This window comes from Schistocerca cancellata, chromosome 7, assembly GCF_023864275.1.
Source record: "Schistocerca cancellata isolate TAMUIC-IGC-003103 chromosome 7, iqSchCanc2.1, whole genome shotgun sequence".
Taxonomy (NCBI): Eukaryota; Metazoa; Arthropoda; class Insecta; order Orthoptera; family Acrididae; genus Schistocerca; species Schistocerca cancellata.
In genome coordinates this window covers 503911144-504055322 of record NC_064632.1, presented here as the reverse complement: position 1 = coordinate 504055322, position 144179 = coordinate 503911144, and the positions used below count along the sequence as shown (strand labels likewise).

At 41.0% G+C, this 144179-nt stretch overlaps 1 protein-coding gene and 1 long non-coding RNA gene across 2 annotated transcripts; one reads left to right on the top strand and one right to left on the bottom strand.

Annotated features, from left to right (window-relative positions):
- Positions 1 to 66140: 66140 nt before the first annotated feature.
- Positions 66141 to 119721, bottom strand: LOC126092351 (gem-associated protein 8-like). Its single transcript, XM_049907891.1, has 3 exons — positions 119205 to 119721; positions 70171 to 70224; positions 66141 to 66446 (listed from the first exon to the last, which is right to left on the bottom strand). Exons 1-3 carry the CDS (start codon positions 119719 to 119721, stop codon positions 66247 to 66249), a joined length of 771 nt encoding a protein of 256 aa, XP_049763848.1. The 3' UTR covers positions 66141 to 66246.
- A 108-nt stretch (positions 119722 to 119829) lies between these two features.
- On the top strand, positions 119830 to 137042 carry LOC126092352 (uncharacterized). Its single transcript, XR_007521325.1, has 2 exons — positions 119830 to 119983; positions 136264 to 137042. It is a non-coding gene; the product is annotated as an uncharacterized LOC126092352 (long non-coding RNA).
- Positions 137043 to 144179: the final 7137 nt, after the last annotated feature.

The following is a 144179-nucleotide window of genomic DNA, read 5'->3' as shown; positions in this document are numbered from 1 at the left end:
AGCAGCTGATTGGCCTCCACGGGTACACTTGTGCGAATGGTTCATCCAACAATGTGTCTATCCTCATTTCAGTGCAAATGTTCTCTTTACGGATGAGGCTTCATTCCAACGTGATCAAATTGTAAATTTTCACAATCAACATGTGTGGGCTGACGAGAATCCGCACGCAATTGTGCAATCACGTCATCAACACAGATTTTCCGTGAACGTTTGGGCAGGCATTGTTGGTGATGTCTTGATTGGGCCCCATGTTCTTCCACCTACGCTCAATGGAGCACGTTATCATGATTTCATAAGGGATACTCTACCTGTGCTGCTAGAACATGTGCCTTTACAAGTACGACACAACATGTGGTTCATGCACGATGGAGCTCCTGCACATTTCAGTCGAAGTGTTCGTACGCTTCTTAATAACAGATTCGGTGACCGATGGATTGGTAGAGGCGGACCAATTAATTCAATGGCCTCCACGCTCTCTTGACCTCAACCCTCTCGACTTTCATTTATGGCGGTATTTGAAAGCTCTTGTCTACGCAACCCCGGTACCAAATGTAGGGACTCTTCGTGCTCGTACTGTGGACGGCTGTGATACAATACGCCATTCTCCAGGGCTGCATCAGCGCATCATGGATTCCATGCGACGGAGGGTGGATGCACGTATCCTCGCTAACGGAAGACATTTTGAACATTTCCTGTAACAAAGTGTTTGAAGTCACGCTGGTACGTTCTGTTGCTGTGTGTTTCCATTCCATGATTAATGTGATTTGAAGAGAAGTAATAAAATGAACTCTATCATGGAAAGTAAGCGTTTCCGGACACATGTCCACATAACATATTTTCTTTCTTTGTGTGTGAGGAATGTTTCCTGAAAGTTTGGCCGTACCTTTTTGTAACACCCTGTATATCTCTGTATTTGAATACGCATGACTATACCAGTTTCTTTAGCGCTTCTGTGTATAACACATGAAATTGTAGTACACTTTATTAGAACGTAGATAAGAAGAATCACTTTGTACTATCCATTTTCACAGGAATGACGTGAGTGTTGATAACTGGCTCTGAACATTAACGTATCATTTGATATACACAAAATACAAGTCTCTTACTGAGAGTATTACTGACAGTAACTTTCACCTATAGTTCTGCCTAATACATTGACCACACAGCTAGAAGACGATGCTGTGTCGTCTTACGTGATGTTCACGCACTGGGCCGAGCGGTACTGCACTCGGCCGTACGTAAAGATTGGTTGCGGTGGTGTAACGAAAATCTTACTGGTGTGGCTACGCCATTGTCGCACATTCGTCTATGCGGCTTGAAGCGCTTGAAGCAACTATCTTCTCTTGTGGTTTCGTTACGAGGTAACAACCTTGCTTCGGCACCTCGCTCTTCGGACGACACAACAGCAAATTTCTGGTCTGTCTGATTTAAATAAAATTATTTTATAACTTATTTCAGTACTTGTTCAGCAGTGTACTGTATGCCTATTAAACGCGTCCGTAGTACACTACTGACCATTAAAATTGCTACACCAAGAAGAAATGCAGATGATAAACGGGTATTCATTGGACAAATATATTAGGCTAGAACTGACATGTGATCACATTTTCACGCAAATTGGGTGCACAGATCCTGAGAAATCAGTACCCAGAACAACCACCTCTGGCCGTAATAACGGCCTTGATACCCCTGGGCATTGAGTCAAACAGAGCTTGGATGGCGTGTACAGGTACAGCTATCCATGCAGCTTCAACACGATACCACAGTTCATCAAGAGTAGTGACTGGCGTATTGCGTCGAGCCACCTGCTCGGCCACCATTGACCGGAAGTTTTCAGTTGGTGAGAGATCTGGAGAATGTGCTGGCCAGGGCAGCAGTCGAACATTTTCTGTATCCAGAGAGGCCCGTACAGGACCTGCAACATGCGGTCGTGCATTATCCTGCTGAAATGTAGGTTTTCGCAGGGATCGAATGAAGGATAGAGCCACGGGTCGTAACACATCTGAAATGTAACGTCCACTGTTCAAAGTGCCGTCAATGCGAACAAGAGGTGGCCGAGACGTGTAACCAGTGGCACCCCATACCATCACGCCGGGTGATACACCAGTATGGCGATGGCGAATACACTCTTCCAATATGCGTTCACCGCGATGTCGCCAAACACGGATGCAACCATCATGATGCCGTAAACAGAAACTGGATTCAACCGAAAAAAATCAAGATTTGCCATTCGTGCACCCAGGTTCGTCGCTGAGTACACCATCGCAGGCGCTCCTGTCTGTGATGCAGCGTCAAGGGTAACCGCAGCCATGGTCTCCGAGCTGATATTCCATGCTACTGCAAATGTCGTCGAACTGTTTTTGCACATGGTTGTTGTCTTGCAAACGTCCCCATCTGTTGACTGAGGGATCGAGACGTGGCTGCACGATCCGTTACAGCCATGTGGATAAGATGCCTGTCATCTCGACTGCTAGTGATACGAGGCCGTTGGGATCCAGCACGGCGTTCCGTCTTACCCTCCTGAACCCACTGATTCCATATTCTGCCAACAGTCATTGGATCTCGACCAACGCGGGCAGCAATGTCGCGATACGATAAACCGCAATCGCGATAGGCTACAATCCGTCCTTTATCAAAGTCGGAAACGTGATGGTACGCATTTCTTCTCCTTACACGAGGCATCACAACATTTCACCAGGTAACGCCGGTCAACTGCTGTTTGTGTATGAGAAATCGGTTGGAAACTTTCCGCATGTCAGCACGTTGTAGATGTCGCCAGCGGCGCCAACCTTGTGTGAATGCTCTGAAAAGCTAATCATTTGCATATCACAGCATCTTCTTCCTGTCGGTTAAATTTAACGTCTGTAGAACGTCATCTTCGTTGTGTAGCAATTTTAATGGCCAGTAGTATAGTGGCTAAAAATGTTCTGACCAAAAAATGGGATACCAGCTACATAACTCACACCCACTAATCCATCGCTGTAAGTCGCCCTTATCTATCGACTTCCACACGCCCATTCTCATTCCCTCATTCAGCCCAACTCATTTTCATTATCTCTTTGAGACTGTCCGTCCCTGTCTCCTCTTTCACAACCACAGTCTCCTTCGTTCTGTCCCACGACGACTATATCCTCTGTCTGTCACTGTATCGTACTGCTATTACCTCATTCATTCCTTACCACTGCCGCTGACGGCGGCCGCTGTGGCCGAGCGGTTCTAGGCTCTTTAGTCCGCAATCGCGCTGCTGCTACGGTCGAAAGGTTCGAATCCTGCCTCGGGCATGGATGTGTTTGTTGTCCTTAGATTAGTTAGGTTTAAGTAGTTCTAAGTTCTAGGGGACTGATGACCTCAGATGGTAAGTCCCATACTGCTTAGGGCCATTTTTTTGATCTGCCGCTCACACCTTCACTGTTGCATCTCTCTCCTCGCTGTCATTTCCATAGACACTGTATCTCATCATTGGCTCCCACCCACTTCCACTTTCTCCTCCTCTTTATTCTTCCACCTTCACTCTTTTCCTAGCACTGTTCTGTCACTGTCAACTATGTTCCACTGCCGCTGTGACCCTCTCTTTCTTCCACACTGCCACTGTCTCCTTCACTCTTTCTACACCGCAACAACTATTTTCTTCCAGTATTTATTACTTTTCCTCCTCTTTCCCACTGCCACTGCCTCCTCTCTCGCCACAAAAAAGCTCGAATACGTTCGCAAGCTAAAATTTCTGGGAAAAATCTTAATGTTGCCGAGGAAGATAGAAAGATGTAGCTGTACCCCAAATTTCAGTCAGTCTTTTAAAGAGGAGCGGAATAGCCTTTTTTGTGCCCCAATAGGAGTATTTTTCCGCTGGTTCACTTCACTAAATGCCATATGAGTAATAAATACATCAGCGACATTTCAACCCTTCTGAAGGTGCCCAAGTCGACTGTTGGTGATGTTGTTATGAAGTGGACAACTACAGCTAAAGCGAGATCAGGCAACCGTCATGTACTGACACACTTGTAAAAAAAATGCATGAAATCAGCAGAAGGAACCAAGTGCTACCAGCAGTCCAGCTAGCTCGACGACTGTGAGTAGGGAGTTAAAAAGAATGTGGTACAATGGTGGAGCAACTCCTTATTAGCCATATCTTTATATAGTCAGTGCTGTGCAATGCCCACTGTGGTGTAAAGAGTGACATCACTGGAGAGTGGATCACTGGTAATTAGTGATTTGGAGTGATGAAACACGCTCTATCCTGTGGTTACTCTGTGGAAATGTTCCTGTTTGGAGAGTATCTGGAGAACTTTACCTGCCGTAGTGTTTTGTGCCAACTGTGAGGAACGGAGGAGGACGTGTTACGGTATGGGGGTGTTTTTCGTGGTTAGGTTGTGGTCCCCTTAAGAAAACACTAAAGCTGGAAGATATGGACACGTTTAACAGCAGTGAGCACTGAGTATAGTAGAGAAACAGTTCAGAGAGAATGATTGTTGTATAAACGTGAAATGCGCCCTTTCGTAAGTAGGTTGTCTAGGTTTTTAAGTTGGTGACGCCATGTAGCGCTCTGTACTAAAACCGCTGACTGAGCTGTGTGCAGTCTGTGACTGGTTGGACTCATTGTTGGATTATTCGCTAGTGTAGTGTTGGGCAGTTGGATGTGCACAGCGCGTAGAGTTGGGCAGTTGGAGGTGAGTCGCCAGCAGTGATGGACGTGGGGAGAGAGATTCCAGCGTTTTGAGATGTTAATATGAGAGGACGATCTGGACGTGTGTCCGTGAGGAAAAGGAAATTTGTGAAACTGGATGTCACGAATATATATATATATATATATATATATATATATATATATATATTCGTGAGCGGAATATATATATATATATATATATATATATATATATATATATATATATATACTCCTGGAAATGGAAAAAAGAACACATTGACACCGGTGTGTCAGACCCACCATACTTGCTCCGGACACTGCGAGAGGGCTGTACAAGCAATGATCACACGCACGGCACAGCGGACACACCAGGAACCGCGGTGTTGGCCGTCGAATGGCGCTAGCTGCGCAGCATTTGTGCACCGCCGCCGTCAGTGTCAGCCAGTTTGCCGTGGCATACGGAGTTCCATCGCAGTCTTTAACACTGGTAGCATGCCGCGACAGCGTGGACGTGAACCGTATGTGCAGTTGACGGACTTTGAGCGAGGGCGTATAGTGGGCATGCGGGAGGCCGGGTGGACGTACCGCCGAATTGCTCAGCACGTAGGGCGTGAGGTCTCCACAGTACATCGATGTTGTCGCCAGTGGTCGGCGGAAGGTGCACGTGCCCGTCGACCTGGGACCGGACCGCAGCGACGCACGGATGCACGCCAAGACCGTAGGATCCTACGCAGTGCCGTAGGGGACCGCACCGCCACTTCCCAGCAAATTAGGGACACTGTTGCTCCTGGGGTATCGGCGAGGACCATTCACAACCGTCTCCATGAAGCTGGGCTACGGTCCCGCACACCGTTAGGCCGTATTCCGCTCACGCCCCAACATCGTGCAGCCCGCCTCCAGTGGTGTCGCGACAGACGTGAATGGAGGGACGAATGGAGACGTGTCGTCTTCAGCGATGAGAGTCGCTTCTGCCTTGGTGCCAATGATGGTCGTATGCGTGTTTGGCCCCGTGCAGGTGAGCGCCACAATCAGGACTGCATACGACCGAGGCACACAGGGCCAACACCCGGCATCATGGTGTGGGGAGCGATCTCCTACACTGGCCGTACACCACTGGTGATCGTCGAGGGGACACTGAATAGTGCACGGTACATCCAAACCGTCATCGAACCCATCGTTCTACCATTCCTAGACCGGCAAGGGAACTTGTTGTTCCAACAGGACAATGCACGTCCGCATGTATCCCGTGCCACCCAACGTGCTCTAGAAGGTGTAAGTCAACTACCCTGGCCAGCAAGATCTCCGGATCTGTCCCCCATTGAGCATGTTTGGGACTGGATGAAGCGTCGTCTCACGCGGTCTGCACGTCCAGCACGAACGCTGGTCCAACTGAGGCGCCAGGTGGAAATGGCATGGCAAGCCGTTCCACAGGACTACATCCAGCATCTCTACGATCTTCTCCATGGGAGAATAGCAGCCTGCATTGCTGCGAAAGGTGGATATACACTGTACTAGTGCCGACATTGTGCATGCTCTGTTGCCTTTGTCTATGTGCCTGTGGTTCTGTCAGTGTGATCATGTGATGTATCTGACCCCAGGAATGTGTCAATAAAGTTTCCCCTTCCTGGGACAATGAATTCACGGTGTTCTTATTTCAATTTCCAGGAGTGTATATATAATGACTTTTGAACATTATTAAGCTAATTACATTGTTTGTCCTCTATCAAAATCTTTCATTTGCTGACTATATGCCCATCAGTAGTTAGTGCCTTTAGTAGTAAGAATCTTTTATTTAGCTGGCAGTATTGGCGCTCGCTGTATTGCAGTAGTTCGAGTAACGAAGATTTTGGTGAGATAAGTGATTCAAGAAGGATAGGGTATTGTTAGTCAGGGCTATTCTTTTGTAGGGATTATTGAAAGTCAGATTGCGTTGCGCTAAAATATTGTGTATCAGTTTAGAAATGATCAGAATAAGTAAACAGAAAACTGTCTGAGTACGTTCAGTTTTACTCTGCTGTTTCAGTATCAAATAACGTAGAAGTTTACCAGCACAGCCTTCCTTGACATTCAAAGGGGAAGCTTCACTTTGATCACATCTGTGGGGCAATGGCGTGTGGACAATAACATTGCTTAAATTGACTGTTCTACTCAAAGTCCCAACCTGAAACCAGTGGAACACCTTTGAGATGAATCAGAACATCGACTTTGCTCCACACCCCAGCGTCCAACATCACTACCTCCTCTGGTTAAAAAAAAATGGCTCTGAGCGCTATGGGACTTAACATCTGTGGTCATCAGTCCCCTAGAACTTAGAACTACTTAAACCTAACTAACCTAAGGACATCACACACATCCATGCCCTAGGTAGGATTCGAACCTGCGACCGTAGCAGTCGCGCGGTTCCGGACTGAGCGCCTAGAACCGCGAGACCACCGCGGCCGGCACCTCCTGTGGTTTCGGCTCTTGAGGAAGAAGGGGCTGCCATTCCTCCAAAGACGTTCAGTCATCTCACTGAAAGCGTATCCAGCAAAGTTTAAGCCGTCATAAAGGCGAAGGACGTGCACACCCCATATTAATGTCCACTAACAGGTGATCAAGACCCGTGGTCTAGGGGCAGTTCCGTAATGCGCGTCGAGCGAGAAGGTTGTTCCTACTTCCGCCTGTATAGCAGCTCTGCGTGTGTCGAACTTTTATGTACTCTGTCTTGTCTGTGTGTCAACCAGTGTCGCATCGTTCTTGCTTAGCCGAGTTCGTTGTTCGTTTGTTCTCTGGCGGCAACGTTCTCTGCCCGCTCCATGATGTCTGTGAGTCTCCCAAGAACATTCCTCGTCGGGGTACCGTTCGTTTCAGTTTTGATGCGTCATGTTCAACCGGGTTCTCTAGAAATTCAGTGTAGGATTGTTGATACGATTAGAGCTACATCTGATCAGGTAGATACCGCTTATTTTGATTCTGATCTGAATGCTTTTTTTTTTTTTTTTTTTTTTGATTGATTGATTTTCCATTGATAGTCACTGGGCCAAATATCTCACGAAATAAGCGACAAACGAAAAAGCTACAAAGAACGAAACTTGTCTAGCTTGAAGGGGAAAACCAGTTGGCGCTATGGTTGGCCCGCTAGACGGCGCTACCATAGGTCAAACGGATATCAACTGCGTTTTTTTAAAATAGGAACCCCCATTTTTATTACATATTCGTGTAGTACGTAAATAATTATGAATGTTTTAGTTGGACCACTTTTTTCGCTTTGTGATAGATGGCGCTGTAATAGTCACAAACATATGGCTCACAATTTTAGACGAACAGTTGGTAACAGGTAGGTTTTTTAAATTAAAATACAGAACGTAGGTACATTTGAACATTTTATTTCGGTAGTTCCAATGTGATACATGTACCTTTGTCAACTTATCATTCTGAGAACGCATGCTGTTACAGCGTGATTACCTGTAAATACAATATTAATGCAATAAATGATCAAAATGATGTCCGTCAACCTCAATGCATTTGGCAATACGTGTAACGACATTCCTCTCAACAGCGAGTAGTTCACCTTCCGTAATGTTCGCACATGCATTGACAATGCGCTGACGCATGTTGTCAGGCGTTGTCGGTGGATTACGATAGCAAATATCCTTCAACTTTCCCCACAGAAAGAAATCCGGGGACATCAGATCCGGTGAACGTGCGGGCTTCGACAACCAATCCACCTGTCATGAAATATGATATTCAATACCGCTTCAACCGCACGCGAGCTATGTGCCGGACATCCATCATGTTGGAAGTACATCGCCATTCTGTCATGCAGTGAAACATCTTGTAGTAACATTACGTAGGTAATCAGCATACATTGCTCCATTTAAATTGCCATCGATAAAATGGGGGACAATTATCCTTCCTCCCATAATGCCGCACCATACATTAACCCGCCAAGGTCACTGGTGTTCCACTTGTCGCAGCCATCGTGGATTTCCCGTGGCCCAATAGTACATAATAAGCCGGTTTACGTTACCGCTGTTGGTGAATGACGCTTCGTCGCTAAATAGAACGCGTGCAAAAAATCTGTCATCGTCCCGTAATTTCTCTTGTGCCCAGTGACAGAACTGTACACGAAGTTCAAAATCGCTACTATGCGATTCCTGGTGCATAGAAATATGATACGGGTGCAATCGATGTTGATGTAGTATACTCAACACCGACGTTTTTGAGATTCCCGATTCTCGCGCAATTTGTGTGCTTCTGATGTGCGGATAAGTCACGACAGCAGCTAAAACACCTACTTGGGCATCATCGTTTGTTGCAGGCCGTGGTTGACGTTTCACATGTGGCTGAGCACTTCCTGTTTCCTTAAATAACGTAACTATGCGGCGAACGGACCGGACACTTGGAAGATGTCGCCCAGGATACCGAGCAGCATACATAGCACACGCCCGTTGGGCATTTTGATGACAATAGCCATACATCAACACAATATCGACCTTTTCTGCAATTGGTAAACGGTCCATTTTAACATGGGTAATGTATCACGAAGCAAATACCGTCCGCACTGGCGGAATGTTACGTGGTAACAGGTACTTATACGTTTGTGACTATTACTGCGCCATCTATCACAAAGCGAAAAAAGTGGTCCAACTAAAACATTCATATTTCTTTACGTACTTCACGAATATGTAATAAAATGTGGGTTCCTATTTAAAAAACGCAGTTGATATCCGTTTGACCTATGGCAGCGCCATCTAGCGGGCCAACCATAGCGCCATCTGGGTTCCCCCTTCAAGCTAGACGAGTTTCGTTCTTTGTAGTTTTTTCGTTTGATGCTTATTTCGTGAGATATTTGGCCCAGTCACTATCAATGGACCACCCTGTATATATTCGATTAGAGTTTACAATCTTCCATCCAAAGTACGCGATTAATTTCTTAAGCCGGCGTTGCTTCCCTTTCGGAGTCGTTTGGCGTATCCGGAGGGAACACTGGTCTGCTCAACATCGCTTGCAATGATACAGTGGTATCCGAGCTGCAGAAACGTGTGTTCGAAAGAATATTCCTCTACACCTGGATATCTGTAGTTAACGAATTTATTACATATGCAGGGCAAGAACAACCTGCCTCCTCTGTAAAGAAAATGGCCATCTAAATCCAATTGTCCGTTGACATTAGCTGAATTACAGTCTTCGCAGTCTGCTGTCAGCACTTCTTCAGCTTGATAGGGCATTTGGGAGTCATTGCAACCCCACTCCGCGCGACTTTCCACCGTTACCGGAACTTTCAGATGCGGCCGCTCTGCCGTTAAGGCGCCAGCAGTGGTGGCACAATTTAAACCCCGGCGGACTGATGATGGTGAAGATTTTGAAGACACTCCTTCCCCGTCTCGCGTCTCCGAGAAGGTGGTGGCGGAGTGAGCTTGTTCCAGTGGGGATGCTTTGAGTACTGACGTTAATTACGGTTCTTGTCTCGTCAGGAGTGCCGAGGCGGTTCTGTTGATGTTGAAATGACTGTTGCATCTGCGTCCTCTCGTCCACCGTGGGAACGTCTGTTCCGGTGCGCGGCAGTGACTTAATGGGAACATTGTCTGCCGTTCTGCCTTTCCAGTGCCCTGGCGAAATGCCATCCCTTCCTCAATCTTATACGTTGGAGTAACAAGTTACTGAGGATTCTCTTCCACGTAGTCAGATGATGCAGCCAGCTTCAGACGCTGCAGTGCCTGTCTCTTCGTTACCTGATGATGGTGATCATCGCTCCCGCTTGTGTTTCTCGCATTCCGTTGAGTGGAGTGGCGACGCCTCCCTCTTGATGAGCCCCCTACGCTTCCACCACAAGAAGTTATGTTGTCACGGAGTGATGTGAAATAACGTTTTCAACCTGACCGTTCAGCGTCGCGACGAAAAAAAACAAGGAAAGGGATCTGTACCTTCCGATGGAGAGGATTCAAATCCGGTATCATCGTCTCCGCCATCTGTCGGCGATGTTGAGAGCGAGACGTAATGTGTACATTTTTTTCGAGTTACTACTTTCCTACCTTCCACGTGTTAACTAATACTTGTGTATACGTTCGTTATACTAAATGTTAACAGGATAAGCTCTCCATTACGGTTTGCTGCGTTACGAGAGTTTATTTGTGATGCCCAAGCTGATGTCTGTTTGCAAGAAGTGTTATTTGATGTGTTTTGTCTCCCTGCTTTTTAATGTTGCACCAGAAAGTTCTGCTGGTATGACCGTGCTTTATAAGCCGTGCTTTATAAGGGCGGTATTCCGTTGACAGATTTCGAAACGCTGTACGACGGTCGGGGTTTGGGGTGTCGTTTTTATGATCTCGCCTCAATTTTTTTCTTTCTGCTCCATGTGGATCTGGTCGTACATATGTCCGCTCGCGCTTTTATAGAAAAGATGCAATTTATTTACTTCGTCAAAATCCATGAAAAATTTTGATGAGGGAGAGATTTCAACCCCGTCTAGGTCCTAACTCCCAACTGTAACTACTGTCGTGAACTTAATCTACAGGATGCTTCGATATGCGTACATCCCACATTAGTGCGTTTTACGTATTTCACAGCTACTTCTAGTACTCGACTGGATCGTTTTGATTTGTCTGTTTTCCTATGTAGCCAACTTTCGTCAATTGATGTAATTCCTGCCAGCTTCACTGACCATCGTGCTATTTCAATGACTCTCAACTCCGTTCAGCAGCGGGTATACCTTTCTCGCCCTATTTGGGAGCTAAATATTTTATATCTGGCGAACGCTCTCTGGAAGACATCATTGCTGCCATGAGGAAGCGGGCAGGCCGTTCCCAAGTGCACTATCCCTCAGTTATGGAGTGGTGGGTTGCCATTGCCAAACTTCAGCTTCGCTCTGCACTCATGCCTTTCAGCGATGGTAAAGCGCCTGAAATGAGAAGAACACAGGAATTTTATTGTGCTGTCCTTCGTGATCTTCATAACAGTGCTCGCGACGTCACTTTAAGAGTAATGGAAATGCACCGGATGAAGCCAAAACTCCTTCAACTCAAAAGACTACGATTATATCGCCTTCGTCTGTGATCCCAGCCATGTTCGAGTTTCCAGGATGATCAGAATGAATTAGCGTCTCTGTATCATCTAATTCGACTTCGAACGCGATCTGAAAGGCTATGTCTCACTACCATTCGTTCTACGGATGGACGTGAGTCGTCGTCCCAAACAGATGAAATAACTCCATATTTAGCAATTATATACAACCACTCGCTCACAGAAAGATCCGTACCTAAAGACTGGAAAACTGCTCAAGTCACACCAGTACCCAAAAAGGGAAGTAGGAGTAATCCGCTGAATTACAGGCCTATATCACTAACGTCGATTTGCAGTAGGGTTTTGGAACATATACTGAATTCGAACATTATGAAGTACCTCGAAGAAAACGATTTATTGACACATAGCACGGTTTCAGAAAATATCGTTCTTGTGAAACACAACTAGCTCTTTATACTCGTGAAGTAATAAGTGCTATCGACAGGGGATGTCAAATTAATTCCATATTTTTAGATTTCCAAAAGGCTTTCGACACCGTTCCTCACAAGCGACTTCTAACCAAACTGCATGCCTACGGAGTATCGCCTCAGTTGTGCGACTGGATTCATGATTTCCTGTCAGAAAGGTCACAGTTCGTAGTAATAGACGGAAAGTCATCGAGAAAAACAGAAGTAATATCCGGCTTTCCCCAAGGAAGTGTTATAGGCTTATAGGCCCTCTATTGTTCATGATCTATATTAACGACATAGGAGGCAATCTGAGTAGCCGTCTTAGATTGTTTGCAGATGATGCTGTCATTTACCGTGTTGTAACGTCATCAGATGATCAAAATAACTTGAAAAATGATTTAGATATGATATCTGTATGGTGCGAAAAGTGGCAATTGACCCTGAATAAGGAAAAGTGTGAAGTTATTCACATGAGTACTAAAAGAAATCAGCTAAATTTCGATAACGCGATAAGTCACACAAATCTGAAGGCTGTAAATTCAACCAAATACTTAGGGATTACAATTACAAATAACCTAAATTGGAACGAACACATAGATAATATTGTGGGTAGAGCAAACCAAAGACTGCGATTCATTGGCAGAATACTTAGAAGGTGCAACAGGTCTACTAAAGAGACTGCTTACACCACGCTTCTCCGTCCTATTCTGGAGTATTGCTGTGCGGTGTGGGATCCGCATCAGGTGGGACTGACGGATGACATCGAAAAAGTACAAAGAAGGGCAGCTCGTTTTGTATTATCGCGAAATAGGGCACATAGTGTCACAGACATGATACGTGAATTGGAGTGGCAATCATTAAAACAAAGGCGTTTTTAGTTGCGACGGGATCTTCTCATGAAATCACCAGTTTTCTCCTCCGATTGCGAAAACGTTCTGTTGGCACCCACCTACATAGGGAGAAATGATCATCACGATAAAATAAGAGAAATCAGGGCTCGCACAGAAAAAAATTAAGTGCTCGTTTTTCCCGAGTGCCGTTCGAGAGTGGAACGGTAGAGAGACAGCTTGAAGGTGGTTCATTGAACCGTCTGCCAAGCACTTTATTGTCAATAGCAGAGTAAACACACACATGTAGATGTAGATGTAAATATAATGCGTGAACTTTCCAGGTATTTTCCGATCTTTACACTAGAGTGGCATCAGCTGCTATAAGCTCTGCTGACTTTGCTTCCCTCCTTGATAATGTTGTTACGCCAGCTCTCCATAAGGAGTTTTTGGCAGCTTTTCACCGTAATAAGATATCTGACATTGTAGTTAGCTCTCCTTCCCGCAAATCTCCATGTTTGGATGGACCGCCCAAAAAATTGTATGTTCTGTTTTGGCCTCTGATAGGAGATACAATAACACCTATGGTCAATGATTTGATGCAAGGGGTCGTCTGTCCGTGGATCATGTACTACCGGTAACGTGACTCAATTTTCATCATAAAATCGTAGTACGGGTGATAAATAGCCGCTTGTCGGTTTTGCTTCCTGCCACTGTGGTGCGTTATCGAAGATTTCTCCAGGGTCTTACTCTCCTGATTCCCGTTGCTGAATGTCGTTATCTTATCGCGATTGTTTCCACTGTTCCTGTGTCCAGAACTACACTTTTTATTGATTTAAATCATGCGTTTGACCGAGTTAGTGACGATTTTCTGTTGCGAGTGTTGACGTCTGTTGATTTTAATGATGCCGCACGACAAATCTTCACCTCTACTTTCTAGTTGATTTGTTGGTTGATTTTGGGGAGGAGAAGAAATAAAAACTTTGAGGTTCGCCGATGACATTGTAATTCTGTCAGAGACATCAAAGGACTTGGAAGAGCAGTTGAACGGAATGGACAGTGTCTTGAAAGGAGGATATAAGATGAACATCAACAAAAGCAAAACGAGGATAATGGAATGTAGTCGAATTAAGTCGAGTGATGCTGAGGGAATTAGATTAGGAAATGAGACACTTAAGGTAGTAAAGGAGTTTTGCTATTTGGGGAGCAAAATATCTGATGATAGTCGAAGTAAAGAGGATATAAAATGGAAACTGGCAATGGCAAAAAAGCGTTTCTGAAGAAGAGAAATTTGTTAACATCGAGTATAGATTTAAGTGTCAGGAAGTCGTTTCTGAAAGTATATGTATGGAGTGTAGCAATGTATGGAAGTGAAACATGGACGATAACTAGTTTGGACAAGAAGAGAATAGAAGCTTTCGATATGTGGTGCTACAGAAGAATGCTGAAGATTAGATGGGTAGATCACATAACTAATGAGGAGGTACTGAATAGGATTGGGGAGAAGAGGAGTTTGTGGCACAACTTGACCAGAAGAAGGGATCGGTTGGAGGACATGTTCTGAGGCATCAAGGGATCACAAATTTAGTATTGGAGGGCAGCGTGGAGGGTAAAAACCGTAAAGGAAGACCAAGAGATTAATACACTAAGCAGATTCAGAAGGATGTAGGTTGCAGTAGGTACTGGGAGATGAAGCAGCTTGCACAGGATAAAGTAGTGTGGAGAGCTGTATCAAACCAGTCTCAGGACTGAAGACCATAACAACAACAACAACAACAACAACAACAACAACCAAACAGCGGGGTCATCGGACCCGTTGGATTAGGGAAGGATGGGGAAGGAAGTCGGCCATGCCATTTCAAAGGAACCATCCCGGCATTTGCCTGAAGCGATTTCGGGAAATACTGGAAAATCTAAATTAGAATGGCCGGACGCAGATTTGAACCGTCGTTACTTTCTAGTAATCAGGCGTCTATTGACGTGAATGGTCGTTTCAGTCTCCCCATAGAAGTGTGTCGAGATGTCCTATAGTCCCGTTTCTATGTTATTCGTGCTATTTCTGGAACCCTTACGGGTGTCCATAAGCTCCTAGATTGGGTGTCCGGTCGTTGTTGAGAGAAAGATTCATCGTTCGCGCATATGCCAATGACGTTATGGTACTTCTCCGTACTCATGACGACATATGCATTTTATCGTCCTACATGAGCACGGATGAAAGGAAATGTCGCGTGATGAGGACCTCCCAGAGGGTAGACTGGTCGCCTGGTGCAATTAGGTGCCGCTTCGGTGACTTGCACGTCTATAAGGATTAAGTGATGATGAAGACAACACAACATCCTGTACCTGGGCAGAAAAAATCTCTGACCCAGCCGGGAATCGAACCCGGGCTCCCCGCATGGCATTCCGCAGCGCTTGCCACTCAGCTATGAAGGTGGGCGGAGCACACATTAAAGACCGAAAGTATCGGTTACTCAGTTTGCGGAGATTGACGCGGTTGAGATTCCATGGGCTGTAGCGGTCGCCTGCCATCGATCGTTCGGTGTTATAATTGATCGTTGTCCGATGAAGATGGCTGCGTTAAATTGGAAATCAGTCATTGACAGGATTCGAGGAACGATCCTTGAACACGAGCGTCGCTCCCTCTACTTACTTCATAAGACTCGAACCTTGGAATCTTATGTGTTGAGCAAAGCCTATACTGTTGCCCAAATTTTTCCCCTTCCTGCGATGATGCCCTGGAAGCTACAACGAAACTCTATTTTTTGGGTGCGCTATGAGGTTATGCCCCCCCAAGAACCATGGACCTTCCCGTTGGTGTGAAGATTTGCGTGCCTCAGCGATACAGATAGTCGTACCGTAGGTGCAACCACAACGGAGGGGTATCTGTTGAGAGGCCAGACAAACGTGTCGTTCCTGAAGAGGGCCAGCTGCCTTTTCAGTAGTTGCAGGGGCAACAGTCTGGATGATTGACTGATCTGGCCTTGTAACACTAACCAAAACGGCCTTGCTGTGCTGGTACTGCGAACGGCTGAAAGCAAGGGGAAACTACAGCCGTAATTTTTCCCCAGGGCATGCAGCTTTACTGTATGGTTAAATGATGATGGCGTCCTCTTGGGTAAAATATTCCGGAGTTAAAATAGTCATCCATACGGATCTCCGGGCGGGGACTACTCAAAAGGACGTCGTTATCAGGAGAAAGAAAACTGGCGTTCTACGGATCGGAGCGTGGAATGTCAGATCCCTTAATCGGACAGATAGGTTAGAAAATTTAAAAGGGGAAATGGATAGGTTAAAGTTAGGTACACTAGGAATTAGAGAAGTTCGGTGGCAGGAGGAACAAGACTTTTGGTCAGGCGAATACAGGGTTATAAATACAAAATCAAATAGGGGTAATGCAGGAGTCGGTTAAATAATGAATAAAAAATAGGAGTGCGGGTAAGCTACTACAAACAGCACAGTGAACGCCTTATTGTGGCCCAGATAGACCGAAGCCCACGCCTGCCAACTAGCTCTGCAGATGATGAAGAAATTGAAGAAATGTATGATGAAATAAAAGAAATTATTCAGATAGTGAAGGGAGACGAAAATGTAATAGTCATGGTTGACTGGAATTCGGTAGTAGTAAAAGGGAGAGAAGGAAACATAGTAGGTAAATATGGATTGGGGCTAAGAAATGAAAGAGGAAGCCGCCTGGTAGAATTTTGCACAGAGCACAACTTAATCATAGCTAACACTTGCTTCAAGAATCATAAAAGAAGGTTGTATACATGGAAGAAGCCTGGAGATACTGACAGGTTTCAGATAGATTATATAATAGTGAGACAGAGATTTAGGAACCAGGTTTAAAATTGTAAGACACTTCCAGGGGCAAATGTGGACTCTGACCACAATCTATTGGTTATGAACTTTAGATTAAAACTGAAGAAACTGCAAAAAAAAGTGGGAATTTAAGGAGATGGGACCTGAATAAACTGAAAGAACCAGAGGTTGTACAGAGTTTCAGGGAGAGCATAAGGGAACAATTGACATGAATGGCGAAAGGAACAGAGTAGAAGAAGAATGGGTAGCTTTGAGAGATGAAGTAGTGAAGGCGGCAGAGGATCAAATAGGTAAAAAAACGAGGGTTAGCAGAAATCCTTGGGTAACAGAAGAAATACTGAATTTAACTGATGAAAGGAGAAAATATAAAAATGCAATAAATGAAGCAGGCAAAAAGGAATATAAACGTCTCAAAAATGAGATCGACAGGAAGTGCAAAATGGCTAAGCAGGGATGGCTAGAGGACAAATGTAAGAATGTAGAGGCTTATATCACTAGGGGTAAGATAGATACTCCCTACCGGAAAATTAAAGAGACCTTTGGAGAAAAGAGAACCACTTGCATGAATGTCAAGAGCTCAGATGGAAACCCAGTTCTAAGCAATGAAGGGAAAGCAGAAAGGTGGAAGGAGTGTATAGAGGGTCTATACAAGGGCGATATACTTGAGGACAATATTATGGAAATGGAAGAGGATGTAGATGAAGATGAAATGGGAGATACGATACTGCGTGAAGAGTTTGACAGAGCACTGAAAGACCTGAGTCGAAACAAGGCCCCGGGAGTAGACAACATTCCATTAGAACTACTGACAGCCTTGGGAGAGCCAGTACTGACAAAGCTCTACCATCTGGTGAGCAAGATGTATGAGACAGGCAAAATACCCTCAGACTTCAAGAAGAATTTTATAATTTCAATCCCAAAGTAAGCAGGTGCTGACAGATGTGAAAATTACCGAACAATCAGTTTAATAAGTCACGGATGCAAAATACTAACGCGAATTCTTTACAGACGAATGGAAAAACTGGTAGAAGCCGACCTCGGGGAAGATCAGTTTGGATTCCGTAGAAATATTGGAACACGTGAGGCAATACTGACCCTACGACTTATCTTAGAAGCTAGATTAAGGAAAGGCAAACCTACGTTTCTAGCATTTGTAGACTTAGAGAAAGCTTTTGACAATGTTGACTGGAATACTCTCTTTCAAATTCTGAAGGTGGCAGGGGTAAAATACAGGTAGCGAAGGGCTATTTACAATTTGTACTGAAACCAGATGGCAGTTATAAGAGTCGAGGGACATGAAAGGGAAGCAATGGTTGGGATGGGAGTGAGACAGGGTTGTAGCCTCTCCCCAATGTTATTCAATCTGTATATAGAGCAAGCAGTGAAGGAAACAAAAGAAAAATTCGGAGTAGGTATGAAAATCCATGGAGAAGAAATAAAAACTTTGAGGTTCGCCGATGGCATTGTAATTCTGTCAGAGACAGCAAAGGACTTAGAAGAGCAGTTGAACGGAATGGATAGGTCTTGAAAGGAGGATATAAGATGAACATCAACAAAAGCAAAACGAGGATAATGGAATGTAGTCGAATTAAGTCGGGTGATGCTGAGGGAATTAGATTAGGAAATGAGACACTTAAAGTAGTAAAGGAGTTTTGCTATTTGGGGAGCAAAATAACTGATGATGGTCGAAGTAGAGGGGATATAAAATGTAGACTGGTAATGGCAAGGAAAGCGTTTCTGAAGAAGAGAAATTTGTTAACATCGAGTATAGATTTAAGTGTCAGGAAGTCGTTTCTGAAAGTATTTGTGTTGTGTGTAGCCATGTATGGAAGTGAAACACGGACCATAACTAGTTTGGGCAAGAAGAGAATAGAAGCTTTCGAAATGTGGTGCTACAGAAGAATGCTGAAGATTAGATGGGTAGATCATATAACTAATGAGGAGGTATTGAATAGGGTTGGAGAGAGGAGAAGACTGTGGCACAACTTGACTAGAAGAAGGGATCGGATGGTAGGACATGTTCTGAGGCATCAAGGGATCACCAATTTAGTATTGGAGGGCAGCGTGGAGGGTAAAATCGTAGAGGGAGACCAAGAAAAAAATGTTCAAATGTGTGTGAAATCTTATGGGACTTAACTGCTAAGGTCATCAGTCCCTAAGCTTACACAGTACTTAACCTAAATTATCCTAAGGACAAACACACACACCCATACCCGAGGGAGGACTCGAACCTCCGCTGGGACCAGCCGCACAGTCCATGACTGCAGCGCCTTAGACCGCTCGGCTAATCCTGCGCGGCGGAGACCAAGAGATGAATACACTAAACGGATGCAGAAGGATGTAGGTTGCAGTACGTAATGGGAGATGAAGAAGCTTACACAGGATAGAGTAGCATGGAGAGCTGCATCAAACCAGTCTCAGGACTGAAGACCACAACAACAACAACATGAGGTTATGGCGAAACTTCGCGTTCCCCGACCACTTACAGCTTGCCTTTTTGCTTTTCTCCGACCTGCGACCTCCATATATGTTATAGGCATATTCATGATTTTTTTCTTGATGTCAGTTATTTGTGGGTAGATATTCTTTCCTAGTCGCACCTCTCTGTCAAAATTCTGTTATGTCGCTGGAAGTATCCAAAATGCGCTTCATCTGTGGAGTCCCTATCGCCAGATACAGATTGGAAGATTGTTTGATCCAATGTCAGCCTACCAATATCTGCGATGGAAGTGGCGTCCTCATGGTACCAAATCGTTCATAGCCTTCTCCCCACGAACGTTCGACTTTTTCGCATTGGCCTTAGTGAGACAGACTGATGTAGACATTGCCATGAAACGGATACATTATGTCATTGTTTGGTCGCCTGCGGACATAGATATTCTAGTTGACTCCGCCGACAGTTCGCCTTTGTTGCCAGGACGTCGTTGCGGCAATCTCCAGTGAGATTCTCCTGCGTGCCGATTCACTTTCTTTCCCAGAACGAAGAACATTATGCTTGTCTGGCATTATGTTCATTACGTGGTGGGAAACGGAAGTGACCTGGACCCTTGTGCCAATATATGGTTGCGGTCCATTGGACAATACAACGGAGCTGTTTGCGAGTATGCTGTATCTGGTCATTATCGACCGAAACCGGTAATCTGTTAACAAAAATTTTGTGACCATAGACGTAAATTAAAGGAAACTTACGGTATTTAATCATCAAGGAACTGTATGAAGTGCAGAAACCCTTTTCTGTTCGAATGTTTCAGTCTTGTTACCTTGCTTTTGGTAAACTTGATAAAACCAAAAACAAAAAAGGAAGGTGTTGAGTTAACTGGTCCTCTTGGTACTTTCGTCATGGTCTCTTTTCATGTGTATTGTTAGAGATTTTATTTCACTTTTGTCGCCCTGTTTGTCTTTTCTGTTTCATTAATAAAAAATAAGCAAAAGTTGTTGCAGGCCGCTACTGGAAATGATTTTCTTTTCTTTTTAGGATGGCAGAAATCATGTAGGATTAAAGCTGATTTTGTTTCTTTCCTTCCAAAGTAGAAAGTTGTAAAGTTTAACAAATAAATAAATAAAGTTAAAAAATATAAAAAGCAAGGTACCATCCATGTGTGCGGCCAGCACAGTGACAGGCGGGGGAGGGGAGGGGGGGAGGCACCTTGGCCAGGCCTCGGGATTTGACATCTGCCCGCCTTGTCTCCACCCAGCCTGAAGCTGACTTGGACCGTCCTTTCCTGACGCTACAGGGGAAAAAAATCGGATAGCGTCTTTGACTAGTACACAAAACGTCCTCGGTCCCTTTATCGAACAACAACACTGCTTAAATTTTGAATAAAAATCATCAGTGACGGAGGCCGAAGATTTCCGGCATAAGAAGTTACTCCCACTCTACCAACGGTCTTGTCAAAGAGGGCGGAGGACTGGACAGAGGTGCAAGGTAGTCTCTTGCCTTTGGGGTGGGAAACTGCCCTTAAAAGACGGAAGAATCAGCAGTGACTGACGGCATAAGGATGCAGAAGGAAAGGGAAATCACTGCGTTAAAGACACATACTGTGTGTCCACAGGACATGTGGCCTGTAATTGAAAAAGTGTCATGATGATCTCCATATTGGCAAAAGATTCTGGACTAGTCCCTCATTCAGATCTCCGGGAGGGGACTGCCAAGGGCGTGGTGACCATGAGGAACAAATTGAATAACCACATAAAGGATAACGTTCTACGAGGCGTGACGTGGAATGTCAGAAGTCTTAATATGGTAGGGAGGCTAGAAAATCTGAAAAAAGGAAATTCAAAGGCTCAGTCTACAGTGGGTATAAGTGCAGCGAAGTGGAAAGAAGACAAAGATTTCTAGTCAGGTGAGTATAGGATAAAATCAACAGCAGCAGAAAATGGTACAACGTGAATAGGATTCATTATGAATAGGAAGGTAGGACAGAGACTGAGTTACTGTGAACAGTTCAGTGATAGTGTTTTTCTCATCAGAATCGGCACCAAACCAACACTGACAACAGTAGTTCAGGTATACATGCCAATGTCGTGAGCTGAAGATGAAGAGAAAGAGAAAGTACGTGAAGATGTTGAACGGGTAATTCAGTAAGTAAAGGGAGATGAAAATATAATAAATCATGTGGGATTGGAATGTGGTTGTAGAGCAGGGAGCCGAACAAATATTTACGGAAGATTGTGGGCTTGATAGTAGAAATGAGAGAGGAGAAACACTAATTGACTTCTGCAATAAATTTCATCTACTAATAGCAAATACTCTGGTCAAGAATTACAAGAGAAGAAGGTACACCTGGAAAAGGCGGGGTATTAGGGGAAGATTTCAGTGATATTACGTCATGGTCAGGAAGAGATTTTGAAATCAGACACTGGAACGTAAGCCATACCCAGGAGCAGATAAAGACTCGGATCAACATTTAGCAGTGATGAAGAGTCGGCTGAAGTTTAAGAGAAGAGTCAGGAAGAATCAGTGCGCAAAGAAGTGGGATACGATGTACTAAGGAATGAAGAGATGCATTTCTAGTTCTCTGAGGCTATAGACACTGCAATAAGGAATAGCTCAGCAGGCTGTTCATTTGAAGAGGAATGGACATCTCTAAAAAGGGCGATGTTGGAGAGAAAAACATAGGTAGAAGGAAGGTAACTGCGAAGAAACTGTGGGTAACAGAAGAAATAATTTATATTATTGCCAAAAGGAGGAAGAAAAAAAATGTTGGGATAAATTTAGCAATACATAAATACAAGTCACTTGCGAATGAAATAAATAGGAATTGCAAAGCTAATGCGAAATGGCTACATGAAAAGTTTGAAGAAATCGAAAAAGAAATTGCTGCCGGAAGGACAGCAATTTCCATAAAAATCAAAACAACCGTCGGTGAAATTAAAAACAAGGGTGGTAACATTAAAAGTGGAATGGTAATTTCACTGTTAAATGTAGAGGAGAGGACAGATAGATGGAAAGACTACATTGAGGGTCCTATGAAGGGAAAGACTTGTTTGATGACGGGATACAAGAAGAAACAGGAGTCGATAGGAAAGAGATATGGGATCCTGCATTCGAATCATAATTTAGAATTTCTAAAATCAGTGGGGGAAGCAAGAATGAAGAAGAATCAAGACACGTTAACACGATTTGTCGACCTGGAAAAAGGGGTCGAGATGTTAGAAATCCTGAGAAAAATGGGGGTAAGCTATAGAGAAAGACCGATAGTATACAATATGTACAAGAACCATGATGGGACAATAAGAATGGGAGACCAAGAACGAAGTGCACGGATTAAAAAGGGTGTAAGACAGGGAAGGGATATAGTCTTTCGTCTCTGCTGTTCATTCTATATGTCGAAGACGGAATGTCGGAAATAAAAGAAACGTTCAAGAGTGTGGTTAAAATACAACGTGAAAGTATGACAATGTTAAGATTCGCTGTAGGCATTTTTATCCTCTTTGAAATTGAAATAGAATTAGAGAACCTACTGAATGAACACTCTAATGAATACAGAATATGAACTGAGAGTAAATCGAAGCAAGACGAAAGTAATGAGAAGTAGTACAAATTAGAACGGCGAGAAGGTTAACATTATATTGCTGATCACGAAGTAGATGAAGTTGAGGAATTTTGCTATCTAGGCAGTAAAATAGCCCATGACGTACGGAGCAACGATGATAGATAAAGTAGACTAGCACTGGCAAAAAGATAATTCCTGGCCAAGAGAATTCTACTAGAATCAATCATAGGTCTTAATTTCAGAAAGAAACTTCCGAGAACAAACGTTTGGAGCACAGCATTGTATGGTAGTGAGGCATGGACTGTGGAAATTCCTGAAGACAAGAGAACAGAAGCATTTCAGATGTGGTGCTGCAGAAGAATGTTTAAAATTAGGTGGAGTGATAAGGTAACGAATGAGAATGTTCTCTGTGGAATCGGCGAGGAAAGGAATATACAGGGTGTTACAAAAAGGTACGGCCAAACTTTCAGGAGACATTCCTCACACACAAAGAAAGAAAATATGTTATGTGGACATGTGTCCGGAAACGCTTACTTTCCATGTTAGAGCTCATTTTATTACTTCTCTTCAAATCACATTAATCATGGAATGGAAACACACAGCAACAGAACGTACCAGCGTGACTTCAAACACTTTGCTACAGGAAATGTTCAAAGTGTCCTCCGTTAGCGAGGATACATGCATCCACCCTCCGTCGCATGGAATCCCTGATGCGCTGAGGCAGCCCTGGAGAATGGCGTATTGTATCACAGCCGTCCACAATACGAGCACGAAGAGTCTCTACATTTGGTACCGGAGTTGTGTAGACAAGAGCTTTCAAATGCCCCCATAAATGAAACTCAAGAGGGTTGAGGTCAGGAGAGAGTGGAGGCCATGGAATTGGTCCGCCTCCACAAATCCATCGGTCACCGAATCCGTTGTTGAGAAGCGTACGAACACTTCGACTGAAATGTGCAGGAGCTCCATCGTGCATGAACCACATGTTGTGTCGTACTTGTAAAGGCACATGTTCTAGCAGCACGGGTAGAGTATCCCGCATGAAATCATGATAACGTGCTCCATTGAGCGTAGGTGGAAGAACGAAACTAAAATGAGCTGTAACATGGAAATCAAGCGTTTCCGGACACATGTCCACATAACATCTTTTCTTTATTTGTGTGTGAGGAATGTTTCCTGAAAGTTTGGCCGTACCTTTTTGTAACACCCTGTATGGAAAACACTGGTAAGAAGAAGGAACATGACTATAGGACATCTGTTGATTAGTTGGTTGGTTGGTTTAAAAGTGGGGGGAAGGGACCAAACTACGAGGTCATCGATCCCTTGTTCCTAATAAAACAATGCCATAAGCGTGATAATAAAACAGACGAGACGTATAACATACAACGGAAAGAAAGGAAAAACCACAAGAACGAAGGAAAGGCAACGAACACTAAAAAGAACAAAACAGGACATGAAAACAACAGAGAGATGCAAGAAACGGAGGAGAATAAAATAAGGAAGCAGATTACAGTGGCTGGCCGACCACGAAAATAAAAAGGAAAAGCCAGCCACCTTGCAACACATTAAAACCTGCACCCTAAAAGCACTAGGGTTGAGAACACAGAGGGACAAAGTACATGCCCTAAAACTCAGATCGAATGATAAAACCCACCATCACGGAAGAAACGTAAAACCAAATCAGCCGATGAGGCGTTGTCTGCTAAAATCAATGATAACGAGTCCAAACAACCGAAGACGAAGTCGCAGGGCAGCCAAAGAAGGACGGAGCAGAAGAATATGGGCCACTGCCAACCTGGCGCCGAACCGACTCTGAGGTGGGTCTTCACGGCGCCGGAGGTAGCCATGGATCGCCCAGGCATGGCCAATGTGGAGTCGGCAGAGAACCACGGAGTCCCTGCGAGAATCCCCCATCTAGCCTGTTTGGCCAGCGTGTCGGCAAGTTCATTTCCTAGGCTTGCGACGTGATCAGGGGTCCAGACGAACACCACTGAACGAAAACTCCTGGTTGGATTCTACCAAAGGATGACGAAGGTAGCACTGGTCGATAGCTTTCAGGCTGCTCAAGGAGTCAGTACACAAAAGAAAAGATTCCCCAGGGCACGAACGGAGATACTCAAGTGCAAGAGATATAGCCACCAGCTCTACATTTGGTAAGGAATGCTGTTCAATATGGAAGCCGTGGACGTAGGCAAAGCCAACGCGACCATCAGCCATCGAGCCATCAGTGTAAACCACTTCAGAGCCCCGGAACACGTCAAGAATCGAGTGAAAGTGACAGCAGAGAGCCGCAGGATTAACGGAGCCCTTAGGACCACGTGAAAGGTCCTGACGAAGCTGCGGCCGAAGCATACACCATGGAGGTGTACGTGACGTGGTAAAGGGAAGACTCCAGTTCGGAGAGAAGGGACCGCACGCGAATCGCAATCGTTAGCCCCGATCTGGGCAGCCGATGCCGCGGGCGGGAAAAGGAGACGGTAATTCGGGTGCTCTGGAGAACTAAGAAAGTGTGCCGCGTAACTGGCGAGCAGTTGTGCCACGTCTGATCTGCAATGGAGGGACCCAAGCCTCCACCAGTACACTGGTCACTGGACTCGTCCTAAGAGCTCCTGTCGCTAGTCGAACCATGCAGTAATGCACAGGGTCGAGTAAATGAAACGCTGAGGACGCAGTCGAACCATAAACCACACTCCCATAGTCAATTCAGATTGGAGAAGGGCTCTGTAGAACAGCGTAGAGCGATCTGCACCCTAATTGGTGTTGCTCAGACAACAGAGGGCACTGAGGTGCTGCCAGCACTTCCGCTTAAGCTGACGAAGATGAGGAAGCCAAGTCAATCGAGCGTCGAAAACCTGTCCTAAGAATCGATATGTCTCTACTACAGTGAGTGGATCGTCATGAAGGTAAAGTTCTGGGTCCGTATGAACGGTACGACGCCGACAGAAGTGCATGACACACGACTTTGCGGCTGAAAACTGGAAGTCGTGGGCTAGAGCCCATCACTGCGCATTTTGGATGGCTCCCTGCAGGCGCAACTCAGCAACACCAGTACTGGGGCAGCAGTACGAAATGTTGGAATCGTCTGTATACAAAAACGGTGAGACTGAACGCCCTACAGCCGCTGCTAGACCGTTAATGGCCACTAAAAAGAGATAGACACTCAATACAAAGCCCTGTGGGACGTCATTCTCCTGGATATGGGGGGAACTATGAGAGGCACCAACTTGGACATGGAAACTACAAAGCGACAGGAAGTTTTGGATAAAAATCGAGAGCTAACCCCGGAAACCCCACTCATACAATGTGACAAGGATATGTCGCCAGGTTGTGTCGTATGCTTTACGTAAGTCAAAAAAGGCGGCAACCAGATGTTGGCGTCTGGAAAAGGTTGTTCGGATGGCAGACTCGAGGGATACCAGATTATTAGTGGTGGAGGGACCCTGGCAGAAGCCACCCTGACATGGGGCCAGGAGGCTACGGGACTCCAGGACCCAACTCAACCGCCGACACACCATATGTTCCAGCAGCTTACAAAGAACGTTGGTGAGGCTAATGGGCCGGTAGCTACCCACGTCAAGCGGGTTCTTACCGGGTTTGCGTACCGGAATGACGGTGTCCTCACGCCACTGCGATGGAAAGACGCCATCGCACCAGATCTGGTTGAAGACGACGAGGAGATGCCGTTTGTAATCAGGCGAGAGATGTTTAATCCGGCCCTGGAGCTGTGTGGGGGCAACATGCAAGGGCGCTAAGAAGCTCCCACTCTATAAATGGGGCGTTATAGGGTTCACTGTGGCGTGTAGTGAACCAGAGAACCCTCCCTTCCATCCACCGTTTGAGGACGCAAAAGGCTGGGGGATAATTCGACGCAGAGGCGCGAGCATAGTGCTCAGCAAAGTGCTCGGCAATTGCGTTTGCGTCGGTAGACAATACGCCACTGATGAGAACACCAGGGACACCAGTTGGGGTCTGATACCCGAAAAGACGTTTGATCTTGTTCCAGACTTGGGAAGGTGACGTATGGCATCCAATGATCGAGACATACCTCCCCCAACACTCCTGTTTCGATCTTTGTATAAATACGGGCACAGAGACGTTTAAAGGCTATGAAGTGCTCTAGGGAAAGGTGCCGCTTATGTCACTGCCGAGCTCGCCGACGCTCTTTAATGGCCTCATCGACTTCCGGCGACCACCACGGGACTGTCTTTCGCCAGGGGTACCCGAGAGAACGAGGGATCGCGTTTTCTGCCGCAGAAATGACTGTTGTGGTGACCTGGTCAACCACAACATCGATGGCACAATGTGGGGGAGATTCAACGGTGGCAGCAGAGGTGAAGGCTTCCCAGTCTGCCTTGTCTAAAGTCCATCTGGGTAGGCGTCCATGTGCACGACGGTGGGGGAGTGATAGGAAGATGAGGAAGTGGTCACTACCACACAGGTCGTCATGTGCTCTCCAGTGGATACATGGGAGGAGTCACGGGCTGCAAATTGATAAATCAATGGCCGAGTAACTACCATGAGCCACACTGAAATGTGTGGCGGCCCAGTATTTAAGAGGCAGAGGTCGAATTGGGACAGTAAATTTTCTACTCCTCTGCCTCAGCCAGTAAGCAAGGTACTACCCCACAAGGGGTTATGGGCGTTAAAATCTCCCAGAAGTAGGAAAGGTTTAGGGAGTTGATCAATCAGGACAGCCAGGATGTTCAGGGGTACAGCACCATCTGGAGGAAGATATAAGTTCCAGACAGTTATTTCCTGGGTCCCAGGAACCAGGTTTCCTGGAGGGCAATGCAGAAAGCTGGTGTCAAGCTTAACAATTGCCGTAGTTCAGTGAGGTGGTGGAAAAAACCGCCGCATTTCCACTGGAGGACGATGTCATTGTTAGGCTGGGAAGGCATGAAGCGCTCAAGGAGGCAAGTTACACCTCAGGGTCACCTACTGCCACCGATTGAGTACCTGTGCGATCGGCATCCATTGTGTCTGAGGGTCTGATGAGATCTAGGTCCTCAGCGGACGCCAGAATCTCCACGACTTCCTCAGATGCAGAGCTTGTAGGGAGCGGTGGTCTGGATTCTTGGGTGCCTTCTTCTTTTTTGGTTTCTCTCGCTGTTCCTTTGGTGTTTCTGGCTGCGAGGGCTTCACTGCGTCAGTCTCAGGGACTGAGGAGGACATGTAGTTGCTTCAGCCACTGGTGGGTATCCACTTTTCCACTGGTCCAAACCTGGGAAGGGAGTGACCCAAGGGACCCCTTCCTGGTGAGAGGAGCCAAAGAAAACTTACGCTTCTCTGACTGAGAAGTGGGAACTGATGTACTCAATGGTTGGGGATGGGGGGGTGTTGCTCCTGAAGTAGGTGGTGCAGGAGCAACAGGGAGGGAAGTGGCCCCCACCATCAAGGGGGCAGGTGGAGTCTGACAGCTCTGAGAGCCAACTGTATACGGTGAAACGGAAGATGGTAGAACCTTTGTCGTAGCGTCAGCGTATGTTGACGTCATATTCACAGGATGGAGCCTCTCATATTTTCACTTAGCCTCAGTGTAGATCAGATGGTCCAGGGTCTTGTATTCCATTATCTTCCGTTCTTTCTGTAGAATGCTCTCCGCAGTTGACACAGATGGGAGGCGGGGAACATGCAGTACTGGGATGGGAAGTAGATCCAGAATCTCGACAGACGGCGCTGGAAGTACAGCAGGAAGACATATGACTGAATTTCCAGCACTTAAAGCACTGCATTTGGGGAGGGATATATTGCTTGACATCACAGCGGTAGACCATCACCTTGACCTTCTCGGGTAATGTGTACCCTCGAAGGCCAACATGAAGGCATCAGTGGCAACCTCGGACCCGGATGGACACGCTTGACGAAGTAAACATCTCGCCGCACTAAATTGGCTAGCAGCTGTAATAGAACCTATGTAATATAATACCCCGGATCGCATTTAAGCTCTTATGGGGCGTGATGGAAAGAGAAACATCCCCCAGCTTGTCACAGGCGAGTAATGCCCATGACTGGACAGAAGATGCTGTTTTTATTTAGACTGACCCAGAGCGCATTTTGGACAAGCCCTCCACCTCCCTAAACTTGTCCTACAAATGCTCCACAAAAAACTGAGGCTTTGTTGACATGAATGAGTCCCCATCAACTCTCATACAGGCGAGGTACTGGGGTGAGTAAGCTTCGCTGCCATCCTTAGCCACGCGTTCCGTCCATGGTGTGGCCATGGAGGGAAACGATTTGGAATCATACTTCTGCGCATTTAATTGAGCCCTGGAACGCTTAGTGACTGCTGGTGGGTTGCCACCAGCAAGAGATGACGTACCACACTTCATTGCGTGTCATCTGCCCTGATGCCTCCCACTCCGATCAAGGGCTCTCCCCACAGGCGCCACCCAGACTCAGCAAGGGTCACCTGGCAGGATGGCCATTGCCAGGAGTCCCGATGCCCCAGAGAGATAGGCATCTACTCCTTGGCATCCGTGGGGAGTGAACGGTGCAGGCATCAGCAAAGCGATTGCTGTGTTGTCAGGGGGCTACAACCAACAGGTTACATGGCGGCCCATTACAACAGACTGGCTGCCGTGCTGGATATCAGGTGCAGAGAAGTCCAAAGTCATCGTCGGCGCAGAAAGCGACACTTATAGTGCATGGTGGAAAACGCATCCAGGAAGATGTCTGTCCTCTCTAAGGCGCTGCAATCATGGACTGTGCGGCTGGTCCCGGCGGAGGTTCGAGTCCTCCCTTGGGCATGGGTGTGTGAGTTTGTCCTTAGAATAATTTAGGTTAAGTAGTGTGTAAGCTTAGGGACTGATGACCTTAGCAGTTAAGTCCCATAACATTTCACACACATTTGAACTTTTTTTTTAAGGTGTCCTCGCCAAAAAGACGGAGAAGGAGCGGGACTGCAATGCAACGACGGGAAAATGGGCTAAAGATCTCAATACACGATGGACAAGATGCACCATGTAAGGCGCCCTTCCCCAGTTGGCTCGCTCTTTGGAAAAATTTTGAAGAATGGAGGTCAAACCCTACAGGCGACCAACACATACAGGCCGGAACGTGTGAGACTCCTTTTAGTCGCCTCTTACGACAAGCAGGAATACCTCGAGCCTATTCTTACCCCGGGACCCGCAGGGGACATCTGCTGAGACAACAGAGAATAACTTCCGTGGTACTAGAGGGACTGTAGAGGGTAAAACCATTAGAGGAAGACAGGGATTGGGATACATCAAGTAAAGACGTAGGTTGCAAGTGCTATTCTGAGATGAAAAGGTTGGCACAGGAAAGGAATTCGTGGAGGGCCGAATCAAAGCAGTCAGAAGACGGATGACTCAAAAAAAAAGGTGTCCAGCTACTTTTCATCAGATATTGCATTCTGATATACACCAAATACACAGTTAATACAATGTCTTCCCTGTGTAAGCTCAGTATTAAATTTATTGTAAGTTACTAGACACTCTAGAATAAGAATACCTACCTTCACTGTGTTGGGTATACAGACTGTCAGCAGGAAAGCGACTTGAGATGCCTTCTCAGTTTCTTCCGGAGGGTCCAAGTAGAATTTCAAAGCAGAGCAGACAGTGATCAAGAAGTTGGCTGCCGCTGTTGAAAGCAAGACGGCAGTTGTGGCACAGTCGGTCATCTGCGTTCTCAAGGAGCCGTCGCGCCAGGCCACTGACCTCCCGAGAAGAACACTCACCGAGCCCAGTAGCCGCTTCTCGTCGTCTGCTGATGGCAGCATACCGCAGGGGTGGCAGTGCCTTGGATCACTGCAGGGAGATCAAACAGTGAATTTCTACCACTCCGAATGAAGATCGAGTGCGTGGCTTCCTGGGGAAAAAAGAATGTGTGACAAAATAGTGATAGGATGTAATATGGCTCGCTTTTTGGGCCATATTAGGATAAGGATGCTTTTATTGGATCCAGTTAGATTCTATATTCACTCCAGAAGGCGCAACGGCTTGTAGGCATGTCAGCTGGCGTTGACGCTGCAGCCTAAACTGCCAGTATTGGCTCACTTAACACCCTATAAGTGAGATGGCCGCAAAGACTTTATTACTCATGTCGCACATGCGAACAGGGCACTTTCCTCTTACATTGTCCCTTGCCCTTCTAACAGCGGACTAGAAATTACTTACTGCTGGAATGGCGAAGTGTCCTCCTTTCATGCACGAAGCACGACTCCATACATACAGACACACACACACACACACACACACACACACACACACACACACACACACACATGGGCGCGCGCGCTCGCGCAATCCCTAATATTACCCCAAAAATAAACTGACAATTGTTGCAATTGTCCGTTTCCGACCGAGGTTTTCGGGTTGTTTCCCTTTGTTAACAGATGACTGCCAGAACTGGAATTGCCCCACCGCCTTTGTCCTCAGCTGGGAACCCCAGATCCAGAATCTGAACCTACTGGGACATTTGGCTTAAAAATACAAACCCCTACAATAGCCTTTCCTCCTCTCACTAGTAGCGAATAAAAAGTATGGAATTCTGAATCCCCTTTGACGCAAACACTTCTCATCAGTTTTGGCGAAGTACTGTCATCTTCAGCGGGTTCCCTTACTCTAAAACTTGAAAAATTAAGATCATTAGGTGCATTACATCACGAGAAAGCGTTATTATATGTGAACTGCTTGATTTCAGATGTATGTTTGTGTGAATGATGTTATTGTACCTTTTTACTTTAAAATCATTGCATAATTTCAATGTATGTCGCCGTTTCTTGGCAAATAGTATGTTACCTGCAAAGGTAAGAGCGGCTGTCATTTACAAATATGAAAATGGCAACTAAAAAGATCTGTACTGCGACTGGTACTTGTGGCTGTATCGTGCTATGACTCTGGCGTGACTGAGCTTGTAATGTACTCTGTCGTGTACTTTTTTTACAACCCAGTGCCCTGCAAAACTGCAGCACAATACGGCTGCAAATTCCGTCTTTAATAACACAGGCATTTTAAGCGTACATTTTCGCATTTGTTAATAAAAGCCGCTCGCACCTGCTGCGTGCCGCAAGAAGAGCGCCCACACTTTTAAATAATTTTCTTGAAAGAAAGCACCTGACTGTACAATATTCTTTTTTTCCTTTTTCTGAGAGGAAGAGGTGGGGGGGGGGGGCTCCCCCTGGCCCCCAGGGTATGTACGCCCTTGTCCAGAACAAGGCAACAAATATATGCGTTATAAAATGACTTTAAAGTGAAAAGGTTATATAAAATCATTCACACACATATATCAAGGGCTTATTTCAATAGTGGTACAAGTCAATTTTATTCATATTGAGATACAGAGTCCTAAAGTTAAATGAGCGCTGAAAAATCTGCACTTGAGATACCAGACATATTCAAGCATACGGATTGTTGCTAGAGATTAATCTTTCTTTCTCTTCGTTTCGCTCATTAATTTCAGAAGCATTATAGACAGAAAAGTGGAGGTAATGGACTTGTACCACTATTGAAATAAGTCCTTCATATCTGGAACCAAACGGTACACATATAGTAACGTTTTTTCGTAATGTAATGAACCTAACTGTTATCAGGCTTTAGAATAAAGAAACCCTTTGGTAGAGGTATTTCGCGGAAACTAGTTTGAGGAATTAAATACACAAAACATATTTACTTCAAGGCAGACCCACAACCTCATACTGATTTTTACACAGAGGTATACCAACCTAAGAATAGTTCAAGTTACTGTGAGCGTTGGGAAAAAAAGATGTAAATTTAATAAAAAATTCACGAAGTATCAGAGTACAGAAAATTCCAGAGGTGGAACGACATTACGCACATACAGGAAGACCAGTACCGCAGCACGTTGCAGATTCTGCTCTACCTGAATTTTAAACATTAGACTACATCCTGATGCTCAGTGCTGCCTTCGGAGATTGACGAGCATTTCCATGACGTCCCAGGTGTCGATCCTGCATTTCGCTACATTCTCTGGCACCGAGACTTTCCTATGTACTACAGCATCCAAGACCACCCTTACGGAGGTTCCGACTGTATCTTCCAGATTTATATCCTGAACAGAACACCTGTCCTGCGTTCAGATTGCTGCAGCCTAGTGTTAAGTGACGAAATTGTGTGTGTGTGTGTGTGTGTGTGTGTGTGTGTGTGTGTGTGTGTGTGAAATCTTATGGGACTTAACTGCTAAGGTCATCAGTCCCTAAGCTTACACACTATTTAACCTAAATCATCCTAAGGACAAACACGCACACCCATGCCCGAGGGAGGACTCGAACCTCCGCCACGACCAGCCGCACAGTCTATGACTGTAACGCCTTAGACCGCTCGGCTAATCCCGCGCGGCAGGGACGAAATTCATGTACACAAACAATATAGTATCGCTTTCTATGTGCACTGTAATTATAGTGCGGAATATTTAGAATTTCAGTTGTATTGAGGATCTGATTATATGTAATCGATTAGCAAACTGCTGTATTTGATTGCTGAGCACAAAAAAAAACTTTATGATTAAACTTCTTCTGGGTGTTGTACTGCGTCATTATATAAAATGCTTTAATTATAAACTCAAAACCTACGTTTCGACTGTAATACGACAGCCTTCCTCAGAGCGAGACTGGTTTTGGTGGAGTGAAGGTGGCTCTATTTGCTGCAGACGAACGATGTCAATATTTTTAAACCTTTTTTCGGCCCTAGAATATTAATAGGCTAATCATGACACAAGGAGGAGGTCAGGAAGGAAGCTATTGGTGCGTAGCCGTCTTGTCAGTGGTTGACAGTCTGCAAATCAGCGCTTGGCTTCTGGTGGCCACGTTTTCTTCCTGGTGCGCTCGGAAGTGCGCTGACAGTTGCCCTATAGGGCTGTAGCTGCTTGTTTAGGCTTTCGCGTCCGAACCCTCTGAGGCTTCTGCCCACCACAGCTCGGGCAGAGACAGAGATACCCACAGCCAGGATGCCGTTAAGTCTGTAGCCGTCCTCTCTAGGCTAGGCGCAAATTGAGACGCGTATAGCGCGAGTGGCGCGACGCAGCGCAGCGCGCGTTTTTGTAACTCCAAAGGTTCAAATGGGACCGCGCAAATTGCGACGCGACGCGACTGGGACGCGACACGCGGTTGCGCCAGGTCGCGCGGCGTTGTGGTTGAGGCACAGTTCCTCGCGCCGCGCGTCGCGCGTGCCTCGCTAGCACCGTGGGAAATTTGAGGCGGGGAGGGTAACAGTAGCCCGGCCATATGCTCACATCGGAACGGTGCATATGAGCATTGGTAGTATTGCCCATACGATAAATTTTGCCTTACTGTGTACTAAATTTCATTGCGTTTGGAAAGTGTTTCGTTTTTCGCCATTTAAACGCTCCATCTTTCTTGTTAGTACATTATACTTTTCTGTTATTTACATCTGTATAGTTTTGTTTTGTTTCTTTTCTGTCAAGAAAAATGCATACTTCAGTAACTGATGAGCCATTGGCCTCTGGAATTGTATCATATGCCTCCGCGATGTTTTCAGATCGCAAGAGGTTACAGAGGATAGTGAATAAGAAAGCAAGGAATATTATAAAATCATGTTATTAAGAATCAAGGTAGGAAAATAAAACAAGGTTATCTTCTCGCTGCCTAGTATGCTGGCGTATCTGTACGATCTGTTATAAAATTTAGAAAGGGATAATGATCCCTTTGGGCTTCTGGTAAAAAGCGTCGAAGATCTGAAGTACAGAAGCCAAACCGTGGTTACTCTGAAATGGATGTAATAATGTAAAACGACACACTGTACTACATGCATGTGAACATCACATTTCCACTGCAAGCTAGAAACAGTCGAAAAGCAGTCACAAATAACAATGTTTTCATTGGTTCGCCGTGATGAGAAAAAGCATTTCAATTGTTGCGAGCATATTATCAGCATTAATAAACTAATTATACAACAGGCTACACAAATGTAGAATATGGTCGGTATTATTACGAAAGTAGGAATATCCTAAAAGAGTGTTATGATTAGATATATTTAATTTGTTGACATGTACTGCTGACAAAGGCAGATCTACTTTCATGACGATGTTTTTCGAACTCCAACTCACAAGGCACACATGGCTAGCTTGTGCATTCCTGTCGCGCGCATTATCCTTCGCTGCTTACAATACACTGACCATTGTGTTGTGCGACAGATCAGTTGTTTATTTTTCTCAATAACAACTATTTTATTCGCGATCACACATTGTCAGTTTGACGAGCCGTAGGTTAGTAACCAGTATCTGGCATGTGCCCATCATTCCACCTGAAGGAACGCTCGTCATTATTTTAATACTGCTCAGATCATGAGAAGGAATAAAATCCTTAGGTAAGCTTCCATTCCAGTCGCTCAGTGTTAAAAGTGCGATGGGTTACGTGGATTCCACCAAAATTCCAACGGAATTGGCAATCTATTTTTGTGTGAGTTGTTAATCTTTTCTCATTCGAAGAAGCATCACCGTTTGTTAGTAACGGCCACATTTCTCTTGGTGAATGGTTTAATTGTACTTCCTTTGTCACAGTGTAATTTGCCAAACTCATCTCACAGCAGTTATTGAGACAGAATTCCGAAACGGAGTGCCTCATTAAACAAGTAAATGGCAGTCACAGAGCTCAATAGCTCACGAAAAACCTCATAGTGTCGGTTTGCAGTAACATAAAAGAAGAAATTTCACGTTTATTTTCATACTAGGAAGCTCTTGTTTCGCTAGCATGTCGATAACTCTTAAAAAATTACAGTTACTGGAGTGAAATAAATAAAAGGGGAATTATAAGTACTGATATATCGCCATAGATAAGAAAGTTCCGTGTGTTTAAGAATTGACAAAACACTCTCCTCCTTGTGTGCTATCATTCGCCAAATTTTCGTTTCGATGTCTCGAGCTGTTTAGGAGATATGAGAGATGTTGCGAGTATTTCATTCTCGCGGGCGTGAGATCGGCAGTGAGCGCGCTACATGGGATCCATTTTCTCGAGATCGGAGACAGATAGAGACCTCCTGCCAAATCTAAAAAAAAATTCAGCATATTAGCTAAATTTCATACGCAGGTGTAATACGCACCAAACGCAAAATCATAGCGACCCCTAATTTTCGTTGCAAACTTTTTGCGTTTTGCGTAGTGTCTTACTAAAATGTGTACATCACAATAAGAATGGCCATCAGCGAGTTGATGGACACTTCGTCACGAAGCTGACATATAACGCTACAAGTAAGGCAAAAATCATTTATTTTCAGTGAATAGTTTCTGTAAAATCGTTTAAGAAAGATAACAGGTTGCGCGCGCTTCGGTTCTGTCAGCGCAGAGCGTCGCCAGTCGGAGCGTGCGTCGCAATCAGGCCCCCACAACCGCACGAGTGGTCGACTGTGAAGAGCGGACAAATTGAATAGCTGGGCGGCGGCCATTAGAGTGGTAAACTGAGGCGCGGAGTTTGAATGTTTATACATCGCTTTTGGTTATAAAATGCCTTCCCTTGAGTTAGGTCGCAAACATAATGCCTCATTTAAATACGTTACTACAATATACTTTTTAATTTATGAACAAACAGCAACTAGTCACTGTTTACGAATTTATCTTACGTACTACATGGAATCTGCCGTAGCTAAAAGTTATGTACTGGACCCCTAGCATTTTTCGTAGTTTATTTACGATAGATGTACGCAAAATGCATCAAAATACTCGAAGATTTGCCCACTATATTAATAGATATTTTCTGACTCTACCTTGCTTTAGATTTTATGACGAGAAGTGCGTTATATATGGCATAGTGATTTGGCAACTCACGACCAAATTATCAAGTTTCAACCTAACCTAGACCATGAAAACACTACCGATAAGCCAACTTTCTTCAAAATGATCAGAACATGTAAAATGGTATTCCGTCGGTCGGAAATCTTTCTTCCTGACAGCGTGTAACCATTTTTGTAACAGCTGTGGTTTTGAGAAAGGAAACCTGCAAATAGATGCACAGACATTATGCTAATACCGTGTTGCAAAAACATTTATTAAGCAAGCGCACTGACATACAAAACAACTTAAAATATTCACATACCTGTGAAATGTAATATTCGTTCCTTTCTCGAATTTATTTGTACAATTAATCGCTGCACAACTCTTCACCATTGTACTTCTTTTGATTGGAATGTACAGACAGTAGAATTACGAGTAACAAATACTGTATGTACGCTCCAACAAATATACAACGTTGAATCAGGGTCTTCGTAAACAACAATACTACACAACACATCAGCCCTACAACCACTATAATGGCGTCCAGCCGAAGGTTCAAATTATCCCGCGACTGCAGCGCCATCAGTGAGTCTAGTTATTTTTTTACAAGGTCTTTGGTCGCAATATGCGCTGCACCCGCGCGACTCGTGCGGCACGTGCGCGTCGCGCTGAAGTGCCGTGTCACGTCACACGTGCTATACGCGTCACAATTTGCGCCTAGCCTGCGTTGACACATCCACGACTCTTTCGCCAGCATACCGGCTTCCTGAAACAGGATAGGCTATCCACACTCACGGTGGTATTCCATTACAGCCAATTTATTATGCTCTGCTAATCGTACATAGCCTCTTGACACCGATTGTCTGTAATAAACAGAGCCACCTTTCTTCCACCAAGAACAGTCTTCTTCTGAGGAAGGCTGTTGTAATGCTGTCGAAGCGATATTTTTAACGCTGCAGTTGAAGTTTATATTAGATAAGATTTACTTTCGTTCCAATTGATCCGTAGTGATGAGGTCCTCCGGGATGTAGAACAGGTCAAAAAAACAATAATACATGGCAAATATTTACAACTAAAACAAATAAGTTTTTTTAATGAACACTATATGAAAGGATAATTTTACAACACTCATTTACTAAGATCGCATTAATGCACTGATTTTAAAATTAAAAAATTTTTTTTATATATAAGGTAATAAACATATAATAGAACTACTACAATACTTATTTACAATAAACACATTACTGCACTCAAATGGTGCAGAAGTTAGATTGTAAAATATATATATATATATATGTATATAATCAGTTGGTTCTACTGAGAAATTCATCAATTGAGTAGAAGGACTTGGCCACCAGTAAATCCTGTAGGCTTCTCTTTAACTGAATTTCATTGGTTGTCAAGCTTTTTATGGCTGCTGGCAAGTTATTGAAAACGTGTGTTCCTGAATAATGCACACCTTTTTGTACAAGAGTAAGTGACTTTAAATCCTTGTGAAGGTTATTCTTATTTCTCGTATTGATTCCATGAACTGAGCTGTTGGTTTAAAAAAGTGATATATTTTTAATGACAAAGTTCATAAGGAATAAATATATTGAGAAGTAGTAGTTAGTATCCCTAGTTCCCTAAACAGGCTTCTGCAGGATGTTCTTGAGCTCACACCACATATAACTCTTATTGCACGTTTTTGTGCCCAGAAAACTTTAGCTTGGCTTGATGAATTATCCCAAAAAATAATCCCATATGACGTTATGGAATGAAAGTAAGCATAGTATGCCAGCTTTTTCATTTTTATATCCCCTATTTCTGGCAGAATTCGCATTGCAAATAGAGATTTGTTTAGACGCTTCAGCAGTTCTGTGTGTGGTCCTCCCACTTGAATTTATTATCAAGCTGTAATCCCAACAATTTATCGCTGCCCACTTCGTCTATCTGCTTGTCATCATGTGTTAGGCATATACTAGTGGGATACCCCTTACAAGTTCTGAACTGCATGTAGCGCATTTTTTCAAAGTTTTGTGACAAAGAATTGGGTAGTAACCAGTGATTAATGTCCACAAATATTTTATTAGCCGATCTTTCTAATACTACACTTGATTTTCTATTTATGACAATATTTGTATAATCGGCAAACAAAACAAACTTGGCATCTGGTAATGTCACTGATGAAAGGTCCTTGATATACACAAGAAAAAGTAAGGGCCCTACGATGGAACCTTGTGGGACCCCACATGTAATTAGTTCCCAATTGTATGATGCCTGATAGCATAATACATGTCCCTTTTTTAATAACACCCTTTGTTTCCTGCCAGAGATATAAGATTTGAACAATTTTGCAGCATTTCCTGTTACACCATAATATTCTAATTTGCTTAAAAGGATATTGTGATTTACACAGTCAAATTCCTTTGACAGATCACAAAATATACCAGTTGCCTGCAGTTTTTTTGTCTAATAAATTAAGTACATTCTCACTGTAACTGTAGATAGCCTTCTCAATATCAGAACCCTTTAGAAATCCGAACTGCGACTTTGACAGTATGTTATTTGTGATGAGATGGTTATAAAGCCGATTGTACATTACCTTTCCTAAAATTTTTGAGAATGCTGGCAAAAGTGAAACTGGACGGAAATTTGATGCTATTTCTTTATCTCCCTTCTTTAACATGTTGCTCAACTTCAGCATATTTCAACCATTCAGGAAATATTCCACTGATAAACGACGGGTTACACAGATAGCTTAATATGTTACTTAACTCAGAATCACATTCTTTAATTAACTTTGTTGATATTTCATCATACCCACTAGATGTTTTTGATTTTAAAGATTTTAGAATGGACATTGTGTTTCACACATTGGCGCGGTACAACACCCAGAAGAATTTTAACAATCGTGGCACCGGCCGCGGAAGCCTATGTAGTTAATAAAGTTACTTGTTGCATAACAAGCAGATTATATGTAAACTAAAGGGGATCACAGCTGTCAGCTGCAGCGGAACATTACGCGGAATCAGCGGCGACGATCAGATTCTAGCCCAGTACCTCCTGCTTACCAGGCAGGTGCGTTAACCACTGCGCCATCCAGGACACAGCGTCATCACTGCTGCGCGGACTATCTCTGCACGGCTCACGGACGATCCACATTCCCACCAAGCGCCACAGTCCCTGTCCATTGGCTCCCATGTTCGCTACTCTGAGGTTCCCACAGGCGATCGGAGGCATTCGTGTATCCACACTGGCGCTCGGTGGGAATTTGGATCGGCCGTGAGGAGTGCCGAGGTATTCCGCGCAGCAGTGATAACGCTGTGTCCCGGATGGCGCAGTGGCTAAGATACCTGCCTAGTAAGAGGGAGATCACGGGTTCGAATCCCACTCCGGTACACATTTTCGCTCGTCGCCGCCGATTCTGCGTAATGTCCAGCTGCAGTTAACAACAGTTAACCCACTTTAATTGACGTATAATATTTCACTGCTGTGGATTCCGAAAGAACGGACACTACATATTCATATAAGCAGATGATTACTAGTCTTGAAGAGGAAGAAGCATTTCGAAAAGCAGAAATTTGCCATATCTGCAAGAAAAGCTCCAAGCATAATGATGTGAAAGATAGTGATCATCATCACATTACAGTCAGAGTTTGAGGATCTGCGCACTCTGTAAATTCAGTTATAGGCCATAATGTTATGATCTCTGTTGTGTTCCACAAGCCAACAAATTAAAATGCTCATTTTGTAATAATTATGAACCTGTGCGAACAAGTGGAAGGTAATAAGTACAATAAAATTGTGAAAACAAAGCTGGGCCATTTTTCTGTGATTGCGACAAAAATGGAAAAGTATAAAACATTTGCTAAACCTATTACAGCGGAACATAATGCGATATAAAATTTTGGTCTATATATTCCTTTAACTTTATGCCATGCACTGTACAAAAATGTGTGTCATATTTAAAATTGATAAGATGAAAATAAGAAGAAAATACTTCCCCGACAGTGAACTGTTTAATGTGATTAAAAAAAATGTTTTTTGATGTGAGCATGTAACTGATGAATCCATTTTGTAGGATGAATAATTGCCGCCAATTGAAGCATTTCAAATGCTTTCTGACCATTGAAACAACAATCAAAGATCTGGAATACCAAAGAACGTACAAAGTGTGGTGTTTATTTGAATCAATTAATTAGGAGATTACTCCAGCTTACACTTGAAAATCGACTTATTGCTATCGACCGATGGCTTTGAAAAGTTCCACACTCTCTGTATCAAAATGTACAACCTGGATCCAGCCTGTTATGTCACTTCATGTGGATTAGCTTAGGATGCTTTGCTGGAGTCTGCCAATGTAGAAATAGAACAGTTACAACCTGTCGAACATGGCGTCAGTGGTAGCATTGTTTACTATTCACGTTGGCATGCTGTTGTAAACAGTAAATTCAGGCCGTTTGTAATGTAAGACGATGAATCTTATATTACGTATCTCAATTTTAACAGTTTTTACAGGCTCTACATGTGGCAAATAATGCCATACTTACCACTTTAATTTTTCATGGCTGGCTGTGAATACATCTGACGTAATGTGCTTATCATATAAGATGATTCAGATATAGGTTACATTTTACAAGTAAATCTTGAGTATCCGGAAAATATCCATAAAATTCATTTTGATACACACTTACGCCCGGAGAAAACGGTACCACCATCATGCATCAACAAATCAGTATTTTCAAAGAAGCTGATTTCCGCATTATTGATTGTAACGCTGAGAGATGTATGAATGCAGAAAAAGATTTCGAATAGAATTTTTTTCCAATTAATGAATAACAGAGTTTTGGTAAAATTATAGAATGTGCAAAAAATGAGAGATATGAAGCTAGTTAAACGTAGGGGAGGTAGATATGGAGCTGCTAGTCAGTTTTCAAGGCCGAATTTCAACCGCAGTGCCGTATTTAAGGAAAATTTGGTTGTTATTGAATTAAACGGACTTAACATCGTTTTTAATAAACGCATAGCTGCAGGAATGGCTATTTTAGATATTTCTAAAAGAGTTCTTGTAGATTTCACTTTTGGATATATGTTGAAGAAACTTGATGTAAAAAGATTTTAATTGTTTACGCAGATGCGGGTAGCTTATATCTTGTAATTACCTCAAATATTTATGATATTAAAAGTGATCTACATGGGTGATTTGACCCTTCGGATTACCCCGATGATAACATTTATAAAATCTCATGGATCACTAAGAAGAAAGTGAGTTTAATGAAAGATGAATAATCAGCCAAGATCGTTACAGGACTAAGGGCAAAAATATGGACTCTCGAAACTGAAATGAAAGGTGTAATGCATAGAGCAAAAGGTGTGCAAAACTCATCAGCAAAGGAATTAAGCATCGATGATTACCCAGAATGTGTGTTAGACAATGTTGATAACTCAACTGTTCAGTATGTAATTCGATTCAAGCTACATACAGTTACCTCAATAAATCAGCGTAAATTGGCATTATCAGCAGAAGATGAAAAATACGTCGTACTCGATGATAAAGTGACCACTATTGCATGAGCTCGTTTTCGAGAGGGCAGAGCTGTGTGTGCAACAGAGAACGATTTAAAATTAATTTAGCAGTAAAATACTGGCTGTAGATGAATCGTAACCTACATGCCATACATGTAGAAAGGATATAACTGAAATTTAACTTACATGTGATGATAATGTACAATACTGAAGTTGTAACCTGTATACTGCTAACATTAAAGTAATAGTAGCAGAAACTGGAATTGTAAACTAGATGTTATAGACAAATTATGTTAATGTGACTGTAACATTGGTTATAAATTAAGAGGAGATGCAATTGATGTGTTACGAAAATTTAGCGAAAATCTTTCACAATATATTATGAGTTACATATCTCACTGATTTTCTTGTGATCAGTACCTAACACATCTGTCTGACACAGCAAATTGCAATAACGCTGTTGCCATCACCACTGGAGGAGAATGATGTCACACCCGACTCATCCTTACTGTAGGAAGCTCTCTGATCGGCTGTTTCATTTTAATAGCAGTAAAATTCTGAACTGTGATTGGGAAACCCAAACATCTGTGTACTGGCCTATAACATCGCTTTTGGCCAATTTCCAAGAAAGGGGCGCGGTTTAAAATGGGCAGTAAAATACTGAGCTGTGATTGGGAGACCAAAATATGTGAACTTTTGCTTAGATCTCCAACTGACATATTTGCAAGGAAGTGATATGCCTTAGGAAAAGGGAGGGGTGACGAGGGGGAGTGGGAGGAGGTAAGGGAGGGGAGGAGAAGGGAGTGTAGCTGTGAAGAGGGGGGTGGGACATGATGTCATGTGTTTCACCACCTGCGGAAGCCCGAGAAACGGCCAGAGCGTATAGTTGGTCGTAAGTGGCCACTGCATTCTTACGACGGTCCGTTGGTGAAGTGGCGTAAAGTGCACTAATTCGCTTTAGACTGCAGTGGAACTTTGCAGTTGTGTCAGGCGAATCCAGATGACTTCTTTCGTTGGCTGGATTGGTCTGGCACACCTCGAGTAGCTTTTTTGAATACTGGGGGAGGAAGAAATTTTCATCACCAGTACTTCGTCCGCAAGATGAGGAGAGGTGGTGGCGTATCAACAAACATGGCGCCAGTGTCTTACATCAAATTCGAAACTACTCTACAGTCACAGCACACTCTACAGTCACAGCACATGTGACGCCTCTGCTGGTTATCCGACTACTGCATGGGGTCGTTAAGTCTCAGTCCCTTGACACTATTCAAGTGGAGAAAGCTGTGTGTTAGTACTGAGTTTTAAGCCCTCCCTTCTCTCATCATCACACAACATAAACATGGAACTACACCATACAGATACCCATTACAGTTACCTATCCTCATCAGATACACTTAAGTTGCAACTGTCGTACATCGAGTGGAGAGAGACCATTGTGTGAGGAGGATGAAATCAATTTCCCATTAACACAAAGAGTTCCACACGATCCTTTCTTTCTGTCAGCAGGTACTGAATTTACACAAGCTAAAACATTTTGTTGCTTGAAAATCCATTAGTCCATCAAAGACGACTACTGGTTTATCAAGCTACAAAAGTCGAAAGAAGGAAGAACAATCTGTTCAGGGAAAGACAGAAATACCATAATTCAAATCACTTAGGCCTTTAGTAAAAGCCCGCATGTCGTGGTCGTGCGGTAGCGTTCTCGCTTCCCACGCCCGGGTTCCCGGGTTCGATTCCCGGCGGGGTCAGGGATTTTCTCTGCCTCGTGATGGCTGGGTGTTGTGTGCTGTCCTTAGGTTGGTTAGGTTTAAGTAGTTCTAAGTTCTATGGGACTGATGACCATAGATGTTAAGTCCCATAGTGCTCAGAGACATTTGAACCAACCCTTAGTAAATAGAAATTGCAGGGGAGCCAACGCGAAATGGATGCAGGAAATATGATAAGAAATGGAAAGAGAAATAATCGTCAACAGGATTGGCTCAGCATACAGAAAAGTCGAAAAGACCTTTGGTGAAACTAAGAGCTAGGGCGGTAGCATTGGGAGTTCAATGGGAATTCCCTTGGAATTTCTAAAATCATTGGGTGAAATGACAACCAAACGGCAATTCAAGTTGGTGTGTCGACTCTATGAGACTGGCAACGTACCATGAAACTTTCGGAAAAACATCATCCTCACAATTCCGAAGAAACATAGGCAGATAACTGCGAAAACTGTCGCACAGTCAGCTTAACAGCGCATGCATCCAAGCTACTGACAAGAATAATACACAGAAAAATGGAACAGAAAACTGAGAATTTGTTAGCAGACGATCAGTGTGGCTTTAGGAAAGGCAAAGGTATCAGAGTGGTAATTCTGACATTCCGCTTAATATTGGAAGCAAAACAAGAAAAATCAAGACACGCTCATAGGATCTGTCGATCTAGAAAAAGCGTTTGACAATGTAAAATGGTGCAAGGTGTTCAGGTCTGAATAAAATGGGATTAAGATACAGGAAAAGACGGGTGATAAGCAATATTTACAAGACCCAAGAGGGAACAAGAAGACTGGAAGACCGAGAACGAAGCACTCAGATAAAAAATGTTGCAAGACAGGGATGTAGTCTTTCGCCCCTAATGTTCAGTCTTATTCATCGAACAAGCACTGACAGAACTAAAAGACAGGTTCGAGAGTGGGATTAAAATTCAGGGTGGAAGGATATCAATGGCTCGATTCGCTAATGACATTGCTATTCTTAGTGAAAGCCTAGAAGAATTACAGAACATGTTGAATAAAATGAAGAATTTAGTGATTACAGACAATGGATTGAGAGTAAACCGGAAAATGAAAAAAATAGTGAAAAGTAGCAGAACTGAGGATAGAGAGAAACTTAACGTCAGAAGTGGTGGTCACGAAGTAAACAAAGTCAAGGAATTCTGCTACCTTGAAATCAAGATAAATAAATGTAAATGTCGTGTAACTAGGGCCTCCCGTCGAGTAGATTATTCGCCGGGTGCAAGTCTTTCAACTTGACGCCACTGTAGCGACTTGCGCGTTGATGGGAATGAAATGATGATGAATGCAACACCCAGTCCCTGAGCGGTGAAAATCTCCGACCCAGCCGAGAATCGAACCCGGGCCCTTAGGATTGACATTCTGGCGCGCTGACCACTTTTTTTGCGGAATTTGTTTTTTAATTATTCCACAGAAACAGTAACAAAAATGGCTACAATGAAATGACATAAATAAGGTGACAGATAATTGCAGTCATAAATTCAGCCTTCAAAGAATGAGTCCTTAGCAGTAGCACAATTTAGCACCTTCACTGTCACCTTCAACTGGTGGCAGTTCAGCATGCACGTTGTCTTCTTCTGCAGCCGGTTCCTCATCATCATTTCCCAGACCCAAATTAATCATTCAGTAAATCCTTGATGTGTGTTCCTTCCAGGGTAAATTACGTGGGCAGAAGAGCAGTCCCGAACAGCGACATCGCAAAATACTTCACTGCCTTGTTATTTTTGTCGGTTCCAGCTTTCTGAACACATCCATAGGGCGTTCAAGATCTTCCTTTATATCAGACACAAGATGTTTGTCGCCATATTCTTATATCTGCTGTACTACTGATTTATTTTTCATGTGTGGCTTGCAGGTGAGGTTAGAGTCGGGAACGTGACCCAACCCATTCCCTCTCTACTAGAGATCCAGTTCCTAACCTACACCCATTCTGTTGAAGACAATTCGGAGCATGTTACCATATTTCTTATTGTGATTCTGATATTTAAGTATTTTCTCGAATTCATTTTCCATATACATCTTGTATTCAATATGTTCATCGCTCCCAATATTGTTAAAAACATAACTTGTATATTTGCCCATTAAGGGGCTCCGGAAAGGCTCAAAATCATGAAAAGTTCAATTTTTACTTTTTTGTGTTTTCTGAATCTGCAGACTATTACCTTTTAATAGATATATAATTTATGCAATTCCGAAGACTACAACTATTTTTAAATTTTTTTTGAAATGTGTTCTACATTGGCGTGACCCATTGTGGCGCTGTTAAACTGCTGTCAAATGGTGTTATTATTAACGTCCGTGTTCATCAGGTACATTTTAGTGATGTGAGATAAAGTATGTGTTGTGGCTAACCTATTTTCAGAGACTTAGCAGCACCTGAACTGTTGAAAAAGTGTATTCACGGAAAAACTCAAAACCCCAATGAAAGTGTAAATAGTGTTATACGGTCGAGAATCCCCAAGACTGTATTTGTTGGAATAGAAACACTTCACTTTGGTGTGTATGATGCTGTTGCGACTTTCAATGATGGCAACATTGTAAGGTGCAAGGTATTTAGAAATATGGGAATGAAGATAGGTTCTAACATGGTACGAGCGATGCTTGCTTTAGACAAGGAACGCCTTCGGGCTGCAGACAGGGCTGTAAAGAGTCTAGAAATACAAGCAAGAGTAAACAGGAGGAGGAACAAGAGGAAGCTGGAGGAGGAGTTTGCAGAGGATGAAGATAATCCATCCTATGGACCTGGAATGCACTAAAAAGTTAATCCATTCTTTGTCGCTCGATTCCCAAAACTTTTATTTTCTCATACTAATTACATGTTTTCTAATGATCTTCCAAACATATTTGTTTCAAACTTTCAGTAAATGTTACACAGTACCTTCTGCATAATTTAACACAGCCTTTTTCCAAAAAACTGTATATTTTTGAATATATAAATAAAAAATTGCAAAAAAATGTGAATTTTCATTACAATTGAAAAAAAATCATCTTTAATAACTGAACTAAAATTTTGTAAAATACCTGTGTTAAGTTGTAGCCCATATTCCAATAAATAATCTGTAAAATGTTCAACTTCCTACCTCAAATACTTTGTGAGGAAAGATGTAATTTATAAGCGTTATTTTAACATTGCAAGTATAGGGCGTTCCGGAGCCCCTTAACCAAATCACTGCGTTATTTTTTGCCTGAGGGTAGTAACTTTCCTCTGGTCTGAAGAAAATGTTAGTCGGTACATTGTTTGCTGAAGTTCTTGTTATTTGAGCAATTTTCTCCCTGGTCCACCTCCAGTTGATAATCCGATCTCCAAATGTGTAACGATGAGGCACACTATCAACGAGGTTGCATATGCTGCAGAGGTTAGTGTCACTTAAACCGATGGCAAAGAGACGCTCATTAGTGCTGATGATGTTATTGACTACCTTGTACCACGCTGTTCTCACGTCAGACGAGAGAACATCACACCACATTCCATGCTATTCCAGCATATTTAGTTTTTATGTTTTTTTCCTTTCATGTTTCCGTCTTTCAGCTAAAATCGCCTTTGCTGTAAAGCTTTTGGAGTTTAAAAGCTTTTTGCTGAGATAACTTAGTTCAAGATAATACTCCCTAATGTGTTTCAGCTTTAAACTTACTTTTTGTATATTTATCGGCGGCTCTACACTTTCTGGGCTGACAATATCGTATAGTTTTGCTGTAATGCACCCTGGATCATTACACATTATGCTCCACGTTCGTTTGACATACAATGCCATTGCTTTAGACTTGATGTCGGTTAGACCCATTCCTCCATTGCTTGGATCCAAAACTGCTGTCTTCACCGGCACTCGGAACAATTCCCCTTTCCACAAGAACTTTGCTAAGGTGGACATGATCGTCTTCGCCACCATTGATGGAATGGGGAGAACCTGTGCTATGTAGTAGGCCTTGGATAGAATATACGTGTTGATAAACAGTATTCTCTGGAAATGGTCTATGCTACGTTGACAGTTTTCAATCAAAGCTCCCTTGATTTTTCTTGCCACCTCCCGCCAATTTATTGCTATCATTTTTAAAAGGGAAGTTGTCAATGCCATTCCAAGAGCTTTGTGTTCATTAACATGGTTCGCCCACTCAATGCGCAAGTTAGCAAGCCGCTTTATATTTAGAAATTTACATTTGTTTTCATTTACCCTCGCACCTGATGCGGAACAGTATTTTGCAAGTATCATGTCTAGTTGTGTCACATCTGTTTGGTCTCTGATGATTACGCCTACATTGTCCGCGTAAGCACCTACCACGGTCTTTGTTCCTTGAATGGTAATGCCTGTCAGCCTGTGCTGTAGCTGTCTCAAGAAAGGTTCCAGAGATATAACGAACATGAGCATGGATAAGGGGCTTCCTTGGGTAACACCCCTTTTTACTTCAATTTTATTTTTTTCAGTTGACAGTTAACGGAGATTTGTGCAGTAACACCCATTACCATGTTCTTGATGATGTCGATGGTTTTTGGCAGTCCATTCGGCGCATTGTTTTTTTCAGGTATTTGTGATTAATTTGATCAAATGCCTTATGGAAATCTATGAAAAGCAGTCCACATTTTATGTTACTTGCCTGCCCTAGCGTAATGACATCGCGATACAAAGCCGCAGTTTGTAAAATCGTCCTTCTAAAAGCACAAGTCTGCTGTTGTCCTATGATGTCAGTAGCGCATGGTGTAAAGCGTTTATTAATTAATCGAGCTATAATTTTATAATCCGAATTTAAAAGCGAAATCGGCCGTAGGTTGTTTATTTTTTTGCAACCTCTGTTCTTCGGGATCAACACGATTTTGCATTGTTTGAACTCTGCAGGCACTGGCTTTCCTTGTAAGACTTCATTGACAATTTCGGTGAACTTTTCTCCTATTAGGGTACAAAATCGTTTATAGAATTCAATGGGCAGTCCGTCAGGTCCTGGAGATTTTCTAGCGGGGGAGCTGCACACGATTTCTAATACATCTTCCTTGGTGATGTCCGAAGAAATGTTCTATTTATTTATTTACTTATTTATTCTTCCGTGATACCAAATTAAGGAGAAGTCTCCATGGTCATGGAACGAGTCAATACATGAAATTATAACACGATATTAGAAACAGATAAAATGAAATATAAAAAAACATATTCAAGTGACAAGTCGTAAGTTTAAATAAAGAAAATCAACAATGTAACACTGGAATTTGCTTAATTTTTTAGCTCTTCCAGAAGCTCCTCGCAGAATAGAAGGAGTGAGCCATGAGGAAACTCTTTAGTTTAGACTTAAAAGAGTTTGGGCTACTGCAAAGATTTTTGAGTTCTTGTGGTAGCTTGTTGAAAATGGATGCAGCAGAATACTGCACTCCTTTCTGCACAAGAGTCAAGGAAGTGCATTCCACAAGCAGATTGGATTTCTGCCTAGTATCATCTCACGATATTCGTGGAAGATATGTACCAAAGAGCTCATCGTATTCTTCTTCGTTTGTTTTCCCTTACGCATACATACGTTTATAGTACGCTAAGATCTCTGTAATTATTTCCTTCTGGGTGGTGATTATGGTACCATCATCTATTTGAAGTTCATCCATGAAACTTCTACTTCTATTCTTGGCGTGTCTGACAAGGTGGTACAATGCAGCAGTCTCATCTTCAGTGACTGACTTTGCTTTGGATTTTATTTTAAGTCCCTCCAATTCCTTACGTTTCAGACTTATTAATTTTGCTTTTATTTTCTTGATGTCTTTTAATCTTGTAGGAATTGCATCTGTCTGATCGTAGAAGTCCCTTAGCACGCTGTAGTGGAATTCTACAGCCTGTTTCCTTTCTCTGGCCACATCTATACTAAAAGATATTAAAACTTTCCTTAGCTTGGGTTTCGCTCGTTGGGTCCACCATTCTATCACACTTGGAAAGTTGTTCAGTGAACGAAGACACATTTCCCAAGCTCTGGTTAGTGCATCTTCTAAGTCTTCTTCTGATAATAACAATATATTTAGATTCCACTGGCTTCTTACTCTTCGGGTAGGTTGTGGTGTTAAATTTACGCAGGTCAACAACGCACTGTGATCGGAAAAACTAACGGGAACAGTTTCTGTTTTCAGTACTTTATCTGCTAAATTTTCCGATACGTAAATTCTGTCAATTCTACTACAGGAATTCGCAACAATATGAGTGAAGTTCACCTTTGTTGGGTATTTTATTTCCCACGCATCTTTTAATTTTAAATCAACAACAAGACGTCTCAAGTCAGTTGAGTAATTGAAGTTGGGGATTTGATCCTTTCGACTCAATACACAATTAAAATCTCCCCCTATTATAAGTTGGAGGGGGTTTTTCCTCAGTAAATAAATTACGCTTTCATTAAAGAATGTGGCTCTTGCAGCTCTATTACTGCTGCCAGAAGGAGCATATAAATTGACTATAGTAACTCCTGCTACATTTATTCCAATACCTCGCCCCGATTCTAATTTATCAACGTTATGTACGGGAATGCCTTCTCTAACTAAAATGGCCGTGCCAACATTCGTTTCAGTGTAAAAATCAAACTAAAATGCTGCATCACCACAATCACAATTTTACACAGCACTGTAACGCAGAGTCATAAAATCCAAACAGAAGCGCCACAGCGCGTCCGCTCAGGACGGCCGCAAAAGCCGCTATTCTGGTCCCAGACAAACGAAACTTTTGTGTAATTGCTTGTCAAATGGCTATGAACGATAATGGACAAAGCTCAAAGTACAACTGTCTGTAATACAACTATATTTTTAAATTATTTCACAATGCGAACCAAACTGCGATCTCTGTTGACGTTGCTAAGCAGAGATATATGCCACTCAGCTACCGGGGACGGACGAAATCAAGATAATCCATGACGGGCGAAGAGAGGACGACATAAAATGCCGACAAGCACAGCGAAAGAGGGCATTCCTGGGTACGAGGAAGCTACTTGTGCCAAATGTAGGTCTCAAGCTGACGAAGAAATTCCTAGAAATGTGCGTCTGAAGAACATCACTGTTATCACAGACAGTAGAAAATCCGGAACAGAACTTAACCGGTTGATATCTGTTACTACAAAATAACACTGATAATTAGGTGCTTTGATAAGTTAAGGTATGTGGAGGTTCTCCGCAGAATCGATGAAGAAAGGAACGTATGGAAAACGCTGACAAGAATAAGGGACAGAATGATAGGCATCAGAGAATAATCTCCATAGTGCTAAAGGGAGCTGTAGAGGGTAAAAACTGTAGGGGAAGGCAGAGATTGGAATACGTCCACCAAATAATTGAGGACACAGGATGAAAGCGCTGATCTGAGATGAAGAGGAAGGCAGGTCGAACCAAATGACTGATGACTAAAAAAAAAGTCCAGTAGAGAAGCATACGACTTTCAGTAGCCAGGTATTTACGTGAGAACATCATGGATCGACGTTAGGTCGCTCCCGGCACAACGGTGCGCACATGCAACTTTCAATCTTATTGGACTAATAACACTGTCTTTCTGCAGGTACCCTCTACCAACTCCTGTCTCCTTCACCAGCCTTACAATCACGGGACGCATAGGTGGGAGTGCCGAATGCCTGCTGCCATATACACTCCTGGAAATTGAAATAAGAACACCGTGAATTCATTGTCCCAGGAAGGGGAAACTTTATTGACACATTCCTGGGGACATACATCACATGATCACACTGACAGAACCACAGGCACATAGACACAGGCAACAGAGCATGCACAATGTCGGCACTAGTACAGTGTATATCCACCTTTCGCAGCAATGCAGGCTGCTATTCTCCCATGGAGACGATCGTAGAGATGCTGGATGTAGTCCTGTGGAACGGCTTTCCATGCCATTTCCACCTGGCGCCTCAGCTGGACCAGCGTTCGTGCTGGACGTGCAGACCGCGTGAGACGACGCTTCATCCAGTCCCAAACATGCTCAATGGGGGACAGATCCGGAGATCTTGCTGGCCAGGGTAGTTGACTTACACCTTCTAGAGCACGTTGGGTGGCACGGGATACATGCGGACGTGCATTGTCCTGTTGGAACAGCAAGTTCCCTTGCCGGTCTAGGAATGGTAGAACGATGGGTTCGATGACGGTTTGGATGTACCGTGCACTATTCAGTGTCCCCTCGACGATCACCAGTGGTGTACGGCCAGTGTAGGAGATCGCTACCCACACCATGATGCCGGGTGTTGGCCCTGTGTGCCTCGGTCGTATGCAGTCCTGATTGTGGCGCTCACCTGCACGGCGCCAAACACGCATACGACCATCATTGGCACCAAGGCAGAAGCGACTCTCATCGCTGAAGACGACATGTCTCCATTCGTCCCTCCATTCACGCCTGTCGCAACACCACTGGAGGCGGGCTGCACGATGTTGGGGCGTGAGCGGAAGACGGCCTAACGGTGTGCGGGACCGTAGCCCAGCTTCATGGAGACGGTTGCGAATGGTCCTCGCCGATACCCCAGGAGCAACAGTGTCCCTAATTTGCTGGGAAGTGGCGGTGCGGTCCCCTACGGCACTGCGTAGGATCCTACGGTCTTGGCGTGCATCCGTGCGTCGCTGCGGTCCGGTCCCAGGCCGACGGGCACGTGCACCTTCCGCCGACCACTGGCGACAACATCGATGTTCTGTGGAGACCTCACGCCCCACGTGTTGAGCAATTCGGCGGTACGTCCACCCGGCCTCCCGCATGCCCACTATACGCCCTCGCTCAAAGTCCGTCAACTGCACATACGGTTCACGTCCACGCTGTCGCGGCATGCTACCAGTGTTAAAGACTGCGATGGAGCTCCGTATGCCACGGCAAACTGGCTGACACTGACGGCGGCGGTGCACAAATGCTGCGCAGCTAGCGCCATTCGACGGCCAACACCGCGGTTCCTGGTGTGTCCGCTGTGCCGTGCGTGTGATCATTGCTTGTACAGCCCTCTCGCAGTGTCCGGAGCAAGTATGGTGGGTCTGACACACCGGTGTCAATGTGTTCTTTTTTCCATTTCCAGGAGTGTACAAGAATAGCTCTTCCACCCTTCCACAGCGATCATTGCACTCCCGACTCGCTACAAATTAAATATAGAGGGTGATTCGCAATTCCTATTACAGGCTTCTAGGGTTTGTAGAGCGGACGTAGTAGATGATGTTTCGATAAGGAACCCGCGTCCAGAAATGTACGGTTTGGATATAAAATCGTTTGGCGGATCAGATCACTTTCAAATTTCCAGCCTCGAGGTATGCATACAAGCTGAAAAGAGTTCGCCGTCGGCATCTCCTGTTGTAATTACGCCGTCACATAACACCTCCCTCAATCTGCAATAACGGCTACGAGAAACTGGTACGTTCGAGAGCGGGAGGTTTGGCTGAGGTGCTCCACGGACGCGCTACACTCTCGACTTTGAAGAGGACGTCCTTCGTCACTGGCAGAGCAGAACTCGAGGACAAGTGCTCGAAATCTTGCCCATGACATGAGCAACTACAGCACACAGGTCACAGTTCGTTGACTCCTCTCTGTGCATACCGTGAAGTGGGAGGTTTGAAGTGACACGATACTCAAACTGATTTTACATCCAAACGGTACATTTCCGGGCATGGGTTCCTTCCCAAATCTTCATCTACTAAGTCCCCTCTACAACCGCTGCAAGATTGTAACACTGTAACAAGAATTTTGAATCACCCTGTATACAGCTACAGGAGTAGCGGTTGTCGGATACGACTCGATTTTGGCAGCCTGTTCCCTCCTAAAATAAAAATGACTCATTTCTAATATATATTCATGTACGATTCAAATATCATATTTCCAACAATAAAAACTCTACTGTTAACCATAAGGTAGTTCAAACACGCTATTACCGCGACTACACATATCCAGTAATGTAACGATACAGTCATATCCTGATTCTTCTCACTTACGTTAACGCTGAGACTGGTACCCGTCTGCAACAGGTTCGTAGCGCCACTGTTATACTGAAGATCTGTTCTGACGTTCGCGAATGGTACACGAAACAGGGAAATGTCCTTCACCTTACATGGGTCGATAAAGGATTTTTCACGTTGAAAATGGGAATAGGCGACAACTAGAAACGCTTTTGTGACATACGGAATACATCAAAGACAGATTACAAGCAATGACGTATGGCACCGTATAGTACTCAAATGCTTGCCTGATATTAATTTCAGAAAGCCACTTTCCGATATGTGCTTTGATATCGTCTTTGTGGTGTGCTCCATGCAAGGACTCTGACGTAACGCTCATTTAGAATCAGCGAAAGCACGGAACAACGTGAAATGTTTGTGATGTAACGTAAGGTTTGTCTCACGTAAGTATCTGTGCATCTTATCGTCCAGCCCTTTCTTTACATTGAACCACACGAAATTCTTATTGCGCGTCACCGGTTTTTCTATTGTAACATTATCCATTCTCTCATTATTTAATAAGATGGAAGTTATAGGGGGGGGGGGGTAATTTATTTGAGATAATTAAATAGTGTTATGGCAATATAATTTAACGTTTCTTGGGCCTAGAAAATCTACATTTATTTTTAGTCTTCACTTATGTTTGCCTTCACAGATTTATTTAGCTCACAGTCGCTCCATTCTCTGCAGAAACTACAGTACGAGGTGCATTCAAGTTCTAAGGCCTCCGATTTTTTTTCTCCGGACTGGAAAGAGATAGAAACATGCGCATTGTTTTAAATGAGGCCGCGTTCATTGTAAATACGTCCCAGAGATGGCAGCACTATACGGCAGATGGAATTTTACCGCCTGCAGCGAGAATGAGAACTGTTTTAAATACTTAAAATGGCGACGTTTTCCTTACTTGAACAGCGTGAAATCATTCGTTTTCTGAATTTGCGTGGTGTGAAGCCAATTGAAATTCATCAACAGTTGAAGGAGACATGTGGTGATGGAGTTATGGATGTGTCGAAAGTGCGTTCGTGGGTGCAACAGTTTAATGAAGACAGAACATCGTGTGATAACAAACCGAAACAACCTCGGGCTCGCACAAGCCGGTCTGACGACATGATCGAGAAAGTGGAGGGAATTGTTTTGGGGGATCGCCGAATGACTGTTGAACAGATCGCCTCCAGAGTTGGCATTTCTGTGGGTTCTGTGCACACAATCCTGCATGACGACCTGAAAATGCGAAAAGTGTCATCCAGGTGGGTGCCACGAATGCTGACAGACGACCACATGGCTGCCCGTGTGGCATGTTGCCAAGCAATGTTGCCGCGCAACGACAGTATGAATGGGACTTTCTTTTCGTCGGTTGTGACAATGGATGAAACGTGGATGCCATTTTTCAATCCAGAAACAAAGCGCCAGTCAGCTCAATAGAAGCACACAGATTCACCGCCACCAAAAAAATTTCGGGTAATCGCCAGTGCTGAAAAAATGATGGTGTCCATGTTCTGGGACAGCGAGGGCATAATCCTTACCCATTGCGTTCCAAAGGGCACTACAGTAACAGGTACATCCTACGAAAATGTTTTGAAGAACAAATTCCTTCCTGCACTGCAACAAAAACGTCCAGGAAGGGCTGCGCGTGTGCTCTTTCACCAAGACAACGCACCCGCACATCGAGCTAACATTACGCAACAGTTTCTTTGTGATAACAACTTTGAAGTGATTCCTCATGCTCCTTACTCACCTGACCTGGCTCCTAGTGACTTTTGGCTTTTTCCAACAATGAAAGACACTCTCCGTGGCTGCACATTCACCAGCCGTGCTGCTATTGCCTCAGCGATTTTCCAGTGGTCAAAACAGACTCCTAAAGAAGCCTTCGCCGCTGCCATGGAATCGGGTCGTCAGCGTTGTGAAAAATTTGTGCGTCTGCAGGGCGATTACGTCGAGAAGTAACGCCAGTTTGATCGATTTCGGGTGAGTAGTTAATTAGAAAAAAAATCGGAGGCCTTAGAACTTGAATGCACCTCGTGTAACTACAGCTGGGATTACATTTATTGGGTTTATTAATGTGACAATTTGCACACATCACTATTCACATAATAGTACGCTTCACCTTCCAGCCGAATCAATAGCCACTACAACCATCCCCGGCTTTGCACCAGCCCTCATATACACAAATAACACCTACCAATTATTTTTATATTGTTACAGTTTTTATTTATCTTGATTTGCAATGTAGAAACGAACTTATATAAATTTTTCAGTTCGATGATACAATGAAGAACCAAAGGAAATGGTACACCTGCGTAATATCGTGTAGCGCCCCCACGAGTACGCAGAAGTGCCACAACCTTACGTGTCATGGGCGCAACTAATGTCTGAAGTAGTGCTGGAGAGAATTGAAACGATGAATCCTGCACGGCTGTCCATAAATCCATAAGAGTGTGAGGGAGTGGAGATCTCTTCTCAACAGCACGTTGCAAGGCATCCCAGATATGCTAGATAATGTTCATGTCTGGGGAGTGTGGTGGTCAGTGGAAGTTTTTAAACCCAGAAGAGTGTTCCTAAAGCCACCCTGTAGCAAGTATGGACGTGTGAGGTGACGTATTGTCCTGCTGGCATTGCTCAAGTCTGCCAGAATGCACAATGGGCATGAATGGTTGCAGGTTATCAGACGGGATGCGTATGTACGTCTCGCCTATCAGAGTCACACTTAGACGTATTAGGGGTCCCATATCACTCCAACTGCACTTGCCCCACACCAATCCAGTGCCTCCAGCAGCTTGTACAGTCCCCTCTGACATGTAGGGTCCATGGATTCATGAGGTTGTATCCATACGCGTATACATGCATACGCACGATACAATTTGAAACAAGACTCGTCCGACCAGGCAACGTGTTTCCAGTCATCAACAGTCCAGAGTCGGTGTTGACAGGCCTAGGCAAGGCGTAAAGCTTTGTGTCGTGCAGCTATCAAGGATACACGAGTGGGTCTTCGGTTCCGAAAGCCCATGTCGATGATGTTTCGTTCAATGGTTCGTACAGCTATCAAGGGTACACGAGTGGGCCTTCGGCTCCGAAAGCCCATGTCGATGAAGTTTCGTTCAACGGTTCACACACTGACACTTGCTGATGACCCAGCGTTGAAACCTGCAGCAATTTGCGGAAGGGTTTCACTTAATTTGCACGAGGGATCCACTTCTGTCACGTTGAACGGTTCTCTTTAGTCGCCGTTTGTCCCGTTCTTGCAGGATCTTTTTCCAGCCGCAGCGATGTCAGAGATTTGATTTTTACCAGATTCCTGATATTCACGGTACACTCATGAAATGGTCGTACGGGAAAATCCCCACTTCATCGCTACCTCGGAGATGCTGTGTTACATCGCTCGTATGCCGAGTATAACATCACTTTTAAACGCTCTTAATCTTGATTACCTGGCAGTGTAGCAGCAGTAACCGATCTGAAAACAGCGCCAGACACTTGTCTTACAGAGGCGTTGCTGACAGCAGCGCCCTATTCTGCCTGTTTACATATCTCTGTATTTGAATACGCATGCCTTTACAAGTATCTTTTTCGCTTCAATGTATATCCCGCATAAACGAATAACAAATTTGAAACAGATACATATTTTTGTTAAATACAAAACTTTCCTGCACTAAATTTCATGAAATATTTAATTTTAACAATAAATTCTAAAATATGTAAATTTCAGTAATATAAATTGTTTTAGTCGACTTCAATAACTGTTACCAACGCTTAAGTTTTATTATTTTGTACAAAGTATTGAATTTAAAATCGTGCTGCAGGTTGTTAATATGGTAAATGTTTACATTTTGAACACCTGAATACGTTATTTTATAATATTTTCCAGAAACTTCCATTAGAAGAATCCCATATTTAAATCACACCATTAATCGACATCTGATGAAAAAACAATATTCCATTGTACTGCACTATGGACTCTAATTTCTGTATCTATGAAAGAATAATTTCAAATGACATCATTTTACGACAGGCTCCACAATTGTTTCAGTACTTAAGGGACTACTTAAGCAACAAAAGTCTTTCCTAGTCAATTTTTCGTCAAAGGAGACATCTGCTGGGGAAAATGATCGTAAAAACAACATTAGACAATAATCTTCACATATGTCATAACAAACAGATATGCTATAATACACAATTGTTTACATTTTCTTTACCTCTGTCTCCTTTCAACACCAATGATTTAAGGTTGTTCACATTACAAATGTGTCGTCTTCACGTGTTCTTTACATTTTCGGTCATCTGCTACAGTCTGGTAACTCAATGCGATCAAGTAATCGTCTAATGCACAACTGACATTTCTGATGGTTAGTTACACTAGTTACACTGTTCTTAGCCCGATGATTGCTTTGAACAGTGTAGTGCTTTATTGGTCGTGGTCTTATTGCAGGTAGTACATGCTTGCCTTGCAAACTGATCTACCCAGTTGACTGTAGGGGGTGGGGGAATATACAATTTCACATGGTGCAGCTTGGCTTGTTTAATATAATATGAATCATTGGTAGAGAAGAAAGAAGCAATAAATGAACTTTAGATTTTTAATCTGGCACTTAATCACTTAGCCACTGCACCACAAGGTACACTCCATACTATACTGACACGAACCAAGGCAAGGGCTCATTGCCGTAATCATTCTTCTAGCCATAACCAGCTGGAGTAACGTTTCTCCACCTCAGCTGTGTTGGCAAACCAGCACGACCATTTGGTCAATGTTCAGTGGTACTGCTGTAACCTGGTACACGTTGGAGGTATTGCACCAAGTGGTGTATGTGACACCAGGGGCTTCTGCTCAACAACAAGCCCGCCCTGAAAAGTATAAATAATAGCTGCCCAACCAACTGGGATATCGAATCAGCGAGTCATCGAGTCGGTGTACAATGTAACGTGAGCTTGCGCCACGAGGCCACCATCACTCAACCATCATCCCGATAGAACTGCCTGCCCGGATTCAAGTGCAGCATCAATGGTCCAAGTGCCGAACTGAAGCCCTGTCAGCCACCGGTCCAGTGGGCATCTGCCATACTCTGAAGTATTCAACCAGCCTGCCCTGCCTACCCAGGTTATGCCCCCTCAGCAGTAGCTGGCTCGGCACAGGACAGCCACCAGGGTCTCACAAGGCTGTCCCATTGTCGAACCAAGACAGGTTTAGTTCCTGCCAGCCACATCTCATCCACACATCGTGCACCATGGTTTCAAAGCACACCATCCACCACCAGCCTAATGTAGGCATGAATCTCCTGCAATAAACTATTGGGAAATAAATAAAGGATTCAACTTACTTAAAGGGTATGAAGCACCAAGTTTTAATTTCTAAGATGGAAATGGTAAGTTATGAGTAAATAACAAAGAAAATTGTGAAATGCTAGCAAAATTAGTTGACAAGCTCTTAAGCTGCCCAATTCCAACAATTATATTGGAATTTCCAGCAATACCACAAAATGCATGGGAAAATTTCACACCAACGCAGCAAGAAACTCATGAAGCCATCAAATCACTCAAAAAACAAAGCAAGTGGTGAAGACTCCATTGCAGCAGAAGTATTGAAACTGTCAGAACCAAAGATAATAAATGATCTACAACTGATTTTTGAGAACATAGGGGAAACTGAAAAGATTCCAGAATAGTGGAATAGACAAACAAAAATGTCCACAATTACAGAGGAGTGTCACTTCTGCCTGTAGCATACAAAATATTATCAAAGATTCTCCTCGACATAGTAGCAGAAACATTAGACAAGACTGGGAGAATACCAGGGTGGTTTTCGAAAGAGAAGATCCTGTACAGAACACATTTTTTACTCGAAATGCATAATTCGCCACAGAGAAACAATGACAAAATCTTTAGAAAATCTGATGTTGAAGCAAAATTAGCAAACATTAGTGAAACTTTAAAAATCTAAAGTTAAATTTATGGAAGGAGTATATCAGCATTTTGAAATGAAAACTGGTGATAGACAAGGAAGATGGTTTATCACCTTCGATGTTTAAATGCGTTCTAGAAAAAATTGTAAGGATCTGGAATTCGGAGCTAAGAGATCACAAAATTGAACCAACAATTCTAGGAATGAAAACAAATGGAGTTAAGATCAGCTGCCTGGCTTTTGCAGATGATTTTGCAATACTTTCAGAAGATTTGAGAGACGCAGTTACTCAAATATGTCTTCTTGAAGAAATAACAAATAGAACCGGTCTCAAAATTTCAGCCGACAAAATGAAAAACATGACAAATATAAAAAAATTCACCAAAATTCAATGAAACTCACATAGGTAAAATAGGCTGAGTAAGTAAAATTAAGTTACTCGGTGAATTATACAACAGAATAGACTCTAAAAGTTTGCACTGGATGTAAGAGTTAATAAAATGGAGAGAGCACAAGGTTTGACAAAAAATATGTGCAACAAGGCATGCATACCTAGAAAAACAAAACTAAAACACTACACAACAGTCTCGGATTATTAGAAAAATAATGGGTGCAGTAAAAAACTACAGGTCCTTAATGTTTCAGCTGGCCTTCATAAACCACACCCGAGATTTTCGTATTCTCTTGCTCGCTATGCGTAAACTATTAGTCCTACAGAAAAAATGAACAGCGACTTTTTGTAGGAAATTTAATGTATTGCTTTTTACTTGGATATGATTTCGCTGGAGGCCACCGTTTTCAAGTTATTCAAGAAAAATGTACAAAATTGACCTTCAAACGCAACTACACCCCCACTTTCATCCCTTACCAGTCAGAATTTCTAGTATGTTGGCGTGACGCTCCCTCCTACCACTGTACGAAAATTTCCAATTACACGAACTGTTCCTGATACTGTACTTGTTTTCGTCTATATTGATTGGATTATTGCCACCAGTATAGTCAAACACATACAAATTGTAAAACTAACGTCTGTGTGAATTTTACCTAACAGTTTTGTGAGTTTTAACAGCATAAAATAAACAATTACGTCGTTTTATTAGTCAGGCGTACTAACTACAAAAGTACTGTGCTTGTAAGGCTTAAGTTTGGATCAAGTTGTCAACATAATTAGTTTTAGTGTAACGTTCACAAAAATCATTCTCTTTCACTCCCCTCACAGGCCCAGTTATAATAATGTTAACGTAATAGCTGACTATGTTGGTGGTGTAACAGCACAATCAATTCTTTCTTTCGTTCTTTCTTTCTTTCTTTCTTTCGCTGGTTAGAACGGATTTGGCGAGGTTAGTTTTAGGGGTGGCCGGATGCCCTTCCTGCCACCACCCCGTACCCCCCAGGGATGGAAGCAGTGTACCCCCAGCTGTCTGCATATAGTGTAAATCGTGAAATAGTGCGAACGTGTTTCAAATGTCTGCGACGCGTGTGACTGAGGCGGAACGTGGGAACCAGCCCAGTATTCACCTAGCAGGATGTGGAAAACTGCCTAAAAACCACATCCAGGCTGGCCGGCACACCGGTCCTCGTCATTAATCCACTGGGTGGATTCAACCTGGGGCCGGCGCGCCTACCCAAGTCCAGGAAGCAGCACGTTATCGCTCTCCGCTACCCTGGCGGGTCTCCATAACAGCACAATCAATAGAGACCATAAAAGGTCGAATATTGGGAATAGTTCATGAAGGCAGAAATTTTTGTACAGTGGTCAGAGGGACTGCCATGAACAAATACTAGAAATCCTGACTGGTGAGGGATGAGTGTGACACTGGAGCTGCGTTTGAAAACCATGGCCTTCAGCAGAAACATATCCCAGTACAAAATTTAAGTACATTAAATTTCCTATAAAAAGGTCTTGTTCATTTTTTTCTGTAGGACTAATAGTTTGCGCGTAGTGGGCGAGGGAACGTGAAAATCTCAAGCGTGTTTTTTGTAGGCCAGATATAACACTGCGGGTTGCATAAAGTGACATCGGCAGGGCAGCTGAATCAACCTATACAAAGCGAATCTTACACAGCGATTTTGCTGCTAGAAACTGGAGACTATAGTGGTATACATCCTCAGATCTGTGCATTTTTGCACTGAGAAACAACAGGTTTTCACAGACATTTGATTCACACAATTTTGTTACATCGACACCTGCACATTTCAAAGTTTGCCGCCCATCTGCTAGTCAGGAAACAAATTAGCAACTGCTGGTTTAAAGGTGTGTGATATGGATCATAAAGTTGAAGAAACTTACGACTACACAACAATAATAACTTGATTCTTATTGATGTATGGATGACGTTGTGTAGCTCACGGCCCGTTAGTAGCCTTTCTTTGTACTTAATGCCTTTTGGGAGCCTTGCGTGTTGCCTTGTTGTTATTTTTGTTGTTGTTGTTGTTGTTGTTGTTGTTGTTAATGACAATAGCACTGATGGTGATGGTGAAGATTATGATTGGTAGTGGTGATGGTGGTGGTAAAGGGAAAATATTGTAAATCTGCGCAGATACATAGTGCATACATTTCAAACAATATCAGAGCGGCCACCGAGCTTAATTTCCCATCCAATGAGTAGTTCTACATCGACACTGTTACGTGGTCTCACTCAATGAGGCACTGCTGAGAGGTTTGGCAATTAATGCAGGACATTGGCTCGAAGTCTGATAATCACGAAATTTACTTCACCAATTGTCTCCTGGTGCTGAAAATGATTTTACTACGAAGTCTATGCTCGCCGTATAAGCATTCCATTGTGACCTCACCTAAGAGTTCTGGGCCATCTACCTAAAGAGCTTGTCCACACAGGCAATACAACACCCCAAAAATGTCAAGTAAGGCTATAGAAAGTACAATATTCTAAGTCAAATTCGCAGCTGCGACAGATTGCTAATTCTGTTGTTGCCATTCTTACAGCAGAATGGTTATGTGTTGTTCCAACAGGGTTATACTCGGCCACTCACTACCCGTGAAACTCAACGTGCTCTGCAACACGTGCAGCAACTTCCCTGGCCAGCACAATCGCCGATCTTGTCTCCAATCTAGCACGTATGGGATGTGATGGGACGAGAAGTGACTCGTGCGACTCGTCAACAAACAACTCTTACAGAACTACGTGAACAGGTCGAACAGACGTAGCGCAACGTATCCCACGATAATATTCACCATCTGTACGATCGGTCGGACGCCAGAGTCACCACCTGGTGATGGTTTTTGATTTTAAAGATTTTATGATGGACATTATTTCTGCTGGGGTAGTGAGGGTCAAATTCATATTATGGAAGTTACTTGAAACGTCTGGTCTGAGGTATTCCATAGTAGCATCTACCGAACCTGATAACCCCATCTTTTCAGTAACAGTTATAAAATGTTTGTTAATAAGTTCTGCAACATTATGCACATCTGTCACCAATGTATCATTTACTCTTAATGCTATTTGTTCCTCTTCATGTCTGGTACTACCCGTCTCCTCCTTCACTATATCCCATATTGTCTTTATTTTGCTATCTGATATGACTATCTTTTCCTTGTAATATATTTGCTTTGATGTCCGTATTACAGTCTTTAATATTTTGCAGTATTTCTTGTAATGTGCTATAGCATTAACATCGGAACTGTTTCAGATTGACAGATACAGTTTTCTTTTTGTTTTACAATACACCTCTATTCCTTGAGTAATCCATGGCTTCTTTGCAGACTTTGCTCTAACCTTCGTAAGTTTTGGGAGAAAACAGTGTTCGAATAAAGTAAGTGTTATATTTTTCATTCATGCCATGAGCACTGTAAACATCAGTCCAGTGAACGTCTCTGAGGAGTGTCCTAAAATAATCAATTTTTGGCTTATTGATTACCCTCTTGAGCTCAGATTTAACTGATTTTATATCCTGTTCAGTATTAACATTTAACAGAAGGAACTGCATATCATGGTCTGAGAGGCCATTGACTATTGCTTTTGTAATATAATTTTGTTCATTGGACTTTATAGAAAATATTATCAATGGCTCTTTCTGAGCACTTGGCTACCCTAGTGGGGAACTTTACAGTGGGAATTAAGTTGAATGATAGTGTTACTAACTCAAGTAAGTTCTTATTGGGAGAGTCTTTAAGGAAATCTACACTGAAATCACCAGCAACCACTATTTCTTTGTTTTTGGTTGTTAAATGGGCCAGTAAGCTTCAAGGTGGTTTATGAACAGATTAAAGCTACCTGCAGGTGCTCGATATACACTTAATATTATGAAGGATTTTTTGTGAAATGCTACTTCTGTTACACATTCTTCCATATGCTGTTCTAGGCAAAATTTATGAATGTCTATGTTCTTAAATTTATGACAGTTCCTGATGAATGTGGCAACTCCTCCTTTCTCCATTTCTGATCTACAAAAGTGAGATGCTAACCTAAACCCTGTAACACTTAAAAGTTCTATACCAGTGGCCACATGATGTTCCGAGAGGCAGATTACGTCAGCTGGGTTTGAAGACTCTTATTCATCTATGCAGATAGTTAATTCATTAATTTTATTTCTCAGGCCTCGAATATTTTGATGCAATAAAGATAGCTGACATTTCACATTGGCTGAGTTAAAACTGGGAAGAGTTAAAATATCTGCCAACTGTTGAAAATTCTTAACCAATAGCTGTTTATGCTGATGTAATAAGCTAGAATTATGTTTTTTGGTTTCTTTCTCAAACTGATGGTTTGTCTCAGTTCTAACCTCTCTTAAAATTTGGTTTCTTTCTGTCCTCCCTACCCTAAAAAAGGGTATTTTCTGAACCCTATAACCACTAGTATTTTACCACTCATGACAGTGCCTCCCCCCATTTAACTTTCCTGCTAATTTCCCAGCCAGTTCACCCTTCCCCTTCCTGTTGAGGTGAAGGCCATGCCCAGTATAATCCTACCTATTGAGAGACTCAACAGGAACCACACAAATGTGTGACCCTGCACCCGACATAAGCAGCCGTTCCAGCTCCAAATTAACTCTCTTGACGAAGAGTTCAAATGAGGTCGGTCATGGCGCCCAAGAACAGATACAAACTCAACACTAGTATCCTTCGATGCTGATGCAATCTTTGCCAGGTCACACTCTATACTGTACCCAGGATCTCTGTCAATACTGTTGCCTGCCCACCCACTATAACCATGGTGTCTTCCTTAGTGAAATCTTTGCAAAGTGATCCTAAATCCTCTGCCACCTGCTCCAGACCAGCACTAGGTTTAAAAAAAATTGGTGACATGGTATTCTGATCCTAGTTCATCCTGCAAAAGTTGGCCAACACCTCTTCCATGGGAACTACCTAACAACAACACTTTCTTTCTCTTTACTGATTTCCCTACATTCTTACTTTTCAATTTGCTGCTGAAAGTTTGTTGTGCCCTGTCTACACCTGCAACTGCTTGAGCCTCACCAGCTTCTAACTGAAGCAACAGGTCAAATCCATTTTCCACATTCACCACAAAGCTGTCAGACAAAGTTCTAGGCCTGTTCCTCCTGTTGCCTGTTGTCATTTCCCACCTCTCTTTGCCCTTCTCCCTCCTTAACCTGTCAAGATCTCCCCTAGCCTTGTCTAACTCAGCCTGAAGGGCGGCAATTTTCCCCTTCTGTTCTAATATCTTTCTATCTCTACTACAAATCCTACAAAACCACTGATGAGTCTCATTTACTTCCCCTACTCCCACGTTACTACAGTCACCTACATGGAAAAAACTACAGCACCCATCACACCAAAGCACCAACCTAACAATCCTATGGCAAGTCAAGCACTTTCCACTCATGATAAATGTAATAGTTTATAAAGAATAAGTCAGTTAAATTACAGACAAACACGAAAATATGATTCCACAAATTTGACCTATACGCAACTGTGTGTAAACAAAAACAACAGTGCAACGTTTCTGAAAACAACAACTTAAACTTTACGCTACTTTCCGGAAATGCTAGTTAAAAAAGTTTTGCATGTACCAAAGTGAATTAGACCATGATAGATAGATAGATGATCGCATCGGGCGAACATCTTTCACAATGGAACTTTACCAACTGTAAATACCAGGCAAGTTTCCCACATTACATAATACATAATATTTGTGAGCACTGAAAGGCCACTGTTTGGGAAGAACATTTCCACTATTCCATCTTTAAAATAATTACCGAGTGTAGAGGACTAGTCATAGTGAATGTGAAATTAGTAATTCATGAATATAATCTGATTTTTACAAAAAAGTGCATTGAGACTATTGGTAGACATTAGTATTTTACTCCCAATATTAACTTGTATAACAGAGTTGCTGCTAAGGAGAAGTTATAGTTTTCAGGCAAGACACCTGAAGAACCCTACAGCTCGAAGTCATATGGGACACTGTTTTTCAAGCATTTTTCAGATGTTGCTTACAACCATATGTGCTACCACTGCAGTGTAATAATGTCATAGCTAGGCAATTAGAAGCCTACAAACATCACTTAGGAGAACTGGACCAAGAAAATTCCATAAAGGGATTATTAAAAAAAAAAAATTAATTTGCCCCCTGCCCCCTGCTGCCACCCACCCAGGTCAATATCCCCACAACATCCACTAAAAGTATAAAAGTATTAAGTGTTTCATTATTAATTTATTATCTATGAAAAATCTTTACATTATTTTGAAACATTCTTATTTGCTTTTGGGCTGCTGAAGCAGAAAAATTAAAACATAATCAAATCTCATTATAACACATTTATGATAGTTTTAATGGAATATTGGGCCACATTCGAGGCTGCAACTTATCAACATTTCTGTCAAACGAAAGCTGTAATGCAGTTTCCATTCCCATAATCATAGGAGCTGCTTTACCATACAGCAATTTCATTTCTTCAATTCTCTGCTGACCCACAGGATTCTTTGGCGGCACTGTATCTAAGTTATCATCATCTTCAGCTGCAAAAAGTAAAATGGTAGTGAAAACTCAATATTAATACTATATTTACTATTAATCTGCATTCTTGTAAACTGCTTGAGACTATATAAAATAAAAATTTTAATCACTGTTCTGCCTAATTGGTATAAAATTTACTGTAGCCATATATTGGTGCATTAAATAAAAGATTTCCTTATCTAATTGCTAAACAATGTACTATTTACATTGAGAAAAATAATTAACAGTTATCTACAGCAAGCTCCCAATTATCTGGGATAATGCAGACCAGAAACTGCATGGATAACTGAAAAAAAGAGATATAGTAATCCATAACACATGTTTTTACCAGAAATTTTATTTACTGATAGGTCAGATGTTTGAGCAGAGTGAAAACAAGACTCCTCCTAACAAAGGAGCTCTCTCTAGTTCATCAGCTCATGGGTTGTTATCAGACTTTCTTATAACCAAACAAAGAATGAGAATTGGACGATCAGGGTGAGGTCTAGTTTAGTACAAAAAAAATTAAGTGCTTGAAAGTAATCAGGTTAATACAGAAAATAGTAATCACTGAACTGAGGGAAAATTGAAATTTTTATAAACAGCTGTTGCTAGCTATGTCAATGAAGTGTTGAAAAATTTATGTCTTCAAGGTGTAACTATTTTGCATAAAAAAGTTGATCTGGTGTGATATTTGCTTTAAAAGGCTTCCTTCAAATCATGTACTAAATATGGGGCATTTCAAGAACATAAAATGGCATGAAAAAATGATCTACATGTATAATGATGTATTCCAAACAAAAATATTCAATTTAATAATAATAGAACACTTCCTCATTTTTATTTTTGCAAAACTTATCAAATTCTGCATAGATAATCTAATCTGCATACTGTATAATTCACACCTGGATAATATGGACCTTGCTATATATTAACAAATGCATGAGCTGATGAACTAAAGAGAGTTCCTTTGTTAGGAAATGAAGGGGAGAAAGAGAAAGGGAGGGAAGGAGTGAGGGAGGGAGGGAGGGAGGGAGACACTCCCTTTCCAAGACAGTGTAGTATGTACTAGGCTTTTCACATGCCACTTTGAGCACCCAGGTTTGGATCAAAATCAACTGCTTTGGGCAATGTTGATTAACAGGGATCACTGTTGGCTGTGGACCAGTGTCACAAATTACTTGTCATTTCAGTGCTCAACAAAAAGAGTGAGCAGCCGTACCTTCCAGAACTTCCTCGCTATGGAATATCAAATACATCACGTGATACTTGCATCTCTGTTCACTGCATATCACAGGGCACAGAGAGTAGTCTGGACACAGGAAAACTGCCACTGGACTATTTAGGCAAGGAAAAAGGTTGTCTGGGCTGACGAGTTGAGGTACAATGATACATGCAGATAGCAGGGTTTCCATCTAATATAAAACAAAAAACTGGAACTCCCAACAATTGACATACATGCAATATATAGCCAATCTGACAAGAAATGAAAAACATACCTGGTTATCAACTCCTGTAAATTATGCAATTATCTGGAATGAAAGATTGAGCATACATTTTGGCTGCATGCTAAGTACCAGTGTTCATTGTAAAGTTGGATGACAAGTAGTGATATAGTGTATGAAAACACTCCTAGTTACAAATGTAGAGAACTATTTCTCTCTGGAAAGTATCAATGTAATAAAGTAAATACTAAGCTACTAATAGAAAATAAACAGCAACTATTTAATACAACTGAAGAAGCAGCAGCTTTCTTCCAAATAGTGGCTTTCTCCCTAATTTACTATATTACATTAAACTGATAGTCACGAATGGTATCAAGCAGTGTGTGATAGTTCAATGTTAATGCACTGTGCAGATTAAGTTTTTTGATCTGCTTCTCTTTTGTTAATGTATACCTTGACTAGCTTCCACATCCCTGAAGATTGTTCTTTTTGATGGGACCTATGAAATACAAGGAGCGAATGAAAAAATGAGTGTGGGTATGTTTGCATCACAGTTGCCAAGAAGGTACTATTCACAAAGATTGTGAAGCTTTTTCAAGGGAATAGATGTTTATAAGGGATGAAATGTTTCTCACCAACATATAATATGGGAAACTTCTGTCCAATTATGCAGAAACTAATGTAAAAAAATTAAAAATGTAAATGAATTAAAGATAATTAGAAGAGATCACTCCTGCAAACTGGGTAGAATTTACAGGGCGGGGGAAGGGGAGTGGGGGTGGCAAATGTCAGCCTGCAAACCAATCAATTCAATATTTCTGAGACTGCATGACTTATGATTTGTCTACAAACGATGGCCTAAAAAACACCTATGTTCAGGATGCCTGAGTACCAGCTATCTGTGTTGATTGCACTTGAATCAAGAGAGAAGACCTGACACCACTGAGGAAGTTTTATGACAGCATGATTGATAGTACATCAACACAATTAGTATTTAAGTGCTAAAGGATATTCTCAGCACACTTCAGTACATGTGCATCATGTATCCCACAGAGCAATACCATTAAAATAATGAAAAAACTATTTTCACAAAAGACACCAAAAACTTATTACTCTCTCTCCATACAGATGTCACACAAATCTTCAACAATGACAACAGAAAAATTATATCAAGAACAAAAATACAAGGCTAATCATTTATTTCAATCAAAATGTCTGTTGAAGGAACAGGTTTTGGGTCACGGGAATGTTGTGAATGTATATGCAGATACACTTCCTTTGTCAATCCTATTTTTGTTACTACCTTCTTTATATAGCTCGTGTTCTATCATATACGAAAGAAAGAAGATCAGGGGTTTATGTGCCCCTGACACTGAGGACATTAGAGATGGTACTGTATAGGAAAAAATTAGCATAAAACACTAAGGCACTTATTAATGTGGCACAGTGTTTGAATACTGCATGTTAAGCTATCAAACAAGATAACACAAAGATTAAGCACCAGGCTCATACTCAATAGGAGCAAGATTTTAATGCCTGTTCATTCTGACTACACTTTCTGTGATTTCCATAAAGCCCAGTCAGATGAACGACAAGATGGTTCCTTCAACTGGTGTAGCCCATTCTCCCAACCCCCCACCCCACTTCTCTAAATGTGCTACTGTCCCCCCCAAAATCTTTATTCTGACAGGACATTAAGCTCCAACATCACTTTTGTCCTTTCATATTTTTCTTTTCCCAGTCAATCTGAAGCTATTCACTGCTAACTCTCCAAAACCTTTTCTCAATGGAATATAGCATTCAGTAGTAACCCTAAATAACTTCATTATTACAAAAAGGATAGTTGTACTCATCATAGAGCGGAGATGCTGAGTCACTGATACGCACAACAAAAAGATTTTTTGTTGTTATATGATGAGTAGCAACTATCCTTTTCATAATATTGGAGACGCTGAGTCGCAGATACGCACAACAAAATGATTTTTTTTTTTTTTTTTTATATGATGAGCAGCCGCTATCCTTGTCGTAATATTGTTATATTAATTAATTACTGTCTACTTCAAAATATATACTTTATAGTACTTAAGAAGATGCAGGGAAGGTGAAGATATGAGAAGGTGGTTGGGAGGGGGGGGGGGGGGGCAACAGAAATGCAATTTTCTGAAGATGAAGTTTGTTTTGCCTAATAAAAACACACAACTGTCAAAACTCTGAAGTCTTTCAACAGCTAAATTACAATTCCATGTATCTTACTGCTTTCATAAACAATATGAAACTATATAGTAGGAAATAAATCACTCACATTTACCATCAGGCTCTTTTTCCTTTTTCTGTTCTTTAGCAGCTTTCAGCTTATCTGTAACAATAAATGCCACACATTTTACAACTTAGTAGTTGCAGACAGACAGAACTCAAATTGGTCCTCAAAATTTAAGGATAATCACTTCTGACACAATATTCCAAATCCCATTAAAATGTTATGCTCCAAACTGGTACAAAATCTTACAGGATGATATTGTTAACAATTGCTCTCAACTCCCAAAAGAATTTATAGTGTTTCAAACATGAAAATAGCAAACACTGATAACTCACATGCAGAGTAAAACACTTTTCAAAAAACTAAGCAGTAAATTTTGAAGGCAGATCTCGAATTGTGGCAATGAAGTGTGAAGGAAGATGGCGAAAATTTCCCAACATACTTTACTGGACCAGTGACTAATACTTATGTGTTACAAACTTTTCCTCTCGAATACCAGAAATCTTATGGCATTAAATATTTTGTAAATCATGACCTGGAGGTTCTGCTACATTAACAAATGGTAGCACAGCTGGTACTTTGTTTTAAGGGCATGTAACACAATCAAACACCTTACAAAATTATGACACTATAACGAAAAGGATAGTTGCTACTTACAATACAACGGAGATCTTGAGTCACAGAAAGGCACAACAGAAAGACTATCGGAAAAATAGCTTTCAGCCACAGTCTCTGGCAGCTGGAGCCAGACCTCCAACTGGCTCCAACTGTCAGAGACTGTGGTCGTGTGTCCACACACACACACACACACACACACACACACACAAAAGACCACAGTCTCTGGCAGCTGGATCCAGACCTCCAGCTGGCTCCAGCTGTCACAGACTGTGTGTGTGTGTGTGTGTGTGTGTGTGTGTGTGTGTGTGTTTTTGACAAAGACCTCATTGACTGAAAGCTAACTTTGCGACTGTCTTTTTGTTGTGCCTTTCTGCTACTCTGCAGCTCTGCTAAATGGTGAGTAGTAACTACCCTTTTCATTATATTGTTACATTTCATCCTGGATTTTCCACTGTTACAAAATTATGACTTACAACTAGAATTATATACATGTACATTCATACCCCGTATGATACTCCACGGTACATGTCAGCTGCTATTAGTAACAGTTTCATCTCCCCTTCTCCCTCCAAAATCTATTCCATTCACAGAGTTTTTTGGCAGATCTTGTGCATGAAAAATTAACAACAGTTTGAACTATTCATACTTTAAAATAGTACAATGTAAAATCACTATCATATACATTTGACAGCAAGAGGAGCAAACTGTTATTGAAAAATAAAATACAGAGGATAAAACTTTAGACAGAAGATTCAATGACATTACTAATTAGCATGATTGGCTCATCAGTTGACAGAAATTGGATGAGCTAGCCACTCTCTTACTCACTGAATTCCACACCAGCTTGGGGATGCAGTGTTAACTCAATGCAAAACTTTAAAACTTTCATGATGAATGAAAACACAACTGACAGCTGGCAAAATTTGGTTTTTAATTGACCACACTACTGGTTTCATGGCTTATAGTCACACCTTCAGGTGCAGCCTTCATATCACACCCAAGCAAGAACAGTGGCACAATTCAAAAATGGAGTACTTGAGGAAACTCAAATTAAAGAATTAATTCTATAAAACTTATATTGAAACAGTTCCTTTAAATATGAAGTAAGTATTGTTAGCAATAAATTCCACTATATTTTTCGTACACACTGGGACACTTCTCACATTTTTCAGTGACACAAACTTAAGAAGCCATTATTCGACTTGTGTCACTTTTCTTCCTGGGGTGTGATATTTAAGAATTGAAATATAATTATAAACTGCACTGCAAATTTGAGCTATTATATAACAATTATTTGAATACTTCTACTCATAAAAAGTATTACATTAATACATCTCAGATGAACCCAAAGTTCTTAGTCAAGGTATTGCCATTCTGAGAATACTGTCAACATTTGAAAAAGAAGACGAATGAATGGTAGTTGGGAAGGTGGTCCTCTAATAATGTTGCCAGGTAGATCGAACTGATATACTGGCCATTCACTGCATGCTAAAGTATCTACAAGAAAAAGAAACTGTGCTAAAGGCTAATACCAATTTTGAAGTTATGGCTCGTAAGCTATTTAACAGCAGAAACAGTGTAAGGCCATGATGGGTACAAAGTACAATGAACTAGGCACACAGCTGTCTTGCGTATCTCAAACCAGACGTGAATGGTGCAGCTTGCAAAAGTAGGCCTTGCCTTCACCATCCACCAGAAAACTGTATCATAAGTGAAGTATTCAAAATTAGTTTTAGCCTTCAGCACATGTTCTTAGTCTTAAAGATACTTGCACATACAATGAATGATCAGTATATCAGCTCAGCCTAACCAGCAACATTATTAGCGGACCACTTTCTAAATTATCCTTCATTTGTGTAGCTTTTTATATACTGACAGTATTCTCAGAATGGTAATACCTTGACTAAGAACGCTGGGTTCACCTACGATGGATTAATGTAATAAATTTCTTCAAATAATTTTTGTATAATAGCATAAATCTGTAGTGCGGTTTATAATTATATTTCAATTCTTAAATATGTAAATTGCACCTGAAGATGCAACTATAAGACGTGGAACTGGTAGTGAGGTCAGTTAAAAACCAAGTTTTGCCAGCTGTCTGTGGTGTTTTCATTCATCATTACCTGTAGCTACAGATGCTTTCCATATAAATTAGTCTACTTAAAACTTTCATTTAAGACTTGTGTTGTTTTCACATAAAAGTGATGAAAAATCCTTGGACAGTCTGGGGCTACCCTCTTGTTACCCAATAAAATATGTTGTGTTAAAATATAATTTACAGCTACTGGGGTTTCACTGCAATCACCACACACTAAAAAATCCTCATACCTACAAAGGTAGCTGTAGTTCATAGGGTTCTCTCTATTATTGCGCTTGGGATAACGTACTCCATAGTCTAATCATGAGTTTTATTAGCTTTAGTTTGGAGTCTGTTACTTTTTCTTGAACCCAAAGGCTCAAGATTATCATTTTCTACACAGTTACAAGGTCATTTAGGTATATAAGTTCAACCAGTATTCTGCTAGCACTACAGGTATTTTTGAGTCGTGCCCATGACAACTTGCGACCCAACAGATAGACATATCCTTTCCCTGGTTTGTTGGATTTTCAGACGAGTGTCATGGATATTCAAATAATACACTCTGTTGGGAACAGAGTGAGTGAGACAGAAAGAGAAAAAAGAGGGAGGGAGGGAGGGAGGGAGGGTGAGGGAAGTGAGTGAGTGTGTGAGTGTGTGTGTGTGTGTGTGTGTGTGTGTGTGTGTGTGAGAGAGAGAGAGAGAGAGAGAGAGAGAGAGAGAGAGAGAGAGAGAGGGGGGGGGGGTGAGAGAGAGAGGGGGGTGAGAGAGAGAGGGGGGTGAGAGAGAGAGGGGGGGGGTGAGAGAGAGGGGGGGTGAGAGAGAGGGGGGGGTGAGAGAGACGAAAAAATTTTTTGTGTGGTCTGGTCACTTCTCCTCTGTCCAAGACCCCTACAAACAGCACAGTATGAATACAAAGATCTGAATGAGTTATTAAAATTTAAGTTTTCACCATTCATGCAGAATTCATGTAAGTTAAAGAACGTGAATGATTAAATTTATGCCAAGATTATCTCTTGAGAAAGCCTAAGACATTTCCTTCATCCATCATACCAACCATTTACTTGACAGCTCTTTGTCATGATAAAGCTGGAAGAAGATTAGAAAATTGAGAAATCAACTGCAAATAGAGAGCACTAAATCAGGCTCTTAACTGTGAACATCATATTGTTTATGGAAATTCCTTAAAGAGATGTTCAGTATAGTTCCTTTCTGTAGGCAGTTCTCTGTTAAAGGATCATCAAAAAAGTTGCAGTATTGCAGCCACGCGAGATGTGCAATTTTTTTCCCTCTCATAAAGGTAAGTTATTTAGATTGCAATAACAATTCGTTTAGCACAGATTACTCATTAATTATGTGTATTAGTGTGTTTTTTAAGCGTATTACTAAAGGTTTCACTTTCCTTTACACATCATTACAGAAAACATGGAAAATTGTAAAGTTGGCTTGTAGTCATATTTCTGTTTACAGTTTAGTACAGTAAACTTAGAGAATCCTGATAATTGTCCTATTTTTTCTTACTAACAATTTCAACAGTGCATGACCTTTCACTGTTAAGTTCGTAGTTTGGGAAAGTAGCATACCTTATTATTCTAATATTTTGATGAAATAATGTAAATTTACTTTCCTGTGCAGTCATAAGCATTTTGTGGTGCTCTTCTGTTATTTTGACTTCTTTCAAAACAGCGTGCCTCAATCCTGATTCTATCCTAAAAAAAAGTACCTCTCTGGCACCAGTAACTGCACGGGCCTTACTTCGTGTGATGATGCCCCCCTCCATGCATTTTCTGCAAGCAGCTCAGTCAACTTACCTTTCCCTCTCATATTCAGGTGTAGGCCATGTCTAGCATGCCCTTGTCTCCCAGTTGTGTAGAACTACCACAAATGTTTCTTGCACTAGCGCGCGCGCGCACGTATGTGTGCATGCGTGCGTGCGTGCGTGTGTGTGTAGTTTGCATACCTTAAAGTAATATTAAAAGTTACAGTCTATTGTGAATAAGTTAATTAACAGGTGCTTTGAAATATTTAACTTATAGTCATGACAACAAAAACAAGCAATTATTGACAAAATAACTTAATTGGATAGATAAAAAATCCACTCACCAAGTGGCAGCAGAACACACACATAAATGATGGTTGTAATTAGCAAGCTTTTGGAGGCAGTAGCTCCTTCTTCAGGCAGAACAGTTGAAGGGGAAGGAAGAAGGGTGAAGGGAAAGGACTGGAAAGGTCTAGGAAAAGGAGTACATTTTTGGAAATTCACCCAGAACCACAGGTCACTGGAGACTTACCATACGGGATGACCTATGCCCATTCATCCTAATGAATGATTTGGTGTTCATCATGCCAATGTAGAAGGCCGAACAGTGTTTATAATAGCTGGGACATGAAATGTCATTCACAGGTGGCTCTCTCTTTGATAGTATATGTTTTGCCAGTTACAGGGCTATGATAGGTGGTGGTAGGAGGGTGCATAGGGCAATTCCTGCAGCAGGGACAGTTACAGGGGTAGGAGCCATAGGGTAGGGAGATAGGTGTAGAAGGTGCATAGGGTCAGACAAGAATATTGCAGAGATTGCAAGGGTGGCGGAAAGCTGTTCTAGGTGTTGTGGGAAAAATTTCAGACAGGATGGATCTCATTTCAGAGCACAATTTTAGGAAGTCATGGCCCAGTTGATTTAGCTGATTAATGTATTTCAGGCCAGGATAATACTGAGTCACCAATGGTGCGCTCCAAAGTTGTTTTGTGAAGTACCAGGCTTGTATGTGACAGCCCAGGAAATTTGCTTTTTAACTAGGCTGGTGGAGTAATTACGTGCAGTGAAGGCTAATGTGAGAATGGTGGTGTATTGCTGTAAAGAGTCTGCATCCAAACAAATATGTTTGCCTCAGATGCCAAGGCTCTATGGGACAAAACATCTGAGACGGAAAGGATGGCAACTGTCAAAATGTAAGTACTGTTGTTTGCTGGTAAGTTTAATATGGGCAGAAGTGTGTAGCTGGCCTTTGGTGAGGACGAAATCACCATCAAGGAAAGTGGCATGGGATTCGGAATAGGACCATGTGAAATTTAATTGGAAGAAGGTATTCAGAGATTCCAGGAATTTTAGCAGGTCAGCCTTACCGTGAGTCCATATCGTAAAGATGTCATTGATGACATTCGTGACCTCTATGTCTGTTTCGCCACACACGCCATCTGGATTCTTCCTCCAGACACCAGTTTCTCAGAACTCTGAGGGTTGGAACTAGCACTACAACATGTCCTTGGTTCTCACCACCCAGCTGTCCTTAATTTATGTTGATTTCTTCCACCTCAGCACTTCTTCCCTGTAACTATTCTTTGCTTCACTTTGTTTCAGTTTCCTATATCTTTCATTGTCTTTCCCATCTATTCTTCACCGCCCCCCTCCCACCTCTGTTACATAAAATGCACTTAGCTTTTCACTCGTATTAACTCATGCATGATGTTTAAGCAGTAACCTCTGTCTGCATATTACCCTGTCTTCCACCTTTAAGCTCTCAGGTTTTCAAATCTTGTTCGATGCAGTTCCCAATAATCAGTCTTTTCTTCTCATCCTGTACAGTAAGCTTCCCCTGACCCGCACTTCTGGGTCACTTTCCCAAAACCTACCCCTTTTCCTAGACCTCTCCAGTCCTTTCCCTTCACCCTTCCTCCTTCCCCTTCGCCTTCAACCTTTCTGCCTGAAGAAGGAGCCACTGGCCCAAAAGCTTGGCAATTAAAATCGTCTTATGTCCATGCTCTGCTGCCGCTTCGTTAGTAGATTCTTTTATCTATCCAATTAAATAACTTTATATTACATTTATTATACTTCATATCACACACCTGGAGTGCTAACCAGTAGGCCAAATTTTTGCAGCTCTTAAATAACAACAATTTGTGTAGTTTACAGTGCATAAACGACTTAGTTTAATTCTCAAACATATAATCTACGTTGCAATGCACAATAAGTATGGATTTTGCTGTTACAGTCAGACAGCAAGTGGTATATGTAGATTATGGGTTGGAGTTTCATTTGGGTAACTGCAGTGGGAACTGAATGGGGAACTCTTCAAGTCTCTCCCATGGAACAGTACACTCCAAGAAAAAGACATGAGAATCACTGAACAGGAAGCAAAGATTTGTGCTCTTCAGGCTGGATTAGAATAGACAAAATTTGAACTAGATAGGTGGAAGAGGAGAAAGTATCATGGGAACTGTGTAAAGGTAACAAGCAATAGAAATGGGAACAGCTCTTCAACTACTTCATCTACAATATCAAATAAATTTGAGTTGTCTTGCAGTAGGGGTGGGGCGGGAGTGGCGGGTGGGGGGGGGGGGAGGAGGGGGAAGCTTCATCCATCTGTAGTTCACAATAGGGTGCAGCAGGCTTCTAGCAAAGAAATTAAAACTTCCTGGCAGAGTAAAACTGTGTGCCGGGCCCAGACTTTAACAAGGAGCCTTTGCCTTTTGTGAAAAAATGCTCTACCAACTGAGCTACCAGACACAACTCATGACCAGTCCTCACAGCTTTACTCCCACCAATACCTCAACTCGTACCTTCCAAACTTCACAGAAGTTGTCCTGCATAACTTGTGGCACTTACACTCCTGGAAGGAAGGCTATTTTAAAAATGTGGCTTACCCACAGTCTGGAGGTGGTTTCCCAGGTTCGAGTCCTGGTCTGGCACACAGTTTTAATCTGCTAGGAAATTTCACATCAGGGCAAACTCAGCTGCAGAATGAAAATTTATCCCAGAAACTAAGTGCAGGTTGGCACCAAGTGGATGTAAGAGAAGAAGAGTCTTGGTGCTATGTAGGGCCATGGGAGTGGTGTAGGCCAAATGGTGCACGACAAATTCAGAACAGGGTACCAAGCCAGAAGTATTGTGAAGCCAAGTGCTGACCTCAGCCAGGACATAGGAAATTTGTACAAAGATTTTCACAAAGAGGTTACTGCAGTAGGTGTAGCAGGAAATATCCTGGCTAAGGACAGTAATTACAACATTAAGAGTGACTTAGATGAAATAGGAGTAGCAACTACACACACAAATGTGAGTTTTGTGGAGTTCCTACAGCACCATGACCAGCACTGGGTTAGAACTGCTGCGAGCGATGTGGTCATTGAGTTGAGCAGGCCGCTGCTGGCTGAAATGAAATCTCATATGAGTGCAGTGCCTGTTGCTACAATTGGAAGATGAGAATATACTAAACATGCCCTACACCTGAACGCAAGACGGAACGATAAGTTGGCTGAGCTTCTTGCAGAAAATGTATGGACGGGGGCACCCTCACACAAAGCAAGATCCCTGCAGTTACTGAATGGAGAGATGCTTTTTTTAAGGATAGAATCAGGATTCAGGCACCCTGTTTTTAATGAAGTCAAAATAACAGAACACCCCACAAAAAAAAAGCTTACGAGTGCAGAGAAAAATAAAGTTCAATTATTTCATCAACATATTAGCATAATAAGACAGAAGAGTTTCTTGTCTATTATTCCACCATTTTTTGAGCATGCATCTGGAATATATTTAATTCATGTTCCAGTATTTCAGCTGACAACCTTTCACCAATATGTGTCACTCACAAGTTTTTAAATCACTTTACACTCTGTGAAGTAATCGCACATGCACCAGAGAGAAAGCATGCATGTTTACTCCACAGTGTATAAAGTGGTTTGAAAAATTGTCAGTGACTCACCTTGAGAATGGCTGAAACATTGTCAGCCAAAATAGTGGAACATGAATTAAAAATATCCCAGATGCATGCTGAAGCAATAATGGAATATTTGATCTGCCAGGAAAACTTCAAGACACACCGCTTCTTGTCTGTTTGGAAAATCAAAGGGCTCTGAAAAGGTAGACATCATGTGCCTATCTGAGCACCACATAACCACAGGATTAGATAAGTTACATATAAAACATTAGAGTCTAGCATGTTACTACTGCAGAGCTAATGTGAGAAAAGGACAGTTGACACATATGTGACACAGAAAACGAGAACAGACCTCTTGTCAAAAATTTTGGAGTTTAAGTTATTGCAATTTTTATGTTCAGCACTACACTCTGAACAATTTGAAAACAGCATAGATTTCCGTCTCTAAATTTGAGTGAGTTATGACAGTATGAATAATTGCGATGAAAAGTAGTGTTTTGATTGGTTGGTTGTTTTGGGGAAGGAGACCAGACAGCGAGGTCATCGGTCTCATCGGATTAGGGAAGGACGGAGAAGGAAGTCGGCCATGCCCTTTGAAAGGAACCATCCCAGCATTTGCCTGGAGCGATTTAGGGAAATCACGGAAAACCTAAATCAGGATGGCCGGACGCGGGATTGAACCGTCGTCCTCCCGAACGCGAGTCCAGTGTCTAACCACTGAAGTAGTGTTTTGAGATAATGTGCTTTAAAGTTTTACCTTATCACCACTGTTTGACTGACATATTTAAGAAATAAAGTCTGCATATATATTACCCCTAAAATGTCCTTTTTCACATGGTACAGAGGTTTTTTTTTTTTTTTATAAGTTAATATTACATACACTATGTGATCAAAAGTATCTGGACACCTCCAAAAACATGCATTTCTCATATGAGGTGCGTTGTGCTGCCACCTTCTGCCAGTACTCTATATCAATGACCTCAGTAGTCATTAGACATCATGATAGAGTAGAATGGGGCACTCTGCGGAACTCACGGACTTCGAACATGGTCAGGTGACTAGGTGTCACTTGTGTCATACATCTGTATGCGACATTTCCACACACCTAAACATCCCTAGATCCACTCTTTCCAATGTGATAGTGAAGTGGAAACATGAAAGGACACATACAGCACAAAAGTGTACAGGCCGACCTCATCTGTTGACTGACAGAGACTGCCGACAGTTGAAGAGGATCGTAATGTGTAAAAGGCAGACATATATCCAGACCATCACACAGGAATTCCAAACTACATCGGGATCCACTGCAAGTAGTATGAAAGTTAGGCACGAGGTGAGAAAACTTGGATTTCATTTTCGAGCAGCTGCTCATAAGCCACACATCATGCCAGTAAATGCCAAACGATGCCTCGCTTGGTGTAAGAAGCATAAACATTGGATGATTGAACAGTGGAAAAACGTTGTGTGGAGTGACGAATCACGGTACACAATGTGGTGATCCGATGGCAGGGTATGGATATGGCGAATGCCCAGTGAACATCATTTGCCAACGTGTGTAGAGCCAACAATAGAATTTGGAGGCGGTGGTGTTATGGTGTGGTTGTGTTTTTCATGGAGGGGACTTGCACCCTTTATTGTTTTGCATGGCACTATCACAGCACAGGCCTACATTGATATTTTAAGCACCTTCTTGCTTCCCACTGTTGAGGAGCAATTCAGGGGTGGCGATAGCATCTTTTGACACGATCAAGCACCTGTTCATAATGCACGGCCTGTTGCAGAGTGGTTGCACAACAATTACATCCTAATGGACTGGCCTGCACAGAGTCCTGACCTGAATCCTATAGAACACTTTTAGGATAGTTTGGAACACCGACTTCGTGCCAGACTTCATGAACCGACATCAATACCTCTCCTCAGTGCAGCACTCCATGAAGAATGGGCTGCCATTCCCCAAGAAACCTTCCAGCACCTGACTGAACATATGCCTGTGAGAGTGGGAGCTGTCATCAAGGCTAAGGGTGGGCCAACACCATACTGGATTCCAGCATTACTGATGGAGGGCACCATGAACTTTTAAGTCATTTTCAGCCAGTGTCCGGATACTTTTAATCACATTGTGTATTATGTAACTAAATCCATTCAGACCTATAACATACTGCAGTGTATGTAAATTTAATACTACGTAAACTGGCCCCAAATTGAGAGAAATTGGTGAACTTATGTTGCTTTCTTTCAGCAAAATATTGATATTTTTATTCTATGTTATGGCCAACTGCAAACTGGCAACATCTGTAAGCATTTATAAATCTAATATAAAAAGGGACTACTTGTCTTATTTGCCATTATTGTAATCACAAAAGTTCTTTTATATAAAACTGCTCTGAACTCCTTGAAATGCCTCTAAAATTTTGAAGATGCTATTTTGTGAAGCACTGCATACTCTGCTGCGAGATTTTGAAAATAGGCATCTTGTCTGGATAACATTATTTCCCCATAATGACAAGAGATCCATTTTCAAAAGACTGACATCAACTGCTTTTAATGATGTTATGAACTCCTGCTGTATTCAAATGAGCACGTCTAGAATGTAGTGTATGTACACACACACACACACACACACACACACACACACACACACACACAGAGAGAGAGAGAGAGAGAGAGAGAGAGAGAGAGAAAATTTTATTTCTCCAACAAGAGGCCCATTTTCACTTTACATCTCACATCTATTGAGACAGTTCACAATTTCAGTAACACTGAAATCAGTAGATTTTGTGGTGATCAGCACACAGATGCATGTGCTTGTGAATTAACACTTACAAATAGTTCACTTTTAATTGTAATTGTATACAGATTCCCTGTGGGAAATTTTTAACTGTTTATGAGAAATTTGGATTCCTCACTGTGTTATTTGTCAGACAGCAGCAGCAGTTAATAGTCTGTGGTGACTTCAGTGTAGTTCTTCCTAACGATTCTGATAGGAAAAATGATTTGGAAAACTTATTTGGATCATACAATTTCATCTCAGTAATTACCTTTCCAACATGGCTGAACAGTAGGAGCTTAACTGATAATGTTTTCTTTGGTGAAGCCCAAAGCAAGAAAATAAGTGTTTTGCCAGTCACAAATGCTCTCTCTGACTATGTTGCACAGCAGTTAGTTACAATGTTTTTAGGAACAATTTACAGGAGGTGACTTGGGATGAAGTTTATAATGAACCAAATTCTAGTTAGATTTAATCTATTCCCTGATACATTCATCATCATCATCATCATCATCATCATCATCATACACAGTTATGGTTTAGTGACAATTTTTGTCATTATCCCATCCTGGATTTTCAACAGTTTTGGTTTAGGCATTCTTGCCTGTTACAATTGCAAATAGAATGCAGCTGATCTTTCCATCTCTTTTTAAGATACACAATATTCCTTTATCCTTGAGGTGCACATTTGTATATTAATTTAGGTATTTACTCTTCTGACATCTTCTGGATGTGTTTACACCATTTCTGTCTGTACTCTATCTTCTGAAGCATGCTTTTCATACTCACTTGATTCTGTATTTTAGTGTGTATTTATCAAATCTATGCATTTGCAACCAGCTAGAGGTCTTTGGACTCTCATCTCTGCTGCCTTGATCTTCCTCCTTTGACTGATGGATAGAGTCCTAGTCTCTGACCCATACATTAGAACTGGTACTAGCTTCACATTTGTTACATTACCTTTTGGATTGTGAAATGAGACGTCAGGATGACAGCATATTTGTTCAATTAATCTCTTCAATCTGGTCCTCTGCCATAGTATGTCAGGAACAGTTTGGTGGAGGCATCCAGTTGCCTCTCATGCAAAACAATGGACATCCAGAATTGCTGATAGCGCAAAGAGCAGGGCTGAGCATAAAGCCACTCAAATGCTGCTGTCAACGAAGTCTCCAGTTGTGACCATAATGACAGTGTGGCAACATAGTTGACATGGCCGTTTACTTCCTCCAGCAAACGGGCGGCTCTGTCATTACTCAGGACACGCTGAGCTGTCTTGTGGTCAAACAGCAAACACCATACTGCATTCCGGGATGTTGCTCCAGGTGTCACAGGCTCATGGTGTATGCTGTGATACTGAGATGAGATGATTTAGTACACGAATAGCTGAGCACATGTACACTCCAGATCTTGTTCATTTACAGTTTAAGGCATGTACTCTACACACTCCTATGGTGCAAGTGAGGAAAGGTTTCCACCTTCCTGCTAGTGTACTGCAGCGCTGGCTGTTGCTACACCATGATTGTTGCTACACCTTCGCAACGCATTACACTCTTGCCTGCGGCTGATTCTTTTGCAACTTGCCTCCACTCTGGTGTATTTTTTGACCAAATACAATCTATATAAAGAACTGTCTCTTTTCTACCTTTTTTGAGTTGTGTGCAATTTATAGTACCTGCCAACTGCTGGAATTTTTTAAATTTGCTTTCTTAATTATTTTACGTGATATATAAGACCATATATCCCAGGTATTCATTTGTTCTATCAGTTCATCATCAATTATTATTTTTGCTCTTAAGTGCTCCTTACCAAGGAATGCCATTATGTTAATTTTACCTTCAGATATTGTCACATTATAATAATTTGCTACCTTGTACAATGACCAAATTGCTCTCTGTGATTTAGTTTCTGAATCTGCTCAGATTATTTGGTCATCTGTAACCAGGAGCATATTTATAACTTTATTATTAAGCTTATAACAGTGCACACTTTATTCTGCCATTTCTTTACAATGTAATCTACGTATATATTAAATAATCTGGGTTGTACAGAACAACCTTGTCTCACCCCTTACAGATGCTCCTCGCAAACGGACTTTCTTTTTGTACTTTGATTTTGTTGTGTATATACATACTTTGAATTACACTTATCAGATGTCAGGGTATTTCATTCTTTTCTAAAATTTGCCATAATTTAACTCTGTGAACTTTATCAAAAACTTTCTCATAGTCAATAAAGGCTATGTATATGGGATGATTGTATTCTCTGTCATTTTCAATATATGGCAGACTGGAGAAACACTGTCTAAGCAAGATCTGCCCATCCAAAATCAATTATGTTCTTCACTAAAAAATGTTTTTGAAAGTACCTTCAGCCTATTTGTCATCAGTTTTGCATCTATGAGGGTCATTCCGTAAGTCATGGTAACAATGGTATGTCTTGCAACAACTTGACAATTCCACGATGTGCATTGAACTGATACACCAATGCGTATCTGAATGCCAACATAAAGTAGGGTTCCAGTACAGGAAGTAGTGGTAAAGGTTGAAATGAAACACACACACTGGAACCCTGTGTAAATTTATTGGAAACAAGTACAGATGGAACAAAAATTAATCAAAATCAATTACAGTACTTCAAAATAATCCTCCAGTGCATACATAGAGCATTGCCAATGATGGGAAAGGTGCTGAATGCTACTGGCATAGAAATCAGTGTGTGCCATCTGTCGCTAAAATACCACGAAGATATTCACCCTGCTTGCAGAGCATCTCCCATGCAATGGTTTCCTCAGATGTAGAATGAGACTGAAGTCACATGGACTGTGGTCTGGTGCATCTTGTAGTGCGGCCAACCTCACACAGTGTTTCAGGGGCTGGCAAAGAGCCATCCTCACATGCAGTCACAATCTGATTTCAATAATGTCTGCTCCATTTCACTCAAAAAATGTTCCTAGCCTTGTTGTATTATTTTTCTTGTCCCTCTTTTGAGCACTGCTGTGTGTAACTTATACATGATATAGTCATCTTGTTTCTTTGATTGTAGCTATCTCAGGTAGGCCTGTTTCTTACATTTTATGATGTCTGCTAGTTCATGGTTCCAGACTGGGAGTCTCCATTTATTTTTATATTTCATTCTTTCTCCTAAAGCTTCACCAGCAGCTTTGAGTATTATTCTTACTATTTCTTTCTATTCTACATTAATGTTCTGTTTTTCTTGCATGTGTTTTAGACCTTTGATTTCTGTATAACCTTCTAATGCTTGGCCTTGTAGCAAATGTATTCTATGGACTACTTCTTGTGTTTGTTTTTTTATTGTTCTTTTATTGTCATACAGTGGGAGTGTTTTTATATAACTAGAAAATGGTCAATCCTGACATTGTATGCTCTTTAGTCTCTGGTGTCTTCTATTAACGGGATAGCTTTCCTATTACATAGTCTATTATAGATATAGCACACCTAGCACTCCATTAAATCTATGAATATCTTAAGTGGCTGAAGGAAGAAAAATCCCTTAAGTGATCTCCATTATAGTTTTCAGTATGTTCTCCATGTGGCCCCTTTATTCCTTTAGTGGTAGATTTACCTATCCTTGCACCAAAATCTCCAGCAATTATTGAATATTCTGCTTCAGGTACTCCATTAATCACTGCATGCATTTCTTGTCTCTTTCCCTCCTATAGTCCATATACAGGAATATCATTGACCACTCACCAGTATCTTAAACCTTAAACATATCAGTCTTTCAATTACAAATGTATATGATTGCAACCATTTTCATATCATTATTTGAAAATAGCTCTCCACACAAGCTGATCAGAGAGGATATGAAGCAGCCACATAAAAATCCATGGATCACTAGAGGCATTAAAGTATCTTGTGAAAGGAAAAGGAAAACGTATCTGTTGGCAAGAACAAGCAGAGATCGTACAGTAGTTGTGCACTGAAAAAAACTACTCCAAATTAATAAGAAAAGCTATTAAAATCTCAAGAAACAAACACATAATGTCAGATCAGTAATTCCAGCAACAGACTCAAGGCTGTATGGAATGTAGTAAAATGAAACAGGACAACCAGCCACAGAACAGGATAACACCACAATTGAACTGAATGTAAGGGCTATAAATGATGAGCCACAAGTAGCAAATATATTCAATAATCATTTCTTAAATATAATAGAAATAGGGACAAACAGTTCAAGAGAAAAGTCACAGCAGTATGTTGAAAAAGCAGCTCTCACAAAATTATACGAGGTCTATTCAGAAAGTAGGAAACATTTTGGCACTAAAAAAACTAAGTACAAGAAATACATTTTATTATGTACATCTGAAAAAGTGACTGACATACTAATTTTCCACATAGTCACCAAACACATTGAGGCACTTATCATAGCAGTGGACAAGAATTGAAATACCTTCGTCGTAAAATTCTGCCACCTGAGATTTCAGCCAGTGAGTCATGCCCGCCTGGAGTTCTGCGTCGTCATCAAAGCACTGCATTGTAAGCCAGTTCTTCATCTTGGGAAACAAGTGGAGGTCACTTGTTGCAAGATCGGGGCTGTAGGGGAGATGAGGGAAAATTTCCCATTTGAGTGAATTAAGGAGTTCTTTAGCACGGTTTGCCATGTGAGGTCGAGCGTTGTCGTGCAAAAACAAAATTTTGGACGTCAGCTTTCCTCAGCGTTTTTTTGAACTGCTCTTCTAAGGCTGTGCAAAGTTTGACAGTACTGGGCAGAATTTATAGTTGCTCCACATTCGAGAAAATCAATAAGCACACCTTGCCTATCCCAAAACGATGTCACCATCAACTTCCTTGCTGACAAGGTTTGCAAAAATTTTCTTGGTTTTGGAGGGGACCTTGTGTGCCCCCACTCCATGGACTGTAATTTTGTCTCACAATTGACCTGTTTCACACATGTATCATCACCAGTTACAATTCGGTCTAGTAATGAATCACCATGTTTGTGGTAGGCCTCCAGAAATGTCAATGTTGCCCCCATTCGCTGTTCTTTATGGTTCTCTGTAAGCATTTTGGGCACCCACTTTTGAGCGACAATTTCAAACAACAAAGACTGCGAAACTTGTGGAAAAGAAATCAAAAGCTCCATTATTGTGAAGTGACTGTTTTGTTTTCATGAATCATTTCATCAACTTTAGCAACAAAATCATCAGTCATACTGCTCAGGCGTCCACTCTTCTCTTCATCATGAATGTTCGTTTGGCCATTTTTAAACTGAATCCACCATTTCCAGACAGAACATTGACTCATTACATTGTTTTCATACACTTCACACAGTTCACAATAAATTTCTATAGGTTTTAGGTTTCTTGCCAACACAAAATATATCACAGACTGCATCTCACAACTGGTGGGATTTTTGTTTGCAGTGCACATTTCAAATTCGAATATCGAAAAAACCAGAAGTGCAGAGACGTTCCCGCCATCACGGATGGATGCTGATTGAGCTGCCAAGTACACACATACCAAAATATACACAATTGGCGAGCGCCTAGCGGCATCAGATTGAAATGTTCCCTACTTTCTGAATAGCCCTCATATATGCTCTCAAAAATAAAAGCTCATCTTGATTTGATGGTGTTTCCAACATAGCACTGAAGATTTGTTCCCATATAATAAGCTGTGCCTTATGTGAAATATATAATGCATCATTAAAGCAATGCATTTTTTCCATATTCTCTGAAATATGTCACTGTTAAACTCCTCTTTAAGAAAGGTGATAGACAAGTGATCCGAGAGATGTCAATAGCTACCACCCTGTTTCACTACTGACAACATTTTCCAAAATATTTGAGAAGGTGATGTACTCTAGAATAGTATCAAACATGAGCAACAATCATATCCTCAGCAAATCACAGTTTGGATTTAAGAAGAGTTGCTCAACTGACAATGCCATTTACACATTCAGTCAACCAAATTTTACAAGCATTAAGTAACAGAATAGTGTCGGTTGGCATTTTCTGCGACTTCATTTGACTGTGTAAATCACAGGGACAGCTCGGCAAAATTATACCAATGTGCTCCAATGTTGTGGGTTGTAGCTTTTTGAGTTGCAGTGGTAGTTATCTTAACTAAATCAGATACATTAATTTTACATATATAAACTGAACTATTATTTTTAAAATTTATAATCAATAGTTTAACATTGTGAGGAATATAAAAAGAAAAAGAGAGAGTGGTTTCAGCATGAACTGAACCCGGGTCCACAAATTATAAATCTGTGCTTTCGGCCAGTCATGCACAGTGCCAGTATGACAACATTTCTTTAAAAGGTCCTCATACTCTATGCTTGCACAATACACCACACACAATTTCAAAGCAAAATTCGACCTAGTGCTGTGGGCAATGTAGCACTTATGGTGATAGAAAGGACAACATCTCAACGGAGCATGCACAGGTAGAAATCAGACAGCTCTGTGGCTTCTCAGAGTTGACTGTAGTGTGGCTGAATGCCCCTTCAACCCTAGACAGTGGTTTCTGGTTATCACGGAGACAGCTCTACAAAACATGTTTTCGTCCAATTTATTTACATACCAGTATGCACTGCAGAGAAATGGCATAATTTTAGTGTGATTTCTGTCTCGCATTTGAAGCAAAATGACATAATTTTAGTGTGATGTTTACAGTGTGTTGAAGCATGTTAGTATGTGATAACCAGCCACCACTGGTACACCACAATATTCTAGTATATAAAGTGAAGCTGCACAGGACTGATGGTATAGCCAACCAGTTATAATAATTTTGTGTGGCTCCCTGACCTGGCGCAGGTCTTTCAATTGGACGCCACTTCAGCGACTTGCATGTCCCTAGCCTACACTAGTTATCCAACTGAGGGAAGAGGACCTATAGTATCACACGGCATCTGACCCACATGTGATTTCTGGTGACTCAGCAAATCATTGAGAGGTGAAGGCTAGGTTAAACGCAGACTGAAAAAAACCCACGACCCAACTGGAATTTGATCCCATGGCCTTTTTGTTTGCAGTCAAGTGCATTAATGGATTATGTTATATCTAACCAAAAAAAAAAAAGTGTAGAAAGTTGCACTTAGTAATTCAACCAATGTAGTCTGGAGGCATTATTCTGATAAGTTAAAAAATATATATATATATCATATATGTTCTTCATATATGTAAATGATCTTCCATCTAATATACAACAAGTAGTAATGGCACTTTTTGCAGATGACACCAGTATTGTAATCAATCCAAGCATACATACAGCAACAGAAGAAACGGTAAACAAGGATCTTAAAACTATCACTTACTAGTTTTCTGCAAATCATTTTGCCTTCAATTTTGTGAAGACAGAACATATTTGCTTCTGCACATTTAGGTGTACTCCATCAATAACAACCTATGTAACACAAAGATAGGAAATAATAAATAAGGAGGAAACTTCAAAATTCTTAAGTGTCCATACTGAAGAGAATTTAAACTGGAAATCCACATTTTTGGAACTCCTAAAACAGCTTTGTTCACACACATTTGCACTTAAAAATATTGTAAATCATGGGGGAGACAAATCAGTAAGTTGACATATTTTGCATATCTTCATTCAATAATATCATGTGGAATAATGTTCTGGGATAACTCAAGAAAGTAAGTCTTTCTGCCTGCCGAGACCAGAGTGCAAGTAACAGTGCATGATGGGAGGAGCAATCTGGTTGGTGTGGGTAAGGAGGAGGCTTGGGTGGGGAGGGGGAGGGAGAGCACAGTATGGGTGGGGGATAGTAAAGTGCTGTTTGTGGAACATAGAGTGGCAAGGTGGAGAGAGGGTAGGGCAGTTAGGTGCAGTCAGGAGGTTAGTTGGAGGGTGGGTGGAGTGGAAAAGGAATGAAGTAAAAAACCTGTGGGCTTGTGGAATACAGAAGGCTGTGGAGTGGAAACAGGGAAGGGGATAGGTGGGTGAAGAACAATGTCTGATGAAGGTTGGGGCTAGGAGGGTTACGAGAAAGTAGGATATACTGCAGAGAGAGTTCCCACCTGTGCAATTCAGAAAAGCTGGTGTAGGTAAGAAGGGAATTCTCCCTGAAATATATCCTACATTCTCATAACCCTCCTGGTCTCAACCTTTGTTAATCATTGTTCTTCACCCACCTACAACCTTCCCTGTACCCACTTCACAGCCTCTTACATTCCACAAGCCCACAGTTTTTTTACATCTCTTCTTTTCTGCCCCCCCCCCCCCCCCCAACCTCCCCTCTCTGTCTAACCCCTAGACTGCATATAGCTGTCCTAACCTCTCTCCGCCTTGTCTTTGCATGCTCTCACAAAAAGCACTTTACTGTCCCCCACCTACATCCTGGTCTCCCACCCTCTCCCTATCCAAGCCACCTCCTTATCCCCACCAGCCAGATTGCTTCTTCCAGCTCGCAGTCTGGTCTCGGCAGCCAGAGACAGTGGTCACATGAGTGTGAGCTGCATTTGTGTACATGTCTATTATACATTTCAGAAGAAGGCCTTCTGGTCAAACGCTTGTGTGTTTAGTAGCCTTTTGTTGTGCCTGTCTGCAACTCAACATCTTTGTTATGTGGTGAGTAGCAATCCATCATTTTCATAATACTGTCATTTTGGATTTTGTACTGTAAGAATATTATGTGATGTTCACTAATGATCATCTTGTAGATATCTGTTTAAGGAGTTGGGCATCTGGATTACTGCTTTATTTGTTGTAAATAATCCACTGAAGTTCAAATGGAACAATGATGCACATAATTACAATACCAGAAGGAAAAAAAGACTTTCATTATTCCATATTAAGGTTGTCTTTGGCACAAAAAGGGGTCATAATGCTGCAGCAAAAATTTTCGACAACTTGCCCAGTGATATAAAATGTCTGACAGACAACAAAGTAAAATTTGAAAAGATGTTCAGCTATACTGCAAACTGGATGAACAATTTAAGTAGGTTGGCAACCAATGAAACCTCTCAATTGAATACATCCCAGGCCACCGAGAAATACATGAAAGATGCCACCTCTATCATGCATTTACCTTGCAACATGTGTGATACAGATCCAGGTCTATTGGAGGTAATACATCACTAGAATGTAGCAAATAAACCCAATTTACAGTAGTTTAATTTAAAAAAACTGTGTCTGTAGTCAGTCTATTCCAAAAACCTGTATTGTAAAACGGAAAATTGCTTGTAACATTGGTGTTATGCAGCATCATACCAGATGCCAAATGAAGATAAATGTTAAATTACTAGGAAGCAGAACAGCTGGTCCTTGCCCACCTTCAGAAGGTCACATTCCAGTACAGCTGACAATTTCTGAACAGTCAGTTCCTTCCCCAGGGAAGACAGGTTTGGGAAGGTTGGAAGGGTTAAACAGCGGCTGGTAAACATCATCTTCAGTTATTGTGATCACTTCTCAGTTTTGGTTATTGATAACTTGATACCAGAGTCTGAGTTTAATTTGTACATATCAGCACTGAAGATGATCACTATGTGATCGAAAATCGATTCTGCTATCAATAAAACATCAATATTACGGCCAATGCTGACCTTCCTTTTAATTTAACATATATGGTCATTGTGCACACAGCACTCCATGGAGTCGCCAATCGATAGATAGTGGTTACATTAATGTGACTGTACTGTCTATGATACTGATCTCTGAAGACAAGACATGACAGAAAACACATTCATTAAGCAAAAAAAGAGTGTCATTAAAAAAAAAATCAAGGCTCAAGTTCAGTCTGCTAAAGTGACAAGTCTATATATCTACAATACAATGTGAACCATTGTGAAGTGCTTGGCACAGGGAGCTTAAAATGATACCACATGTTAGGGTTTCTTCCCATTTGAATTGCATATGAATGAGTGCATAAATGCCTCTGTCTTGTATTTAGTCAACTTTTGTCTTCACAGTCCCTACAGAAGTGGTACAGAGGGGGCTGAAGACTATGTCTATATTCCCTCACTGATTTTTTGAAACTTTATAAGCAAGGTTTCACAGTATAATTGGTGTCTGTCTTCAAGAGTCCATCAATTCAGGTTCTTCAAAATTTTTATGACACTCTTCTGTGAGGCAAGCAAACCCGTGACCATTCATGCAGCCCTTCTTCAGATGCATTCAGTGTTCCCAGTTATTCCTCTAACCTCTGACAGAACCCATATGATTATGCCATCTCATATCCCTATAAACTGTTAAACTTAGGGATTTGTACAAATTGGCTAGGTCCGAATCATTGATACTGCAGTCACAAGATACTACTTTATTCTGTTTTGTGAAGAGCACAGTTTTACAATCCAGTATATTTTAAGCAAGTTGCCGATGTTTATACCACTTCTGAAATCTTATCAAGACCTGACTGAATATTTCTGCAACTTTTCTCAGACAGTGCTTCATCACAGATTATTATCTGCAAAAAGTCTGTGGCTGCTATTAACATTGCCTGCCAGGTCATTAATATACAACAAACAACCACACTTCAACACTCTCCTGGGCCACAACTGAACCTACTTCTGCCCCTGTCAATCGTTCCCCAGCTCGGTAACATGATGTGATCAGGTTACCAAGAAATCCTCATGCAAGTCAAGCAATTCTATTCATACCCTATATAATCATACATGCATTATTAAATTCTGGTATGAAAGAGGCCTCAATAGTGAAAAACATAAACTGTAGAAAGTCAGCCAGTTGATTTGTGCTTATTGATTAATGTTCTCCCACACATTCCAGCAACATTGTCACAAATTTAACTGACTGAACAACCTTTTGTCAAGAATCTGAGCAGCTCTGTATGACAGAAGACCCCTAATACGAAAGCTGTGAAACTTTTTTCAGAACATTTGTTCAGATTATTAAGCATTACATCCCGCTACACCATACAGTCAATCCACATCTGCAAGTTTCTGTAATAAGAAATGTTCCATCTTTGACAAGCATCATGAACTGTAAACAGTGGTAATATCTACTGTGGACACATCACACATGATTATGTATTGTTTTTCAATGTAGTGCTATTATCATCATGTGCAGGAAATTGTTTGTTATGACACAACAGTAGTTTACATACAAGTGCCTCATGACCACTGTTCATTCAAGAGTTCGTATCAACTGAAACATTCATTCTCATCAGTGGTTCCTTATGCCAAAATACTCAGTTAGTTTCCTTTCTGCCTGTCTTATTTTACAACAGATAATAGGGATACTTGAGAAAGCACACTGAAAGTGGCAGTCTCGATTTTTGAAAAGTTCCTACAAGTTTAAGCCATTACTATAAGCACAAGTCTGTGAAACTTTTATACTAATGGTTTAGGACAATCTATATTGAAGAAGATTTTAGTTGCAATACAACTTTCAGATTAAGGAAGATAAGTGTTTAACACCCTAATATCCATCATACTCGCATACAAGTAAGCCTACTTCCAAAAATTCTGTCTTCAGTCAACTTAATATTTTCATGAACGAAGAAATGATTAAAAAACTATAATTTACCTAGTATCTCCAGAAGCTTATTAGTCGTAAAGCCGCAGAAGCTAAAAGTAGTCACGAAGGAGTGAAAGAGTGATCTCCATAACACCACCATCAAACTATTAAAAATATTGGTTACTGATAAAAAATGCAGAGGTTAACGTAAGTTTAAATAAGAGACTAATGTCTGCCTGACTTGCGGACAGTCTGTGACAAAGAATGATCCACAGCTACAGCAGCAAAAAAGGAAACATCATCAAAGCTAACAAATAAGTCATAGGTCTTAAATGTAAGCACTTTTAACCTACTAATAACATCAGCTAAATTATAGATATTGTGTACTCATTTTTAATAAGATGTCTCAACAAGATTGCTAGGTATTTAAACAGTGCATCACCAGGCACATATGTATGTTAATTACAACTGGTAAAATGGCAACACTTTTAGAGGTGTATCCAATTATAAGCACAGTTCCTGCTCTCTGTCCACTTTCCTTAAAGTAGATTGTCCTTTTTTACTTACTGGTTCATTCAGCTCACTTACTTCAGAGTGACTTCTCTTTCCATTCAAGAAACCTTCTCATTTGTTTAGTTCCACATTTATATTTTTGTACAATATTACAAACCTTGGAAAAAACAGTAGATTTGGCAATACTTGACTTCAGTCTAATGGTAACTTCTTTGGATAAAGAACTGAAATACAGAAATCTAGCAATTCTCTCCTTGTAAATTTGCGATCCTTCTCAACCTTACAGAATGTTGATTCATCTAGGAGGTTGGACATCACTTTTATGTGGACATTTCTCAACAGCAAGAATGTAGGAAAGCTGTTATTTGCAAGGAGCATAACTTTCCAGCTCTTTCAGTCACGAGATATTGCATTTTGTTGGATGGGATTTTCTCACGATTTGGCAAGCTCCATAACCTATTTTCTTCATCAGAGCGACTGATAAGTTTTCCGAGAGCTTCGTGAATAGCTCTGACAAAACTTAATGATAGAGATTCCATACATTTTAAGTGAGATTAAATACGTAATATATGAAGTAGGCTTCAGAAGTAAAAAACAAAATTTTAAAAATCCACATGTAATTAGTAGGACCCACTGATGTAATATGGAGTAAAATCGGAAGTCAGATGAACTCTTGATTTCACACAATGGAAATTTTTGGGATGCAAAGCCAATGTTCTTATAGTTTTTTCTAACAGTGCTTTCGAAGCCATATATATAAGAGAAATATGCAACTTATTATTGATGTTCTCTGGTCACATGATCAAATACAGTTTCTTCAAAATTAATAAATATTTTTGTGGCTCTCTCTCTGTTATTTATAGTTAGACTATCACCTTTCTCTTTAGTAGTTTATAGCCAAATCAGTTCCTGAATGAAACTGCTGTCAGCTCATTTGGTGACTACTTCTTGACGTATGGATTCAATAAATGCAGGACAGTGACTCAGTGTAGCTTGAAATCTGTCTCATCCTAACAATTCAAACTAAGGTGTGAGTGCTCTTCTGGCTAGTGTATTTTATTTACCAGTGTCACATACTAGATTTTTTTTCGGTATCTTCATCATACTCACAAAAACTGAGAAAATATGTGGTTTTGTCTGTAGTTAGGCACAAGAAGTGACACTGGCTGTTGGAAATGCACAACAGATGACACCAAGTCATGAGTCTGTGGAACCAAAGATTCCTTCTTCACCACCTAAAAAGAAAGAGTAAATGCTCTTTGGCTCCAACTATTGCTGACACATTTTCAGATACATTTAAACTTTGATAATTTCCATTATTCTCCTATGACTTTATGTACAAACATATCCTGAAGATATGAGGCACAACGAGATTTACTTTGAAAAATTTCACATGAAAATTATCAGACAACAACTGAGCTTTTAAATTGTGAACACAACATGGCATCTGTTGTGAACTACATATTCTGCTTCTCAAGTAGTTTCATTTTAACATGAATTATTTGCCATATTCATTGGACAAGGTTAAAAAGTCAGGGAAAAACAAAGGTATGACGTTTCGGATTTAATGTCACGTGGACAAGATTGATACAGCATTTGCCTAAAGCAGCTTTGGGACACCAAAGTAAATTTAAATCAGTACAGCCAGATGGTGAAGAGTGTTATAACGTCAAGTTGAACTCATATATTTCAAAACGACACAACACATATAAGTCACTGAGCAAGTTGACAAAGCAAGACATGTGAACATGGTAACTGTCGAATGAGCACTGAGTCCAAGTCTAACAGCCGCTGGCTGGCTGGCCACTTAGGTGGCGCGGCTGCTGCATGGTTGGCAGACAGCGCCGCATGTAGAGGACGCACGTAATTGCGCGGCGGCACTTTGAATGATTGGCGAGTCACAACACTTTTTCCCCCTTTGAAATTTTTGCACTGGTCTTGATGGAGGTGGCCTGTAGACTGCTAACGTCCATAGGCGTTGTTTGACTGGCCGTAAAGTCACGAGGAGGCGGCTTCCCATATGCACAGAAGTGTCCCCGATGATAACGGGTCGAGATGACAGGAGACATAGGGGTCGAATCTGCTGGGGCCCCGTGCACCAATCTGCCCATTGCGGCAAGTCCAGCTGACATAACAGCAGACATGGGCGATGTGTCGGCATCTGTAGGAGAAGGAGGCGAGTAGATTAGCTCCAACAGATGATGGCCATCCGGTTCCTGCATGGGCACGTCTCCTGGTGGCATCCGTTCTTGTACTGGCACCGAGATGACGGTGAGAGGGCTGCGTTGTGAGTAATGAGAGATGCCAAGATCCCGAGCATCAGTTACAGCAGAAGGTGGTGTAGCAGCATTCAGAACAGGCGTTGCCGACACACGAGGCCAAAGCTGGTCCGAAGAATGACGCACTGCAACACCCGTGTCCGTCTGGATTTCATACAGGCGTCGGCCACGGTGTTGTAAGATGCGGCCCGGACTCCATCTTGGCCGCCTGCCATATCCCCGTACCCAGACAAGGTAGTTGGCGGTGAACCGGCCAAACAAAGGTACCCGCGGCCGTGAGGTGGAAGGCTGCAGAAGATGAAGTAGCGTGCGGGGGTGTCGGCCATGTAAGAGCTCAGCCGGGCTGTGGTCGCCCATGGGGGTGAAGCGGTAAGAAGCCAGAAATTGGAGAAGCGCATCATCAGCCGCAGAAGTAGTCAGGAGTTTCCGCATCTGAGCCTTAAATGTGCAGACCAGTCGTTCAGCCTCACCGTTTGACTGTGGATGGAACGGAGGGGCTGTGAGATGCATAACACCGTGACAAGTACAAAAATCCGCAAATTCGGAAGACGCAAATTGCGGACCATTATCAGTAACAAGAGTAGAGGGAAGGCCTTCCAGAGAAAAAATGCGGGCGAGAGCACTTGTGGTTGCCGCGGTGGTAGGTGACGTGCAATGGACAATGAAAGGAAAGTTAGAGTAGGCGTCAATTACAAGGAGCCAATAAGTACCTAAAAAAGGTCCCGCAAAGTCAGCATGAATGCGCTCCCAGGGAGTCTCAGGCGAAGGCCACGGTGACAAAGATGACTTCGGGGCGGCGGCCTGTGACGAACAAGGGCCGCAGGCAGCGACCATGTGTGCTATTTCAGAGTCGATGCTAGGCCAGTATACATGAGGGCGCGTCAGAGATTTTGTGCAAGAGACACCCCAGTGCCCTTGGTGAAGGAGGCGCAAGACCGAGCACGCAAAGACGCAGGTACCACAACATGCGGCAAAGCATTGTCGGTGGAAAGGAGGATAACTCCATCCCTAGCCGTGAGGCGGTAGCGCAAAGCGTAGTAGTTCCGCAACGGATCAGAAGTCTTAGCAGACGGACGATCTGGCCAACCCTTCTGAATACAGCATAAAACCCGGGAGAGGGTAAGATCAGAACCCATAGCAGCCGCCAGCCGGTCCCCGGTGATGGAGAATCCGTCCACAACCCACTGCTCGGCAACATCCAGGTGGAAGCACAAAAGTTCATCCCTATCAAATGCCAGATCAGGACCCATGGGAAGGCAAGACAGTGCATCAGCATTCACATATTGAGCCGTCGGCCAGAAATGAATCTCATAATTGAAACAAAACAAGTAAAGAGCCCAACGCTGGAGGCGGCGTGCAGCCTTGTCGGGAAGTGACGTTGATGGATGAAACAAGGAAGCAAGTGGTTTGTGATCCATAACAAGATGAAATTTGGATCCATAAAGAAAAACACCAAACTTATGAAGAGCAAAAATAATGGCCAAAGTTTCTTTATCAATTTGAGAACAGTTGTGTTGGGCATCCGTGAGCATAAGCAATGGGTTGTTCAGAGCCGTCAGAAAAATGGTGCACAAGGACTGCACCAACCCCGTATCTAGAGGCGTCTGTGGCAAGAACAAGATGTTGGCCAGGTCAATAAGTAGCCAGGCACGGGGCCTGTTTCAGCATAGTCTTCATTTTCTGGAAAGCCACATCGTATGATGTGGACCAGTGAAAAGGCATGTTTTTATGCAACAGGCGATGCAATGGCTGAGCCACCGAAGCAGCAGACGGTAAAAACTTGTGATAGTATGCTATTTTCCCCAAGAAGGCCTGCAGTTCCTTAACAGATGTAGGGTGAGGAAGGGCATCAATCGCAGCAACAGCTTGCTGAAGCGGATGAATACCATCCCGAGAGAGTTGAAACCCGAAGTACGTGATAGATGCCTGAAAAAATCTTGATTTCTGAAGATTACACTTAAGACCAGCAGTCTGTAAGACATGAAAAAGTGTGCGGAGGTTCTGAAGATGTTCTTCAGTGGTGGAGCCAGTGACAACAATGTTGTCCATGTAATTTATACACCCTGGGACAGGGAGCAATAATTGTTCCAAGAATCGCTGAAAGAGAGCAAGGTCACTGGCAACCCCGAATGGCAATCGTTGGTATTGATAGAGGCCGAAAGGTGTGTTAAGGACCAGAACCTGCCGGGAAGCAGCGTCGAGAGGAAGTTGATGATAAGCTTCTGACATGTCAATTTTAGAAAAATACTGGCCTCCTGCAAGTTTAGTGAACAATTCTTCAGGTCGGGACATAGAGTAAGTGTCGATGAGGCAATGCGCATTTACAGTGGCTTTAAAATCGCCACAGACGCATATATCACCATTGGGCACACACAGGAGAGGACCGCTCACTGGAAGTGACTAGAAGCAAGACCCCTGAAACAGTGAGATGATCCAGCTCCCGTTTTACTCGATCACGAAGGGCCACAGGAATGGGCCGAGCCCGAAAAAACTTAGGCTGAGCAGTGGGTTTGAGCATGATATGAGCTTCAAAGTCGTTTGCACGGCCTAACCCTGGAGAAAAATGGGACAGAAATGTCGTCGACAAGGAATCCAATTGAGCATAAGGAATAGCATCAGTCGTGATATTGACGGAGTCATCTACGGAGAACCCAAAAACGCAAAAGGTATCAAAACCAAAAAGATTCTCTGCATTACTCTGGTCGACCACAAATATGGGAACAGTGCGAACGTACATCCGTAATTGCCGAGTGACAGGTGATAGGAGTGGAGAACCCAACTGAAGATATGTCTGAGAATTAATTATAGTGGCAGCAGAACCAGTATTCACCTGCATGCGAACATCCCGACCAAGGATTTGGACAGTGAGGAATAACTTCCCTGAAAGGGAAGAAGTGCAATTGACAGACAACACAGAAGCAGAATCAGCATCACGGTCATGAAAATCATGTATGCAGTCGGATTTGCAAACGGCAGACACATGACCCTTCTTTTTGCAATTGTGACACACGGTCCAACATTGGGGACAATCCTCCCGTGAATGTTTCGTAAAACACCGCGGACATGAAAGAAGTTGCCGAGGGTTTTGCTGCAGTTTCTTAGAGGGTTGTTTACGGTTAGGCCGAGGCTCCACGTGGGAGCGTACTGCAGCCACGTCAGCCGGTGGGGACATGCTGCATGCGTCGTCAACAGCGCACAGAGGTTGTATTTCCCCGACGTCACCCCACGCCTCTATTTGCGCCCCAGCAGTTCGAGAAATTTCAAAAGACTGTGCGATGGATAGGACTTCATCTAGTCAGATTTGCCAACTGAAGGGCACGTTGCCAAACTTCTTTGTCGGCTGTCGACCGGATAATAGCATCCCGTACCATGGAATCGGCATAGGATTCTTTGTGAACGTCAGTAACAAATTGACACTTTCGACTGAGACCGTGAAGTTCAGCAGCCCAAGCGCGAAAGGACTGATGCGGTTGTCTTTGACAATGATAAAAGGCAACACGAGAGGCTACCACATGTGTTTGCTTTTGAAAATAGACAGACAGAAGTGAGCACATTTCAGCAAAGGTCAAAGACGCAGGATCTTTCAAAGGAGCCAATTGCAACAACAACTGACACATTTGAAGTGAAATCCAGGAAAGCAACAGAGACTTACATGTTTATTCATCCGTCACATGAAATGCCAAGAAGTGCTGTCGAAGAAGTATTTCGTAATCAGACCAGTCTTCCGCCGTTTCGTCGTAAGGAGGAAAAGGAGGTATAAACAACGACGAGAAACGCCCCGCATTTGATGCCGTGACGAAATCGCGAATCGCCAATGATAGAAGTATTTGCTGTTCAATGAGGCCTTGCAATAGTTGCTCGACAGTCGCCATGGAAACATGTGGGTCAACGATGAAAAGGAAAAATCCACTACCTCGTCGCCAATTGTTATAACGTCAAGTTGAACTCATTTATTTCAAAACGACACAAAACATATAAGTCACTGAGCAAGTTGACAAAGCAAGACATGTGAACACGGTAACCGTCAAATGAGCACTGAGTCCAAGTCTAGCGGCCACTGGCTGGCTGGCCGCTTAGGTGGCGCGGCTGCTGCATGGCTGGCAGACAGCGCCGCATGTAGAGGATGCGCGTAATTGCACGGCGGCACTTTGAATGATCGGCGAGTCACAACGAAGAGACTATAAAATAGTCATGTTAAGCCAACACAGAAGCATGGTGTGGGGAAGAAGTTATGCATGGTTGGTGGAAAGCGGAGAACCATAACTATTACCACATGTAAGCAACAGTGATGCATTCACAGCTGCAGACACTGCAGGGGCAATAACAGACTTGCAGGAAACAGCATTAATAGCAGTCAGAAAGCAGAGGCAAACGCAGAAATGGTAGCAAGGCCACCAGTGTTTGAGAATCATTCCAACAAAGGTGGGACATTTCCAGAAATAAAGGTAGAGTCAGGGGAAGGCAACACTATGAGCGAAACTCATCAGAGAGCCCTGAAGAATCAGTATATAAGCAGCTAGTGGAAAGTGCAAGTCAGTCATTACCATGAAGCAGTCGAAGAAGTAGCATTTAACAGTCAGTACAGACATCAATGCTGCAATGCTAGTCACATACACAGTACACATCGTTGAGTCATTGGAAGCAATACCATGTCCAAGCCTCGACAACACTACAGAGTGACACTTTGATGCTCCTGCAGTAGGGCTCCAATAAAACTGTACACATTTGAGGGAGGACAACTAAGTTTCTGACAAGTATCCAGCAGCAGTTATAATCCTGTCTTCTGCATGTTAATGAAAAACAAGAACTATAGAGTTAGTCTCTAGTAGCATCAAGTAGTATTTGATATTTTTCTGTCTGCAGAATATTGGGAGGAAAACCACTATCTCGCACTTGTCTCCAGTTGTGGTTAATGTATTTGTTGTGTATTGCCAGAACAGGCTGCAAGGAGATCATCTGTCCCTAATAGCAGAAAATAGAACTTGGGAACTAGGAGTTGCTGGAAAGGCCATAGATACAGAGTAGCATGGTATACTTATCAATTTGTAAAGATGTACAGCCACTGTAAGACATCTCTCTGAACAAGGTCAAACTATTGGGAAAAGAAAGAGTTTTTCCAATGGAATCCTTAAGTGCCCTCCTTCACTGCCTACTAATCAAAACTTCTCCTCTCCATTCCAGAATCACCTGTGCCAAGCAACGTACGAGACTTTCTCCCTCTTTCTCTATTAAAGTTATTGACACCATCCTGATTGTGCTACACAGGCCACAGCTTTACCTAAGCTGGTGACAGAACCTGTGTAGGGATGCAACACTGCATGCCACTTCACTTCAGTTATTAAAGCAACTGATTGTGCTGTACAGTATAAGCTATTTCTCACGTCCCATTCATCTACTCAGAGTCAAGCAGAACTTTCATACACACAAAAAAATGGTTCATGCAAATTCAGCCTAACATATTCCATATCATTTCTTTCTGTTCATCAACTGCCATGACAGTAATTATTGATGCTGTCTATCAAACAATTCCCTAGCCTGCTACTTTCATTTTGCTACTCACCACACCCAAAATTACACATAAACCTTTCCATTATGTGGTAAAATAAGTTAACTGAATTTTTTCTGTGTCTGCATAGGTGGTAATAGATGGTTGTTAAGATAAGCAAATCAATAAGGAATAATAAAAGTAGGTAAAAACAAATCTCCAACTACTTGTATTAGCAAAAAATTAAAATTTTATACTACGCTGAATGAAAACAATTCTGAGTACCACTACTGCAAAGATGAGCATTTGATGCACATTATCACATAAGGGAGAGAAACGAACCCTTGTAACAGTTCGCAGTATACGTAAAAATAAAATAACTTATGTGTATATGGTGTCAAATCTGTAAAATTGTTGCCTAAAGTTTTCCTCTGCTTATAAGTAACTAATAATCAATTTTTTCCTCAGTTACAAAACATGTCAACCAATTAACTGGCTTGTTAAAAAATGTTTACATAACTTGTTCCAAATCCAGAAAATCGATGAATTCAGTATTACAAAAAGGACTGATTGCTACTCATCATATAGCGGAGATGACGAGTCACACACAAGCACAACAAAAAGACAACTAAACATGTAAGCTCTTGGCCAGAGGGCCATCTTCTGAAATAGACAACATACACACACATATTCACACAAAAACAACTCGTGAATATGTTCGTGCTTCTGGCCAAAAGCCCATGTGTTTAGTAGTCTTTTTGTTGTGCCTGTCTGTGTCTCAACATCTCCACTATATGACATTGACATTATTATATCCTGGATTTTCCATTGTTTGAAACTGATAAATTACATTTACAAAACATACCTTGAGAACATTTTAAAATAATGCACTGCTGATAACAAGTTTTGTCCGATATTGTATTCCTGGAGTGGACAAACTAATACCATCATGTATGATAACATGTTTAGATATGATGAAGGTCAACCAACTTGCACAGTACAAGTAATACCAGCAAGCCATACACCTACTTGCCAGTCATGTGATGTTTATTTTTATCACCAGGTTAAAAAATTTACTTCAAAGCTACAAAACTGCTATGTGCTAATGGAAACCCAGAAGCAATTGTATAACTGCCCAGATGCAATAATGATTCACATCATAATTCATTATCAGCTATCAGCATCAACTTTCCAAGCAGTATTATGGTATGCATCTTAAGCATTGATATTAATTCTCAAAAAAGAAATATTTTATGTAAACCACATCCATTTTCTACCAAATCTTTGGAAGTAACAATGTAGTTGCACAATGATCGGCTTCACTGTGAAAAAACTGTTCTTGGCACAATAAGCATATTTGCTTTGAATGTATAATGAATGACATGTACCACACTTCTAGTTGTCTGAAGGAATTGTAACACAGTGAGTGAAACAGCCATTGTAAAGTGACCAGGATTAAATTTTTAATTCTATAATAATCCAAGGCATATGAGAAATTTATTTGTCCACCTCGTTGTTATTTGTTATTGATTTACTTACCAGTATGTGTACATAACCAGAAGCCCTAAAAATTTCTTTCCTTCATTTCTAGGAAAATATACATTTACAGACCCCCATATATGACAATGAAAACTGCTCAATTTTCAATAATCTACCGATCCTAACAATTTTGAATTGATTGCATTTCATAGTTATTAGAGGTGGTTTTCTCAAAATCGGTAGGGTGATTGAGCTGAAATAACTTTGTGTCTTTCATTGTAGAGTGTACAGAAGAGATCTCTTAAATATGAGCCAAACCAGTTGGGCATGTCTGAGGCCTCCACCTTGTGACTGGAATACAAGTAATGGAAGGAGTAAAGGTAACCACTACCCACCACTAGTTAAGCTACTGAGCAGTCAACAACCTCATAAACAAGACTAAAAGTGTTGTTGAGCTTTTGGGTGACATCCTTCCACAGAGCTAACTGTAGAGTTGAAAAAAATTGGCCATAAAATCACTCACAATGTATTAACTGAACACCAGAATGCCTACTTCTATACATTTAATGCATTTGTTTACTATTAATTTTTCATATTTAAATTATTTCAATCAGAATTTCTGTAAATAAATATGGGCAGAAAGAATAACACCATGTAGCAGCACTTTTTAAATTAGCCTCTATGCTGTCTATAGTTGATCCTTCATCTCCCTCTACAATGTTTACCACCGACAGTTCCCTCTGTTACAAAACTGATAATTTCTTGACTCCTCAGACTGTGTCTTATCAATTTATTTTTTCTTTTACACAGGTTGAGCCCTGAATTTCTTTTCTTAGTGATGACTCAAGTGTTGCATGAGTATCTTCCTATTTTATAGAGGCATGAAAAGAAAATTTCCAAGTTAACTGGGCACTGTAGGTATGAGAGTAACAATACAATCAATCATGTTTTTACGAGTAGGCCACCTAACTTGAGTAATACTGATTTAAACAGTGAGGAACTATATTTGTTGCATAAAGGACTGAAGTATAATACCCCTCCTACAACTGACAGTAAATTACTCAAAAGCACTATTGCAGAAGTGGAAACAGTTTGCGATGTAGCAAAATCAAGTGGAATTCAACAAGCAGGCATTGCCATGAGTCTGAACAGGGCAATAAGGAAAGCTAAATAAGACATGCAAAAACTGAACTGCTATCAAAAACTGTATGGCAATTGAACAAAAAACTGTACAATAACAAAGTCATACTGACAAAGGCTGATAAGGGCAATTTGATTCTGTTCCTTAACAATTGTGATTATATTAACAAAACTATGTAATTTTTCATGGGTAGTGCTAGTACCAAGATTAAATGAAACGCGTTCCAAAAATTTACTGCAACATTGAAAACCAAGTTAGAGACAAGTCATTCTCTATGTGCAAGAGAGAAAGATAGCAACAGAGCGGCAATAATTAATCCAAGCATATGTATACTTAAATCGTAGGTGAAGCTGAACAAATACTCTCATTCGGAGTGTACAACTCTGAACATTGGTGCTGCATCCAAGTATAAGTGAAACAGGGATCTCAACAAAAGACTTAGAGAAGCATATAGTTCTGAATGGTTAGTTGGTTGATTCAGGGGAGGGGACCAAACTGGAAGGTCATCAGTCCCATCAGATTAAGGAAGGATAGGGAAGGAAGTCGGCCTTGCTCTTTCTAAACAACCATCCTGGCATTTGCCTGATACACTTTTGAAAAGTGCTCTTCTCTGAGGAGCTCATAGCATTTTGTATAAAAGACAAAAAATTCAATGCTACCACAAAATGCTTGCCTGGCCTCCTTAGATGTTGTAGCCTCCTTAGATGATGTTAACCTTTGTACTAGCATACCAGTTTCTGAAAGCATTGACATTATGAAGTGTAATTTATTAAAATATAAAAAAAATCGAAAATGATATATGTTAGAGTTCTCTTTATGTTCCAATTATTTCTTCTTTAAAGGTAAATACAATCATCAAATAGTACGCCTAGCTACGGGGAACATTTTATCAGGCGCAGTAACGGAGATTTTCACGGATCACTTGGAAAACAGTTTTGTTGCCAAGTACCCAAAAATCAGGAGTAACATTCTCACTAACAGTAAATGCGTGTATGACACTTCCACATTAGTAAAAGACAATGATGAAACGATCAAAGAAGTGGCTGTGAAATTTAACAGTTCGCAACCAAACACAAAATTTACAGTTGAACACAAAGTTTGACAAGCTATAAATTTTCTTGATTTAATTATAAATAGGTCCACTAGCAAACTGACATTTGGCAATTTTTAGCAAGCCAACATTTAAAGAAGCCATTATATAAGCAGACTCATGCCACCCAAAAGTGCACAAATGGGCCTATTTCCGGGCTGTGCTACACAGGTTAATAAAGCTGCCCTAAAACAAGAATAACATTGAAAAAGAACTGAATATTTTAGAACAGATAGCAAGTACACGGTATTCTTTATGTGATAAATGGTACACCATTCTGTATTCCCCCCCCCCCCCCAATACCTTGCACATTTTTGTGGCTTGCCCCCTGCCTTTTGCTTTTATTTATTCACTACACATAGCGTCATTCACTCATATTGGTCAGTGGCTGATACATATTTATAAGTTGTTTGCTACTCAGTACTTGACGCTGCATGGCACAAACTGAAAACTCCCTACAGCAGTGCTACTATAGCTGTTCCACAAAACCTTCGTATTATTTTATTTAAAGCTGTCATTTTATAAAACATTTGTATTCATAGGATTACAAACAGTTTTAAAGGATTCTTCAATAGATCAAGATTAATCTTGTTTACCCCTTAACCCCCCCCCCCCTTTTCATTGCTTCATGACATTTTACAATGCTTGTTATTTACAGAGAACAATTTTATGGTCACAGACCCACATAACATTTTATGTATGTTATTTTAAGTGTGCCAGTTCTAAACATATTCCATTCCCACCCCTTCTAATCTCTATAATCTTAAGTTTCATTAATTTATCAGTTGTCATACAGACAACTACAGCTTATGGATTGTTACACTTACTTCTGTAAGAGTTATCTTCGATTCCTGTAAAAATTATGATATGTAATACAAGTGAAAGGAAATAAGTTATGTCAGGTAGCACAATCACCAATGTACCAATTGTCTGAATTTCTTTTATGGTGCTTATGCATTTGCTCTTATTGGCAGAATTGGCAATGCATGGTTACCACTCATTCTGTATAAGCGAGTGCTAAATGTCTCAACTGGTGTTTCTACATGTTGTAAATTATTATAACATTGTATCTATGAACTTCTACTGATGCTATTAATTTATACAATGTAAGTTGTCAAAAAATGTTTTCTAACAAATCATTTCCTCATGTACCCTAGCACCACTCAGCAACCTCTTCCAATGTATTATTTCTGACCATTCAAAAGATTTGTGATGCATTGTTTTGTAAAAAAGAAAAAAAACTGCTCTTGTAAAACACTGTGAAGTGATTTCCACAAACTGTTTACTAATGAATTTGTTTTGTATGTTGTGATAACAAAACTGTAGTTGTGAACAAACAAATGTAGTATGTACCACGCATCGAGTGCCGCCTAGCATTTTAGTCCACTTGGTTCATTATTTGTTTCTCAGTAGTGGTTTGCACTTGTCTTGTGATTGAGAATGTTGACGAGATACAATGTATCTACTGAACAATTTTATATCTACAAAATTATTTAACTGGATAGATAAAAAATTAAACAAAAAAATAAAAAATTAAAGAATTAAATAATTTTGTCAATAACTGATTGTTTTTGAACAATTTTATATGACTGCCATAACAATGGTAAGCTAGAAAACCATCTTCTACTCATTATACACTGAAGCGCTGAAGAAACTGGCATATTCAAATACAGAGATATGTAAATAGGCAGACTACGGAGCTGTGGTCGGCAACGCCTATATCAGACAACACTTGTCTGGCGCAGTTGTTAGATCGGTTACCGCTGCTACAATGGCAGGTTATCAGGATTTAAGTGAGTTTGAACATGGTGTTATAGTCGGTGTACAAGCAGTGGGGCACAGCATTTTTGAGGTAGTGATGAAGTGGGGATTTTCCCCTACGACCATTTCACAAGTGTACCGTGAATATCAGGAATTTAGTACAACATCAAATCTCTGACATCACTGCAGCCAGAAAAAGAGCCTACCCGTGATACATCTAGATACAACACTGACAGATGACACATATGTAAGCATCCTGTCTGATCACCTGCATCCATCTATGTTTGTTGTGCATTTTGACGGACTTGGGCAATTCCAGCAGGCCAATGTGACACCCCACACATCCAGAATTGCTACAGAGTGGCTCCAGGAACACTCTTCTGGGTTTAAATACTTCTGCTGACCACCAAACTCCCCAGACATGAACATTATTGAGCATATATGGGATGCCTTGCAACATGCTGTTCAGAAGAGATCTCCACCCCATTGTACTCTTATGGATTTATGGACATCTCTGCAGGATTCATGGTGTCAGTTCCCTCCAGCACTACTTCAGACAAAAATGAGATCGACAGGAAGTGCAAAATGGCTAAGCAGGGATGGCTAGAGGACAAATGTAAGGATGTAGAGGCTTATCTCACTAGGGGTAAGATAGATACTGCCTACAGGAAAATTAAAGAGACCTTTGGAGATAAGAGAACCACTTGTATAAACATCAAGAGCTCAGATGGAATCCCAGTTCTAAGCAAAGAAGGGAAAGCGAAAGGTGGAAGGAGTATATAGAGGGTCTATACAAGGGCGATGTACTTGGACAATATTATGGAAATGGAAGAGGATGTAGATGAAGATGAAATGGGTGACACGATACTGCGTGAAGAGTTTGACAGAGCACTGAAAGACCTGAGTCGAAACAAGGCCCCCGGAGTAGACAACATTCCATTGGAACTACTGACGGCCTTGGGAGAGCTAGTCCTGACAAAACTCTACCATCTGGTGAGCAAGATGTATGAAACAGGCGAAATACCCTCAGACTTCAAGAAGAATATAATAATTCCAATCCCAAAGAAAGCAGGTGTTGACAGATGTGATAATTACCGAACAATCAGTTTAATAAGCCACAGCTGCAAAATACTAACACGAACTCTTTACAGACGAATGGAAAAACTAGTAGAAGCCGACCTCGGGGAAGATCAGTTTGGATTCCGTAGAAATACTGGAACACGTGAGGCAATACTGACCTTACGACTTATCTTAGAAGAAAGATTAAGGAAAGGCAAACCTACGTTTCTAGCATTTGTAGACTTAGAGACAGCTTTTGACAATGTTGATTGGAATACTCTCTTTCAAATTCTAAGGGTGGCAGGGGTAAAATACAGGGAGCGAAAGGCTATTTACAATTTGTACGGAAACCAGATGGCAGTTATAAGAGTCGAGGGGCAGGAAAGGGAAGCAGTGGTTGGGAAGGGAGTAAGACAGGGTTGTAGCCTCTCCCCCATGTTATTCAATCTGTATATTGAGCAAGCAGTAAAGGAAACAAAAGAAAAATTCGGAGTAGGTATTAAAATCCATGGAGAAGAAATAAAAACTTTGAGGTTCGCCGATGACATTGTAATTCTGTCAGAGACAGCAAAGGACTTGGAAGAGCAGTTGAACGGAATGGATGGTGTCTTGAAGGGAGGATATAAGATGAACATCAACAAAAGCAAAACGAGGATAATGGAATGTAGTCAAATTAAGTCGGGTGATGTTGAGGGTATTAGATTATGAAATGAGACACTTAAAGTAGTAAAGGAGTTTTGCTATTTGGGGAGCAAAATAACTGATGATGGTCGAAGTAGAGAGGATATAAAATGTAGACTGGCAATGGCAAGGAAAGCGTTTCTGAAGAAGAGAAATTTGTTAACATCGAGCATAGATTTAAGTGTCAGGAAGTCATTTCTGAAAGTATTTGTATGGAGTGTAGCCATGTACGGAAGTGAAACATGGACGATAAATAGTTTGGACAAGAAGAGAATAGAAACTTTCGAAATGTGGTGCTACAGAAGAATGCTGAAGATTAGATGGGTAGATCACATAACTAATGAGGAGGTGTTGAATAGGATTGGGGAGAAAAGAAGTATGTGGCACAACTTGACCAGAAGAAGAGATCGGTTGGTAGGACATGTTCTGAGACATCGAGGGATCACCAATTTAGTATTGGAGGGCAGCGTGGAGGGTAAAAATCGTAAGGGGAGACCAAGAGATGAATACACTAAGCAGATTCAGAAGGATGTAGGTTGCAGTAGGTACTGGAAGATGAAGAAGCTTGCACAGGATAGAGTAGCATGAAGAGCTGCATCAAACCAGTCTCAGGACTGAAGACCACAACAACAACAACATATACTGGTATATACTTAAAAAATTATTAATGTCTCTCTTCACTGCTTGCACCCTTTCTTATGTTTCACTACAGTATCTATTCAATTTACAGTAACAGAATAAGGATACATCACCTCGTTTCTGCATCCAAGCTGCCTCCTTTAATTGAATAGACAATTGACAGTGAAATACAACATACACACTGAGAAAAGAAGTAATTGATAACTGTTTTTCAGCTCTCACCTGTTTGCAATTCTGGCCTACAGGGTCAGCCACAAATATTTTAGGAACAATTTTTCAAGGAATACACATGGTTTTTATTTATCAGTTCCCTGTAGTGTTGAATGTGGGTGGCACGTGTATGGCATTTTCATTTTATTTTTCACCAATGAATAAAGTTAATTAGAATATTCTTCTTTGCACCTTGCATCTAAGATGCTACCAGATGTATAAAAATTTCAGCAAAAAATCAAGTTGAGATTCAACTGTCTACATAACCCCTCCTCCTCCCACCCCCAGGACTTCGTAATTCACCAAATCTGACATTTTTTTATGAGGGAGAAGTATTTATGAGAAGGTAAGAACTACTAATTTCAATGGCAGATTCTTTCCATTGTTATTTATACTTAATACTAGGATGAAGAATTGCATTGCACCAGATGAGGTCTCTACTATTTCCCAAGGTAAAGTTATGACTTTTTTAAAAATCACAAATTTAGAGCACAGCATGGAAAAAGTGTGTTTTTCAACATTTTCACAAAAATATGAATTGCGTATCCTACTTTTTATGTATTATGTCAGATTAGTGGCCTACACATGAGATGCATAAAAAAGTTAGGTCTGTAGGTTTGTAGTATACCTCTTAGAAATCGGTACCTGGCTAATAACTGGGTACACAACCTTGAGTCTTCAAACCTTAATTTATCAAAAATGGTTAGAGTTAGGACAGTGCTATTTGGTAGTTTTACTATTAAAACATGAAGGTATCAATGAACAAAATATGACTAAACTGTGAAATGATCACCTTAGGATCCACCAAAATATCTGTGATTTTACATGGAATGAACTAGAGTTGGACGTTCATTACATTATGAAGAGCACTCCATCAGTTTATCAGTACTTTGTACGCCATTGATACATGTCACACATATTTTGTGCCCTTGTTTGGAGCAGATCTGAAGAAGGTGGTAGACTTTCAGGTCCACGTTGTCTTAAAGCCAACAGCAAGTCAGAGATTTTGCAAAGCTCTCCCAATTCAATTGCCCATTAACAATGAGGTTGCGACTGAACTAGACACATTAGAACAACGACAGGTTTAACCCCCCAACTCATCTCATAAGCAAGTAGGTTCCACTGTTACTGGTGACTGGGATGCCTGCTGGCTCCCTTCAGCTGTGTGGATACAGTTTGCAAACTATCAACACTTGAAAGTAAGAGCTGATTTTCATTCCTTGCCTGATACAGATGAACTCTTTTCTAGACTTTCAGGACATACACTTCTCTAAGATTGATCCAGTTGAAGCATGTTTATGGTTACCTCTTGCAAAGACGCAAGGAAGATTTTAGGTTTACAACACATTGTTCGGACTGTATCAATATAACAGTTTACTTTTTGGTATGTATAGTGCCCTTGCCAAATTACGTAGGTTTCTTGAAAAGGCTATTCCAGGGATTCCACATTGCATGAATTATTTTGACAATATTCTGGTCACTGGACGCACAACAGAAGGACATTTGCTGCAATCCACATCTGGTTTTTGTGGCCCTTGCACTGAAAGGCCTTAAATGTAAATTTCTGATACATATTTTCTTTCAACCTGTGGTCACTTATCGAGGCGATATCCTCAATGAAGAGGCTGTTCACAACATGGCTGTACCTAAATCCATAAAGGACTTTCAAGTATTTCTAGGAAAAGCTAATTACTATGCTCCACTTATTCCCCAACCAGCAACCATTGTCCATCCACTAAATAACCTCCATTAAAATGGAGTCCCCTTTCATTTGTCAGAAGAATAACTTCTGGTGTTTTGGAAGTTAAAACTAGCCCTGCAATCAGCAAATTGCCTTGTGACCTACAAGCCTCACTTACTGTTCTTTTCACAACAGCTATACCCCCACAGCGGCTTTGGGCCCATTCTCTCTCATACACTGAAGAATGATACAAGAGATCAATTACATTTACATTAAATATGCTTATTCCACCCCAAGAAAGTTACTGGTAGGTAAAAAAGAAATGTTGACTGTCATTTTTGCTATCCATAAATTACAAATCTAGTGAAATTTCCTGGCAGTTTAAAACTGTGTGCCAGACCGAGACCCGAACTCTGGACCTTTGCCTTCCGCGGGCAAGTTCTCTACCATCTGATCTACCCAAGCACGACTCACGCCCCATCCTCACGGCTTTACTTCTGCCAGTACCTTGTCTCCTACCTTCCAAACTTTACAGAAGCTCTCCTGAGAACCTTGAAGAACTAGCACTCCTGAAAGAAAGGATATTGTGGAGACATGGCTTAGCCACAGCCTGGGGGATGTTTCCAGAATGAGATTTTCACTCTGCAGTGGAGTGTGCACTGATATGATGATTAAAACTGTGTGCCGGACCGGAACTGGTTAATTCACATAAATGCCCAAGTGTAACAGTTTGTAGGGATGTGAGAGTAAATGATCACATAGGCTTAGTCACAGGTAAAGCAGGCAGCAGAGTTTTGATCCTTGGCAGAATACTAGGGAAATACAATCACTCTATAAAAGACTTACAAAACACTCATGTAGCTCACACCTGAATACTGCTGTGGGACATGTATGAAATAGGACTAACAAGGGATATTGGGGATATACAAAGAAGGTCAACATGAATAGTCGCAGTTTTGTTTGATCCGTAGGTGACTCACATAGTACCAAAGGATCTGAAAAGACAGATGCTTGAAGACAGATGAAAACTATCCCCAGAAAACCTATCGACAAAGTTTCATGAACCAGCTTCCAGTAAAGAATTTAGGAATATATGACAACCCCCTATGTATCACTCCTGTAGGGATCATGAGGACACAATTAGACTGATTACAGCACACACAGTTGTATTTAACCAATCATTTTGACTGTGCTCCAGGCCTGAATGGAATGGGAAGAAGCTGTAACTGGTGTACTGGGAAGTATTCTCTGCCATTCACTTAACAGAAATTTGAGAAGTATGCATCTACATGCAGATACAAAAACAAAATTCAGCTTATCAATGGCAGAAATGTAGTAGCCTCAACACAATGCTAGGTAACTTGTACAGAATGCAAATAGGACACTTTGGAATTCTTATAATATGCCATTATTTCATAAACCAACTGTAAACTCGAAAAAGGGCACTACCTTCAACAGACAAAATAACAGAAGAATTAAAAATAAATTATGATTTCATAAACTGTGTATGTAGGCCTAAGTCAAAGCTGTTAGAGCTGAATATTGGCCAGCACCTATAATGAGATGAACTTTCACAAACAGTACCAAATACAATACTACCTGCATTAAATTTATTGACATTAAAACAATGCTCAATTCACAATGTGCCTCACACCTTCCACCTATTAGCAGCTCTCTGCTACCATTAAAAATTGTCAGTAGCTCTCCTGCACGCACTGAGACAGTAGCACTCCCAAGAGAAGGGACACTGAAGGGAATGGCTTATCCAAAGCAATTCATTTGTTTCCAGAGTGAATATTTCACTTTGAAATGATGTATACACCGTTGCGAAGCTATCTTACATAAAACAGTACATGTACCACACCAGGGCTTTAACCCATACACTTGACTTTGGAGAAGCATATCAAAAAGGAAGATTAGGGTATCACATTCCATGCAAGGCACCCAAAACCTGGGCAAGGATGGGAAAGGCTATTCATCATGTCCTTTTCAAAGGAAGCATTTTGACATCTGTCTTAATTCAACAAAACCACAGAAAACCTAAAACTGGATGATAAAACAGGGATTTGGGCGCCACTCCTCCCAACTGTGAATCTATTGTCTTAACCAGTGCATCACCTTGCTAGGTTAAAATATCAAAGAATCAGGAATGACTCAGGGTATAAAGAAGCATATCTCAGAAACTAATCTGTAGATTGCATTTACAATTATTAATTAATCTTATGAACTTTATTTGTGCTCAAGAGCACCTATAAATGAAAACTATAATGAAAAATAATGTATAACATAAAAGCTATTTTTGTGAGAGACATAGCACCCTTGAGGAAGAAAAACAGAGTTTTCACTCTTATCTCAGTAGAAATCAACAATACTTGCTCCAATACATTCAGAAAAATATACATATCAGGTTAAATGTAGGTAAATAAAATTAGAAAATAATATTACAGCCTGTTTGGATCATGCTATCTTTCTTAAAAAACATACTGATGCTGTGCACCCCTCCCCCCCCCCCTCCCCCTGACACACACACGCACACACACACACACACACACACACACACACACACACACACACACACACACACACACACACCCAAATAAAATTCTAAAAAACTAGATTTCTGTAAACTACGTGTTACTGGCTGAAGAAAACAATTCAAAAGTGAATGGAATTAAAGATTCATAAAAGCTGTAAAAGCACTTTTGTAACTCTTTCTAAGCTTACGCAAACACAAAGTTACACATCATATATAGGCCTACATCATGTAGGTGTTGGGACCTTTGTGAACAAAATATTTGTTATGTTGGCAGTGAGTTTGTGTGTACAGCTCTCTTTGCCTGTTATATGTATTCTCAGGTAACTCTGCTAGATGTTCTGTGCTATATGCCTTGGTGTAGTATGCCTTTGTATAATGCTAGGAACACGTTAAATATAGTAGAATATATGTTCCTAAATAATGTTTCTCTGTCAACACTGTTTTACTGTTTAAATATACAATCTATGAGATTATGGGCGAAGGAAGAATGAACTGAATAAGTGTGATTAGAAAATAGTAGAAAACTTAACATTGTTTGTGAGCAGTTTATAATTTACGGTAATTATATTGCAACTGTACATATGGCTTCTGTCCAGATGCCACAAATTGAGAAGCTCATGGATCCAGAGAATTAGGCAACTTCGAAGTCTGCAGTAGAAGCATATCAACAGTTGGACAAGAGAACTTATCACCACAAGTTCAGATGAATGTAAAAATGTTGATGAATGTGTAAAAAAAAAATCATCCACACTACAAAATGTCTAAGAAATATCAGATTTGGCATTGCTGAAAAAAGGATTGGTACCTTGTTACTAGATGGACAACCTGATACGTATTCCCCCATTATAAAGGGCATAGAGTGTTCCGGGATACCAATTAAAGAAGACAGTGTGAAAGTACAAATATAACAAGACGTTCAGAATGTACAAGAATATCTTATCCAGGACAGGAAAACAGCTTTATATTCAAAATACAAAAAGAAGGAAAATGTTTGATGTTATAAATGCCAAGGAATGGGACACTTTGCATCACAAAGCATGGAAAAACAAGTACACACAAACTGTTACAGCAGATAATGTACATTAGGTGAAGAATGTTGCTACAAATTTGCTTTCAGTGAGTGAAATAGCGAATAAGGGAAACAAGGTAATTTTTTATTTAAATGTCGCAGAAATAATTGACCAGAATGGCAGTGTGATAACCACAGCAAGTAACGAAAAGGGTATTTTTAATAAAGATGTTTTCAACTTTGAAATAATTGTCCAGTATATTCTGCAAAAGGTTTTTTATGGCACTGAAGACTCTGACATCTTAACAGGAAAAGTATGGCCTTTTTAAAAGTCATTGAAACAGGGTAAATGATAGTAACAGTGGTAATGTATCTTCTGATGTTTGTACACAAGGAAAGCAAGCCAAATTACGATTTTAAAAAAGTAAAAATAGATCTACTGAGCTTTTGCAGCTGTTACATACAGAAATTAGTAGGCCTATGGAAGAAAAATCTGTAGGAGGCAGTTGTTATTTCCTTACTTTGATTGATTTTTAAGATACACTCATGTTTATTTCCTTAGAACAAAGGACAAAGCAAGCAAAATACTTGCCAGTTTTCATGCCATAACTGAAAGACAGACCGGTAAGAAGACACAATTTATCAGATCAGACAATGGTATCGAATATGTCAATAAACAGTTTAGGCAACAACAAAGTGAATTTGCAGTCTGATAACAAACCATAATTTGCTAGAGTTCTGCTCAAAACAGCGGAAAAGTGTAGAGGAAACAGGGAGAGTTTTTTTATTTATCCTTCATAATTACAGTGTGTTATCTAAAAAGCTAAAATAGGTCATACAAATCACATTCCCTTGGATAGTTATAAGTTATGTATTAATTATTTATTTCTGACAATTAATTTTTTTTTAAAAAAAAAGAGAACATTAAAACCCTTAACCAATTACTCGAGTACTAATCTACTTCAAACACTGGAATTTGTTCTCTGTTTCTTCATTTATTTTGGTGGATTTAACTTCTACATGGCTCTTCCCACTCCTGGATCCACCCTCAGCGTACCCGGTCAACAGCCATAGTCTGCTGGATTCCTTGAGCATCAGGCAGCACATCAGCAGTGTTTCCACTGTAGCAAGTAATCCCACTCATCACTGTTACTTCTTAAAGTCCACACTTCCATGATCACTTGCACCAATGCAATATAGATTCTTGGGGCAGTATTTCACATAGTGGTCGCCAACCTCAGTGACCACGAAGCAAGGAGCATGTTAAAAGATGCAATATTACCAAAATGTTATTGGGCAGAAGCAGTATCAACTGTAGACTCTCTAAATAACAGACCGTCTACTAAAGCTGTACCGAATGAGGTTCCCCATGAAGTTTGGACTGGAAAGAAACCTAATCTTGCTCATCTAAGAAGTTCTGGATGTATGGCCATGGCACAAGTTCCCAAACATCTTAGAAGAAAATGGGACTCTAAATCTGAAAAATATATTTTTATTGGATACTGTGTAGATTCCAAAGGTTACAGATTCATAAATTCTAAAAAGATAAGGTTAATAACTAGCAGAGAGGTAATCTGATGAAAACAAAACAAATGGTGAGAAAGTGTGTGTGAACATTAAGCTTGAAGATGATGACCAAGATCTTGCAAAGGTACCTGAAGAAGTTGTTCAGGAACAACTAGATTTGTTCATTGACGATGAAATGGATAATCAGATCCAGAAAATTTAAACAGCAAAGGATGTAAATTCACAGTTTGCATCACACACACAAATAAAATGGCTGCTCAAACATTCAATGATGAACCTCTTATACTTGAAGAACCCTTTCCAAGAATGAATGGGTTGATGCACCAGCAGAAAAGAAACAATGATGAGTGAGATGGGTCTTTAGTATCAAAACCCCGAAAGATGCAATGCCAAATTTTAAAGCCCATTTAGTAGTTAAAGGCTGCTCTCAGATAGAGGGCATGGACTATAAAGAAACATTCTCAGCTGTAGTGAAATATGCTTTTTTAAGATATCTCCTGTCCTTTGCTGTAAAAGAAAATTGATTAATTCAGCACATGGATGAAAAGACTTCATATCTCAATGTAGAACTGGAGAAAAAAAATTCTGTGATTCCACAAGAGGAAGGTTTGAAAATTCCTCAAGAAAAGCATAAAATTTGGTATCTGAAAAGGAGCAAGTATGGTCTTAAACAGAGTGGATACTGCTGGAATCAGTGCTTACACAAAGTACTAACAAGAATTAACATGAGTCAGTCAGCAGCTGATCCTGGGGGTCAACAGACGTGTCCGATTCCACCTGTCGCCTTAGACGGACTGTTGTGGAGTGACGTCACGATGGTGCAGAGTTTAGTTTGTGCGAGTGGCGTGTTTGTAGGTGTCGTTGTGATGTGATCGGTGGTGCTCTCTGGTGGCGCGTTTATGTGTTGTGGGTTAGGGCATGTTTTTAGTTTAGTTTGCATGTGTGGCTTGTTTTAGGTGGCGTATTGTTGCGGTCGGTGATTCTCTCTTGTGGTGTTTATGGGTAGTGTGTTATGTGGTATATGGAGGTTCATTTGTGTGGTAGTATTGCACGTGTGTGGCATCGGTGGTGACTGTGCTTCCAGCAGAATATTTTTCAGAGAGTTAACGATTTTGGTTTTGTTATGTTGACATTATATTACTTTTTTTCTGTTCATTGTGTGTGAATTTTGGTAAATTGCTTTGTTTACGTCTTTGGTAGGTATGGATATGACTGACAAGGTCAACAGTTTTCTGTTGTCGGCAATGATGGGGGACAGTGTGTTGTCTCTAATAAAATTTCTTCAGCTATTCAGCCTGTTGGCTGAAGTCATGAAGTGTTCACTGTGTCATGAAGAAATGAGGCTTACCAAAAGTTCCAGCATCTCAGACCACGGACGGCTATATGTGGAGATGTCTTAAGGATAACAGGTCAAGGGAAGTGTTCGATTCCAATTTTAATTTTCTAGGGTTTTTGTTTTTTGTTTTTGTGGTAGGATTTAGTGTAGTGGTGGTGATAGTTTTGGGATTTATAGTGTGGTATCGGTTGTTTCTGTTGACCTATATAGGTCAAGAGAAGGGATCGAGTCCAGTGGATTATGAGTGTAGTGGTATTTGGGAAGGTTGTGGTGTCTTGTTATTTTAGTGTTTTTTGTCATTTGGTGCAGTGGTGTGTGTTTATATTTAGTTTGTCCCCACCCAAAAACCTCTGTTTCCCCCGCTTGTCCGGTTAGTTTCATTATATTTTTGGAGGAATAATTGTTTGGTGGTTTTTCAATCTATTTTCGTGTATGTTGTCATGTTTACGTGATGACGTCATAGAAGCAGTACAGGAGTTGTTGTGAATGGTCATTTCCGCCTTATTGGTGACGTCATTGGTCAACTTCAATCTGAATTTGATATGCATCATTCAGATGAATCTTGGTATGAAGACCGTAAAAAGTGACAACGGAGAAGAACTATCAATTGACCAATCGGTGTACACAAAGAGAATACTACAAAAATTTGTCATGAATAATTGCAAACAGTTTCCACACCTATGGAACAAGATGTGAAGTTGTTAATAGCAGAAGAAGATGAAATATGCAGAAAGGAAATATCTTGTTTGAAAGGAAGTGCCTTATTTAGAGTTAGTAGGAAGTCTTTTTATATTTGGTTCAAGCTTCCTGGACAGATATTGCCTTTGCCACTGATACTGTGAGTAAATTTTGCACAGACCTTAGAATGAGGCACTGGGTTGCAGTTGAAAAATATTTAGGTATTTAAAAGGAATTGCTGATTACAAATTAAGATCCTGTAAGGCAATAAACTAGATTCTGGAATGTTAAAATGATGCAGACTGGGGAAATTAAATGCATAACAGACTCTCCATGTCAGGTAACTCTTTCATGTTGATGGGAGGATTAATATCTTGGTCTTGCAAGAAACAAAGAACAGTGGCTTTGATTTCTCTTGAGGCTGAATAAATGGCATTGTCTTTCACCATACAAGAAGCACTATGGTTAATTACTCTTATAGCTGAAATCGAGCGACACACAATTATGGAACCAACCAACATGTTTTGTGCCAACATGGGCACAATCAATTTAGCTCACAACCAAAGAGCAAGTGAGCAATCCAAGCACATTGATATTAGGCAGCATTTTATAAAGTACCTCCTAAAAAAGAGGAAATGTTTTCTGGTTTATTGACCAAGCCTCTCAGTACAGATAAACTCCACAAACAGTTAAAACTGTATGGCTTAACAACATAACATTCTGTGCATAGTGCTTTGAGATGGTGTAGTGCTCAAGATTAGCACATAAAAATATTTATTAAAGGGCAGGTGTTGGAATTTTGTGAACAAAATATTTCTTATGTTGGCAGTGGGTTTATGTGTGCAGATCTCTTTGCCTGTTATATGTATTCTTCGGTATCTATGCCAGATGTTCTGTGCTATATACCTTATAGTATGTCTTTGTACAACACATCAAATATAATAAAATATATGTTCCTAAATTGTGCTTCTCTGTCAACTGTGCAAATATATAATCCAACAGTATGCTATTACATCACTTTCATATTTCATCAATTCTTGACTGGTCAGGCAATCACTCTGAGATTACTGTTCCCTCTTTCAACCGTTTTTGCAGATATGAGAAACTAACACAGAAACATTTGGGTGGTAAAACACAAACTGTCACAAGGAATAATAATAGATTTATGTCATGTAAAAATAACATCATCTTTTCCCTTGTGTTCGTATAACAAATACCACAATGATGTTAAAAGAGTAAGTTTACCATAAATATGAAAGAGAAATACATACATCTCTAGGGGAAATGAATTGCACTGCATTGGCTAGACCTATACTAACTTTCAGACGTATCACGAAAAGTCATTTATGGGTTGGGCAACTCGTGTAAATATGGTAAACCAGTCTTCTTAAAGCAGTGAAACACGGTAAAGGGGGAGATGAATTTAATGCAGTGCGTGACGCTAATGTAGCATATGATTAAGACTCACCTCTCTCCATTCTGTGCTTCATACTGTGTTCAAAAAAGTCAAGCATCTCTTCAGTTAGCTGAAACTCGAATTTATAATCCTCCGTTTCTTCTGCTGTGCATTTATTTTCAGAATTGACAGCAACGGGAACTGTTGGCTTCGCCTTAGGCTTCCTTTTCACATCTTTCTGCGTCACTTTGTCTTTGTCCGAGCTACAGCTAGTCAACTGCACATTATTTTTATTGGAAGAAGATATTTTCGTTATGCAGTCCTTAAGAGCTCTATTTTCTGCCTGCAAAGCTATACATTTTGCCCTCCAATAAGCTATATAATGTTTCCCCTGCCATTCAACCGCTCTCTGATAGCTCTGCCAAAACCAATCATTTTCGCAGTATTGACCGGTTTGTAGTAATCTGCTTGCATTGTATCTCCTTTTAATGTCCATTCTGCGTTTCTTCAACTTTCTTTTCTGTTTTCTTGACTTGCATTTCTGTTTTGTCTTCCCCACAACACGGACTACTATTTCTGCTCCTGACATTTCTTCGGATTGTTGTCAGCCAGGTTTCTTAGCGATTTTTCAATACAATATATCGATATTTTCGCGCGCTCGACTACAGGTCGCTATGTTCGTTCATCGTTCAACGTCAAGACCTGCAATGTAACGTCAAAACTGACGCTGATTTGTTTTTATTCGTGGGTAAACAACTACTATGATGGATCAGTAATTGGAGAAAAAGAAGAAAAGCGTGTTGCATGACTTGCATTTCATTAGTAGTGCACAGGTTCTTCAAGAAATAAGAGTAAGTTATGCGTAATTATTTGTACTTTCCTGTATATCAAATAAGGGAAAATATGTTCGAATTTGTGTTCCTTCAATAAATTCTTCCTACTAAATGTTGCTGGAACAAGACAGTTCCGTCACCACTTGGAAGGTTTCTACCATCTGTAATATTTTCCCCATAATTCGTAAGTTATAGGGCTCTCCAATGTTTCTTTTGAGCGTAGCGTGTCAGCAGATGTTTGACACGAAGTTATGTCCCAAAAGAGTTTAATGTCAAAGGCGGAAAATAAGAGCCTTGGTGGCACGAATATGTTAGCGCAATACAGCTTATAGTGCTATCGTCACATGAACATGCAATTTGCTACTGTGGAACTACCGTAAAAGGTGCTGGAACATATGTTTATATCCTAAATGGGACACATTTTAAAGCTAGAGAATATCTGGTCACAATGAGTGTAAGTACAAAATTCGAACTGGTAGCCTTTGATTTAACATGGCTAGACATCCATAAAAGTTAACTATTCTATGCATGTACTGCTCATCTAATTGTAATATGGAGTCTCAGCCCCCAAAATTAACATTTAATATGTGGAGATGTCAGTATAAACATATGCTTGATGAAATTAATAATAACCTTGTAAGTATTATAAGCATTTTTGGTAGAGCACAAATGGTGAAGTTCAGACATCAGAGTTCACCATCAGTCTTGGACAGGGTAAATTATTGATCCCTCTGATCATTACTGTCAGATAATAACATGAAAGACACACTTGATAAAACCCATGAAACTGCATGCCTACAGAAAGATCTTACCTGAGTGTAACATACTTTTTCTAGGACATTGGCAAATCAAACCTGGGATGCAGTGTATGTGGAGAACAATGTAGGTGTTAAGTTCGCTAAATTCTGTGGGTTGTTTAAATTGATTTTTGAAGCAACATTTACAATACTAGCCACTTTTGCAGCAAAGGAAAATTGACAGATAATTGTGTTAGAGTGTCCTCCCAAACTCTTAAATATCTCAATGCTTAACATTATGAAAATGCAGAAAGTAAAAGCAAAGTAGTATGGAAGTAGGCCTAACCAAAATAAATACAACCTTCTGAACAAAGCACTGTTTGGTTTCCAGTGTAGGAGAACTATAATATGGCCATCACAATTGTGATACTTGACAGTTGTAATATCTCTTTATATTCGATTAATTATTCTGATACAATTCTACCCTTGAATGATGTTTACTAATTTTCTATCTTCATACTCGCAAAATCCATGCGCAAAATAGTTTCATACAATAGCTACGCCATGAGTGCATAATTATTCTTTGTAGTACTCTCTCTGGTGGTTGTTAGAAAAAAAAAAGCTTCCGAGATTGTCTTCGTGCCGATTAGCCTGAGCTTGATTGGAAGAATTGTAATCTGTATTGCTCCTTCATACAAAAGGTATGTATTTGACATTTGAGAATTAAAGATATTCATCGATATATTGCGTAGTTGTTAATCAGAAGGGAACTTCTGAAGGACTGGATACGAACCTGTATTTAATAATCCAAGAGCTCCATTACTTCTTCGGAAGGTTAAACTTCATCAAAGCCAAATATCCGCTTGATCTGACGTTTCCCGACTGATTATACAACGCTCCCAAAATTATGAGGCATTTTATTTGTACAAATTAGCAGACTGCCACAAAGCACGAGCCTGCAGAGAAGACGAATCATCGCCTGATTTCATTCTAACAAGTAAAATTTCAGAATCATTTTTAGTGACTGAGCTATGACTGTGTTTCCTATCATGAATGATTGATTGCTCGAACAAATTGAGAACTACATAGATAGGCGGAAAAATTACACAGTTCTTGACAATGCAAGCTGTGTCACAGACATATTCTTAGACTTGCCCAAGGCTTTTGACACTGACCATAAAATACTGCTAAATGCACCAGAAGCACTAGATATAGTAAAAGTGAGGATCTTGTCTCACCTGAAAAATAGTGTGCAAACTGTAAAGAGTGTTCACACTTGTGCTGATGATAATTTTTAAGTAAAACAGCAGTCAGACAAGAAATATACAAATGTACGTTTTTCTCAGGGTAGTATATTGGGTCCATTTCTGTTCTTCATACATGTTAGTGACATGAGAAAAACTCTCTTGTTAATGATAGCAACATCATAGTCACTTATAAAAGACCAAAATTCCTATTTGAGAAAGCAAATTAAATCCTGAAGCAGGTTTACAATTGGACAGCTTGTGATAAACTAACATCGAACATAAAGAAAGCAAATAGCATACAGTTAAACATAAAAAGGGAAAAGAATTCTTCATCATCATTTAAGACTGATTATGGCTTTCAGCGTTCAGTCTGGAGCATAGCCCCCTTATAAAATTCCTCCATGATCCCCTATTCAGTGCTAACATTGGTGCCTCTTCTGATGTTAAACCTATTACTTCAAAATCATTCTTAACCGAATCCAGGTACCTTCTCCTTGGTCTGCCCCGACTCCTCCTACCCTCTACTGCCGAACCCATGAGTCTCTTGGGTAACCTTGCTTCTCCCATGCGTGTAACATGACCCCACCATCTAAGCCTGTTCGCCCTGACTGCTACATCTATAGAGTTCATTCCCAGTTTTTCTTTGATTTCCTCATTGTGGACACCCTCCTGCCATTGTTCCCATCTACTAGTACCTGCAATCATATCCGTAAGCTCAACCTTGTTGATAAGGTAACCTGAATCCACCCAGCTTTCGCTCCCATACAACAAAGTTGATCGAAAGATTTGAACGGTGCACAGATAACTTAGTCTTGTTACTGACTTCCTTCTTGCAGAAGAGAGTAGATCGTAGCTGAGCACTCACTGCATTAGCTTTGCTACACCTCGCTTCCAGTTCTTTCACTATGTTGCCATCCTGTGAGAATATGCATCCTAAGTACTTGAAACCGTCCGCCTGTTCTAACTTTGTTCCTCCTATTTGGCACACAATCTGTTTATATTTCTTTCCCACTGACATTACTTTCGTTTTGGAGATGCTAATCTTCATACCATAGTCATTACATTTCTGATCTAGCTCTGAAATATTACTTTGCAAACTTTCAATCGAATCTGCCATCACAACTAAGTCATCCGCATATGCAAGACTGCTTATTTTGTGTTCACATATCTTAATCTCACCCAGCCAGTCTATTGTTTTCAACATATGATGCATAAATAATAACAACAGTGGAGACAGGTTGCAGGCTTGTCTTACCCCTGAAACTACTCTGAACCATGAACTCAATTTACCGTCAACTATAACTGCTGCCTGACTGTCCATGTAAAGACCTTTAATTGCTTGCAAAAGTTTGCCTCCTATTCCATAATCTCATAGAACAGACAATAACTTCCTCCTAGGAACCCGGTCATATGCCTTTTCTAGATCTATAAAGCATAGATACAATTCCCTGTTCCACTCATAACACTTCTCCATTATTTGCCGTAAGCTAAAGATCTGGTCCTGACAACCTCTAAGAGGCCTAAACCCACACTGATTTTCATCCAATTGGTCCTCAACTAATACTCACACTTTCCTTTCAACAATACCTGAGAAGATTTTACCCACAACGCTGATTAAAGAGATACCTCTGTAGTTGTTACAGTTTTTTCTGTTTCCATGTTTAAAGATTGGTGTGATTACTGCTTTTGTCCAGTCTGATGGAACCTGTCCCGACTCCCAGGCCATTTCAATTATCCTGTGTAGCCATTTAAGACGTGACAGTCCACTGTATTTAATGAGTTCCGACTTAATTTCATCCACCCCAGCTGCTTTATTGCACTGCAATCTATTGACCATTTTCTCCACTTCCTCAAATGTGATCCTATTTCCATCATCATTCCTATCCCATTCTACCTCGAAATCTGAAACATTACTGATCGTATTTTCACCTACATTGAGCAACTCTTCAAAATATTCCCTCCATCTGCCCAAGGCATCCACAGGATTCATCAGCAGTTTTCCTGACATATTTTGGACAGGTCAGGAAAACTGCTGATGAATCCTGTGGATGCCTTGGGCAGATGGAGGGAATATTTTGAAGAGTTGCTCAATGTAGGTGAAAATACGATCAGTAATGTTTCAGATTTCGAGGTAGAATGGGATAGGAATGATGATGGAAATAGGATCACATTTGAGGAAGTGGAGAAAATGGTCAAAGAATTCTGTCACATTAATTATAGATGATAAATCTGTATATTGTGTAAAAACGAGAAGTTCTTAGTGATGAGTATGTATTGTCTGCTAACACAAAATAACAAAATAAACAAATGAATATACTGCAAACATAATTAAATCAGCATTTTATACTCATAGTGCTGTACTCTTGGGGTTCTGTCATACTGTTCCTATATGCACTAAATTCTTAGCTATGGGACCCTTTTCTGGATATCGAAGTCACAGAACAGCACACGGTTTTCAAACCACAGAAATTGACCATAAAAATAACAACTAAAAGGTCTAAAAAATGCGTACAGTGTATCTTTGTCTTCCACTGGGTGCTGCAGTTGGTAACTGTGGAATGAACATGACAGATTGTCACAGTTTTGTGCTGAAATTTGTTGGCTTTGCCAACTCGCAACCTAACCACAGCCTCAAGCTTCATTACAGGTCACTGGCACCACATCAGGTTTTCTTCCCATTCTCCATATCGAGTACAAATTCAGTCAGCCACCTCCCATCATTCATCATGTAGTTGCCAACTCCAGACAGGCTATTCAAAGCAAATATAATCTGTTTGTAACTTCCACATAATAAATAAATAAATATCTTCATCAACTCTCTTTGGCTACCATAAGCTGCCACTCAATTGGCTGTGACCAACTTCAACAAATTGCTAACATCAGCACACAAAGCAAGAGCCGCAGACAGTGTAAGAGCACTTTAGCCCAGTATTCTAGAAAGTATCACACAAGCGTGTTGTAAGCATATACTTTGTTAACTAGCTGCATTCTCCCAGTTGTTGTTGTTGTTGTTGTTGTTGTGGTTGTGGTCATCAGTCCAGATAATGGTTTGATGCAGCTCTCAATGCTGCTCTAATATGTTCAAGCTTCGTCATATCTCAGTACCAATTGCAACCTATATCCTTCTGAATCTGCTTAGTGTATTTATCTCTTGGTCTCCCTCTACATTCTTCTAGCAAGTTGTCCCACAAATTTCTCTTCTCCCCAATTCTATTCAGTACCTCCTCATTAGTTACATGATCTACCCATCTAATCTTCAGCATTCTTCTGTAGCACCACATTTTGAATGCTTCTATTCCCAATGTTAACAAATTACTCTTCTTCGGAAATGCTTTCCTTGCCATTGCCAGTCTACATTTTATATCCTCCCTTCTTGGACCATCATCAGTTATTTTGCTCCCCAAATAGCAAAACTCCTCTACTGCCTCTTTTCCTAATCTAATTTCCTTAGCATCACCTAATTTAATTCGACTACATTCCATTATCCTCATTTTGCTTTTGTTGATGTTCGTCTATTTCCTCTTTTCGAGACACTGTCCATTCCGTTCAACTACTCTTCCAGGTCGTTTGCTGTCTCTGACAGAATTACAATGTCATCGGCAAACCTCAGAGTTTTTATTTCTTCTCCATGGATTTTAATTCATACCCCAAATTTTTCTTTTGTTTCCTTTATTTCTTGCTCAACATACAGATTGAATAACATTGGGGATAGGCTACAACCCTGTCTCACTACCTTCCCAACCACTGCTTCCCTTTCATGCCCCTTGACTCTTATAACTGCCACCTGGTGTCTGTACAAATTGTAAAAAGTCTTTGGCTCCCTGTATTTGACCCCTGCCATATTCAGAATTTGAAGGAGAGTATACCAGTCAACATTGTCAAAAGCTTTCTCTAAGTCTACAAATGCTAGAAACATAGGTTTGCCTTTCCTTAAAATATCTTCTAAGATAAGTCGTAGGGTCAGTATTGCTTCACGTGTTCCAGTATTTCTACGGAATCCAAACTGATCTTCCCCGAGGTCGGCTTCTACTAGTTTTTCCATTCATCTGTAAAGAATTTTTGTTAGTATTTTGCAGCCGTGACTAATTAAACTCATAGTTCAGTAATTTTCACATCTGTCAACACCTGCTTTTTTTGGGATTGGAATTATTATATTCTTCTTGAAGTCTGAGGGAATTTTGCCTGTCTCATACATCTTGCTTTCCAGTTGGTAGAGTTTTGTCAGGGCTGGCTGTCCCAAGGCTATCAGTAGTTCTAATGGAATGTTGTCTACTCCCAGTGCTTTTTTCAACTTAGGTCTTTCAGTGCTCTGTCAAACTCTTCACGCAGTATCATATCTCCCATTTCATCTTCATCTACATCCTCATCCATTTCCATAATATTGTCCTCGAGTACATCACCCTTGTATAGACCCTCTATATACTCCTTCCACCTTTCTGCTTTCCCTTTACTTAGTACTGGTTTTCTGTCTGAGCTCTTGATATTCGTACAAGTGGTCCTTTTTTCTCCAAAGGTCTCTTTAATTTTCCTGTAGGCAGTATCTATCTTACCCCTAGTGATATATGCCTCTACTTCCTTAATTTGACCTCTAGACATCCCCGCTTAGTTGTTTTGCACTTCCTGTCAATCTCATTTTTGAGATGTTTGTATTCCTTTTTGCATGCTTCACGTACTGCATTTTTATATTTTCTCCTTCCATCAATTAAATTCAGTATTTCTTCTGTTATCCAAGGATTTCTACTAGCCCTCATCTTTTTACGTACTTGATCCTCTGCTGCCTTCATTATTTCATCTCTCAAAGCTACTCATTCTTCTTCTACTGTATTTCTTTCACTCGCTCTTGTGAATCATTCCCTAATGCTTTTCCTGAAACACTCTATAACCTCTGGTTCCTTCAGTTTATCCAGGTCCCATCTCCTTAAAATCCCACCTTTTTACACTTTCTTCAGTTTTAGTCTACAGTTCATAACCAATAAATTGTGGTCAAAGTTCTCATCTGCCCCTGGAAATGTCTTACAATTAAAAACCTGGTTCCTAAATCTCTGTCTTATCATTATATAATCTATCTGAAACCTTATAGTATCTCCAGGCCTCATCCATGTATACAACCTTCTTTCATGGTTCTTGAACCAAGTGTTAGTTTTGATTAACTTATGCTCTCTGCAGAATTCTACCAGGCGGCTTCCTCTTTCATTCCTAACCCCCATTCCATATTCACCTACTACTTTTCCTTATCTTCCCTTTCCTAGTATTGAATTCCAGTCACCCATGACAAGTAAATTTTCTTCTCCCTTCACTATCTGAAAATTTCTTTTATCTGATCATACATTTCATCAATCTCTTCATCATCTGCGGAGCTAGTTGGCACATAAACTTGTACTAGTGTGGTAGGCGTGGGGTTCATGTCTATCTTAGCTACAGTAATGCGTTCACTGTGCTGTGTGTAGTAGCTTACCCACACTCCTTTTTATTTATTCATTATTAAACCTACACCTGCATTACCCCTATTTGATTTTGTATTTATAACCCTGTATTCACCTGAGCAGAAGTCTAGTTCCTCCTGCAATCGAACTTCAGTAATTCCCTCTATATCTTACTTTAACTTATCCATTTCCCTTTTTAAATTTTGTAACCTTCCTGCCCGATTAAGGGATCTGACGTTCCACGCTCTGATACGTAGAACGCCTTTTTTTTTCTGATAATGACGCCCCACTGATAGTTCCCACCCATAGTTCTGAATGGGGGACTATTTTACCTCCGGAATATTTTACCCAAGAGGACAGCATCGTAATTGAACCATACAGTAAAGCTGCATGCCCTCAGGCAAAATTACGGCTGTAGTTTCCCCTTGCTTTTAGTCGTTCAGAATACCATCACTGCAAGGCCATTTTGGTTGATGTTACAAGGCCAGATCACACAATCGTCCAGACTGTTGCCCTGCAACTACTGAAAAGGCTGCTGCTGCTCTTCAGGAACCACATGTTTGTCTGGCCTCTCTACAGATACCCCTTCATTGTGGTTGCCCCTACAGTATGGCTATCTGTATTGCTGAGGCACGCAAGCCTCACCATCATCGGCAAGGTCCAGGGTTCATGGGGGGGGGATTTTCCCAGTATCCTCCAAATAACATAAAGTCTGCCTCCTATTTTACCTATGACTGAGCCCATATGACCATTCTACATCAAATTCCCACAATCATCTAGGTATCTGTATGAGTTGTTAATGCTTTTTGAGTAAAGCAGATGACTCACCAATAAGCAGAAGTGCGCACACATTATGATGTTAGCAGTTCATTTTGGTAGCCAATGAGAGTTGCTGATTGTAATGACTTTGTAGCTGATTAAATTTATTTTCAATATGGAGAGTGGTTAGAAAACTATATGTACTGATATAATGACCTATATTGTAGCCCAAGTCCTGGATTAGCGTAAAATATGACAAATTGGTAGTGAATTGGCGCAAACTAATGAAAGGAAATTGGAAAAAATACCTGGATCTGCAGACTTTCAGCAAAGCCCAAGGCTGAGTTTGGGTTGGTATATTTTGGTTGTGACTTGGTGAAACCAGTGAATCTCAACACGAGAATATGATTGCATTTATAGATTAATTTGTAATGTACATTCATCATTGCAATAACCTACTTGTATATCTTATTTCAAATTTTGCTGAAAATTCTGTGAAGTGATTAAGTTCTGACCCAGTAGAACAAAATGCCAGCCATCTTTATTTACAAACCTTAGGAAATTATTAACAAGCATTTTGATTGACTATGAACAACCAACCCACTATTTGTTCTATTCAGTTCTTACCATTCTTCATAGAAGTTGCTACCAACATTAGCATGCAGTGCAACAGCCACAGACACTCTAAGTGCACAAGTGCACTTTTACCAAATATTGATTATATTTATGAGACATACCAGAGAAAGCTGAATATGTACCAAAAATGATAGTATGAGTGGTCATAGGTTTTGACCCATAAGAGAGTGTCACAAATGCTGAAATATGACAGTTGGCAGATGTTAGAGAATAGATGTCACATACAATAAAAATATAATTAGAAAGTCTTAAGAAATGGTATTAAGTGAGGAATCTAGGAATATACTTTGACTCCTACAATTGTTCCAGTAAGGACTAGAAGACAAGATCAGACTTATTACATCACACGCAGAAATGGTGAAGCAGTCTTTCTTCCCAAGTTTCATATGTGAATGGAATAGGAAGAAGCCCAAATACACTGTAAAGTGGCAAGTACCTTTCACTACACTCTTGACGAAATGGATGTAAATGTATATTTAGATGTGAGGGTTGGTTTGGGTTGTTAGGGGGAGGAGACCAAACAGCGAGGTCATCGGTCTCATCAGATTAGGGAAGGAAGTAGGCCGCGCCCTTATCAGAGGAACCATCCTGGCATTTGCCTGGAGCAATTTAGGGAAATCACGGAAAACCTAAATCAGGATGACCGGACACGGGATTGAACCTTCATCCTCCTGAATGCGAGTCCAGTGTGCTAACAACTGCATCACCCCACTCAGTATTTAGATGTGAGTTCAGTGGAATATTAGTGGATATAAACTTGCATTAGCTTGCAGTCTTTGCAGTGTTTTGAAGTAATATTGAGTGTACTTTGGAATGGAGCTACCATCACTGTTTCTATCTTCAGATCTCTAGACTTTGTGTTACTTTCAGGTGCCTCAGAATCTTTTATTGCGCTTTTAACTGTTAAAACAATGTAAATCCAAAACTTCGTTCCTGTTTTTCAATCCATTTTATTACTCTCCATGACTTCTGCAGTGGAGTCTTTTCCCTATAAACAAGTCCAAATTAGCATTGAGATACTGACCTTTGAAACTATACAACAGCTCCAGATCCTTCGTCAAATCAGTTTTCATGGCTGTCGTCATGAAAATCTGAGAATTGCCTGTATGACACTTCTATTGTGACAGGTGAAAATATGAGCTTTCTTCTTCTTCTTCAGACAGTATTGTTTGTGCAGTAATTATCAATTTTTTATGTGCTTAACTGATTGGTAAATACAGGTTGTCTCCCTTATTTTTTTTAGCGTTATTTGAAACCATTCAATTGATTGTCCAGTTTTAATGCTAAACCACAAATCTTACACTGTATGAAAATGGCTGATTGCTGTTCACTATATAAGCACCTTATGCTTCAAGCAGTTAAAAAAATAACGTTTTTATTATTAGACTGCAAAGTGAGGCAAAACAATTCTTAATTTATAAAACTGAACTGACCTTTAAAGTTCCTGAAAATCATTATTTGAGCTTTCTTCTTATTCATCCTCTTTGTCATCATCATTGTCCTCTTCATATATAAGCCAGTCTTTACTGTCAATGAGAGCGTTGTTAATGCCATACTTCTTGAAGGATTTAGTAATGATGTCTTCTCTTACTCTAGACCACAACTGTTTTATCCACTGACACATTCATTTGATTGTAGGTCGCTTTGAAGCTCCCTTCAGTGTGAAATCATGTTGGATTTCATCTATCATCCATTTGTGCCATTCCTCCCTCATGTACACTTTAAATGGTTTATTTATCAAGACATCAAGAGGTTGCAGTTGTGAAATAAGTCCTCCCAGAATAACAGCTAGCTCTGTATTTCGGTGTCTCAATTTCTCTTTCACAGAATTTTTCAAATGATTACTAAACTGATCTAGCACAAGAAGAGAACTCTTCTTCAATAAAGCATCTTTCCTTCTCTCCCACTCTTTGTTAATCGACAATTTCCTACCACCCTCGTACATCCAATAATTGTGAGTTACCTGGCAGTATTTCAGAAGGTTTTGACATTATTTTGCACTTGAAAATGATAACTGGATTTAGTACCGTCAGCACAACATGAAAGGACAACAGTAGTGCTTTTTTTGTGTCCAATTTTTTTTAAAGTTATAGTTTTACCATCTTTCATGGCAACAGTTCTGTTACTCAGCACATCAAATGTCAGTGGAGTTTGTCCATATTTGCTATATTGCTTAGTTACAGGCTGGTTTTCTTTCAAGGTTGAATAGCAAAGTGATGGAAAGATAATATTGTCTTTTCATACTCTTGTGGCATTTTCTGATATACTTTGGTTCTGTTTCACATGCTAGGTCTATGATGCTTCATAAACTTGTGGCACTAACCAACTCTACCCTTAAAGTCTGTTAAGTCACAGTGCAGTGCTAGCTTAAAAATGTGTATTTGAATCACTTTTGTATTAATTCAAATCCCATTTTAATGGCATCCTTGAACCTATTTCAGTATGTTATCGTCTAGTTTTGGTCAGTATGCATTCAGTCCTCTATTTTTTTCTGTTGGTGGAGGGCGGAAATGCCACTTGGCTGCTCTGTTTCCATATTCTTTTGCATATGCTAATACTTTCAATTTATAGCCTGGATCATATACGAGGGCTATCCACAAAGTACATTACGTTTTGGAATTAAAAATAAATAAAGTATTGGAAATTTTTTTTATTATATACAGATGAAAGCCACACTTAAATACTACTACTCTACATAGTTGCCATTTATATTAAGGCACTTATCGTAGCGATGGACGAGCTTGGAAATTCCGTTGTCATAAAATTCGGCCGCCTGCGCCTTCAACCATGTGGTTACCTCTTTTGGGACAGAAAAGGTGTGATTTTTGTGGATTTCCTGGAAAGAGGCACTACAATAAACTCCCAAAGGTATTGCCAGACTCTGCACAACCTCAGAAGAGCAATACAAAACAAGCACAGGGGAAAGTTGGGCTCAAAGATCTTGCTGATTCATGACAACGCCCGGACCCACACAGCAAATGACACTCGTGAAGTTCTCGAATCTTTTAAGTGGGAGTTGTTTAGGCATCTGCCATACAGTCCCGACCTGGCACCGAGCGACTTCCACTTATTCCCAGCAATGAAGAAGTGGTTGGCTATGCAGCGTTTTGATGACGACGCACAGCTTCAAGAAGAGGTAACCACGTTCAGATGGGGTCCACGAAATACATTTGGACCTCCAATCAATTGCTGTTTATTAAACTGCCCAGCCAAGTCAATATCAATCGCCTTCAAACTGCGATACACAAGTACACTGAGCCCCAACGACGACGCCATGAACGTCGCAGAGGCATTGCTGTGGCAGGCGGCCGAATTTTACGATGAAGGAATTTCCAAGCTCGTCCATCGCTACGATAAGTGCCTTAATTTAAATGGCGTCTATGTAGAAAAGTAGTATTTAAGTGTGGCTTTCATCTGTATATAATAAAAAAAAATTCCAATACTTTATTTATTTTTAATTGCAAAACGTAATGTACTTTGTGGATAGCCCTCGTAAATACCTTTCATTTTTTCAATTACAAAACAAGTTACTAACAATGATAATTTACTCTAACCAATAACACAAGTCACTTTCAATAACAGTTCCCTGGCACCATAGACTGCAATGACACATCATAGGCTAGACAGTGTTCTGCGTTTGTGATGGTGGTGCGGGAGGGAGACAGTGTTAGCAAACTTGCGAATCCTCACAACTCATGTTCGTTGCATTGGTGCACTGCTGCTGCCAGTTGAATCCAATGTTGCCAGATAGGAATAGGTTTCCTGCAGCATCAAATATATGGCCATTTTAGGACTTGCCGGAATTTTAAATCAAATACTGGACATTTTCATATTAATTTTGAGTATAAGATGCACCTGAATTTTGGAGGCAATTTGTCAAAGTAAAAAGTGCTCCTTGCAGTTCATAAAATATGGTAATGGTGAATTTGAGTTGCAGACAGGCACAACAGTAAGACACCTAAACACATACACTATGTGATCAAAAGTATCCGAACACGTGGCTGAAAATGACTTAAAAGTTTGTGGCGCCCTGCATCAGTAATGCTGAAATTCAGTATGGTGTTGGCCCACCCTTAGCCTTGATGACAGCTTCCACTCTCACAGGCATATGTTCAATCAGGTGCTGGAAGGTTTCTTGGGGAATGGCAGCCCATTCTTCACAGAGTGCTGCACTGAGGAGAGGTAATGATGTCGGTCGGTGAGGCCTGGCACGAAGTCGGCATTCCAAAACACACCAAAGGTGTTCTGTAGGCTTCAGGTCAGGACTCTGTGCAGGCCAGTCCATTACAGGGATGTGATTGTCGTGTAACCCCTCTGCCACAGGCCGTGCATTATGAACAGGTGCTCAATCGCATTGAAGGACGCAGTTGCCATCCTGGAATTGCTCTACAACAGTGGGAAGCAAAGAAGTGCTTCAAACATCAATGTAGGCCTGTGCTGTGATAGTACCATGCAAAACAACAAGCCCCCTCCATGAAAAACACAACCACATCATAACACCACCGCCTCCAAATTTTACTGTTGGCACTACACATGCTGGCAGATGACGTTCACCAGGTATTGTGTGATGGTCTGAATAGATGTCTGCCTGTTAGACATTATGACCCTCTTCAACTGTCCGTGATCTCTGTCAGTCAACAGACGAGGTCGGCCCGTACACTTTTGTGCCATACATGTCCCATCACGTTTCCACTTCACTATCACATCGGAAACAGTGGACCTATGGATGTTTAGGAGTGTTGAAATCTCGCGTACAGATGTATGTCACAAATGACACAGAAATCTCGCGTACAGACATATGACACAAGTCACACCTAATCACCTGACCACGTTCAAAGTCTGTGAGTTCCACAGAGTGCCCCTTCTGCTCTCTCATGATATCTAATAATTACTGAGGGCGCTGATATGGAGTACCTGGCAGTAGTTGGTAGTACAATGCACCTAATATGAAAAATGTATGTTTTTGGGGTTATCTGGATCACATAGTGTAAGCTTTTGGCCAGAAGGCCATATTCCAAAATAGATAGCATACACCTACACACATTCACATAAATGCTGTTCACACACACACATGACCACTATCTCTAGCTGCCAGGGTCAGACTTGGAGCAAATGCGCATAATGAGAGAAGCAATCTGGCTGGGAATGGTAAGAAGGAAGTTGGGGCGGGGAGTGGTGGGGGGAGGGGGGGGGAGCAGGCTATGAGTGGAGGACTGTAAAGTGCTGTTCGTGTCAGCTTGAAAGTATTGCCACCATTCACATTTCTTTCTATCAAAAATCAAGTACACATTGCTTTCTCAGTCTTCTTAAATGTAATCTTGTTGATTCGAGCATACTTTTTACATCATCCTAACTGCAACACTACATTCAGCAAAAATGACATTGTTGACATGGAAAATGTATTATTTCCCTCCAGTAGCCATACTTCTTTCTGAAAAATTCTTTATATCTCACTTTACTCATGAATTTCCTAAAGCCTAGTTGGTTTTGTCGCAATACCAGTACTGACAATTTGTTAATTACCTTACCCAATGGAGTACTCATGTGTGTGTAGTTTCTTCTTTTTATTCTTCTACTTCTTCTTACATGTGCCATGCCCTATCTCTCAGTTGTGGATCATTAATGCTACGAGGGGTATAAAAAATAATTTAAAAAAAAAAGACACATTGCTTTCGGTGGAGTTAGTGTGTGTTATACATGCTGCTAGGCGCATATAGTACAGCTCATTGCCAGTTTTGTGCCACCTCTGTTGTCAACATAGCTTGTTCTGTTCATCTGCAGTGATTGTTTTTGCTGGTGCTGTTTTGTTCTTGCATCATTTTTTTATGATGACAAGTTTAAATGAACAACATGCAGCTGTGAAATTTTGTTTTCTTCTTGGTAAAAATTCTGCTGAAATTGTTGAAATATTGTAAGCAGCTAACCAAGATTACACTATGGGAAAAATCTCAAGTAGAGTATGAGTGGTTTGCTTGATTTAAAAACGGCGGCATGTCAATTGATGACAAACATTGTGGATGTCTATCAACTGCCTGAATCAGTGAAAATACTGAAAAACTTCGAGAGCTTGTGCTCACAGACTGTCAACAGACAATTGATCGACTATTGAAGATTAGTAGGTTATCTCGGAGCTCAGTTCAGTGAATTTTAATGGAAGATTTGAGAATGAAAATGGTTGCTGCCAAGTTTGTTTTTTGGCTTCTAACTGACGATCAAAAGGCATGTCGAGTTGAAAATGCCATCCTTTGAAACAACAATTTGAAAGTGATCAATATTTTCCCATGAAAGGTCATTACTGGTGATGAATTATGGTGCCATGGTTACAACCCGAAAACAGTCAAGCCAATGGAAGATGTCATAATCACCCCAGCAAAAAAGTCAAATCAAACATCAAAACAATGCTGATTTGCTTTTTTGATGCCAAGGGTGTAGTTCATTTAGAGCTTGTTCCCCCAGGTCAGGCCGTCAATCAAACCTTTTATTTTGAAGTTTTAAGAAGATTGTGCAACAGTTTTCATCAACTAAGACCCAGTTTGTGACAGACCGGAGACTGGATCTTCAATCACAAAAACACACCCGCATACACAGCAATCTCTGTTAGACAGTCTTCGGCTAAAAATGGCATGGTTCTTTTGCCCCATGCACCTTGCTTACCTGACCTAGCTCTGTGCAACTTTTTCTCATTTCTATGCATGAAAAGAGTCATAAAAGGACACCGATTTGATAGCTTTGAAGAAGTCAAGAAAAAAATGAGGGAGGAGCTGTCAGCCATTTCCAAAGGTGACTGCAGAACATGGTTTGAACAGTGGAAGCACCAGTGGGACAAATGTATTAGTTATAATTTTTCTGCTTGCCATTGGGTGATTATCAGTTTTACCCCTGAAAGTTTTCTACTTTTAACTGTGTCTTCCAGCAGCACTTAGAATTTCACCTCATGAAGGTAAATACTGTTTAGCTGTTATAACCTCCTGAAGGTAGACGCTATTCAGCCTTTCCATCGCCTTAATTTAGCAGTTTTGTCATTGCCCCAAATTCAGTTAAAGTGAACTTCTAAGTGCCTTGCTTGTATTGCATATGGAAGTGACATTTTTGTCTAATGTGTTATTTAGCAAATAAAAAGGTATTCGTGTTATTTTCTCTAAGCCTCACCTCTCTGTTTTGCTGTGTAAAGGAACCCTTCGTTCTGAAATCTGCTGAATGTGGGAATTTTGATCTGCTACCATCTATAACAAATTTGTCTCCTGCATTATTTAGTTTTCATTTCTGCATGCTGTTAGGGTAGATATACATCTTACTTAAGTCACATATACATTTTACAGTTAACAGGATCTATCTGAGTTAGATGATCTGTCAGTTTTTAGATAATAGAAGGAAATGAAGGATGCACATATTAAGATGCACATTTAACTGAATGATTCATTAGACAATTAAGCTGTTGTAGTGCTTGAAATATTATTTTGTTGTGATTCAGTGTCTGATTTCGTTTTCTTTTTTAGGTTGCCTGTACATGTTGTTGGAGAGTTGACAAGGCATTGTACACTCTAGCTCCAAGAAATAGCAGTACAGCTCTTTGAAATGAATACTTCTTGCAAGAATAACATTGTTTCTAATCCCTGCAATGCTAAAAGGGTGCCACCCGAGGAATTCAAAGCAGGTATTTTATTCCAAGCATTGGAATTTGCCATGCAAGATGACACGGACAATTTAATTGAAAAGGCTAGGGGTGTTTTCGCTTGCAAAGTAAGGAATGGACCTGGTGGTGCTGAAGGATACTGGGTTGTTGATGCAAGAACAGGAAAAGGAAAAATTGAATATTTTGGTAAAACTAAGCCAGATCTCATTTTTACCATCAATGATGAGGATGTCCCAGACTTGATGACAGGAAAACTAGATGCACAACGAGCATTTTTCCAGGGAAAAATCAAACTGCAAGGAAACATGGGGTTGGCAATGAGACTTCTTGATGTGCAAAGAAGAGCTAAAGGGCGTATTGAAGAATTCAGGTCAAAACTGTGATTCAGTGAGGGATATTGTTGCCAATATGTACTCTTGCTATTGTCTGTTGTTCTAAGAAACTTCCCTCAGGTGTTTGCCAGTCATAATTATAATGTTCTTTGTTGCTATAAGAAGCTTTCTGAGTTGTTAATTTCAGGTTATGGAAATACGTATGTTTACTTTTATACAGTGGTTTCTTTTATATATATTTAAATACAAAATTGTTTCTTGAGGTACTTGACTAAACAATATTTGTAATAAAAGCACTTTGTAAACATTATTTACAGATTATGATTAATAATTTGTTTACCTTGTTTTTACCTGTTAAGTACATCATTAACTATATCTAAAGAGAAAGTGAGGCAAACCATACGACATCCCCAAATTACCATCTCTACCCCCAGGATTCCTGCCATTGACTTCATCCCTACTGTATAGCGCGAACCTTTTGTGCTCTCGTTTATGCCCACCCATCCACACATGCACTCTCACATGCTCAAGCCCAGGTATGCCTCAGCATCCCATCTCCTCCCCTCCCTTCCCTCCCCCCCCCCCCACACACACACACACAAAATAAAGCTTGCTTCAGCTGCCCTCCTGTCTTCCCTTGAAAAATATATGTTACAGGCTCAGAGAACTGTGAAACCACTAATTATATTTAGCAGCTGACATGCTGTGTGCATAGCCCATCTCCATTTAGGTTCTGAGAGAACTCCCCCCTCCCAACCCAACCTCTGCCAACTGTTTTCTCCATGAAGAAAGAACTTGTAGTTCCAGAATCTAAGCTTGCTGTCATTATTTACTTTTGTTTTGAATGCATTGAGAGTTCTCAAGGGTAAGTACCGATGAGCCCAACTGAGTGTCTGAAGGTAAGTACCGACCAGCTCATCTCTCTCCCCCCCCCCCCCTCTCCTTTCCCCGTCTCTCCTTTCTCCTTTCCCACCTCTCCCCCTTCCGCCCTCTACCCCTGTCCCACCACTCCACCCCTCTCCTCCTGTCTCCCCCCTCTCCTCCTGTCTCCCCCCTCTCCTCCTGCCTCCCCTCTCCTCCTGCCTCCCCTCCTCTGTCCCCCCTTTTCCCCTGACTCCCCCTTCTCTCCCCCTCTCACTCTCCCACCCCTCCCTCCCTCTCGTCCCCCTCTCTCTACTCCCCCCTCTCTCTCTTCTCCCCCTCCTCTCTCTACTCCCCCCTCTCTCTCTACTCCCCCCTCTCTCTCTCTCTGCCCTCTGCCCCCTCCCCCGCTCTCTCTCTCTCTCTCTCTCTCTCTCTCTCTCTCTCTCTCTCTGCCCTCTGCCCCCTCCCCCGCTCTCTCTCTCTCTCTCTCTCTCTCTCTCTCTCTCTCTCTCTCTCTCTCTCTCTCTGTGCACGTGTGTGGGTGTGGGTGTGCATTGGGAGGTTTGAGAGAGAGAGATGTCCGAGATTAAAAACAGGATGAGGAACAGTGGCAAGACTCTGCAAGTGAATTTACAACATTTGATAGAACGAATAGATACATACATTGTCACATATCTATAACATACCATAATGAATTTCCATTCAATACATTGCACAATTATACTATCTATTAAAAACTTCTTTAAATAATTCTTCATGTTTTTTATTGGCTAATTGGACATATATTATCTGCACAACCCTGAAATAACCTACTGTAACACTAAATAACTGTAGAAGGTGATAAATGGAAGGAAACAATACCTCACAAACAAGTAAGGAGAAGGAACATGACCCATGTGTTGTGTCAAAGCATAAAATGCTTCGTTGTACACAGATGAGGGGCATACACTATGTCATATCTATAAAATGAATGTCAAAAGCATGTTATAAAACCGAATGTTACACCCACCTCAGATCATAAGGTATGTAGAACGTATGAAAGATGCCCACAAGAAAACTGTTCATGATTTACAGTTTCCTTGAGTCATCCTTTATAATACACTGCATCCTTGTGGGCTACTTAGTATCCCTGTATGTGATTGATTCATGGCAGTACATAATATATAGATGCACTCATTCATGAATGTTTTCATCATGAATAGTTTCACTGAATGTTCTACATATGTTATGCTCTGAGGTGGGTCTTACATTTGGTTTTACAACACATCTTCGACATTCATTTTATAGATTGACATAACATATGCTCCTCATTGGTGTACAACTAAGCATTTTATACTTTGACATGACACATAGGTCATGTTCCTTCTCCTTACTTGTTTGTGAGGTATTGTTTCCTTCCATTTATCACCTTCTGCATTTATTTTGTCTTACAGTTCGTTATTTCAGGGTTGTGCAGGTAACGATGTCTGGCTGGCGAATAAAAATCATGAATAGTTATTTAAAGAGGTTTTTAATAGATAGTATAATTGTACAATGTATTGAGTGGAAATTCATGATGGCATATTTTAGATATGTGACAATAGATGTATCTGTTCGTTCTATCAAATGTTTGGTGTAAATTCACTTGTAGAGTCTTGCCATTGTTTCTCATTCTGCTTTTAATCTGTTTCTATGTGACTTGATTCATAAGTTGATAATGCTATCATTACTGTGTTATGCATACATGCCTGAAGACAACACATTAACGTGCTGGAACTGGTTGCAACAAAATAAAATAAAATTATAAGGATGGCTGTAGGTGTTTTATTTTGTCACAATAGTAAACGGTCCCAAAGATCTTCTGCCAAAAGGATGGACATACAAAAACTTAACGAACTTGTGGTCAAGATATGGAAAAAGAATTGCAGGATGAAAATTTTTAGATAGTATATTCTTCATTGGAAATGCAAAGGAAATCATAAGAAGCAACTTAATATTATGATGCAGGCATATATGTCAAGTCCAGAACATAACAACACTATTGTATGTACATATGTCATTTGCATGAAGTAATTATTCCCACTGTCGTACAGGAATCATTTATCACAAATGAAAGTATACAAGTAGTGCTGCATATATTGCATGCAAAACATCAAATGATTTTTTTGCTTTACGGACAACATAAGGAAAGAAAACACATTCAGTACTTAGAAGAATGCAGTATTATTGAAAAGTATTTATTTTGCAAACTTCAAAAAATTGTAGTAAGACCTTTAAAAATAATTCAGATACTGGTGTAGGGTAGTAAGTGCACTTCCCAGTTAAGTGATTAAATGTTTTTGTGATTTCATTGCTACGGACATAGACCACTATTTACAACATTGCCTATGTAATGGAAACTGCAGCAGTGTACTTATAAGATAACCATGCTTAAAATTTTGGTTAGCTTTTACTGTTATATTTGGCTTCCCCAAATAATTTGAGCCAATCCTGACTAAGATAATCTCAAAGGATGGATGGATAATCTCAAAGGATGGATGTAGGTGAATATTATTTTCCAGAATATAGCCCTGCTACTTTCTACAGATGCTGCAAGGTATGGTGTTAGGTGTATCTGCTGCCTGGACTCCAATCAGAGTGTGAACTATTGTTGGTCTTGGGCCACTATTTATAGCTGATTGTGTGTTTGACTCCCAGTGTCCACTATGCTCTTTGTTCCTGTCAACAAAGATAATCAGTCTTGTTTGTAATATTAAAGATAATCTAGGTCTCAGAAAGCCTGAAAGCTCGTTGGCAACACTCACTACAGGGAGTGCTGGCATACTAGGACTCACCCCAGTGGTACGACAACTTTGCTAGCGACTACACTGACGAAGCCTTTCTCTCATTTGCTGAGAGACAGTTAGAATAGCCTTCAGCTAAGTCCATGGCTACGACCTAGCAAGGTGCCATTAACCATTTCTGGAGAGAGTCTCACTTGTATCATCAAGAATGCTGTATACAAATGATGGATTAAAGTTAAGTATTCCAGCAGCTACGTACTTTTCTTTATAGCATTCATTACGTATCCTGTTTCAGACCTAGCGCCACCTGCGTGAATTGACGTGTGCATTTCGGCCTTTTCTTGCAACAGTTATTATTTCCAGTATTACTCAGATGTGTTGGGACATGGCTGATTTACAGAATGCAGACAATTAATGGCAGAAGATAAAAAACATTACTTTCTCAAAACCCATTAGACAAACTGAACCAACACTTCATAGTACAGAATGTTATCCTGTTCTATAGACAAAATTATAGTTCCAACAAAAAAAAAAAAAAAAAAAATGGTTCAAATGGCTCTGAGCACTATGGGACTCAACTTCTGAGGTCATGAGTCCCCTAGAACTTAGAACTACTTAAACCTAACCAACCTAAGGACAACACACACATCCATGCCCAAGGCAGGATTCGAACCTGTGACCGTAGTGGTCTCACGGTTCCAGACTGTAGCGTCTACAGAAGACCGAGCGATGAGCTATGCCCGCAGTGATGTATAAAAATGCATAGAAAACAAACTACGGGTTATACTCACAGTTCGTGTGTTTTGTTACGCAGCTTGATGGTTTAGTTATGTGAAAAATCCGCTAGATAGCAGCACCAACTGGAGAAATGTTCGTTTCTATAGATTCTGTCACATCCATGCATTAGCAGTGGCGGCAAGATGTCACAGTGTAGACGAAGACTTACAGATGAAGAAATTTTGGATGTTCTGTTCAATGATTCGGGTTCTGAAGGAGAACTTAGAAAGCCAGCAGTCCAGTCAATGCCCCATCATTGTCAGGCATGTATTGCTGCCAGACATGTATTGCTGCCCCATACTGAGCACATTAAACAGTTGTTGGAATGTGTGTGCAAATCCATTAAGTTGGAAAAAACAAAGAACATTTTTGTCTATTACACATGTTGCAGTTGTTTACATTCTGAATTCTTTGCATTGTTTCTACTTTACTATCACCTGTTTATAGGGTTTCATTGTGAAATAAAAGCAGGCTTGCAACATTCTGATTCGTTGCTTTAATTTTGGACACCAATGTATATATAGATGCTGGAAATGCTAAAAAGAGGGTCTTTATGAGTTTAACAAACAATGATGGATTGTTTGTAGCAAACCAACATCCAATGCCTGTCTAGACAGTTATCACCAACCTTACTCCTCTGGATTATAATATCAGTGTAGATGAACCAATGATTTCAGGTCACAGAGCATTAGTAATGGGACTCAATATGATGAGCAAGATTAAATTGCAACCATGTGCATGGCTTTCAAGTTACACATTCATTAGAAGGGTTATTAAAGAAAAAGCAGCTATGTCTGGCGTAAACTGGCAACAGAAAACTGCAGAAATGGGGGAGAGTGACTCATTTGTATGTCTATTCCAAACATTAAAAATGAAATTTTATGACATGTTCCTAATAACCCCCACGATGAATCCTGTAGGCAAATCACAAGGAACAGGGAAATCTATTAAAGGGAAGATGTGGTATACACCTGACTTAGATAAATTCAAATGTATTGCCATAATGTTCAGAGAATGAATAAAGACAGTTTTAGATCTTCCAACTAAAGAGCTGCTTCATTGGAACTACTTAAGAGAAAAGAGAATTTGCAGAAAGGGAGTGGAGGATGCAAAAAATAAATAAAATGACAGGTTCATTAAAGAGGCTTATAATCCATGGAAAGCAGCTTGGAATCTGGTAAATGAGCACAGGAAGAAACCTACTCCTCTCTTAGAGTGCTGTAGTCCTGAAGTCTTCAATCAGTATTTTATTGTCGTCGTTGTGGTCTTCAGTTGAGAGACTGGTTTGATGCAGCTCTCCATGCTACTCTATCCTGTGAAAGCTTCTTCATCTCCAAGTAACTACTGCAACCTACATCCTTCTGAATTTGCTTAGTGTATTCATCTCTTGTTCTCCCTTTATGATTTTTACCGTCCACACTGCCCTCCAATACTAAATTGGTGACCCCTTGATGCCTCAGAAAATGTCCTACCAACTGATCCCTTCTTCTAGTCAAGTTGTGCCACAAATTCCACTTCTCCCCAACTCTGTTCACTACCTCCTCATTAATTATGTGATCTACCCATCTAATCTTTAGCATCCTACTGTAGCACCATATTTTGAAAGCTTCTATTCTCTTCTTGTCCAAACTAGTTATCGTCCATATTTCACTTGCATGCATGGCTACACTCCATACAAATACTTTCAAAAAAGACTTCCTGACACTTAAATCTACACTCAGTGTGAACAAATTTCTCTTCTTCAGAAACGCTTTCCTTGCCATTGCCAGTCTACATTTTATATCCTTTCTGCTTTGACCATCATCAGTTATTTTGCTTCTCAAATAGCAGAACTCATTCACTACTTTAAATGTCTCATTTCCCAATCTAATTCCCTCAGAATCACCTGAATTAATTCAACTACATTCCATTATCTTCGATTTGCTTTTGTTGATGTTCATCTTATATCATCCTTTCAAGACACTGTCCATTCCATTCAACTACTCTTCCAGGTCCTTTGCTGTCTCTGACAGAATTACAATGTCATCGGCAAACCTCAAAGTTTTTATTCCTTCTCCATAGATTTTAATTCATACCCCAAATTTTTCTTTTGTTTCCTTTACTGCTTGCTCAGCATACAGATTGAATAACATTGGGGATAGGCTACAACCCTGTCTCAGTCCCTTCCCAACCACTGCTTCCCTTTCATGCTCCTTGACCCTTATAACTGCCATCTGGTGTCTGTACAAATTGTAAAAAGCCTTTCGCTCCCTGTATTTTACCCCTGCCATATTCAGAATTTGAAGGAGAGTATTCCAGTCAACATTGTCAAAAGCTTTCTCTAAGTCTACAAATGCTAGAAACATAGGTTTGCATTTCCTTACTCTTTCTTCTAAGATAAGTCATAGGGTCAGTATTGCCTCACGTGTTCCAATATTTCTACGGAATCCAAACTGATCTTCCCCGAGGTTGGCTTCTACCAGTTTTTCCATTCGTCTGTAAAGAATTCGCGTTAGTATTTTGCAGGTGTGACTTATTAAACTGATAGTTCAGTAATTTTCATATCTGTCAACACCTGCTTTTTTTTGGGATTGGAATTATTGTATTCTTCTTGAAGTCTGAGGGAATTTTGCCTGTCTAATACATCTTGCTCCCCAGATGGTAGAGTTTTGTCAGGACTGGCTCTCCCAAAGCTGTCAGTAGTTCTAATGGAATGTTGTCTACTCCCGGGGCCTTGTTTCGACTCAGGTCTTTCAGTGCTCTGTCAAACTCTTCACACAGTATCATATCTCCCATTTCATCTTCATCTACCTCCTCTTCCATTTCCATAATATTGTCCTCAAGAACATCGCCCCTGTATAGACCCTCTATATACTCCTTCCACCTTTCTGCTTTCCCATCTTTGCTTAGAACTGGGATTCCATCTGAGCTCTTGATATTCATGCAAGTGGTTCTCTTTTCTCCAAAGGCCTCTTTAATTTTGCTATAGGCAGTATCCATCTTACCCCTCGTGAGATAAGCCTCTACATCCTTACATTTGTCCTCTAGCCTGTCTAATACATCTT

What these genes read in the sequence shown, in the direction of transcription:
- LOC126092351 (XM_049907891.1), bottom strand. Translation starts at nt 119,721, where the DNA reads ATGTCAGGAGCAGAAATAGTAGTCCGTGTTGTGGGGAAGACAAAACAG. An exon ending in GAAGCACAGAATGGAGAGAG is followed by an intron (nt 70,225 to 119,204) that starts GTGAGTCTTAAT and finishes TTATTGTTACAG; the next exon opens with ATAAGCTGAAAGCTGCTAAA. An exon ending in AAAAGAGCCTGATGGTAAAT is followed by an intron (nt 66,447 to 70,170) that starts GTGAGTGATTTA and finishes TACTTTTTGCAG; the next exon opens with CTGAAGATGATGATAACTTA.